This window comes from Haliotis asinina, chromosome 10, assembly GCF_037392515.1.
Source record: "Haliotis asinina isolate JCU_RB_2024 chromosome 10, JCU_Hal_asi_v2, whole genome shotgun sequence".
NCBI classification, from domain to species: Eukaryota; Metazoa; Mollusca; class Gastropoda; order Lepetellida; family Haliotidae; genus Haliotis; species Haliotis asinina.
This window is the reverse complement of record NC_090289.1, coordinates 26,701,366-26,845,544: the sequence shown is the minus strand read 5'-3', so window position 1 is coordinate 26,845,544 and position 144,179 is coordinate 26,701,366. Positions and strand designations below refer to the sequence as shown.

The following is a 144,179-nucleotide window of genomic DNA, read 5'->3' as shown; positions in this document are numbered from 1 at the left end:
CCGGCATATATGAGAAACCACCATCACATCCAAGAATGCATCGTGTACAACCACCAGCATACATGACCACGCCACAACATCCACCAATGCATGGTTCAACACCACCGGTATACATCAGCCACCAGCATCACACCCATCAATGCATGACGCACCGCCACCGGCACACATGAGTACACCACAACATCCACCAATGCATCGTGTACAACCACCGGAATACATGAGCACACCACAACATCCACCAATGCATGGTTCAACACTACCGGTGTACATGAGCCACCACCATCACATCCACCAATGCATGGCGCAATGCATACGTTATACATGACATTTTGACACCGCCACCGGCATTCATGAGGACACCGCATCATCCACCAATGCATAGGGAACCAACAACTTCATACATAAGCCACCACTATCACATCCACCAATGCATGGCGCAATGCATACGTTATACATGAGTAAACCAGAACATCCACCAATGCATCCACCACAGTCATCCATAAGCCACCACCATCACATACGCAAACGCATGACGTACCGTTGGCATACATGAGTACTTCACAACATCCACCAATGCATTGCGCACAACCAACTGTATACATGAGTAGAACACAACATCCACCAATGCACGGCACACTACCACCGATATACATGAGTACACTATCACATCAACCAATGGATCGTTCACAGCCACCTGCATACATGAATACACCAAAACATCCACCAATGCATGGGGCACCACCACAGGTATACAGAAGCCACAACCATCACATCCACCACTGCATGGTGCATCTCCGGCATACATGAGTACACCACAACATTCACCAATCCACGCAACCAATGTATAGTTCACAACCACCGGCACACATGAGAGACCACCATCTCATCCACCAATGGATAGCACAACGACACTGACAAGATGCACCAACACCGATATATACATTTATACATCACAACATCCACCAATGCATGGCGCACCACTACCACCATACATGACTAGACCACAACATCCACCAATGTATGGCGCACTACCGCTGGCACACATCAATATATAACAACATCAACCAATGGATCGTCCACCGCCACCGACATACATCAGTACAACGCAACATCCATCAATGCATGGTTCACCACCACCCTCATACATGAGTACACCACAACTTCCAGCAATGCATGGTTCACCACCACAGGCATCCATAAGCCACAACCATCACATCAACCAATGCATGGCGCACCTCCAACGGTATATATGAATGCACCACAACATAGACCAATGCATGGGGCACCACCACCAACATACATGAGACACAACCATTACATCCACCAATGAATCGAGCACAGCCACTGGCTTACGTGACCACACCATCACATCCACCAATGCATGGCACACCGCTACCGACATACTGGAGTAAACCACAACATCCACCAATGCATGGCACACTACCACCGTCATACATGAGTACACGAAAACATCAACCAATGGATCGTCCACCGTCAACTGCATACATCAGTACACCACAACATCCACCAATGCATCGTGTACAACCACCCTCATACATGAGTGCACCACCATCACATCCATCAATGCATGGCACACTGTCAAAGAGATTTTGCCACTGACACCGGCAAACATAAGTACACCGCAACATTCACAAAAGCATTGGCCACCAACACCGACATATATGAGTACACCGCAACATCCACAAATCCATAGGGCACCACCACCGGCATAATTAGGCCACCACCATCACATCCACCAATGCATGACGCACCGCCACTGGCATACTTGAGTACACCACAACATCCATCGATGCATGGGACACGACTTCCCTCATACATGAGACACCACCATCACATACACCAATGCATGGTACACCGCCACTGGCATACATGAGCACACCACAACATCCACCAATGCATGGTTCAAAACCACTGGATACATGAGCCACCATCATCACATCCGCCAATGCATGGCACACTGCCACAGGCATGGGACACTGCCACTGGTATACAAAAGTACACCGGAACATCTACCAATGCATTATATACAACCACCGGTATACATGAGAAACAACCATCACATCCACCAATCATTCATGGCACAACGCCACTGACATGATTGATAAGACCACAACATCCACAAATGTATGTCTCACCAGGACCACCGGCATATATGAGTACACCAAAACATCCACCAATGCATAAGGTACCACCACAGGCATACATAAGTACACAACTACATTCACTACTGCATGGGGCAGCACCACCCTCATACATAAGACAACAACCATCACATCCACCAAAGCATGACGCACCGACACTGGCATACTTCAGTACACCACAACATCCATCAATGCATGGGACACCACTTCCCTCATACATGAGACACCACCATCACATCCACCAATGCATGGTACAAGGCCACTGGCATACATGAGTACAACACAACATTCACCAATCGATCGTGCACCAACACCGGCATACATGAGCACACCACAACATCCACCAATGCATGGTTCACCACCACTGGATACATGAGACACCATCATCACATCCACCAATGCATGGCACACCGTCACCGGCATGGGACACTGCCACTGGTATACATAAGTACACCACAACATCCACCAATGCATGGTTCAAAACCACTGGAACCATGAGCCACCATCATCACATCCACCAATGCATGGCACACTGTCACCGGCATGGGACACTGCCACTGGTATACAAAAGTACACCGGAACATCTACCAATGCATTATATACAACCACCGGTATACATGAGAAACAACCATCACATCCACCAATCATTCATGGCACAACGCCACTGACATGATTGATAAGATCACAACATCCACAAATGTATGTTTCACCAGGACCACCGGCATATATGAGTACACCAAAACATCCACCAATGCATAAGGTACCACCACAGGCATACATAAAAACACAACTACATTCACTACTGCATGGGGCAGCACCACCCTCATACATAAGACAACAACCATCACATCCACCAATGCATGTCCTACCGCCACTGGCGTATTTGAGTACACCACAACATCTGCCATTGCATCGTGGACCGCCACCGGCATACATGAGCACACCATAAAAACCACCAATGGATGGGACACCACCAAAGGCATCATTAAACCACCACCATCACATCCATCAATGCATGGAGCATCGCCAACGGTATACATGAGTGCATCACAACATTCACCAATGCATGGGGCACCACCACCCTCAAACATGAGACACCACCATCACCTCCACTAATGCATGGTGCACCGCCACTGGCATATACGTGACCACACCATCACATCCACCAATGCATTGCACACCGCTAATGACATACATTAGTACACCAGAACATCCACCAATGCATTTCACACCACCACCGGCATACATGACTACACCACAACATCCACCAATGCATGGGGCACCACCATCCTCATACATGAGACACCACCATCACATCTACCAATGCATGGTGCACCGCCATGTGTATACATGAGCACACCACAACATTCACCAATGTGAGGTTTAACACCACCGGTATACATAATACACCACCATCACCTCCACCAATGCATGGTGCAGCGCCACCGGCATACATGAATAAACCACAACATCCACCAATCCATGGTTTACCACCACCGGTATACATGAGCCACAACCATAACATCCACCAATGCATGGCGCACCACCACTGGCATACATGTGTACACCATCACATTCCCCAATGCAGTGGACACCACACTCCCCATACATATACAAGAGACACCACAACATCGAGCAATGCATGGCGCACCGCCACCGACATACATCAGTACACCAGAACATCCACCATTGGATGGGACACAACCACAGGCATCCATAAGTGACCACCATCACATCCACCAATGCATCGTGCACAGTCACTGGCATACTTGAGGCACACCATCACATTCACCAAAGCATGGGGCACCACTACCGACATAAAGGAGTACACCACAACATTCACCAATGGATGGGGAACCACCACCCTCATACATGAGACACCACCGTCACATACACCAACGCATGACACACCACCACAGGCACACATTAGCACACCACAACATCCATCAATGCATCTTGCACCGCCAGAAGCATACATGAGCACACCACAACATATACCAATGCATTGTGTACCACCACCGGCATACATTAACACACCACAACTTCTACCAATGCATGGGGCACCACCACCCTCACACAAGAGACAGCACCATCACAAACGCCAATGCATTGCACAACGCCACAAGCATGCCTGAGTACACCACAATATTCCCCAATACGTGGGGCACCACCATCACCTCCACCAATGCATGGCGCACAGCCACTGGCATATAAGTGACCACACCATCACATCCACCAATGCATTACACACCACTAATGACATACATGAGTACACCACAACATCCACCAATGGATCGTCCACCGAAACCGGCATACATCAATAAACCACATCATAGACCAATGCATGGACCACCACCACCCTGATACAAGAGACACCACCATTACATCCACCAATGCACAGCCACTGGCTTACGTGAGCACACCATCACATCCAGCAATGCATGGCACACCACCGCCAACATACAGGAGTACACTACAACATCCACCAATGCATGACACACCACCACCGGTGTACATAAGTACACCACACCATCCATCAATGGATCGTCCACCGCCACCGGCATACATGAATACACCAAAACTTCCACCAATGCCTGGGGAACCACCACAGGTATACATAAGCCACAACCCTCACATTCACCAAAGCATGGTGCACCGCCACCAGCATGCATGAGTACACCACAACATCCACCAATGCGTGGGGCAGAACCACCCTCATACATGAAACACCACCATCACCTCCACCAATGCATGGAGCACAGCCACTGGCATATACGTGACCACACCATCACATCCACCAATGCATTACACACCACAAATGACATACATGAGTACACCACAACATCAACCAATGCATGGCACACCACCACCAGCATGCATGAGGTCAGCAGAACATCCACCATTGCATGGGGCACTGCCACCCTCATAGAATAGACACTACCATCACATTAACCAATGCATGGCGCACCGCCACCGGCATACATGATTATACCGCAACATCCACCAATGCATCGTGTACCGCCACCGGCATACATGAGCACATCACAAGATCCACCAATGCATGGTTCACTACCACCGGCATAAATGAGCCACCACCATCAGATCCAGCAATCCATGGCACACCACCAGCGGCATACATGAGTACAAAGCAACATCTACCAATGCATCGCACACCAAAAACAGCATATATGAGTACACCACAACATCCACCAATGCATCGTCCACTGCCACCGGTATGCGTGAATACACCACAACATCCACCAATGCATGGTGCACCGCCAACGGCATACAAAATACACCACAACATCCACGAATACATAAGATAAACCCCCACCGGCATACATGAGTATATACTAACATCCACCAATGTATGGTGCACCACCTCCAGCTTACAAAAGCACACGACAACATCCACCAATGCATTATGAACCTCCGGAGACATACATGACGACATCGAAATATCCACCAATGCATTTGGCACCACCACAGGTATATATAAGCCACCACCATCACATCCACCAATGCATGATGCACCACCACAGGCATACATGAGACATAACCATCACATCCGTCAATGGATGGCACAACGACACCGGTATGGGGCACCAACCCCTGCATACATGAGTACAAAACAACATCCACCAATGCATGTTCCACCACCATCTTCATACATATAAATGGTCTGTATGCTGGTGACGGTGCGCCATGCATTGGTGGATGTTAAGGTGTACTCATGTATGCCGGTGTCATTGTGCCATGCATTGGTGGATGTTGTGGTGTGCTCATGTATGACAGTGGTGGTACGCTACGCATTGATGTATGTGATGGTGGTGTCTCATGTATGAGGGTGGTGGTGCCCCATGCATTGGTGGATGTTCTGGTGTACTCATGTATACGAGTGTCGGTGCGTCACGCAATGGTGGACGTTGTGGTGTACTGTATGTCGGAGGCTGTGTCCCATGTATTGGTGAATATGATGGTGATGTCTCATGTATATATATGGCGGTGGTGGCCGATGCAATTGTGAATGTTGTGGTGTACTCATGTATGCCGGTGGTGGTGCGCCATGCATTGGTAGATGTTGTGTTCTACTCATGTATACAGTTGTCGGTGCGCCGTGCATTGGTGGATGTGAAGGTGGTGGCTTATGGTTGACTCTGGTGGTGCCCCAGGAATTGGTGGATTTTGTGGTGTGCTCATGTATTCCGGTGTCAGTGCCCCATCCATTGGTGAATGTTGTGGTGTACTCAGGTATGACGATGGTGATGTCCCATACACTGGTTGACGTTGTAGTGGTTGCTCAAGTATGCCGGTGTTGGTGCCCCATCCATTGGTGAATGTATGCCGGTGGTGGTGGGCCTTGCATTGGTGTATGTGATGGTGGTGTCTCATGTATGAGTGTGGTGGTGCCCCATGCGTTGGTGGATGTTGTGGTGTACTCATGTATGCTGGTGGTGTTACATCTGGCATTCGTGGATGTTTTGTTGCACTCATGTATGCGGGTGGCGGAACGCCATGCAATGGTGGATCTTGTGGTGTACTCATGTATGTCGGAAGCGGTGTGCCATGCATTGATGAATATGATGGTGGTGTCTTATGTATATGTATGACGGTGGTGGTGGCCCATGCATTTGTGAGTGTTGTGGTGTACTCATGTATGCCGTGGTGCGCCATGCATTGGTGGATGTGATAGTGGTGGCTTATGGATGACTCTGGTATTGCCCCATCCATTGGTTGATTTTATGGTCCGCTCATGTATGCCGGTGTCTGTGTCAAATCCATTGGTGAATGATGTGGTGTACTCATATATGCCAGTGGCGGTGTGCCATGCATTGGTGTATGTGATGGTGGTGTCTCATCTATGAGGGTGGTGGTGCCCCATGGATTGGGGGATATTGTGGTGTCCTCATGGATGCTGGTGGCTGTGTGCCATGCATTGGTGTATGTGATAGTGGTGTCTTTTGTATGAGGGTGGTGGTGCCCCATGCATTGGTGGATGTTGTGGTGTATTCATGTATGTTGGTGACGGTGAACGATCCATTGGTTGGTATTGTGGTGTACTCATGTATGTCGGTGGTGGTGTGCCATCCATTGGTGGATGTTGTGGTGTACTCATGTATGTCATTAGCGGTGCGCCATAGATTGGTTGATGTAGTGGTGTCTTCGTGTATGCCGGTGGCTGTGCGACATGCAATGGTGAATGTGATGGTGGTGTCTCATGTATATGTATGAGGGTGGTGGTGACCATTGCATTGGTGGATGTTTTGATGTACTCATATATGCCGGTGGTCGTTTTGTGCTATACGTTTGTGGATGTTGTGGTTTTCTCATGTATGTCAGTGATGGTGTGCCATTCATAAATGTATGTGATGGTTGTGTCAGGCTGGCTTTGCCCCTTGAATTAGTGGATGTGATGGTGGTGGCTCATGAATGCCGGTGGCTGTACATAATGCATTGGTGGATGTTGTGGTGTACTCATGTGTGACGGTAGTGGTGCCCCATGCATTGGTAGCTGTTTCAGTGTACTCATGTATGCCGGTGGCGGTGCCCCATGCCGGTGGCGGTGCGTCATGCATTGGTGGATGTGATGGTGGTGGCTTGTGGATTCCTGTGGTGGTGCGTCATGCATTGGTTAATGTTTAGCTGTACTCATGTATGCCGTTGGCGGTGCACCATGCATTGGTGGATGTTGTTGTGTCCTCATGTATGCAGGTTTCGGTACACGATGCAATGGTGCATGTTGTGGTCTACTCATCTATGCCAGTCTCAGTGCGCCATGCATTTGTGGATGTTGTGGTGTCCTCATGTATGCCGGTTGTGGTGCGCCATGCATTGGTGCATGTGATGGTGGTGGCTCATTTCTCCCGGTGGTGGTGCAACATGCATTGGTGGATGTTGTGATGCACTCATGGATACCTGTGGTGGTTCCCATGCAGGTGGCGGTGTGCCATGCATTGGTGGTTGTGATGGTGGTGGCTCATATATGGTGGTGGTGTTGAACCATGCATTGGTCAATGTTGTGGTGTACGCATGTATGTCGGTGGCGGTCTGCCATGCATTGGCGGATGTGATGGTGATGTACTCATGTATGTCAGTGATGGTGTGCCATTCATTGGTCGATGTGATGGTTATGTCTCTTGTATGATTCTGGCGGTGCCCCATGAATTAGTGGATGTGATGTTGGTGGCTCATGTATTTCGGTGGTTGTACATAATGCATTGGTTGATGTTTTGGTGTACTCATGTGTGACGGTGGTGGTACCCCATGTATTGGTAGATGTTTCGGTGTACTCATGTATGTCGGTGGCGGTGCCCCATACTGGTGGCAGTGCGTCATGCATTGGTGGATGTGATGGTGGTGACTTATGGATGCCTGTGGTGGTGCCCTATGCATTGATGGATGTTGTGGTGTACTCATGTATGCCGGTGGCGGTGCACCATCCATTGGTGGATGTGATGGTGGTATCTTATATACGCCGATGGAGGTGCCTCATGCATTCTTGGAAGTTTTGGTGTACTCATGTATTTCGGTGGCTGTGGACGATACATTGGTGGATGTTGTGGTGTACTCATGTATGTCGGTGGTGATGTGCCATGCATTGGTGGATGTTGTGGTGTACTCCCGTATGTTGGTGGTGATGCCCCATGCATTGGTGGATGTGAAGGTGGTGTCTTATGTATAAATGTAGTGGTTCCTCATGCATTGGTGGATGTTGTTTTGTACTCATTTATGACGGTGCAGGTGCCCATGCATTGGTGGATGTTGCGGTGTACTCACGTATCCCGGTTTCGGTACACGATGCAATGGTGCATATTGTGGTCTTCTTATGTATGCCAGTGGCAGTGCGCCATGCATTTGTTGATGTTGCGGTGTACTCATGTATGCCGGTGGTGATGAGCCATGCATTGGTGGATGTGATGGTGGTGGCTCATATATGGTGGTGGTGTTGAACCATGCATTGGTGAATGTTGTGGTGTTCTCATGTATGCCGGCGGTGGTGCCACATGCATTGGTGGATGTTGTAGTGTACTCATGTATGCCTTTGGTGGTGCACCAGGCATTGGTGGATGTTGTTATGTACTCATGTATGCAAGCGGCATTGCATCATGCGTTGGTGAATGTTGTGGTGTAGTCATGTATGTCGGAGGCAGTGTGCCATGCATTGGTCAATATGATGGGGGTGTCTCATGTATATGCATGAGGGTGGTGGTGGACTATGCATTTGTGAATGTTGTGGTGTACTCATATATGCCGGTGGTCGTTGTGCGCCATACATTTGTGGATGTTGTGGTGTGCTGTGTATGCCAGTGGCGGTACACCATGCATTGGTGGATGTGATGGTGGTGTCTCATGTATATGTATGAGGGTGGTGGTGACCATTGCATTGGTGGATGTTGTGGTGTGCTCATGTATGCCAGTGGCGGAGCGACATGCATTGGTGAATGTGATGGTGGTGTACTCATATATGTCAGTGGTGGTGTGCCATGCATTCGTGCATGTGATGGTTATATCTCTTGTATTATCCTGGAGGTACCCCATGAATTACTGGATGTGATGGTGGTGTCTCATGTATGCCGGTGGCGGTGGACGATGCATTGGTGGATGTTGTGGTCTACTCATTTATACCGGTGGCAGTGCACGATGCATTGGTGGATGTTGTGTTCTACTCATGTATACAGTTGGCGGTACGCAATGCGTTTGTGGATCTGATGGTGGTGTCCTTTGTATATGTATGAGGGTGGTGGTGACCATTCCATTGGTGGATGTTGAGGTGTACTCACGTATGCCGGCGGTGGTGCACCATGCATTGGTGGATGTGATGGTGGTGGCTCATGTATGCCTGTGGTGGTGCCCCATGCATTTTTTGATGTTGTGGTGTACTCATGTATCCCGGTGGCGGTCGACGATGTATTGGTGGATGTCGTGGTGTACTCATGTATGCCGGTGGCGATGTGCCATGCATTGGTGGATGTTTTGGTGTACTCATGTATGCCGGTGGATCTGGACGATCCATTGGTTGATCTTTTGGTGTACTCATGTATGGTGATGGTGGTGTGCCATGCATTGGTGGATGTTGTGGTGTTCTCCTGTATATCGGTGGCGGGGTGCCATGCATTGGTGGATGTGATGGTACTGTCTCATGTATGAGGGTGGTGCTGCGCTATGCATTGGTAGATGTTGTGGTGTACTCATGTATACCGTTTGTGGTGCTCCATGCATTGGTGGATGTGATGGTGGATGTCGTGGTGTATGCCGGTGGCGATGTGCCATGGATTGGTGGATGTTTTGGTGTACTCATGTATGCCGGTGGTGGTGCGCCATATATTGGTGGATGTTGTGCTGTCCTCATGTATGCCGGTGGAGGTGTGCCATGCATTGGTGGATGTGATAGTGGTGGCTTATGTATGCCGGTGTTGGTGCCCTATGCATTGGTGGATGTTGTGGTGTACTAATCTATGCCGGTGGAAGTGTGCCATGCATTGGTGGATGTGATGGTACTGTCTCATGTATCAGGGTGGTGCTGCGCTATGCATTGGTAGATGTTGTGGTGTACTCATGTATACCGTTTGTGGTGATCCATGCATTGGTGGATGTGATGGTGGTGGTTTAGGGATGCCGGTAGTGGTGCCCCACACATTGGTGGGTGTTATGGTGTACTCATGTATGGAGGTATCGGTACATGATGGATTGGTGGATGTTGTAATGTACTCATGAATGCCGGTGGCGGTACACGATGCAATGGTGAATCTTGTTTGTGAACTCATGTATACCGGTGGTGGTGTGTCATGCATTGGTTAATGTTTAGGTGTACTCATGTATACCGTTGGCGGTGCGCCATGCGTTGGTGGATGTGATGGTGGTTGCTCATGTATGTCGGTGGCGGTGCATGATGCATTGGTGGATGTTGTGTTCTACTCATGTATACAGTTGGTGGTACGCCATGCGTTTGTGGATCTGATGGTGGTGTCCTTTGTATATGTATGAGGGTGGTGGTGACCATTCCATTGGTGGATGTCGTGGTGTACTTATGTATGCCGGTGGCGGTACACCATGTATTGGTGGATGTTGTGGTGTGCTCATGTATTCCAGTGGCGGTGCGAAATGCATTGGTGGATGTGATGGTGGTGTCTTATGTATATGTATGAGGGTGGTGGTGACCATTGCACTGGTGGATGTTGTGGTGTGCTCTTGTATGCCAGTGGCGGTGCGAAATGCATTGGTGGATGTGATGGTGGTGTCTCATGTATGAAGGTGGTGGTGCCCCATGAATTGGTGGATGTTGTGGTGTGCTCTTGTATACCGGTGGTGGTACCCCATGGCGGTGACGGTGTGTCATGCATTGGTGGATGTGATGGTGGTGACTTTTGTATCCCTGTGGTGAACCATGCATTAGTAGATGTTGTTGTGTGCTCATGTATACCGGAGGCGGTACACAATGCATTGGTTGACGTTGTGGTGTACTCCTGCATGTCGGTGGCATTGTGCCATGCATTGGTTTATGTGATGGTGTGTTCACGTATATGCCAGTGTTTGTGCGCCATGGATTGATGGAGGTGATGGTGGTGTCTCATGTATGAGGTTGGTGGTGCCCCATGCATTGATGGATGTTGTAATCTACTCATGTATACCGTTCACGGTGCGCCATGCATTGGTGGATATGATGGTGATGGCTTATGGATGCCTGTGGTGGTGCACCATGAATTGGGTAGTGTTGTGGTATACTCATGTATGGCAGTGTCGGTGCCCCATCGATTTTTTTAATGTTGTGGCTTACTCATGTATACAGGTGGCAGTGTGCCATGCATTGGTGTATGTGATGGTGGTGTCTCATGTATGAGGGTTGCGGTGCGCCATGCATTGCTGGATGTGATGGTGGTGGCTCCTCTATGCCGGTGGTGGTGCCCCTTGCATTGGTGGATGTTGTGATGTACTGATGGATACACTTGGTGGTGTTCCGTGCATGGTGGATGTTGTGGTGTACTCCTGCATGCTGGTGGCGGTGCGCCATGCATTGATGAATGTGATGGTTGTGACTTATGTATACCTTTGGTGGTGCCCCATGCATTGGTGGATATTTGGATGTATTCGTGTATGCCGGTAGAGGTGGACGATCTATTGGTGGATGTTGTGGTGTACTCATGTATGCCGGTGGTGACGTGCCATGCATTGGTGGATGTGATGGTAGTGTCTCTTGTATGAGGGTGGTGGTGCCAAATGCATTGGTGGATGTTGTTTTGTATTCATGTATGCCGGTGGCGGTGGACGATCCATTCGTTCATGTTGTGGTGTACTCATGTATGCTGTTGTTGGTGCCCCATGCATTGGTCGATGTGGCGGTATAATCATGTATTCCGGTGGCGGTGTGCCATGCATTGGTGGATGTATGTCGGTGGCGGTGCATGTATGTGATGGTGGTGGAATATGGATGACTGTGCTGTTGAACCATGCATTGGTGGATGTTGCGGTGTACTCATGTATGCCGGTGGCGGTGCGTCATGCATTGGTGGATGTGATGGTTGTGCCTCATGTATGCCCGTGGTGGTGAACCATACATTGGTTAATGTTGTGGTGTGTTCATGTGTGCCGGTGGCTGTACACTATGCATTGGTGGATGTTGTGGTGTTCTCATGTATTGCAGTGGCGGTGCGCCATGCATTGGTGGATGTGATGGTGGTGTCTCATGTATATGTATGAGGGTGGTGGTGACAGTTGGATTGGTGGATGTTGTGGTGTGCTCTTGTATGCCAGTGGCGGAGCGACATGCATTGGTGGATGTGATGGTGGTGCACTCATGTATGTCAGCTGGCCCTGTCCCATGAATTAGTGGATGTGATGGTGGTGTCTCATGTATGAGGGGGCGGTGGACAATGCATTGGTGGACGTTGTGGTCTACTCATGTGTGGTGGTGGTGGTGTGCCATGCATTGGTGGATGTTGTGGTGTATTAATGTATACCGGTGTTGGTGCCCCATGCCAGTGTCGTTGTGCCATCCATTGGTGGATGAGATGGTGGTAACTCATGTGTGCCGGTGGTTGTGAACCATGCATTGGTGGATCTTGTGGTGTGCTAATGTATGCAGGTATAGGTACACGATGCATTGGTCTATGTTGTGATGTACTCATGTATGCCGTTTTTTGTACGCTATGCATTTGTGGATGCTGTGGTGTACTCATGTATGCCGGTGACGGTGCCTCATCCATTGGTGAATGTTGTTGTGTAGTCATGTATGACGTGGTGATGCCCCATGCATTGGCAGAGGTTGTGTTGTACTCATGTATGCCGGAGATGCTGTGCCATGCATTGGTGGATGTTGTGGTGTACTCATGTATGCCTGTGGAGGTGCCCCATGCATTGGTGGATGTGATGGTGGTGGCTTATGTATGGAGGTGTTGGTGCCCTATGCATTGGTGGATATTGTGGTGTACTCATGTATGCCGGTGACGGTGCCTCATCCATTGGTGAATGTTGTTGTGTACTAATGTATGACGTGGTAATGCCCCATGCATTGGTAGATGTTGTGTTGTGCTCATGTATGCTGGAGATGGTGCGCCATGCATTGGTGGATGTTGTGGTGTACTCATGTATGCCGGTGGTGGTGCGCCATGCATTGTGGGATGTTTTGGTGTACTCATGCATGCTGGTGGTCGTGGTGCGCATACATTTGTGGATGTTGTGGTCATGTATGCCAGTGGCGGTGCGCCATGTATTGGTGGATGTGATGGTTGTGGCTTATGTATCCCTGTGAATGTGCCCCTTGCATTGATGGATGTTTTGGTGTATTCATGCATGCCGGTGTCTGTGAACGATCCATTGGCTGATGTTGTGGTGTACTCATGTATACCGGTTGTAGTGTGCCATGCATTGGTGCATGTTGTCTTTTGCTCCTGTATGTCGGTGACGTGGTGCCATGCATTCGTGGATGTTGTGGTGTACTCAAATATGCCGGTGATGGTGCACCACGCATTGGTGGATGTGATGGTGGTGTACTCATGTATTGCAGTGGCGGTGCGCCATGCATTGGTGGATGTGATGGTGGTGTCTCATGTATATGTATGAGGGTGGTGGTGACAGTTGGATTGGTGGATGTTGTGGTGTGCTCTTGTATGCCAGTGGCGGAGCGACATGCATTGGTGGATGTGATGGTGGTGCACTCATGTATGTCAGCTGGCCCTGTCCCATGAATTAGTGGATGTGATGGTGGTGTCTCATGTATGAGGGGGCGGTGGACAATGCATTGGTGGACGTTGTGGTCTACTCATGTGTGGTGGTGGTGGTGTGCCATGCATTGGTGGATGTTGTGGTGTATTAATGTATACCGGTGTTGGTGCCCCATGCCAGTGTCGTTGTGCCATCCATTGGTGGATGAGATGGTGGTAACTCATGTGTGCCGGTGGTTGTGAACCATGCATTGGTGGATCTTGTGGTGTGCTAATGTATGCAGGTATAGGTACACGATGCATTGGTCTATGTTGTGATGTACTCATGTATGCCGTTTTTTGTACGCTATACATTTGTGGATGCTGTGGTGTACTCATGTATGCCGGTGACGGTGCCTCATCCATTGGTGAATGTTGTTGTGTAGTCATGTATGACGTGGTGATGCCCCATGCATTGGCAGATGTTGTGTTGTACTCATGTATGCCGGAGATGCTGTGCCATGCATTGGTGGATGTTGTCGTGTACTCATGTCTGCCGGTTTTTGTGCCCTATGCATTTGTGGATGTTGTGGTGTACTCATGTATGCCTGTGGAGGTGCCCCATGCATTGGTGGATGTGATGGTGGTGGCTTATGTATGCAGGTGTTGGTGCCCTATGCATTGGTGGATATTGTGGTGTACTCATGTATGCCGGTGACGGTGCCTCATCCATTGGTGAATGTTGTTGTGTACTAATGTATGACGTGGTGATGCCCCATGCATTGGTGGATGTTGTGTTGTGCTCATGTATGCTGGAGATGGTGCGCCATGCATTGGTGGATGTTGTGGTGTACTCATGTATGCCTGTGGTGGTGCGCCATGCATTGTGGGATGTTTTGGTGTACTCATGCATGCTGGTGGTCGTGGTGCGCATACATTTGTGGATGTTGTGGTCATGTATGCCAGTGGCGGTGCGCCATGTATTGGTGGATGTGATGGTTGTGGCTTATGTATCCCTGTGAATGTGCCCCTTGCATTGATGGATGTTTTGGTGTATTCATGCATGCCGGTGTCTGTGAACGATCCATTGGCTGATGTTGTGGTGTACTCATGTATACCGGTTGTAGTGTGCCATGCATTGGTGCATGTTGTCTTTTGCTCCTGTATGTCGGTGGCGTGGTGCCATGCATTCGTGGATGTTGTTGTGTACTCAAATATGCCGGTGATGGTGCACCACGCATTGGTGGATGTGATGGTGGTGTACTCATGTATGTCAGTGGTGGTGTGCCATTCTTTGGTGGATGTGATGGTTATGTCTCTTGTATGATCCTGGCGGTGACCCATCAGTTAGTGGATGTGATACTGATGTCTCATGTATGCAGGTGGCGTTGGACGATACATTGGTGGATGTTGTTTTGTACTCATGTACGAAAGTGCTCGTGGTGCGCCATACATTTCATGATGTTGTGGTGTACTCATGTATCTCGGTGGTGGTATCCCATGCACTGGTAGATGTTACTTTGTACTCATGTATACCACTGGTGGTGTTCCATGGTGGTGGATGTGATGGTGGCTTCTCATTTATGCCGGTGGTAGTGAACCATGCATTGGTGGATCTTGTGATGTGCTCAGGTATGAGGGTGGCGGTACACGATGCATTGATGGATGTTGTTGTGTACTCATGTATACCGGTGGTGGTGCGCCATGCATTGGTGCATGTGATGGTGGTTGCTCATGTATGTCGGTTTCGGTGCACGATACATTGGTGGATGTTGTGTTCTACTCATGTATACAGTTGGCGGTACGCAATGCGTTTGTGGATCTGATGGTGGTGTCCTTTGTATATGTATGAGGGTGGTGGTGACCATTCCATTGGTGGATGTTGAGGTGTACTCACTCATGCCGGCGGTGGTGCACCATGCATTGGTGGATGTGATGGTGGTGGCTCATGTATGCCTGTGGTGGTGCCCCATGCATTTTTTGATGTTGTGGTGTACTCATGTATCCCGGTGGCGGTCGACGATGTATTGGTGGATGTCGTGGTGTACTCATGTATGCCGGTGGCGATGTGCCATGCATTGGTGGATGTTTTGGTGTACTCATGTATGCCGGTGGATCTGGACGATCCATTGGTTGATCTTTTGGTGTACTCATGTATGGTGATGGTGGTGTGCCATGCATTGGTGGATGTGATGGTGCTGTCTCATGTATGAGGGTGGTGCTGCGCTATGCATTGGTAGATGTTGTGGTGTACTCATGTATACCGTTTGTGGTGCTCCATGCATTGGTGGATGTGATGGTGGTGGCTCATGTATGCCTGTGGTGGTGCCCCATGCATTTTTTGATGTTGTGGTGTACTCATGTATGCCGGTGGCGGTCGACGATGTATTGGTGGATGTCGTGGTGTACTCTTGTATGCCGGTGGTGGTGCGCCATATATTGGTGGATGTTGTGCTGTCCTCATGTATGCCGGTGGAGGTGTGCCATGCATTGGTGGATGTGATAGTGGTGGCTTATGTATGCCGGTGTTGGTGCCCTATGCATTGGTGGATGTTGTGGTGTACTAATCTATGCCGGTGGAAGTGTGCCATGCATTGGTGGATGTGATGGTACTGTCTCATGTATCAGGGTGGTGCTGCGCTATGCATTGGTAGATGTTGTGGTGTACTCATGTATACCGTTTGTGGTGCTCCATGCATTGGTGGATGTGATGGTGGTGGGTTAGGGATGCCGGTAGTGGTGCCCCATACATTGGTGGGTGTTATGGTGTACTCATGTATGGAGGTATCGGTACATGATGGATTGGTGGATGTTGTAATGTACTCATGAATGCCGGTGGTGGTACACGATGCAATGGTGAATCTTGTTTGTGAACTCATGTATACCGGTGGTGGTGTGTCATGCATTGGTTAATGTTTAGGTGTACTCATGTATACCGTTGGCGGTGCGCCATGCGTTGGTGGATGTGATGGTGGTTGCTCATGTATGTCGGTGGCGGTGCATGATGCATTGGTGGATGTTGTGTTCTACTCATGTATACAGTTGGTGGTACGCCATGCGTTTGTGGATCTGATGGTGGTGTCCTTTGTATATGTATGAGGGTGGTGGTGACCATTCCATTGGTGGATGTCGTGGTGTACTTATGTATGCCGGTGGCGGTACACCATGCATTGGTGGATGTTGTGGTGTGCTCATGTATTCCAGTGGCGGTTCGCCATGCATTGGTGGATGTGATGGTGGTGTCTTATGTATATGTATGAGGGTGGTGGTGACCATTGCACTGGTGGATGTTGTGGTGTGCTCTTGTATGCCAGTGGCGGTGCGAAATGCATTGGTGGATGTGATGGTGGTGTACTCATGTATGTCAGTGGTGGTGTACCATTCATTGGTGGATGTGATGGTTAAAGCTCTTGTATGAGGCTGGTTGTGCCCCATGAATTAGTGGATGTGATGGTGGTGTGTCATGTATGCCGGTGGTGGTGCGTCATGCATTGGTTAATGTTTAGGTGTACTCATGTATACCGTTGGCGGTACGCCATGCGTTGGTGGATGTGATGGTGGTTGCTCATGTATGCCGGTGGCGGTGCACGATGCATTGGTGGATGTTATGTTCTAGTCATGTATACAGTTGGTGGTACGCCATGCGTTTGTGGATCTGATGGTGGTGTCCTTTGTATATGTATGAGGGTGGTGGTGACCATTGCATTGGTGAATGTCGTGGTGTACTCATGTATGCCGGTGGCGGTACACCATGCATTGGTGGATGTTGTGGTGTGCTCATGTATTCCAGTGGCGGTTCGCCATGCATTGGTGGATGTGATGGTGGTGTCTTATGTATATGTATGAGGGTGGTGGTGACCATTGCACTGGTGGATGTTGTGGTGTGCTCTTGTATGCCAGTGGCGGTGCGAAATGCATTGGTGGATGTGATGGTGGTGTACTCATGTATGTCAGTGGTGGTGTACCATTCATTGGTGGATGTGATGGTTAAAGCTCTTGTATGAGGCTGGCTGTGCCCCATGAATTAGTGGATGTGATGGTAGTGTCTCAAGTATGCCGGTGGTATTGAACCATGCATTGGTGAATGTTGTGGTGTGCTCATGTATACAGTTGGCGGTGCCCCATGCATTGGTGGATGTGATGGTGGTGTCTCATGTATGAAGGTGGTGGTGCCACATGCATTGGTGGATGTTGTTGTGTATTCATGTATGCCGGTGGCGGTGGAAGATCCATTGGTTGATGTTGTGGTGTTCTCATGTATGCCGGTGGTGGTGTGAAATGCATTGGTGGATGTTGTGGTGTATTTCTGTATGTCATTAGTGGTGTGACATGCATTGGTGGATGTGATGGTGTGGTCACGTATATGAAAGTGGCGGTGCTCCATGCATTATTGTATGTGATGGTGGTGTCTCATGTATGAGGGTGGTGGTGCCCCATGCATTGTTGAATCTTGTCATGCACTCATGTATAGCGTTGGCGGTGCTCCATGTATTTGTGGATGTGATGGTGGTGGGTTAGGGATGCCTTTGGTGGTGTCCCATGCATTGGTGGATATTATGGTGTACTCATGTATGCCGGTGGTGGTGAACCATGCATTGTTGCATGTGATTCTGGTCGCTTGTGTATGCCGGTGGTGGTGCCACATGGATTGGAGGATGTTGTGGTGTACTCATGTATGCCGGTGGCGGTGCGCCATGCATTGTTGGAAGTGATGGTTGTGTCTCATGTATGAGGGTGGTGGTGCCCCATGCAGTAGTGAATGTTGTGGTGTACTCATGCATACCGGTGGTGGTGCCCCATGCATTGGTGGATTTCATGGTGTGCTCACGTATATGCCAGTTGCTGTGCGTCATGCATTTGTGGAGATGAGGTGATGGTGGTGTCTGATGTACGGTGGTGTTGTACCATGCATTGGTGGATGTTGTAGTGTACTCATGTATGCCGGTGGTGGTGCACCAGACATTGGTGGATGTTGTTATATACTCATGTATGCCAGCGACGGTGCGCCATGCATTGGTGGATGTTGTGTTGTGCTCATGTATGTCGGAGGCCATGTGCCATGCATTGTTGGATATGATTTTGGTGTCTCATGTATAGGTATGAGGGTGGTGGTGGCCCATGCATTTGTGAATGTTGTTGTGTATTCAGGTATGCCGGTGGCGGTACACCATGCATTGGTGGATGTTGTGGTGTTCTCATGTATGCCGGTGACAGTACACGATGCATTGGTGGATGTTGTGGTGTACTCAGGTGTGCCGGTGGTGGTGTGCCATCCATTGCTGGATGTTATGGTGGTGGCTTATGTATCCCGGCGTTGGTGCCCTATGGATTGGTGGATGTTGCGGTGTACTCATGTATGCCGGTGACGGTGCAACATGCGTTGGTGGATCTTGTGGTGTGCTCATCTGTGCCGGTGGCGGTACACCATGCATTGGTGGATGTTGTGGTGTAGTCATGTGTGAAGGTGGTGGTGCCCCTTGCATTGGTGGATGATGTGGTATACTCATGTATGCCGTTTGGGGTGCCCTATGACTTTGGCGGTGTGCCATCCATTGGTGGATGTGGTTGTGGTGTCTCATGTATGACTGTGGTGGTGCCCCATGGATTGGTGACGTGGCGTCTTTGCATTGCTCACGACATCACCTCACCATGACAAAGTAATATTTTTCCTTAGGTCATCGCATGAAAAATATGAAAACCGATATTTTCGCCCTCGTATTTAATATGGCTCATAGGTCAATCTGGTAGAAATATTAATATTAATTCTTCTGCTGGAGTAGATCATCCGGGTACCTTGGTGCTGTAAGACCCACTTGCTTTTAGCATTGTCCTTGTGATACTCCGTGGTGAGTGGGTGGCTCGGATGATGAACCATATTACACTAACCATGGCTTACACCTATGAAATTCCGCCCAAAAGCCCAAAATGTCCACTATTGAAATTGACCCTATTGATACTGATCACAGACCTTCTGCATCGATCGAGTATTGGCCGCTTTTCCTTGTGATCGAGACTCCTGACAAGACACCGTAAAAGGTGAACCCCTTTGCTGAATCCAAGGGTATTGAAGTAGCACAGGGGGAGGCAGCTGAAAAATCTGATGTCGTAGCCTCCCCAGTACTGAGTTTGTTTGACACTATCTTCAGTTAGTATGATGTCTTTGGCTCATGAAAAGGCCTTTAATACTCAGGTTTTCACAGGCCATTTTATGTGGTGGAGGTCTGTGAGCATTTTCATGATATTTGATTTCCTGGCCGACAACATCTCAAAGTTGATCATGGATAGTTTTACTAATATCAATCTGATCACTGTCATTGTGACTTTTGTGTATTGCTAAAGGGTGTGTATGTTTTTGACAGGTATTTGCTTTTGAAAATAATAAAACTGACCGCCATGTTGAATTGTCAAGAGGAGGCAGCTGGAAAATCTGATGTCGTAGCCTCCCCAGTACTGAGTTTGTTTGACACTATCTTCAGTTAGTATGATGTCTTTGGCTCATGAAAAGGCCTTTAATACTCAGGTTTTCACAGGCCATTTTATGTGGTGGAGGTCTGTGAGCATTTTCATGACATTTGGTTTGCTGGCCAACAACATCTCAAAGTTGATCATGGATAGTTTTACTAATATCAATCTGATCACTGTCATTGTGACTTTTGTGTATTGCTAAAGGGTGTATATTTCTTTACATGTATTTGCTTTTGAAAATAATGAAAATGACCGCCATTTTGAATTGTCTTCTCGGCAGTTACATTTACATAAAAATTAACACCGAATGTGTCCATTTACGGCCAATGTTGATACTTTTTATGGTTTTTGACACTTGTATCTTCTAGAGTGGTGACTCGGGCACAAAACAGGTGATTTTGTATGGTCATGTCGTGATAATATAGTGCTTTACAGCTTACTCTTTGAGACGTGATTTTGTTTCCTGTTTACTTCTAGAGTGACAACATGTTACATGGAATACCTTGATATTACCCAGAATTCAAAAATGGCTGCCAAGATGGCCACCATTGTAGTTTTAGTGCCTATACAGAGCAGAGAACTAACAAACAATTCATTTGGTGTCGCATGTTTAACACAGTTTAGAAAAAAACAAACTTCAATGTTATGGTTAATACAAGCTATACATTCCTAAACTATTTGATGAAATAGCAGTATCCAAATTATTAGAAAACTATGCTTCACGATCGATAACTGCCTCTAAGCTCTCGTAGTAGCTATTCAAATGGTCTGTCAGATAACTGTTAATCACTTTTGATACATTCAGAAGCTTACAATTTGTTCAGTTTATCTGCTTTGATATAGATCTCTCTCTCTCTCTCTCTCTCTCTCTCTCTCTCTGATGGCATATTGACTTTACTCTGTGTCAGTTCAACCAATCCATGGGGAGCAGCATCTCTCGACATCAGAACACCAGAATAGGGATACGCTGACCATCACAAATGCTCCAAGCATGGTCAACTGGTTAAGGAACATGATTGGCAAACATGCACTTGGTTGTTTACTTGCGCAATGTAATATTCTGGACTGTTGGATGTTGGTGGGAGCTTTTCATTTAATGTCTTGTCTCATCTACAGACACCACTGGATTGTTTAGTACATACATTGAACTAAAGGTCTGTGCGATGTGATCTAGTAATGTTGGTAGGCTTTTGTATTGTACGTTCTGGTTTGTAGACATTAGAATACCCCCGTGTATTGATCTATTGTTTTAATGTTGGACTTTCGTGATGTCTTTCTGTGTTGGCGGTGTTTAGCAGTGCATGGCAGTGTATGGCTAAAAACAAGCACTCTTACAAGGCGATAAAGTCGTGCACATCCGATTTCCATGGACAAAAACAATTCTTCTCGAGTTCACAAGTTTCACAAACAAAACAGAAAAAAACAAGTACAATTGGACCAGCTGTGTGGATTATGTTTTATTAATGTCATTATTCCCAACATGGAACAGTTCCAAATCCTCGAACAGAAACACCAACATTGTTGTCGCAGAATGTGTGTCTAAATTGATCTTGATCAAATTTGAGATTTGAACAAGGTCAAAGGTAACTGAAGCCCGACACGTAAAACCAGAGATAAAAAACATTTTTGAGAAAAAAACTCTGGAACCGTGTTCCCTCAACGTATGCAACGCTACCTATTCTACTGGAGGGTTTACAGTACTAGACACGCAGAGTACATTGTCACAAAATGTCCGAACAGTAAAACATCCACATGCTGCTCCAGAAGAATCCTTGATCCACTTCTGTCCATCTGTCCATGAAATGTCTTCTTGGCAGTCGTCCTGCCTCTGGGGGACTTCACAGTCCATTTCCGCCCCCAGGTAGATGGCATCCACGCTCCTGATAATAAAGGTAAACATATTTTACATCATTTGTACTGAGTGCATAAATGCAAAATATATGATTCCACGAGAACATATCTCAAACACGAAAATCAAGTTGTGACTTGGCAGTAGACGTCATCGTACACAAGGAGGCACTTTATGTTTTCTTTAAAAGATCGTTCAGAAAAACACAGGGGCTTCTGCTAGTAAAGGTAAACAGCATTCTGTATCATAATTTATCCTTCCAGTATATATTAAGACTGCATGAGTGTCGTTTTCACACTGCTTTTACCAGCATACCAGCTATGTCACGGGGAGAAACAACAAATATCGGCTCCACACATCATTCAGATTTGGAAAATCGAAATAGGTTTGTTTGGAGCGTCATGAGCGAACGCTTTAACCATTCAGTTATTCGACGATCCCCTTACATTTAAATACAGCAAAGCAAATATGTCAGGACGTGAAAAACAAATTTTAATTTAAGTTTTAAACTGAAATAGTGAATGCTTTACCAGCAGGTGGCCAGTACACTGACTTTCAAAGTGACCATCCGGGACTTGCTTTGTCTCGAACTACCTATTGAAGGACGGAATGGTGGGTTAACACTAAATTATACTATCTATAGATAGCATCGTACAGGGCATGCACGAAGGGGGCCCTATCTACACTAACTCCTAATCTACCAGTCAAGTGCAGTCAGCATTGGGACTACTGGGGGTGCTGAAAAGACTGGGGCCACAGAGTGTGCCAACCCTAAACTAGCTGGGCTGCTGTAACAACCATCCTGACTGTACAGTCAGGCCCTAGCACCGAACCTACTCCATGTACGCTCGGCAGGGGGCTACGCGGAGAGCAGACGCACAATGGAGCCACCATGAGACAAAAGCTCATCCCATCGGACCCTCGGAAAGTCAGTGTACTAAAGTCCAGGTGGAAGGGTTTAGAGTGACACAACACCAAATCCAGAGTGTGCCAGGGTTCCTGCGTCTGAAAGAAATGAGTCATGCATAAGCATCAGTAATCACATTTCTGTCGGATGTAGATTGGATTAACAACAGCGAGTAAGTGTGGTTTTCTGCCGCTTTGGGCATTTTTCCAACGACGGGCCTCATAAGTAGGCGTGGGGCATAGCATCTAAGTGAGGACTCGAACAATGGTACTGAACATGACGTGCCAACACTTGAACAGCTAGGCTACACTACCACTCCGTTTACATGCAGAAACCAGTATCAGCCTTTCCCATCTATACCTAAATGGCTGTGACTATGCTTGTCGTAAGAGGCGACTAACGGGATCGGGTGGTCACACTCGCTGACTTCTTGGTTGAAACATGTCATCGGTTCCCATTTGCGCAGATCGATGCTCGTGTTGTTGATCACTGGATTGTCTTGTCCAGACTCGATTATTTACAGACTGTCACCTTATAGCTGAATATTGCTGAGTGCGGCGTAAAACTAATCTCACTCACTCCTAAATGGCTGTATACTATGAGAGAATTAGTGTGCACTATATATAAAACAAACATTTTCTTCCAAATAGAGTTGAAAACACCTGCCTGTCTGGTCCTCTGTTACCCTTCCGAAGAATCCATGGTCCACGTCTATCCATGGAATATCTTCTTGGCAGTCGTCCTGCCTCTGGGGGACTTCAGGGTCCATTTCACCCCCAGGACGATGGCATCCACGTTCCTAATAGTAACGATAACGAATAGGTTAATGTTTCATATCACTGATACTTACTACATAGATAATAAATATTAAAGGCATATGCTTTTTGGTCAGGAAAACGCTGTAACCTGAAACACAAGTTGTAACTTGCTCATGACGTCATTGTCAACAAGAATATATTGTATGTTGTCTTCAAAAGATAGTTTGGAGAACTTGCCTTCCTGGTAGTCTGGCGGCTTTGTGGTCGTTGTCCTGCCGCCAGAAGAGACCTTGATCCACTTCTGTCCACGAAATATCTTCTTGGCAGTCGTCCTGCCTCTGGGGGACTTCAGGGTCCATTTCCGCCCCCAGGTAGATGGCATCCCTGCTCATAACAGTACAGAGGATATAGTTTACATCGCTGGCACTTACTGTGTGCATACATGCAACTTATATGCCTACACGTAAAATCTCAAACATGAAACTCAAGTTGTAATTTTGCAGTAGACGTCATGATAAACAAGGATGCATCGCATGTTATGGTTTATTCAAAAGATTGTTTGAAAGGAACAGTTGCATGCGTAAGCAACGGTTCTACTTAAAAAGGCAAAGAACACTTTACATAATTTATGCTTCTCACAGATTATGACTGCATAAGTGTCCTTTTACACCGCTTTTAGCAATATGCTAGCTATATCACGGTGAGAAACAACAAATCGATGCTTCACACATCATTCAGATATGGGAAATCGAAATAGGTTGTTTGGAGCGTCATGAGCGAACGCTTTAACCATTCGGTTATTCGACGATCCCCTTACATTTAAATACAGCAAAGCAAATATGTCAGGACGTGAAAAACAAATTTTAATTTAAGTTTTAAACTGAAATAGTGAATGCTTTACCAGCAGGTGGCCAGTACACTGACTTTCAAAGTGACCATCCGGGACTTGCTTTGTCTCGAACTACCTATTGAAGGACGGAATGGTGGGTTAACACTAAATTATACTATCTATAGATAGCATCGTACAGGGCATGCACGAAGGGGGCCCTATCTACACTAACTCCTAATCTACCAGTCAAGTGCAGTCAGCATTGGGACTACTGGGGGTGCTGAAAAGACTGGGGCCACAGAGTGTGCCAACCCTAAACTAGCTGGGCTGCTGTAACAACCATCCTGACTGTACAGTCAGGCCCTAGCACCGAACCTACTCCATGTACGCTCGGCAGGGGGCTACGCGGAGAGCAGACGCACAATGGAGCCACCATGAGACAAAAGCTCATCCCATCGGACCCTCGGAAAGTCAGTGTACTAAAGTCCAGGTGGAAGGGTTTAGAGTGACACAACACCAAATCCAGAGTGTGCCAGGGTTCCTGCGTCTGAAAGAAATGAGTCATGCATAAGCATCAGTAATCACATTTCTCTCGGATGTAGATTGGATTAACAACAGCGAGTAAGTGTGGTTTTCTGCCGCTTTGGGCATTTTTCCAACGACGGGCCTCATAAGTAGGCGTGGGGCATAGCATCTAAGTGAGGACTCGAACAATGGTACTGAACATGACGTGCCAACACTTGAACAGCTAGGCTACACTACCACTCCGTTTACATGCAGAAACCAGTATCAGCCTTTCCCATCTATACCTAAATGGCTGTGACTATGCTTGTCGTAAGAGGCGACTAACGGGATCGGGTGGTCACACTCGCTGACTTCTTGGTTGAAACATGTCATCGGTTCCCATTTGCGCAGATCGATGCTCGTGTTGTTGATCACTGGATTGTCTTGTCCAGACTCGATTATTTACAGACTGTCACCTTATAGCTGAATATTGCTGAGTGCGGCGTAAAACTAATCTCACTCACTCCTAAATGGCTGTATACTATGAGAGAATTAGTGTGCACTATATATAAAACAAACATTTTCTTCCAAATAGAGTTGAAAACACCTGCCTGTCTGGTCCTCTGTTACCCTTCCGAAGAATCCATGGTCCACGTCTATCCATGGAATATCTTCTTGGCAGTCGTCCTGCCTCTGGGGGACTTCAGGGTCCATTTCACCCCCAGGACGATGGCATCCACGTTCCTAATAGTAACGATAACGAATAGGTTAATGTTTCATATCACTGATACTTACTACATAGATAATAAATATTAAAGGCATATGCTTTTTGGTCAGGAAAACGCTGTAACCTGAAACACAAGTTGTAACTTGCTCATGACGTCATTGTCAACAAGAATATATTGTATGTTGTCTTCAAAAGATAGTTTGGAGAACTTGCCTTCCTGGTAGTCTGGCGGCTTTGTGGTCGTTGTCCTGCCGCCAGAAGAGACCTTGATCCACTTCTGTCCACGAAATATCTTCTTGGCAGTCGTCCTGCCTCTGGGGGACTTCAGGGTCCATTTCCGCCCCCAGGTAGATGGCATCCCTGCTCATAACAGTACAGAGGATATAGTTTACATCGCTGGCACTTACTGTGTGCATACATGCAACTTATATGCCTACACGTAAAATCTCAAACATGAAACTCAAGTTGTAATTTTGCAGTAGACGTCATGATAAACAAGGATGCATCGCATGTTATGGTTTATTCAAAAGATTGTTTGAAAGGAACAGTTGCATGCGTAAGCAACGGTTCTACTTAAAAAGGCAAAGAACACTTTACATAATTTATGCTTCTCACAGATTATGACTGCATAAGTGTCCTTTTACACCGCTTTTAGCAATATGCTAGCTATATCACGGTGAGAAACAACAAATCGATGCTTCACACATCATTCAGATATGGGAAATCGAAATAGGTTGTTTGGAGCGTCATGAGCGAACGCTTTAACCATTCGGTTATTCGACGATCCCCTTACATTTAAATACAGCAAAGCAAATATGTCAGGACGTGAAAAACAAATTTTAATTTAAGTTTTAAACTGAAATAGTGAATGCTTTACCAGCAGGTGGCCAGTACACTGACTTTCAAAGTGACCATCCGGGACTTGCTTTGTCTCGAACTACCTATTGAAGGACGGAATGGTGGGTTAACACTAAATTATACTATCTATAGATAGCATCGTACAGGGCATGCACGAAGGGGGCCCTATCTACACTAACTCCTAATCTACCAGTCAAGTGCAGTCAGCATTGGGACTACTGGGGGTGCTGAAAAGACTGGGGCCACAGAGTGTGCCAACCCTAAACTAGCTGGGCTGCTGTAACAACCATCCTGACTGTACAGTCAGGCCCTAGCACCGAACCTACTCCATGTACGCTCGGCAGGGGGCTACGCGGAGAGCAGACGCACAATGGAGCCACCATGAGACAAAAGCTCATCCCATCGGACCCTCGGAAAGTCAGTGTACTAAAGTCCAGGTGGAAGGGTTTAGAGTGACACAACACCAAATCCAGAGTGTGCCAGGGTTCCTGCGTCTGAAAGAAATGAGTCATGCATAAGCATCAGTAATCACATTTCTCTCGGATGTAGATTGGATTAACAACAGCGAGTAAGTGTGGTTTTCTGCCGCTTTGGGCATTTTTCCAACGACGGGCCTCATAAGTAGGCGTGGGGCATAGCATCTAAGTGAGGACTCGAACAATGGTACTGAACATGACGTGCCAACACTTGAACAGCTAGGCTACACTACCACTCCGTTTACATGCAGAAACCAGTATCAGCCTTTCCCATCTATACCTAAATGGCTGTGACTATGCTTGTCGTAAGAGGCGACTAACGGGATCGGGTGGTCACACTCGCTGACTTCTTGGTTGAAACATGTCATCGGTTCCCATTTGCGCAGATCGATGCTCGTGTTGTTGATCACTGGATTGTCTTGTCCAGACTCGATTATTTACAGACTGTCACCTTATAGCTGAATATTGCTGAGTGCGGCGTAAAACTAATCTCACTCACTCCTAAATGGCTGTATACTATGAGAGAATTAGTGTGCACTATATATAAAACAAACATTTTCTTCCAAATAGAGTTGAAAACACCTGCCTGTCTGGTCCTCTGTTACCCTTCCGAAGAATCCATGGTCCACGTCTATCCATGGAATATCTTCTTGGCAGTCGTCCTGCCTCTGGGGGACTTCAGGGTCCATTTCACCCCCAGGACGATGGCATCCACGTTCCTAATAGTAACGATAACGAATAGGTTAATGTTTCATATCACTGATACTTACTACATAGATAATAAATATTAAAGGCATATGCTTTTTGGTCAGGAAAACGCTGTAACCTGAAACACAAGTTGTAACTTGCTCATGACGTCATTGTCAACAAGAATATATTGTATGTTGTCTTCAAAAGATAGTTTGGAGAACTTGCCTTCCTGGTAGTCTGGCGGCTTTGTGGTCGTTGTCCTGCCGCCAGAAGAGACCTTGATCCACTTCTGTCCACGAAATATCTTCTTGGCAGTCGTCCTGCCTCTGGGGGACTTCAGGGTCCATTTCCGCCCCCAGGTAGATGGCATCCCTGCTCATAACAGTACAGAGGATATAGTTTACATCGCTGGCACTTACTGTGTGCATACATGCAACTTATATGCCTACACGTAAAATCTCAAACATGAAACTCAAGTTGTAATTTTGCAGTAGACGTCATGATAAACAAGGATGCATCGCATGTTATGGTTTATTCAAAAGATTGTTTGAAAGGAACAGTTGCATGCGTAAGCAACGGTTCTACTTAAAAAGGCAAAGAACACTTTACATAATTTATGCTTCTCACACAGATTATGACTGCATAAGTGTCCTTTTACACCGCTTTCAGCAATGTACTAGCTATATCACGGTGAGAAACAACAAATCGATGCTTCACACATCATTCAGATATGGGAAATCGAAATAGGTTGTTTGGAGCGTCATGAGCGAACGCTTTAACCATTCGGTTATTCGATGATCCCCTTACATTTAAATACAGCAAAGCAAATATGTCAGGACGTGAAAAACAAATTTTAATTTAAGTTTTAAACTGAAATAGTGAATGCTTTACCAGCAGGTGGCCAGTACACTGACTTTCAAAGTGACCATCCGGGATTTGCTTTGTCTCGAACTACCTATTGAAGGACGGAATGGTGGGTTAACACTAAGTTATACTATCTATAGATAGCATCGTACAGGGCATGCACGAAGGGGGCCCTATCTACACTAACCCCTAATCTACCAGTCAAGTGCAGTCAGCATTGGGACTACTGGGGGTGCTGAAAAGACTGGGGCCACAGAGTGTGCCAACCCTAAACTAGCTGGGCTGCTGTAACAACCATCCTGACTGTACAGTCAGGCCCTAGCACCGAACCTACTCCATGTACGCTCGGCAGGGGGCTACGCGGAGAGCAGACGCACAATGGAGCCACCATGAGACAAAAGCTCATCCCATCGGACCCTCGGAAAGTCAGTGTACTAAAGTCCAGGTGGAAGGGTTTAGAGTGACACAACACCAAATCCAGAGTGTGCCAGGGTTCCTGCGTCTGAAAGAAATCAGTCATGCATAAGCATCAGTAATCACATTTCTCGCGTTTGTAGATTGGATTAACAACAGCGAGTAAGTGTGGTTTTTTGCCGCTTTGGGCAATTTTCCAACGACGGGCCTCATAAGTAGGCGTGGGACATAATATTTAAGTGAGGACTCGAACACTGACACTGAACATGACGTGCCAACACTTGAACAACCAGGCTACACTACCACTCCGTTTACATGCAGAAACCAGTATCAGCCTTTCCCATCTATACCTAAATGGCTGTGTACTATGTGAGAATGAGTGTGCACTGTATATTAAACAAATATCCATCAAGATGCATATTTTCTTCCAAACAGATATGGAAACATCTACCTGTCTGGTCCTCTGTCGCCCTTCCGAAGAATCCTTGAAGTCGTCCTACCTCTACAGGATTTCAAGACTTTCTGTCCCCACGACGAATGTTTCACATCACTATAGGTGGGTGCTCAAACTCCAAGCCGGCTTCAGTCGCTCGCTTCGGGTCGCTCGCTTACGCAACCTAATCCCAGTCGCCGAACCCGAAACAAAAGATTAGAGCTATTGAAAGCACCTCAATCAATCACAAGTGTTTGCACAGAGGCATGTTTTCTTATATAGCGTGAGCCAAGTAAGACCTGGTAATATTCATTATTGAAACAAAACGAAACAAAATTTTCTTTCATTAATTACAGATTTATTGATGTAAGACAATATAGCTAAAACATAATCAACGGCTAATACAATACAGGTATAACCCATTGTAAATTTAAAATTACAAGTTAAACCCAAAGTGACATAGGTGTATGGAACATTCAATGTAAATGAATTAAAACAAACTGTCGTCCGTGGGTGGGAATGTTGTAAATTGTGATGTGCTTATCACTGCTGATCGCTTTCGTGACTCACTCGTGTTATTCTGCGATTACAGTCCGTTTGCCGTGAAAGCGTACCGATGAATGTCTCCTTAAACAAAAACGTAAATCGAATAAAATGAAATTACGATGGCAAATTTCTTATAATTTTATACCTTGCCAATTGAAGATTTAATTCTCAGAATTTTATTCAACTTAAGATGAAGTTGTTAAACAAACGATCATAATTTCAAATCACTTTTTTGTTTGTATTACAGGGGGTTTGGGGTGCACATTAAATCAAACGTTGAGAAGTTGGGTTGGTCTAAGTTAACGCTCATCACGTACCGCGTGTGCCGTTGTTTCACTGTTCTAACTGCTGCGCTCACCTGCTTGCAATACAAACCAATAATAACGATTTGAATCTATAATCGTTTGTTAAACAACTTTTATCCCAAGTTGAATAAAATTCTAGGACTTAAATTTTCAGTTGCAAGATAAAATTACGTGGATTCGAAATATTAATTTCACAATGTCTGGTTTACGTTTTGTTTGAAGTAAAAAACTCATCTCAACATCGTACACCACAATACATGTAAATGAGACACCACCATCACATTCACCAATGTATGGAGCACCACCACCGGCATTACATGGGACACCAAAACATCCACCAATGCATGGCGCACCACCACCGGCATACATGAGTACACCACAAGATACACCAATGCGTGGGGCACCGCCACCAGCATACATGAGTACACCGCAGCATCGACCAATGCATGGCGCACTGCCACTTTCAAACATGAGTACACCACAACATCCACCAATGCATGGGGCACCAATACCGGCATACATGAGTACACAACAACATCCACCAATGCATGGCGCACCACCACCGGCATTACATGGGACACCACAACATCCACCAATGCATGGCGCACCACCACCGGCATACATGAGTACACCACAACATCCACCTATGCTTGGCGCACTGCCACCTTCATACATGAGTACACCACAACATCCACCAATGCGTTGGGCACCACCAACGGCATACATGAGTACACCACAACATCCACCACTGCCTTGACACCATCTTGTCGTATAATGGTGAATTTTGAGTCAAGTTAATATCATAAACATTCTACGATTAAAACTCTGACAATGTCGCCTTATAGACCCCGAAGATAATCATTTAACTGATTTAAATTGAAAAGGAAGCCCCCGTGTAATAGGAAATTTAGATGCTGGTATCTATTCTTGCTTTATTTAGGCCTTTAGTCAATAAGGAAAATAATGAGGCTCAGTGACTGCTATACCTGTGATATTGAGTACAGTCTCAGCTCAACAGCTGGCCCTGTGGCATGATTGACAGTGACATGAAATAACTTTTAATGTCCACAAACTTAAATACACAACACTGCTCGAGCGATGAAACTATGCACCGGGGCTGTGGGTCTCTGAGGCTTACATGTGGGATATAGTTAACAGGGGGCTTACAGGGTGAGTTCTTAGAAAACCCGTTTTATTTAATCCAAACAGGGTGGGGGAGTAGCCCAGCAGTTAAAGCCTTTGCTCGCCACGTCGAAAGCTCGAGTTTGAGTGCATATTTGTATTGTCTCCAGTAGTGTTGGCTTTTTTTGTTTGTTTGTGTTTTTTATCTATCTATCAGTCTGTCTGTCTGGACCAGGAAGTTCAGACTGACGAAATGAGTGTCGAGCCTTGCAAATATTGGCATGATAAAACACAGTCTCAACCCCCAAGCATTCGCCGATGCACGTCAAACAGCATACGCAGAGGATCGTCCAAAGTGATGCGATTTGCTAAACGCTTTTAGTAATATTTCAGTAATATCACAACGAGGACGCCAGAAAAGGGGTTCACACATTGTACCCATTTGAGGAATCGAACCTTAGTCTCCGTGGTGAACAGCTTACGCTTTGACAACTAGGCTTCCTAGCCGACCCTTCGAAGTGAGGCAGGTCTCACACGTTAATCCCGTGGGTTCGTGCTCGTAAACCAAGAAACGGGGAGTCGAACCCACGATAAACCTTTCATGCAAGACGAAAGGAACACAACTCAGCATTGCCATTTGTGGCTCTTGCGATGACTGGACCATCCCCACCCAAACTATAATAGGGACAGTGATTTTTCTCTTGTTGTGGTGGTGTGTGGTCTCAGATTATTTGAAGAACTTAAGTCACAAATCAGTTGAAGTTAAGCGACGCTGGGCGTGGAGAGCCCTTGGATGGGTGACCGTGCTTGGCGGCTTGACTCCTGGGAGTTTCTAGGACTTCAATTCTGTCCAACAACGAAGCACACATGGTCTCACCTTAATCATGGGAGTTTGTTCAAAATTGCCTCTGTTCACAGAACAGGAAATGGGTACCTGGTGGGATAAGTCATGTACTACTAACATTCTAGCGCCTCAAAGCAGCTTGGGGTATCGGGGGTAATAATAATCAGCACTAGTGAGCAACTGGACAGATGGATACCAGGCGCTGTAAAAATATAATTATTATTTTCATTATTAAGTCATGGTCATAGGTATCAGTTACCGTAAAAGCACATTTGTGTATGTTTTTGTTTCTGCGGTATTTACTGCACTACATCACCAATAAGTGATGCTTATTACAGGTAAATGATATCAACATGGAATATTACTCATAAATCTTCGCTCAGCCTCAGTCCAAATAAACACACTTATAAGACCGACTTAATTTTTTAAAAAGTAACTTCAAAACCAAGCCTACTGAAGCTTACGTGATTAATACAACACCAGTACAAGACTAAAAAACTCATACATGGATTACATATCAATAGATTGCTGTGACTGCAGGTAGACAATATTGGTATTTACTGATCTGCCTGTCTCACTATGTTGTAGTGTTTTCCTTCAGATTAATAAAATCAATATCCACCCAATCAGCTCAACGATGTAATTCTAAAACGGCGATAAAATGTAATCGTTACATCACGTGTATATGTGAGATCCTAACTCTTGGACGGCTACACCAGTTCAGAGCTCTAGTGTAACAGCGTCGACACAAACAATTAACCAAGTGTCTGGACAATATAGCGTTTTAGCTATCGATTCCCAGAACCTGTCAAAGTATATTGTGAATCTCTCGGGTATAAAAGTGCAGCCATCCATGGGACCAACGCGATTGTTTGCGATTGGGGTGATCCTAATCAATTATCGATTACAGTTCGGTTGTTTGGAGAACAGTTTCGACCGCTAGCTGTATATTGATTGGAATTTAGTTCGTAGGGAAACATCTTTTGTACAGGAGACGAGTGAGGTAGCTCTAAGCCTGTCTTCGTGTCGTGAGATTTGACAACGTCTTGGAATCCCTTTCAAAGAAACTAGGATTTGCTTTATTTGGATCGTACACACAATGTCGGTCGTTTCGTTCAACGGGTCTGTACGGCCGGTGAGAAGATCGGCAGATTTGGAACGATCAAGATCTGGGTGAGTTTTTGTCTTTATATATGTGGTTTTAATGTTCTAGTCGAGATATCTCATTTTCTTAAGGACACAACTTGTCACTGCGGGATTTTGTCAGCTAGATCTATTGTGTAGATATACTGAACGAGCTGCTATCTTGATGTAAGCAGTGTAGGACGTGATCTACAAGAACAGATTCCGAGAGATCTTGATATGGTCAGAGCTATTAAATTCGTACAGCTTTTAAAATGCTATGGGATAAGTTTGCATTCATGTATATGAAATTCAATTCAATTATGGAGAAAAAGTGTGCTACGAAAAGCATATGAAGAATGAAACTATATAACCGCTTTCACGTTCACATAAAATAGTAAATATACTAAATTTATCTAATTCAAATTTTGTGAAGATCACACCTTTGGGGGTAATTCGTCAAACTGCTGAATTGCTGGTATCTGCTGAAATGCCTAAAGACAATACTGCGCGACTACATGAGTATTACGCAATGCCAACATCCTATCAAAATAAGAGTTTCTGACCAAAATGATGAATATGTCCAAGAGCGTCCGTCGTAGTCGCTCTCGCGTGGTAGTTCAGGGTGGTGGACAAGAGTATGGGAAGACAAGAGTCGGTGGTAGAGATGAAGACAGCAGCAGCCATGTTTTATTATTGTTTGGTAGATTGACGGCCGAAATAGTATACACAGTGGTAAACATGTGACAGAACGCACATCGGGACTGAGTGGCCAATGATCCCGATGTGGAGACCCGCTCTGTCACTTACACACATTCAGAAGTCCGACGGCGATTCTTCATCGTCGACGTAGTCGTAGGTGGGGCGACGGCCTTGGCCGACACCCCGACTAGATGCACAATCCGTCCACTTCTGTCGATGATCTAGTCTCCATGGTTGGTCTTGCTGGTTGGTCTCGCTGGATGATCTCGCTGGATGGTCTCTCCACTGACCATATCAGTCAGGTTTTTATACACAGGGCCATTACGCCACATTGTGCAAGGTCACTGGCCCATGCACATGTACACACGTAAGATTCGCCGACGTAGGGAGGTGTTAATTGACATGTATTCATAGCGTTTGAGAATTAAGGGTCCTGCCCGGAGGGGGGTTTATGATAGGAGGGGATACACCGAATGTTTGCCGAATACATTACATAGACATAGGGGATAGAATTTCGGTGCACTTTGGAGTTATATTGAAACAAATATATCGTTTGAATAAATGAAGTTTTAAGGAAACTTATTGAAACGATTTAGTCTATGACAAATACAACACACACGAAAAAAGACTTCCAGTATCTCGGATGTGGCACCGTCATCTCATGTCGTGCTCTCGGTACAGGTCTCGGTGGTGACCAAGACAGGTCATTTCACTCTTCAGTTAGAGCATTGCCGCGTTCCTTAGAGCTGCGGGAAGGACAGGCAATCCACTCCACGTGTGCTCAAAAAGACTGAAATCTGAAATGATAGGTGTGTACACATTCAGTATACCGCCTCTTTAGCTCACACCTGCCGAGTCAGCGAGATGCAAATATATGCCTTCCGTGACATGGGACCAGTCTCACGGATACGATTATACACTGGGTGGAAACGTTATCGTCAATGGAGTTCCACAGGTCATTTCTCAGTGTGACAGTAGTCACGAAGTAACGTCGTGTTGCAAGTAAGAGAAACCTGGTTGCCCGCTGTTCACTAGAACGCTGTCGATCACCTGCAGGTCTCTGTGTAGCTGTGCTGCCGCAGATGGTAGTGATGATGCAAAGTTCTTTGACGGTAAGGGGGTATAAGTGCTCTCTGAAAACAATATTTCAACGTTTCTGTCACGACATATCCAAACACTGATTTTTAAGCACCTCTGCCACATTGTTCATCACGTGGTCCTATGGGGATTATCTTGTTATCGTGTACGGATATTTCAGTAAATTTTCGCACAATAATATTTTTGATATAATTCAAACCTGAGCGTCTACGTGTTAGTTGAGGTTTGTGGGAAAATAGCATAATTTCATGTTCCATACATTTGTCTAAAAGAATATATCTGCTATTAAATATATAATTGTTTTCGAAAGTATCGTCTCAAGCTTTATAAGACCTGTGATGTCCAGGGTAGAATAGTCCTTCAGCAACCCATGCTTGCCATAAAAGGCGACTATGCTTGTCGTGAGAGGCAACTAACGGGATCGGGTGGTCAGGCTCGCTGTCTTCATTGACACATATCATCTGTTCCACATGGCGCAGATCGGTGTTCATGCTGTTGATCACTGGGTTGTCTGGTCCAGATTTGATTATTTACTGCCCGCCACCGTTTAGCTGAAATATTGCTGAGTGCAACGTAAAATTAAACTCACTCACTCAAGCTTTATGATCTTCAATTAAGTTTCGTTGTAGAACAATCGCCGCCACCTGTGACAGATAACCAGTAATTGAAAAGGTTGAGGTTTATAGCAATAAAGCAACACTACAGCAAGGTCAAGTTATATAAGTTCCTAAAAGACATTACTTACCCAGGTGTTTAATGGCGCATATTGTTTATTAGCAAACTGAATAAAATGTGCACAACCTTAGGCCGCCTGGAGAAAAGACATTAATTTCTTTGGATGGTGTATTATTTGTTGACACAATGGAAGAATTCACGTTCACCTTGGCACAGAGACTGCTATTTCTATGGAGGATGGAATGTGAGTGAGTGGGTGTAGTTTTACGCCGCCTTTTAGCAATATTCCAGCAATATCACGGCGGGGGACACCAGAAAATGGGCTTCACACAATGTACCCATGTGGGGAATCGAACCCGGGTCGTCGGTGTGACGGGCGAACGCTTTAACCACTAGGCTACCCCACACTGGACTGTCTTACATAATTCATTATAATGAAAACATATGATTGGACTGGCCAAACGCGATTGATGTAGCAGAACATAATTTTAAATTTAACAACCCGTGAAGGTCTCTTCAGCAATCCATGCTTGCCATGAAAGGTGACTACGCTTGTCGTAAGAGGCGACTAACGGGATCGGGTGGTCAGACTTGCTGACTCGGTTGACACATGCCATTGGTTCCCATTTGCGCAGATCGATGCTCGTGTTGTTGATCAGTGGATTGTCTGGTTCAGACTCGATTATTAACAGACCGCCGCCATACAGCTGGGATATTGCTGAGTGCGGCGTAAAACTAAACTCACTCACTCACTTAAAGTTGACATTAACATTTAACATTCTTAATGATTTTAAACATGTCTCTGAAGTCAATTACTCTGTCGGAGAACAATGGCTATTGAGTGAATCGAATGATGTCAGGGACCACCGTGCTTAGGACATAGTATTCTAAGTAGCACCATAGCTCTACGGGGTGGCCTAGTGGTTAAAGCGTTCGTTCGTCACGCCGAAGACCCAGGTTCTATTCCCCACAGGGGTACAAGTGTGAAGACCATTTCTGGTTCTGTTACTGATGGAACACTGCGGAACTCTATTCACTCGCTCACCTAGAAGCACAGTTTTTGCATATTATGGTATTGACAGTCAGCTGCAGGAAGTAAGATGTTCTATGCACAGCTCGTTTCGGTTGCTGACGGCAGGTACATTGCAAGGATGCTACTCATAAACTATTTTCACATGTACACTGTATTGAAACGTAACCCGTAACAGTCGTAACTGCTTGTTGATGACACAACGCATCATAAAAAAAACCACGTATAACTACCTCCGAAAATACCAGGAAGTCATTAGTAACACGTGTTTATTTCATTATGTCAGTCTTCAACAATAATTATTGTTTGATTGACAGGATGCAAATGATTCCTCTAACGCCCACGTGGTAGCATGTGAAGAACGTGCAAAATTGCGCCAGTTTGCTGTAACAGTGCAATTAGTTACGCTATTTCAAGCGTGTCATATTACAAACGTTTTAAGAAAACATCATCGAAATATCTTTAGCCGCTTTCTTCAAAGCATCACCATTACGTGTTGATGACTGGGCGGATATAACCTTACGGATGTAACCATGGAGGCTGTTTACTAAACTGTAATTTGTTCATGGTTTTGACGGGAACCAGGTATGATTTATGAGACGAGATGTTTATGTAACGTTTGAGGGTTGTCGATTTCATATTAGATAACGGTTTACCGTTAAGAAATAAAAGCATAAAGTAATGCATAGTTTTATAGCAACAAATCAAATCATGGAAAACATAAAGTAATGCATAGACTATATCAACGAATTAAATCATGGAAAGGTATTCAACCGGGGTATTAAACATACAGCTGGCGTTAACATGAACTGTGTTTAAGGTCTAATCGTGAAAGGCCTAGTAGAGGAAGTGTAAAAAGAGGTTTACCATGGATGGTGCCAGACACAGGGTTTCTACTGAGCCAAACTGTGGACAGCCATGTGTATCCTTCAAAATGAGTGACTTTGGTTTACGCCGCTTTTTCGCAATTTTCTTAACCGCACTTAATGCTATTCCAGGCTAGCTACGCTCGTAGCCCAACGAACGTCTTATGCCCATTCTTAACACACTGGTTATGATCAAAGAATTCTCAGAGCTACAAGCGTTTGGAGAATAGGGGTTCAGCTGTATAAGGGCGATTTGTACATAATAAAGCCTGGACCAGCTAGTCGAGTGATTGACATCATGAGCATTGATCTACACATTAGGCATACGATGATATACATAAACTAAACTGGCGGGCAAAAGAAAGTATAGGTACACTTTCACAACACATAAAACAAAGACAAACGAAAATAGTTCAGTTTATATTATTTTATCGGATTCAGTGATGTTTAATGATATTCTCAACATAAAACAGAAAACTTTTATGTTTGCATTTATGCCATAATGGCCCAGTAAACACACAAGGGTTGAATTAGCACATTTTGTTAAAATGTCTCGTTACACCAAATGTCAGCAGTACACTACAATGAAGCATGGTCACTGTCAGTGATGTGTATGACCTCCTGCCACGTCAATACAGGCTCGGATACGTCTCCTCATTGACGTAGTCAATCGTCTGATGACGTCATTAGGTATCCGTTGCCATTCTTCTGTAAGTGCGCGTTGCAACTCTTGACGATCATGTGGAACAGGTCTCCGAAGTCTAATTTGTCTGTCCAAGTGGTCCCATAAGTCTTCACACTGTCAGGGGTGAGCAATGGAAAGTCCTCGCAATTTGCACATGTGTTGCTCCCATCTGTGCCATTCCAACAGCTCGCTCTCTTTCTTTCTGGGTCAAATGTGGCATCCTTTGTGTGTGTTTTCAGTTGCTGTGATATTGCAGCATCGGAGAAGTCAATTTATACTGAACTCCTGCACGAGCATTTCATGAAATTGGACTTCTGTACATTTTCTTGAATTTTTCCAGAATAACGACCAGAAGTTGCGTTTTGGCAATAGAAACCATAAATGGGAACTTAGGCAGTCATTATTATACAAACTGTCATCACATTATGTCACAAATGTACAAAATGTAATATTATTAAAAACCTATACTTTCTTTTGCCCGCCAGTTTAAGTCATCAAGTCTGACTCTCAGATCCCCTTTTTGCTGGAGCCCAATTCTTACTTAGATTTTCTAACTTTTAGAGAATTAGCGGTAACCTGTTGTTCATACATTTAACAGGCGTGTTGTTCAGATATTTATTGTTCTTGACATTCCTTTTGGCATCCACTTTTTCACAAATTACATACAATTCCTAAATATTTTAAGACATTACTTTGTTGTGTCCTGTGGTCTAATAGGACATTGAATTAAGTGATTTTGAAACGATCATTAAACGTTTTGCCTTCAAACCTATCATATAATTGTCAGTCGGTTAACGCAAGTGAAATGAGTGGTAGCGTGAAATGCACATCCACGGGTTTTTACATTAGCGCGCGTAACGTGATGTCAGCGATCAGCAGCATACAGGTAGAAGAGTTAAGGTGAAAACGATGTTATCTAAAGATGAACGGCAAAACATCGAAAACGTCTAGAACCTTTTCAAGTGCAAGGCAGAGCGAAAAAGACCCCTTGTTTCAGTTTCACCAGTAGAACAATTAATGCCAACAAGATCGGCAAAAGAACTCTGCAAAAAGTTATCTCCCATTACACTGTTTCAGAGTCTATTGATGACCTTGCAGTTAAATCGGGGGCCGTCTCAAAACAAGCAAAGAAAAGAAAGCTTTATGAATTCGCAAGCAGGGGCGGGGGACGTCATACGTCGGTTAATTGATCCAGTGAGTCCTGATCGTCAAGAAGACTGAAGGAACTATTAAAAGAAGACCATGATATCAATCTATGAAAGTGTACCATAAACAAGCTGTTTCTCAAATCTGAATAAAGGTACAAGAGATTGAGCAATCAGAAACTGACTCTATGCGAAAGGGCAGATATGACTTCTATGAGAGCCCATTTTCCGAGAAGAACACGCGATAGGGAAAGGAAAGACGAGAGATTGTGAAGTTAGATGACGTGTGAATGGAAACCATTACCTCCCCTGATCAGTGGCAACATCCGGAAGCAGCCAACAACAGGAAGATGAATTCAGCTGTGTTTACCGATTATGTGACAGAACAACTTACCTCAACACTACCCACTAAATCTGTCATGGTCATGGATAATGTTCCTTACCATATCTGCAGAGACAAAAACAACAGCTACCCAACATCTACATCAAGTGAGTGAGTTTAGTTTTACGCCGCACTCAGAAATATTACAGCTATATGGCGGCGGTCTGTAAATAATCGAGTCTGGACCAGACAATCCAGTGATCAACAACATGAGCATCGATCTGCGCAATTGGGAACCGATGACATGTGTCAACCGAGTCAGCAAGTCTGACCACCCGATCCCGTTAGTCGCCTCTTAAGACAAGCTGAGTCGTCTTTTATGGCAAGCGTGGATAGCTGAAGGCCTGTTCTACCCCGGGACCTTCACGGGTCAACAGAACTGGAAGCAGGATGGTTCGCAAAAAAGGGGTGTGCTAACCCAGTGGTTGTGGATTGGAAGTCAGACAGTCACACAGACGTAGAACTAGGTGCATCTGGCACTTCAGGGTCACATGGGGAATACTGACATTCTTTAATCAAGTACTCTCATGCATTATCCCGGGCCCGTAGAGACGTTAATATAACTACTTTTCTTCAAACATATTTGTGATGATTATACAGTCCCTTTAGGTTTGGTTGAACGCATAACAATGTAAACAAGATGCACGTCTGTCATGCAGTGTTTGTTGGCTGTTCCATCATATCAATGTACTCCCTTGTATAACTTCATGTACTTCTATTTTTAATAATTTTAGATGGTGGCTTCTTAGGAAGAAACTCTAATAACTGACATGAAATAACGAAACCTTAGGTAGGTTATAAAATATGACAAAGCATATATATTGAGATCAAACACATTTTTGAGGCATTTTTTGTTAAAAGGTAATTTGTGAAAAACAGGGTGCCAAAAATTAAACTGACGAAATTTAAATGTGGTCCACAGCATAAGACCAAATTCCTCTACTCCAGAAACCAAGATGAATAATCCCGGAGTACCAAAACATTGCTTGACGACATCAACAGCAAAACTGCCAAGCGTTTTTAAACAACATGTGTTAATAGCTTTGATTTCCTAAATCATTAACACGGGTTAATAGGTTGATAAATCAAAGATGCTGATATCGGAAAGGGTCAATTCATGTACATGTCAGCCTTTCAGCACGGAACTTTAAGGCTCACCTTTTCACAAGAACGAAAAGAAGGCGTGTAACGTTCTTGGAGACCCGCTAGTGTGTGTACTCTTTTCTTTGTGAGTTTTTACATTTCCTGACTGTAGAGTAAAAACGGTGATGCCAATGAGTTTACACCACACTTTTGCTAATGGTACCCAGTGGTGCCGATTTCCACAGATAATCCCAGCTGATTATTTCACTGGTGTTGAAGCTTTATATTTGCTCAAATAGACGTCATATTCATACTTGTTGAGTGAGTGAGTGAGTTTGGTTTTACGCCGCACTCAGAAATATTACAGCTATATGGCGGCGGTCTGTAAATAATCGAGTCTGGACCAGACAATCCAGTGATCAACAACATGAGCATCGATCTGCGCAACTGGGAACCAATGACATGTGTCAACCAAGTCAGCGAGCCTGACCACCCGATCCCGTTAGTCGCCTCTTACGACAAGCTGAGTCGTCTTTTATGGTAAGCATGGGTTGCTGAAGGCCTATTCTACCCCGGGACCTTCACGGGTCCACACTTGTTGATACACTGGAAAATGAGCCCTGAACTGCCGAGGATGTGAAGCACACAGAAGACTCAAGATGAAAGATAGTGTTTAGAAACTGCAAGAAAATGCTTTCCCATAGTAATGAGAAACTAGGGTTGTTTTATTTGGCTCTAAATAACCGAATCTTATTATTTGAACGGCTGGCATAAATTTCAAAGATAACACATGTATATCTTCCCATCGTAATGTTTAAATATTTTAGGAAGCTCTTTCTTTTCTGTGTAAACAAAAAAAAACCCAGACAGTGTACCTTTTGCAGGCATGTGCTTTGAAAATATTTAAAGAAAATAATGTGAGTGGAGACTGACTGTATGCTAGCGTAACACGTGTACTTACAATGTTTGGTCTCTGACGGGTCTATTTGTGCCATATGTGGATTCGGTGTTCAAAGCGTGAGGTTACAAGTATTATGTATGTCTGTACCTGAAACTGTTACAAGATCGATCAACAAAATATTGTCGGGGATAATAACTTTAGCTCGCGACACCCGGAGTTCGTTATATCAACATTAAAGCAAAGTAGAAAATATTCCGGAAGAAAGACGTTAGTTATATCCGATTATAGAATGTGGGTCCCGATCCACGAAACGTTAGTAGAGCTACGACATTCGCGAGCCTGTGATAAACTATAGAGTTACAACCGGTCGTAATCTTACGAATACTTTGTGGTCGAAGGCCCTGATATGGCTGATACCGATGGCCGTTTAAAGAATCACGGGTGTTTAACAGCCGCCAATTCCTGCCGAAAACCAAATGTGGTACTGGTATCAACACTTAATGTATAATTACCGTGTCCACGGTTTATGATACAAACACACATTCCTTGACATCAGCAGGCCTGAACAGTTCGTGTATTGTATTTCTTTGAAGTAAGTCACGGTAGCAGAAAACGATACATCGGTTGTGTTAGAGATGGTATCAAATTTGTCGATTGCACTTCGCGGAGATCTCCGAATGTGTCATTCAGGTGCGGGGCGTGACATGTCGCCTTGTCATCAAGCTTGGACTCGATGACTGTACATTTCAGGTGTAGTTAACGGACCGCGAATTACAGTGGAACACCCTTGAAATCCACAATGATAGGACACACCAGTGTGAACTGACGTATTACAAAAGCTTGAATACGATACCTGTTTTTAACGAGATTAAAGATTAAAGTTTGAAGGGTCAGTGAATAAATACAGACCTGTGACAACTACTTAATTGCATTGTTACGATTACTATATGAAATGAGCGTGGCGGCTTGTGTAGTTGTATGGACGTATACGGCGGTTGCACGCGTGCAGGAATCTCATCTTACAATGTGATACATTCAAGTCTGTGGCAAAGTTGTGAGATGTTAGATACAGGAGAGTGCACACATGAAGACATCAGTATCACAATTGTGTTGGTCACATGATGTGGTCGAGGCTGACCTACTGACCACTTCTCTTTTTTGGACATTAACTCGATATTCACTCATTAATTTTGTATGGTCTGAAAATATGGAATTGGGGCAAGTGTCTTAAGATGATGACGTGACATTTTTGCAACGACTGATAAATATGTAATGCAAGATATGCATCGGTATCTGTTATGAAAACTACACATGTAAGTCAATAGCTCTGAAAGGAAACACTACTGACAGCCACTAACCCTTTGAGGAAAACACTACTGACAGTCAAAAGTTATAAGAGGAAAACACTGTTCACAGTCAATATATCTGTGAGGAAAATGCTATTAACAATCAATAACCCTTAGGGGAACACACTGTTGACAGTCACTAGCTCTGAGAGGAAACCATAATTATGAAGGGAAAACACTATTCCCACCCTGTAGTTCTGTAAGGAAAACGCTATTAAGTCTATAGTCTATAGTTAAGAAGAGAAAACACTATTGACAGTCAAAACTTCTGAGAAGAAAACACTATTGACAGTCACTAGCCCTCTGAGGAAAACACTTTTGACAGTCGGTAGTTCTATAAGGAAAACACGACTGACAGTCAAACGTTTTGTCCAGCAACGAGTCGGAAGCAAAATTGTTCATCAGGAACATCACAAAGGAACAGTTTGCACAGTAATCTTCAACTCAACATCAGTATCAATTTAACCATGATGGAAGTCAACAGTCGCGCGTTCCAAGTTTGACTCACTTCACTTCTGTCCGCCAGTCACTTTTATTTTAGTTCGAAATCCGGCCCTTGTTGATACATAACACCGTGCTATGCAGGCTACTTTCACAAAGTGCATTCTTGATTCACTAATACCATATTTGTAGCATTGATCCTATAAGCCTACATATTGTTGATGTACAAATCAGGTAGGCCTAAATGCTCTCGTTGCCTGGATGTTATTGTCTTTTGATCTCTGTCCAGCCTTTATTGTAATGCTGCAGCCCTAGATTTCCACAGGTTCATGGACTCCCTTCATGAATCAATCTTTACTGACGTTAGCCCTAAATCCCATTCTTTAACAATGCACTAAGGTTACCTTAGTGTCTTACGATCACCTTGGTGCTTTGTGAAAGGAGACCCGAGGCTGAATCTCCAGTGTCTCTATTGCTCTATTTTAGTCAAAATTTATAATTTTCAGCGACATGTTTGGAACACAGGCAAACTGTAGCGCAAGTACGGTTGTATGCTCCCATCTCATACAAGACTAGTCATTTTTTCTTAGCCATATCTGTGCTACAATTTTCACGTGTTTGGAACTACCGCCAACATCGCTATCACTGCACTGTTTTCGTCGGCCACACATTCTATCACCAAAATATGAGTCCTCCGTTACTCACCTACCATACATTTCAAGAGCGGCTCCAAATCCCTTTCAGCTGTAGGTTTATGTGCGATGTTTGTGAAAAACGATTCCAGTGAGTTATTTAAACTTTCTTTTGCTGCAACACTTACTCCTTGGTGAACGTTGGTTAACGCTAATTGCAATTTAGTTAAAAAGGATAATAAGAGTCTCAGAATATATTGCCAAAACATAGTCTTTACGTTTCGAACCTTTCTGTCTGACATGAATTATAGCTATGCACTGTTTGACGTCCCAAAGTGTGAGTGAAACTCAAGTCAAAGGGAGGCTACTCGCTCTTTCAGTCGGATTATTCATATGTGTGTGGTGGTAGAGCTACTGTAGACACCTCACCCAGACATCATCCTAACGATATTTTGAATAAAAACGGTTTTGTTGCAACAAAGAGGTGAAATGGTTTCTCATTGTTAAAAATGAAAATTAATGTTTTCTGTTTTATATACATAAACTGCTGGATTCATGCAGTTAATAGTAATAGCCACCACGTATCATTTGAACGACGAGTGATGTCACTAGAGAAGGACGTGCTTTCCTTTACCGAGAACACCTGGTGTCATCTCTGAATTTCAGTTATCCACTCAAAACATTTTCTTCACAGATTTTCTCACTATGAATTAGTTTCAGCAGGTCATCGCACTTTGTTTACTCTCTGGCGTTTACTGCGGCGGTGGGGTTAGCACAGCGGTTAAAGCGTTCGCTTGTTACGGCAAAGATCCGGGTTCGACTCCCTACATGGGTGCAATGACTGAAGCCCATTTTCTGACGTCGTCCCCCTCCACCCCCACTTCCCCCCTCCCCCGTGATAATGCTGCAATATTGCTAAGAGCGGCATAAAACTAAACTCATTCACTGTGGCAGTGACGTGCAATACTCGATTGCAACCTCTGGGCCTACATTTTCGAAGCTCTCTTATATGTAAGATAGTCGTATGGACTAAATATTAACATTAACTTACGAGTATCCACGTGAGTGTTAAAGGAGAAAACTACCCTGAATGATCGCTGTGCATTTGGGGCCGTGAAATTGCTAGAATATTGCTAAAAGCGGAATAAAACTAGACTCACTCACTACAGCCTTACGGTTTCCTCCGAGGCGGGGAGAACGCCTGGTGGTTAGTCCCATTGGTACATTGGGCACAATATTTGAAGCCATATTATTAAACGCCCCATAAAACTAAACTCACCTACGCACTCGCATTTTTCCGCATTTTTTTACGAAGCTGGGCCCCGTTTCATAAAACTCTCGTAAGCCTAAGGTCTCGTAACTTTTCCCGTAGCCTTTGCACCTCCTATGTTACAGTATGCCAGGTAAAAATGCTACGAGAAAAGTTACGAGACCTTAGGCTTACGAGAGTTTTGTGAAACGGGGCCCAGATATGAAAGTATGTGTATTTCCATAAAGGGACCGCCGGCCTATTATACAGTAGACGAAACACTATCTTCACAGGGTGGCCCACACAATCACATAAACTTCATACGTTGACACAGTAGTTGACACGTTCTTGCAGAGCCCGACACACATGTTTGCCGAAACCACTGATAACATGTTTTTTGTTCGACACCATCGAGTGTTTAAACTTCGTGCTGATACTACTGAGAAGGCATGTCATTACGTAGATGGTCAACTGACATTATATTCAGACGTGATATTCCGATCTAATAACAGAAGCAATACAAAAGAGACGACCGTCGTAGTCGGACAAAACAATCTTTCTCGCGTCTTCAGTTTAATGTTTAATGTTTAGAACAGTGGACTCAACACAATGTGACAGGATATTCTGGTACTGTTAGCACCATCAAATATTCCTTGTACTTATTTTCAAACTGTATGTTTCTATACATTTCAGGTATACGAAGCTAGTACTATGTTCAGTTCAGACTTGATTATCTGTAGATACACACAAGTTTTTTTTCAAGCTTGAACCTGTAAAAATTCGGGTGAGAACTGATCTTCGGTAATCTATGCTTGCAAGAGGCGACTAACAGGATCCGGTGGTCAGACTTGGTTGACATATTTCATCGTTTCCCAACTTCGTAGAGCGATGCTCCTGACGTTGATGACCGGGTTGTCTGGTCCCGACTCTATTATCTACAGACCATTGCCATATAGCTGGAATATTACTGCGCGGCGTAAAGCTAAACTCACTGAAATTGAAGCAATACAAGAATATGCTTACAAAGTCCACTTCCTGGTTCATCACACATAAGCATTTAGCAGTAAAATAACGTCTTTACCTGGAGTGACCTACATAAACCTTCAGTCATATTACACAGTGACTGATATCAATGACCTCTTTTAAAATTTCATTATCGTGAAACGACATCCTTACACAACGCTTAGATATAAGACATACTGACTGACCCCAGGGGAGAAGCGGACCAACTCACTCGCAGTTACTATACTTGGTGTAATTCTATACAAGTGCACAATGTATTTACAGATATTTCCATGTACGTGTGATGCTGTGATTACGGTAGTTATGTAACGGGATATTTTTCAAGCAGCCTTGTCCACAAACAACAGGGCTGGTGATAAGGCGCTTCTGTACATCAGAGGATAAGTTCTTATTCTACAGACAAACATGTAGGCGAAAAGATAGACACACGCGCGCACTCGCACGCACCCACACATACATACATGAGTTTAATCACTCGATCCATTACATCATCATAGGGGCGGTGCGGTCGCCTAGTGGTTAAGCGTTCGACTGCCCACATGAGCACATTGTGTGAAGCCAATTTCTGGTGTCACCCGCCGTGAAATTCCTGGAATATTGCTAAACGCGGCATAAAACTAAACTCACACACTCACTTGTGTCAGATTTCGAGGACAGTCTAAATCCTAATGTGTTCAAACAGACACACAGACAAAAGGACAGACACATACATTTATGCGTTTAATCAGACACTCGATCTATTAATTATATCCGATTTCAAGGACAGGAATTATCCCAATAGCTGCTCATGTTCGAACAAAGGCAGCTTCTCCAATAGAGTCAGGCATTATTGTGATTCAAACCAGGTGCTGTGGGTGTTTTGTTGGCAGAGCACGGAACCCCCTGTTGATAATCCGAGTCATTACATATGATACCGCGTATACTGATGATATCGGCAAGATATGCGAGTAATTTGGTTTTGTCTACATGTATATAAATAGATTCACGTTACAGAATAACGTGAGATTCGGACCTCTTAGGTAGTCTTGTTAGGAATGTGTCTTGTTGAAGTTAACTCTTAACCACCTAAGAGCCGTCGTACATACATCGAGTGAGTGAGGGAGCTTAGTTTTACGTCGCTTTTAGCAATGTCATGGCGGGGGACACCAGAAATGGGCTTAAAACATTGTGGCCATGTGAATCGAAACCAGGTCTTCGGCGTGACGAGCCAACGCTTTAACCACTCAGGTACCCCCACCGCATCGAAAATTCAGTATATAACTTTACTATAAAAGCAATGGTCCGGCCTGGAGTTTCACTTGCCTATTTATAGGCATTTATAGTTTCCAGCTATCAGACACGGGACATGAAAAGGTCTTCTTAAATTCAGGATAATCCTCGATTATACAGAGTGTTAATTTTAATCTGATTTGTTTATGATATGTACGCTGGACCTTCCACAAGGTACAAAGATGCGTAGATAAGTCAGATTCGAACAACACTCTGATATCAATATCTAATCAATCAAGTTACATGGGCAGTGAAGTTGCCCATAAGACAGACGGGGCGGCGTGGTGGCCAAATGGTCAAAGCGTTCGCTCATCATGCCAAAAGGCCGTGTTTGGTTCCCCACATATTGCTAGAATATTGCTGAAAGTGGCGTAAAACACAACTCACTCACTCGTAAGACAGACAGAGAGTTCACTTCATCTCACAAACGAATGTTACTGACATTATTATAACTGTTGATAATAGAGCGTGTGACTACACACGTTGTTTATTCTTAACCGCAATACAGATAAACCAATGGTCAAGCATTGTTGTATTTGGTAGAACGAAGTCATTTTGTGCCGCATTGTGTGGATATGCTCTTTAATTATGATATTTAATATGGAAACTCACTGATTCCTAAACATTACAGGATTTGAAAAGGTTTCATCTCTAAATTACCAGTACCATTCTCGTACGACAAACACGGTGAGTGAACATGTGGGGTTATATCTAGGGTTTTTAACACTGCATCACAGTAAATGGCGTGATAATTCTTTAAGCCACGTGCACCTATAATTTATGATGTGAATTCAATATCCACAGGTCACAAAGCATGTATGATTATAATCATAGTTATTATTGTTGTTGTCATTGACGCCTCACGTTTTGTACCCGTAACGAGCACCGAGCTCATAAGTGACCCAGTGCCCTAAAACATTAAATACATTTGGACAAAAATCAAAACTGATTTTAAGCAAACGTGCTTGAAATCACTTTTAACAGACATCTGAAAACATAGTTACTCCACAACATATGTCATGCTCATGTCACAAATGTCATGTTCGTTATTTGCCATGCGCTACTCAGCAAATGTAGACATATAATATATTGGTGGCGTGCTTACTCTCAGCACAGTGAAGTAGGTGTTTTCATTATGAACACACATCTCAATTGCTTTTAGAAAGCCACACCCGATCTCTGCTAGCCATAAACCCATATACCGCAGGGGTCGTGTTTATTCTAGACTGTGAGTGTTATCATAGTTGATTCAAAGCTGATCTGTAATAGGTTAACAGGTAAGCTTAAAACGTTATATTTATGGGGTAGTCTCAATTATATGAATATGCTTTATACTTTTAACCATATGGTTTTAGGTAGCACTACATTTTAATTTGTATATGAATTACCTGAAATTAATTGTCGATGAATGTACATATGTACATGTTTTAGGTTTGTCTTGTGACATTTTGGTTAAATTCTCTATTCAAACTAATTAGCTTTGTCCCATGAAATGTACATTGTGTGACCCCAAGAACCGTATTACAAAGATCTTTCGGCGCTAATTTTGTTAATGTGAGTGAGTGTGGTTTTACGCCTCTTTTAGCAATATTTCAGCAGTATCACCAGAAACGGGCCTTGCACATTACGCCAATGTGGGGAATAGAACCCGAGCCTTTGTCCTGACGATCAAACGCTTTAACCACTGGGCTACTCCACTGTCCTTGTACCTTTATGCTAAGGTAGCTTGGTCAAGACCTCTTTAATTTAACTCTAAACGGGAATTTATCGATAAATGTAATGCATTCTCGTGTGATGTTATTGCTTCCGATTCGTTTCGTAGCCTAATTTCTTGTGCTAATCACAATAGCAGCTCCAAAAGGAGCCTAGATTAACGAATATAAGCGTAAAACCGCTGCAGTTAGGCACAGTGAATAACTGTTCTTGCAGACCCCAAAACAGAGTGGCTTGTTTACTCTGTGGTTGATTAACAGGGTGGTTGGTTTACATAGCAGTTGGTTTAAAGAGGGGTTGATTTTTCAGAGTGGTTAATTTACAGAATGGTTGGTTTAAAGAATGGCTGGTTTGCGGAGTGGTTGGTCTACAGAATGGCTGGTTTGCAGAGTGGTTGTTTTCAGGAAGAGCGAGCAGTCTCAAGAAGACCACTGAAAATGAATTAAGATTGATTGACTTTTGATATGAAAATCATTTTCCATAATTTATTATGTGGAAATAATGTATAGAAGATATTCATGGTGTCTAAAAAACATTGTGTTTTGGTGACAGCAGCATTTCTTCCTGTGTGTTCCCTGACTCGCTGTCCCTCGACTCCTACAAACTACCTACATACTTGCATATCTACGCCGGGGATCATAAACAAGACAGCGAAGGATATGCTACACCGCGGTAGGGTTAATCCGCTTAGGCAGGGATACAGGGTTCGACAACACTAGCTGGGTGATCAGGCAATATTTACAATCGATTGATTTTGATATTGATTGGTACCCTTGTCGGTAACCCGGGTCATTGTTGGAGTTTGTTCGTAGCAACTTCGAGCAAAGAGCACCTGTCAAGCGGGACACTGAAATGTGACAAGCGGTGAAATCGGCATTTGTTCAGTTATTGACGCTACTGAAGAACGGGTGCGACGTTTTGGAGGTGTCTCTATTTTCGTGCAACTTGATACCGGATTTCGAAATTGACTTCAGAAATGGATTATATGTAGGAGTGTTGACATTATTTGTGAGTTCAGTTTCATGAAGTGATGGATATTGAGAACTGAAAAAGAGAGAAAAAGGAATAGAATTTGTTACGAACTTGGACGGATCTCACACAACAGTAAACCAGAGATTTCTTGAAATTTTAAAAGGAATTGGGAAAAGTACAATCGACGATGTGTTCGGGCAATATGTCATTAAATGAAGAGGAACATCTTGAAACATTGTGACATATGCAATTGACAATCTGCATTGTTTCAGAATTTATAGAAGAGCAATAATACTCACATGTAGGTGCCAGTTTATCAACATATATATCAACGCATCCTAATCATTAACTAATGTTAACTGACCAATACATACTTAGCGACATTGGTTACACATTGAAAGTGTAAAACGTGACATTGAAATCTATATGTTGAAAGTCAACAGATACTGTTAAAAAGTCAAAAGTGCTTCACATTCCGTTAGAAAAGTAGAGATCTGGAGATAGAAGGATAAACCATTAACGGCTTTAGGGTGGTCCTGTCTTCTTGAAATGGATGAACACACACTGTGAATTCGACAACAGTAATAAATCATTTGGAATTAAATAGACGTTAACAAATCGATCTGACTGAAATTTACAAGTTGTCGAGTTGAAAGTTAGAAGACATTTAAGTCAACTGAGATAGCTTTAGACAATACGTTACAGGCTGTATTTACATACCCCGTGGCGCAGAAAATATGTGCTATTTGTAAATATCGGAAAGTGCGCGACATTTCTGAGGTAAGTCGAAAATTTTCAAATGGTAGTCATATGAGCTTTTAGTCATGAGTTAGACATTTACACCGTGAATTCAATTTACTTTAACGTCATTGCGACGCTCATAGTGAGGAAAAAATTGTTTGTGAAACGCCAGCGCATAATGCACTTGAAGTGCCATGTCTGTTCCATTATCGACTCTGCACCAGCAATGTGGTAATTTACCATCGATCGTCATCTTTATTAGATGCCATGTGTTGAGTAATTCACAAAAGAAACACAAGCCGAGCGTCAAAAGTCAAAGTCTATTCAAAGCAAGACAATAAAGCTCTCAATCTGCAGGTGATTTAGAACATTACTTCACAAAAATGTCAAACCTCGACAGGTAGGGTTGATTTATCACGAGATTAGTCGGTGTTACGATTAAACACTGCAAGGGGAATGTGTATAACCACTGGAGTTGCTACACTAGCATTTCATTTGACTTTTCACGTCCACTGACAGCATTGTTCACTGAAGGGCTGAATCAACAACGCGGCATATTTTTGTCAGGACACAAAGAGGAAAATTTAAACAAATACCCATCGATTATCGGAATGTTTTTAATGAACTGGGTGGGCTGTCTGCGAAGACGTGTGAGCTTTGAGAGGTACGGGGAAAATGAATGCTATTGAACTGATTAAACCCATTAAGTACTACCCCAAACTTGAAAAGAAACATGTCAACATTGCAATAGTGACGCATGCTGTTCGACTGTAGTTTTCCTTCCAGTGTTTGTTTGACATTTTAATGATAGATACTTTTACACAATGCAGCAGATGTCGACAGTAAAATAACTCAGTCAAACAATATGTATGTGTTCTGTAGCAATAGCGAAACAGAAATGTCTTATTGGATAGACTAAGTTACTGAAGGAATATTCTTCTGCTGATCGTGCATAGAAAGTTGAGTTGAGACGACATTGCGAAGGATACATCAACTTCTGAGACAGCGACAGCTGCTGTTTTGAAGACATTGTCGTGTGTAACTTTTACGCCTTTTCGTAATTTAACTGCTTGTCAATGATCTGTTTCCACCAGAAATGCTCTTACTGTGAACCGGACATTTTTCCAAGGGGTGTCACTCTGAATGGATTTGTGACAACCGGAAGTTATTACCTCCCCTTAATGTCGTCTGCCTAAGTCACAGATTCAATAGTGTTGGTGTAAAGCGATTTTCATGCATTAGAGCATACGCAGGGATGTGCTCAAATGTGACGCCCTAGAGGCACATTGACACGTCACTCATACAACCAACTGCAGGATGTAATCGTGTATTTAAAATGTAGTTGTGAAAACATACCCACAAAATATGAAGCTTATGGGATTTCCGGGCGATGCTTTCGCCAAACTGGATCGAAAGCCCAGAACAATGAAGAAGGACTCGTCTTGTTCTTTCAAAGAAGTACATCTTCCTCCCATAACGGACAAGCGCAGGGTTGGGCGGAAGGGAAGGTAGGTTCAACATGCGTCGTTTTTTTACTTGAGTTCCATACAGTGGGATGTATTTTTTACATACATATAGAATAGGCGTTGAATGGATTAACACCAAGAGTGACCAACTGTATATTGAGATTAGCAAAGCTAATAAACGTAAGGAATCTCACATGGCTAAGGCACATTGGCTATTGAACCGTGACCTGTCCACCTTTCACAAACCAGTGTTTGGATGGGTGGGGTTGGCCATTAGGGTGTTATTTTTTCATCAAATAAATGCTCGTTCATTTCATCAAACAAAAAACGTCCAATACTTGCTATAAGCTCACCACCAACTATAGCGTCGTTATATATCTGAGCTAGTTTTATAGTAGGTCTATTAACTGAACCCAACTCGTCTTTAACGCTCTGGGTAAAAACTGATAGTTCAACATCGATACTATGTGATGTAACACTAATGTAGCTTCCAGTTGTTCACAGTGCGATATTTCATCACGATGATCTCAGATCATCCCACAAGTGTTCAAGAGCTGTATCTGTTGACCAAGCTTGCCATAAACCGCTACGTGGTACTCATGGTGTAAGAAGTGTGCAAAGTCCTGCGGGTGGGGGGTTCGGCGGCGGCGGCGGCGGCAGTGTGTGTGTGTGTGTGTGTGTGTGTGTGTGTGTGTGTGAGAGAGAGAGAGGGAGTGTGTGTGTGTGTGTGTGTGTGTGTGTGTGTGTGTGTGTGTGTGTTGTAACAGCATGGGACCACCTAGACACTCAGATGACACAACACGGCATTCTTTATCGAATCTTCTGGCATCAGTAAAATCACTCTCTGACAGCCAGGGACCTACCGTTGTTGTCTTGTGGATGCCACGTACCGTCTTCGACGAAACTATCGTTGTTCGTGGCACTCAGCAATATTTCAGCTACCAGCTACCTGACCACCAGATCCCGTTAGTCGTCTCTTACGACAAGCATGGGTTGCTAAAAACCCGAATCTTCACGGGTCTCGCTTAATGATGGTATGGCATGATGGTGATGAGAAAATGTGTGCCGGAAATCATTCTTTGTCACTGTACCAAGGCTGATATAACCAAGGTAATCTGATTCGTCACAAATAACTGTAATCAGCGAGTAATGACACAGTTTGTTCGTGCTAGGCGACCGTACAGTGCAACTTAATGGCGATGAAGATAAAACAGGGATTAACATCATATAACTACTGGCAGATAAGTAATTACAGACATGCCAAGGCTACATAGTGTCATCACCATGAATTATTTGTTCATTTTGACAATGCTGACCCTGAATATGTCACATGACAACTCGGCGTTAAAGTAATATTTTAAAAAATAAGAAATATATATCAAATACAATGCACCAAGACTCCAGGCCCATTGCTCCGATACACAACAGCAATCTGTTTTCAGTATTGAGAATCCTCTTGTGTCCCCATCTAAGAAACGTGCGTAACATTACGACCTCTCGTAACTCTATGTAGTTACGAGGGTATAGCCTTAGGAATGAATGACGTAACGCTACGTGGCTGGAACCCTGGGTTGTTCCATAAATGTTTACTAAAACACGATCCAATTTATCTTTAATAAACGTATGAAGCGATTTCGAACTTAATTCAAGTTTGTAGATTTAGGAAAGCTAGGTTTGTTGCAAGGCAACCCTGGGGGTGACAAAGGGATAGACTTTTATCTAGTTTCCCCAGACTCTTTCATGACTGGTACTACTTGCCTGACAACTGTACACAAAGGCAGCATGCTAGACAAGTAGATAATCTTGACAGCTGGGTAATGATGTTTAGGAGGATTGTTATAATCAATTTATTACCCTTTGGCGTTGGACGAGCACATGTGGGGTACTGTCATGGTGGTCGCGTTTAGATGATTAAATGTTCGCTACAACGTCTGGAGGTTACTGTAAGGTTGAGTGAAACATGTGGGTATTGTGTGACTTCGGAGGTTTTTTTAATAGTATTGTCCAAGAGCGTCCGCCGTGGTCGCTCTCGGGTGGTAGTTTAGGATGGTGGACAAGAGACAGGGAGGACATGAGTCGGTGTTAGAGTTGAAGACAGCAGCAGCCATGTTTTATTACTGTTTGGTCGAAGGATGGTCAAAATGGTAAATACAGTGGTAAACATGTGACATAACGCACACCGGGACTGAGTGGCCAATGATCCCGATGTGGAGACCCGCTCTGTCACTTACACACGTTCAGAAGTCCGACGGCGATTCTTCATCGTCGACGTAGTCGCAGATGGGGCGACGGCCTTGGCCGACACCCCGACTAGACGCACAATCCGTCCACTTCTGTCGGTGATCTAGTCTCCATGGTTGGTCTTGCTGGTTGGTCTCGCTGGATGGTCTCTCCACTGACCATATCAGTCAGGTTTTTATACACAGGGCCATTACGCCACATTGTGCAAGGTCACTGGCCCATGCACATGTACACACGTAAGATTAGGTGACTTAGGGAGTCTTAGGGAGACTTAGGTCCCGACCCACAAAGCGTTCGTAACGTTAAAACCTGTCGTAACTCTATAATTGATCACAGGCTTACGAATGGCGTAGAGCTACGAATGCTTTGCTGACGCTGGTTAGTTAGCTCCATACTGGTGTTTGTGGGTTGTCTTTCTGATATTCCTGTCCTCCGAAATTGTATCGCGCTACTGTTCTGACAGGCGTCCAGCCATATACACTTACCCTCTATTGTCTCAGCATTCTCTGACCTTGTACACTCAACTGTAAATGGATACGAGAATACTGCGTGGTTAGTGCTTGCAATCAGATGAAACCGAAGCCTCCAGATAATAGTTGTAATCGCTCTGTGAAAAGCCTCTGGGTTTATTTTCAGTAAGTGTGTAAGTTTTGTTTTAAACCGCTTTTACCAGTATTCAGAAATGGGCTTCACACAGTGTACCCATGTGGGGAATCGAACCCGAATGCTTCAACCACCAATGCTACCACTAGAGATCTGCCCCCAACCTTCCCCCATCCAACATGGGAATCTGGCCCAAGTGCAAAATGTGTATCGTACTTTTAACCCACATCGGAATGGAACCAAGGCTTCGGCGTGACGGGCGAAAGCCTGAACCAGTAGGTTACTCCACCACCCCTAACTCAGTTAAGGATGTGTATGCTTGATCGTCACGTGTAAAGGATATTTTTAGACATGATGTCAACACAACGTTTCCGATGATGATCCGGTTTAAAAATCGCATACACCAACCAATACCAACTAAAGACTCCAAACCCTATTGGGTGTTCAACCTCGTCGACTTATTTGATGCATGTCATCAACAACTGATCAATTATCATAATGTCGATCACCGGATTGTCTGGTCGGGATTCGATCGTCATGGAACACTGTTACGTGCGGCGTTAAGCAACAAACAAAACTCACGGTTAAATCGCGGTCATGAGAGACTACATGACATTCATAAATCCAATAATGTTATTGAATTACTTAATGCTATCGCATTGTCTATAAATCATATATACACAGGCTTGTCCTTACTTTATTGCCTCTGTTAATCAGATAAGGAGATTTATAGTACGGATCGATTAAATCCACTGTAGTGTGTGTTGCTTGAGTGCCTCGACACGTTCGTGACTTATAGGTTTAAGTAGAGTATGCAAGACACTCAAAGACGATTCTGATTACCTACAGGTTTACTGGAAGATATCCTTTTGAAAGATTTATGGAAACGAGGCAATTTTCAACAGTGGAAATACACTTCTGATTACTAGGCACACTTAAGTTTCTTTTCTGGCTGCAAGATTATAACTATTGATAGAATTATTTTTTCTGAATTTCATAAAACAATCAATCGTGAGAGAACTATCCCAAACTCTAGATATACATATATATTAAACCCCAATGGTGCATGCTGGTTATGATTTAAGTATGTGAGGTTCAGTCTCTGCGTTGACATGATTAGAGCATCTTTATCATGAATAGTTTTTATATGGTACAAATATTAAGACATTATTATCATGTGTAGCATATATGTGGTAAAATATTGAGACATTATTATCATGAATAGTATATATGATTGTGGTAAAACATTGAGACATTATTATCATGAATAGTATATATGATTGTGGTAAAACATTGAGACATTATTATCATGAATAGTATATATGATTGTGGTAAAATATTGAGACATTATTATCATGAATAGTATATATGATTGTGGTAAAACATTGAGACATTATTATCATGAATAGTATATATGATTGTGGTAAAACATTGAGACATTATTATCATGAATAGTATATATGATTGTGGTAAAATATTGAGACATTATTATCATGAATAGTATATATGATTGTGGTAAAATATTGAGACATTATTATCATGAATAGTATATATGATTGTGGTAAAATATTGAGACATTATTATCATGAATAGTATATATGATTGTGGTAAAATATTGAGACATTATTATCATGAATAGTATATATGATTGTGGTAAAATATTGAGACATTATTATCATGAATAGTATATATGATTGTGGTAAAATATTGAGACATTATTATCATGAATAGTATATATGATTGTGGTAAAATATTGAGACATTATTATCATGAATAGTATATATGATTGTGGTAAAACATTGAGACATTATTATCATGAATAGTATATATGATTGTGGTAAAATATTGAGACATTATTATCATGAATAGTATATATGATTGTGGTAAAATATTGAGACATTATTATCATGAATAGTATATATGATTGTGGTAAAACATTGAGACATTATTATCATGAATAGTATATATGATTGTGGTAAAATATTGAGACATTATTATCATGAATAGTATATATGATTGTGGTAAAACATTGAGACATTATTATCATGAATAGTATATATGATTGTGGTAAAATATTGAGACATTATTATCATGAATAGTATATATGATTGTGGTAAAATATTGAGACATTATTATCATGAATAGTATATATGATTGTGGTAAAATATTGAGACATTATTATCATGAATAGTATATATGATTGTGGTAAAACATTGAGACATTATTATCATGAATAGTATATATGATTGTGGTAAAATATTGAGACATTATTATCATGAATAGTATATATGATTGTGGTAAAACATTGAGACATTATTATCATGAATAGTATATATGTGGTAAAACATTGAGACATTATTATCATGAATAGTATATATGATTGTGGTAATAAGGTGAAAACACCCATCACAGATTGTGTTTTCTACATAACGATTACTTACTTCAAGAGTATTACAACAGCCATTTGCTACACGAAAACAATAAGGAATGAGAGAAGCTGTTGTGAATGAAGCAAGTTCATATATTACATACTTTCAGTTTCTTGAATATGTTTTCACATTGTGCATTGGTTGTAGACAAAAGCCCAAGACAGTCATTCGGAAAAGGTAAGAGTGTGGTAGTAAGACTGGAATTGTTTTACCATTCGATTTCTTGCACGTGCGTCACTGTGTGGGTTGTTTCGCTAACAGGTACTCGCTATAATGTTGATAATACCAGCTTAACGTGCGAACTCATATATTTATAGATGGAAATACTGCTGACATCCATCCAACCATCCAGAACACAACATGCATGCTTGCCTGCAGACATAACTACACACGCACACACACACACACACACACACACACACACACACACACACACGCAACACACACACAGTCATACATACATACATACATACATACATACATACATACATACATACATACATACATACATACATACATACATACATACATACATACATGCATACATACATACTGAGTGAAGTGGTACGTGTGGTGTAGTGTGCTAGCCATTTTTCTTGTTTGCAAGCTAGGCATATTAGTAAGGCGTTGAGTCTTTACTGATGATATAATTGCTTGTATAGTTTGGTCTGTGTGTGTAAGCATGTTCACAATTCTTTGACCCAATTGATTACCCAATTGATTAATGTACTGGTAAATGTCCTCAACATGGGACAGCACCCGCTTTACAAACACATGTAAACTGACAGGCAAAATGAAGTTTAGTGGCAACTAAAATGAAGCAAAGAAATTTCAGATGTATTTGAAATTATATAGATATATGTGTTACGACTATCACAGGTGTTTTTCACCTTATGCGTTTGTTTTTTCAGAAACCTTTGATTCGACTTTGTACCGTCTATTTGTATTTTTTGCATACACTTTCTATCTGTGTACTTTCTTTCCCCCGTCAGTCCCACAACTATTATTTTCAAATAGGGCGATTAATACCTTCCCACTTAGTTCTTCCGAAAAGCTTAATGGAAATCCTTCGAACACCACTTTGTATGTCACCTTTTGTACACGTAATCATTCCACAGCTTATGATACACAATTACATGGGTACCATGCCTAACGTTATGTTGGATAATCTCATCGTTTCGGGTATGGCTGGGTCCAGGCAACATACGATGGAGCCAATCTAGTTTTATATATATTGTCAGCACGTTCATATATCGTTGGTGCGACGACTGGGGATCGGCTCATGATTAAGGTGATCATTACGTTGACGAAAACGAATTGAATACGTTGTTGAAGACGATGGCATAGTTTAGTTCGAACTTTAGTCTTTAGTTGGTTTCACAAGACATAACAAACAAGTATATATGAATGATGGGTGTGGACTTCCAGCTCAACCCAGGGCCTTTCCTGCGAGCGGCATAATCCTGCTCGCGGTTGTCCGTACAAAGACAGTCGGAATACCGGACTCCATACTCACATTCAGTGTAGATGTGAGCATACATATTTATACAGTTTTTAACAACAATGGACAGGCAAAGATTCAACAATGGATAGACAGAGAAACAAAAGCACTTCTTTCTACAGTCGATGTGATGACAGACACAACCAAGGGGAGGAGCAATAAAGACCATTAATGTCGTACACAGTAATTAATGGAAGTGAGAAAGAGGAACAAGGTAGCTGACAAGATACTGTACATGTACACTGTGGTAGTGATAAAAATTAAGAATGCAGATTAAATAATAAGAAATAAGTTTCATATGGCTTGGTTACATAGTCCGGGGATTTTAGAAATATATATTTGGACGATGGCTGTCTTGAATTAGACAAGTGTTGTGTATCCAGTTGAAAGTATTCAACGAATGTTGTGTAACCAAACTAGGTTATTAAGAAATAGTGACGTCCTAGTGCCGAACTTTCTTTTGTCATATATTAAATAAACATTGCAGTTTTTGACTAAAATTGTCAAACAAATAAAAACATTAGGTTTATGGATAATCAGAAATCAATTTCAATGTCCATGAGACCTGGGGATTAGTAGGAGCTTATTCAATTGATAAAGTTATCTCTCTTTCGTTTTGTTTACATCTGCTTCGCCTGCTTGATTTGTCATGGTTCGCACTGTTTCCCCGCCCTGAGTTTATTAAATAGATCACTAAACCGTATGTATAAATATGATGCGGCATCTAGAATGTACCTTCCCAAGAAAACACAATTGTGACATTGTTTCTATCATATTGAAAGGCTGGATGTAGTTACTGTTTCCATTGATTTACAATCGATCAAAATGAAAAATTAACATGGCTGCCTGTTACTTCCGGTTTGGCATGACAGTGTTTAAAGTACGTGGAAGGAAATAGCAATTACCTATTGCCCACTAAATCCAACCTGATGTTATCTAATGTCCTTAATCGACGAGAAAATAATTGATTCTGTAAATAAAACATTTTAAGAAGAGAACGTATTGATCCTTCGTTGGGAACACACAGTGACGTGTCTGTTCTGATATAAGGTAGACAACTGTACTCAGTACGTTATGTCACTTATTGATAATTCTACCCCTATAGTTATCTATAAATGTTACAGAGAATGTTCAAATGTTTGCGTGCATGGGTCGACTTATTATTCTCGGGCCTTGCTGTTGTTTGAAAGGCGACTGAATTAGGTCTTAACTTAGTTTCACGTCAACATTTCGAGGGGACATTGCCAGCATGGTTACAGTCACTGGCTTGACTGTTTTTATACCGCCATGAAATAAAAAACTGCCCTGGACCGAGAATAGATCGTTTTTAATAATTCGCAACATACGAATCATACGCAAGTCAACTTAGTTTGAGTAAAGTAAGCAAGGTATTACAGACCTACTGGTTTTAAGTGATTCTGACGCGTTCTTTGAAGCCCAACATTTGTAATTAATTGAGTAAATCTGATTTTTATTGAGTAAAATGCGCAAACACGCACCTTATCTTAGATCTGATGAATATTAAATTGTCCTTACAATTCCGGTTCTACGTATTATTGTAACAGTTTACCTATAAAAACCGTTATTACAGATGAGTCAAATATGAATTTAGTTATATTACGGAAGCGGTGAGGGTAGCTTAGTGGTTAAGGCGTTCGCTCGTCACTTGGGTTCAAAGTGTGAAGCGCATTTCTGGTGTCCTCTGTGGTGATATTGCTGGAATATTGCCAGGAGCCGCACAATAGATCGGGTACATTGTAACGCACAATAGATCAGGTACATGTCTTTCCTGCTAATGGCAAACTGTTAATTACGATGTTTAACACTCGAGAACATAGGTGTTGACGGTCTTTTATGTTGAAGTGTAACGAAGTCATAGACGTCACTAGGCTGTATGAACTCTCGATGAACTGTTTGACCACTGTCAATGCTGTTGCTTGCGGACTTCTGCACTGATTGTGAGCCATGGTGCTAGCAAACGTTATGTAACGCCAACCGGCGACAATGAGCTGCGTTCGTGGAGTTGACAGTATCCACTTCATGAGATGGAAATTAACTGGATGCAGGCAGAAATCTATATATCGTGTGGTTTCCCTTCCATTTAATTTGTCTTAACAAAATCGTGAAATCGGAGGATTATAAATGCATGTGCTTTCGAAAATATTTAAAGAGCATACGCTTTAAAAACTCGTTCTGTTGTGCATATACTTTCATTGATCTCTCAACTTGTTTGTTCTGAACCTAAAAAGTAAGTCATACTACTGAAAAAACTTGAACACGTCAAGGGCGAACAGAGATTGTCGTGATTCTGTGTTATTGCATGTGTTTGAACTGATTTATTAACATAAGTTTAGTGAAAAGGGGATTGAAAAAGAGCGAACTCTCACCGACTCCACCCTAAAGCTCAATGCTACAACCTTTTGGTGCTCTACCAATATCACAGCTGACAATTTGACAAGTTTCCTAGCTCTGTGTGTACAGGACTGCTTCAGTATGACATATATCCTGTTCTGTGTGTATAAGACTGTTTCAGTATGACATATGTCCTGTTCTGTGAGATTATAGGACTGCTTCAGTATGACATATATCCTGTTCTGTTTGTATAAGACTGCTTCAGTATGACACATGTTCTATTCTGTGTGTATAAGGCTGCTTCAGTGTGACACATGTCCTGGTCTGCGTACATAAGACCCCTTCAGTATGGCACGTGTCCCGGTCTGTGTGCATAAGATTGCTTCAGTATGACACATGTCCTGGTCTGTGTGCATAAAACTGCTTCAGTATGACACATGTCCTGGTCTGTGTACATAAGACTGCTTTAGTATGACACATGTCCTGGTCTGTGCACATAAAACTGCTTCAGTATGACACATGTCCTGGTCTATGTACATAAAACTGCTTCAGTATGACACATGTCCTGGTCCGTGTATATAAGACTGCTTCAATGTGTCACGTGTCCTTGTCTGTGTGCATAAGACTGCTTCAGTATGACACGTGTCCTGGTCTGTGTATATAAGACCGCTTCAATGTGACACGTATCCTGGTCTGTATGTATAAGACCGCTTGAGTATGACATGTCCTGGTTCTGACTGTATATGGCAGTTACCGTTTGTCTTATTACTAACTGACTTACTAACTCTAACGAAAGCTAGTTTTGATTTTCTTTTGATATCAACATCAAAACTAACATATCAAGCAGATCCTTCCACTATGAAAACATGATTAATTCACCCCCCTTAATACAAACTTCATATATGCAGGACGTGTCATAACACAATGCACATAACACAATGCAACATAACACAATGCACATATCATATACCGTGGTACACACACACCGTGTCATGAAATTGACATCAATTTTCCATTTGCACGGACACACAGATATATCGAGTACCCAATTAGCATAATTCCTTCTCAATAACATATGGATATATATTCATAACATCACACAAATAAATCTTGTCGAGGCCAAATATTATCACCGAGTCTACACTGCTATCATTATTGTCGTGAATACGGAGGTTATTTGGCCGGGGCTGCTTTGGACGCAGGACAATGACTTGGGTATTCCATTGACCTTTTACTGCTCTTCAATTATCACAGATTGTTGGTTTCATGCTTATGGCAGTTACCTCCCTTACTGTAAAGCATATTTCAATGCGTATATTTTTTCAGGAGACAACATTGAAAACTGTATTCTCTGCGTATGGCTTTGTACCTGTGCAAGCGGAAGTATCCAAATTGTCTACAGAACCTATGCCTTTGCCGAAAGCAAAGACAGATTACCAAACGTTAAACAGTAATTTTCCAAATGTATAAAACCGACTCAATGACTATAAATATCATGATGTTTCGCATCTGGAAGAAAGTTTGTTTGTTTTTAATAAGATCGTCCATATCATACCTTCTGTAGTAAAGCGGCTGTGAGATAGTGTAGTAGTTAAAAGCGTTTAGACGCGATCTATTACATTGAGGCCGAGACTATGCATAGTCTCCAAATCTATTTAATTTTCATAGAACAAACAATTACTCTTGAAAGGAAGCCCTGTGAGATGGGAGGATCTGACCTGAAGAAATCTAGACCTATTTCATTTAGAATTCTGGAATTGCAGACAGGAAAATAGTGTAGTTCGTGGACTGTCAGACAGACTACATGAAACCCATATCTGTCACATTCCTTGATAATTGTGGAGTAACAGATGATGGTGGATCTTTAAAATAAATATCTTGGTAGTCATAACAATTGTGATGATGATGATGATGGTGTTGGTGATGATGATGATGATGATGATGATGATGATGATGATGATAGTTGTCATGTCATTGGAGCTGTGTAATTTTCTGTCATATGTGATAGAAATTTGGACATTGAAAACACACCCACACGTATTTTGCGTCCATCAGTTATATTCTTCTTTTATGAGACCAAAGTTGTATTTTCAGCTAATACCTTTAGTATATCTCAGTTAACGAAATTTTAGAAATTACCTCTCTGCGATTCGGTTACCCTGTCTTATTCAGGCCCGTCAGTTGCCTCGCCGTACGTTACACGAGCTTTTTTCACCGACATGTAGGTATACGAATGTTTGCCTTGACAGTATTGATTGCTTTGTGTCACGGGGCATTGGTCGTGTATATAAGCAAGTGGATGGGGTGTGGTCAGTGGTCATTTGCACGTGTCCTCAGAGAAGATGAACCATCCTTCCTTGAAGATAACCAACACAAGGTAGGGGGATTTCTTAAGTATTTCTCGGACTGTTTGGTATACTTGTTGAAGACGTTACCTAGCTGGCAAAAGTCGCATTTTCTTTGATGATTACTGATACGAATCCTGATGTTTCAAGCGCATCAGTACTAAACAACAATTGCTTCCTTGCTTCACTTTTTGAGGCCACTTTTGTCGCCTAAACTTTCTTTTTCCAATATGAAAAATAACAATTTTTCAAAAAAGACCAATAATCATAAACTGTATTCTAATTGTTTTTAAGATAAATATTCTTACACCTGATGTTATGTTCTTTTTGAATGTAGCTCATTCATCAAACAGGAATGAAGTCTTGATAAGTGTATCGTTGAAACTTGATGTTCATGGGTATGTTATCCGAAACTTTAGCTCAGACTTTGCTGACCATATATACCTTCTTTGAGATGCGTTTTAGAATTTATGAAAATCAAGGAAAACGTAGTTCTATGGATAGCCATCTTCTTTATTACAATAACGTTTCGGTGTAGGTACTTCCACCGTTAGGCTACATAAAAAATTAAATGTTTCTCGGGCACAATTTTTCAAAAGTGACGAGGGTGAAAGGGCATTTTTTAAAAGTTTTTGATAGAAAATAAAGTGACGCGGGAGGAACACATTTTTATTTTTTCTCTCCGGAGGGAACTTTAGCACATGTTAATGAGTTGTAGATTCAGTGACACTCGTTCTTACAGACACTCATTCTTGTGGTAGCCTAGTGGTTAAAGCGTTCGCTCGTCACACCAAACACCCGGGTTCGACTCCCCGCATAGGTACAGTGTGTGAAGCCCATTTCTGGGGTCCTCCGCCGTGATATTGCTGGAATGTGGCTAAAACTAAGCTCACCCACTTACACCGGAACATCAACTACTTGAAACGATCATTAGGAAGTGTTTTCAAGTTAGCACCGAAAGGAGAACACGTTAGTACTGAAATGATAAAGTTATCAACCACGATTGATGACTGTATAGACAGGGCCAAGAAGTTTGCTTATTTTTAACGTGTGTGTGTGTTTTTTTAAAGAAGGAAAATCTTCTTTTTCTAATCAAGACTGCGAACTGTGATGAAACAGTGTGTTTCATTCACGCTTTGGACTAAAACTTCTACTTTTAGGAATATTGTGACTGCAAGTAGTCTCAGTGACTGAGAGAGTTCATTGCCGCTTTCAGCAGTTCTATCCTTGAGTGTCAGCTTGATCATGGAGGAAAACACAAATACTGCCATGACTTCAGTAAATACTGCATTGTGATTGGTTAATTAAAGTTATTCAGAGGTATATAGTCACGTTACATGTATCGCGTCCCCTGGGCATGCCAGTACACTGTGATAGTGGTTTAATCCTCACGTCGTCCTTATTGTAGGCATCTAGGATATCGTGGGTTTGGTAAATAAAGATCCAGATCGATTGGGACTTGGCAGACACATTATGCTGGCTTGTTCTGATATAGGGACGGTGGAGTAGCGGTGGTGATTAAAGTGTTCGGTAGTCACGCCAAAGACTTGGGTTCGATTCCTCACATGGGTACAATGTGTGAAATCCATTTCTGTTATCCTTTGTTGTGATATTGTTGGAATATTTCCAAAAGCTGCGTAAAACCAAATCATTCACTTTTAGATATAAACTAACATAGTGTTCAAAGCGACGGTAAATCTCACTGACTGACTGACTGACTGACTGACTCACTGACTGACTGACTCACTCACTCACTCACTCACTCACTTATGCACTCACGCACTCGTGGGATAGCTTCCAAACGAGTTCAGTGCTGTGTTATGGGCAGAACACAGGGCTAGTTCAAAATACCGGTGTGTATACACACAGGGCATATCATAGTAAATCTGTACAGAACAGAATGAAGGCACTAAGATGTTATCAAGCATGGAAAGAAGACCCCGGTGGTCTGTAAACGAACGCGTAACTAATACTCAATAACATAAGGTAATTGATTGGCTATTTCAGGTAATGGGATTTGGTGTCTGCAAATTACACTTAAACGTCTGTGTAAAATTGGTGTAGGTCCTAATACGATATAATCCACTAACCCCCTGAATATAGTCTATTGATGTCTGTACAACGAGTGAGATGGACACTAAATGGGGAAAACAAAATATACATGTATATCAAAAGAGAGACAGGTTGGTGATAAGGTACAACAGGTGCAAAAGTGTCTGTTTGATACACAAACCGATAATTGAGAAAAACAGATCAGTATCTTATTTTTATGCATGTAAATGGTATAAATGACAGTATAAATGACGGAGTGTCTACAATATAGAAGCAAAAAAGAAATGAATAAGAGGACTGACGATACAGGATATAGCCAAACAGTCAAATACATTACTCAATCAGGCGTAGCTGTTGATTTGAAGATTGAACTCGACACAAAATCTCCTATATTGATTAACAGATAGGGGCCCATGCGTTGGCCCCAGCACCTTGCGGTACACCAGGTTCACCGTGACTGTATGAAAGACAGATTTCTGAAACTAACTCATTGTTGCCTATGCCAATGAGGGCTAAAGTTTACTGTGTTTATTGTTCGGTAATTGTTTTCGTGCACAATAGCTAATCATGGACACGCCGCTTTTAAAGATTAGCAAGTCAACGTAAGTACATTGCATTTGTATGCGCAGTTCGTTTGGAATGCGTATCTTGAACGCAGTTATAATGGTGACTGTATGTTTTTATTGTCAGTTATATGCTACCTACCGTTGAGCATGAACCAGATAAATGAAGCTTATTCTTTTTTGCATGTTTATGGCACGAATTACTGTCGTAAATGTTGAATTACGCTAGTGTTACAGTGGTTTAATTGGGCTGGACAACAATGCACATTTGTATATATTTAAACATGCTATCGTGTATGTATTAGGCGCTGTTTATGTCATAAACAAATCAATATGTGCTATTATATACTCGTATACCCGTGATAACGTGCGGATTAGTCCCTGCATACATATAAAGTGAATAGACGTTACGAGAATCGATAACCTGTTCCTACGATTCTGAAAACTAATAATTGATTTAGTCTTATAGGGTGGTCATCAAACGGAATTGACAGATGTGTTCTGTATTCGTTGCTAATGGTCTTATTGCCGGCATTGGATCGTTTACAAAGCACGGTTATGGGTCAGAAAAAAACACCTTTGCCGACTCTTTGTAGAAAGAGGCGTCTACATACGTACCCGTTTCTTAATAATGCATGACCCGGCATAATGTTTGTCATTACACACTGTGTGACCTTCATAATGTTTGTCATTACACACTGTTTGACCCGGTATATTGTTTGTCATTACACACTGTGTGACCCGTCATAATGTATGTCATTACACACTGTGTGACCTTCATAATGTTTGTCATTACACACTGTTTGACCCGGTATAATGTTTGTCATTACACACTGTGTGACCCGCCATAATGTTTATCATTATACTGTTTGTGAGCCGTCATAATGTTTATCATTATACTGTTTGTGACCCGGCACAATGTTTGTCATTACACTCTGTGTCGCCCGGCATAATGTTTGTCATTACACACTGTGTGACCGCAAGTACCCTCACTTCACACTGCAATCCTTACCTCACACTGCAATCCTTACCTCACACTGCAATCCTCACCTCACACTGCAATCCTTGGTTCACACTTGTCGCTCACTACTATCCTTACCTTACACAATCCTTTTCTGACGCTACAATCCTTTTTGACACTACAGTCCTTACCTGACACTACAGTCCTTTTCTGACACTAAAATCCTTTTCTGACACTACAATCCTTATCTGACGCTACAATCCTTCTTCCACAGTTATCTCACAAGCCCCTCCAAACAATAAGTTCATGCCACCCCCTACCCCCAATCCCCAAATATAGCAACAACTTCTATATGCTTTACATATTTCAGATATGTTCGCAGACGAATCTCACATATTCCACAGATAATCTCTTTAACTTTCTGACGTGTTTGTACGTTTAAACTAAACTGCATCTAAGCCCTTCATCTTTGTGCCATAAATCGGTTTTTCATCCAGGGGATCACATTCCTAATGTTGCCTCGATCAATTCAAAGAGCGAGCGTATAATACGATTTTGCTAACCTTTTACGAATTTTTCAAACCCCGGATCAAGCAAACTTGTATTTATATTAGATTCGTAAAGCATCTATCGAACCCGTAGGTACAAAATGCACTTAATTTGAAGCACCATCATACATGCCTTACAAGAGTTTATATGAACTCCGCTCGATGAATGTCAGGTAAACATAAAACCGTGCGTATATGAACAATGATAGTTCACGAAGTTTGACGTTATGATTAATAAGTGCCATTATGCCATGTGTATAACCTATGGGTCAAGCGTATACCTCCCAGGGGTTAGTAGGCAAAACACGTTATAGGTTAACAGAATATCAAACATGGATCTGCCTTGCTTACACTCGTATGCATGATACTTAATTTGAGTATGGGTGTCGAAAGCCTTTTAACACCCTGTCCGCTAATTGTGTTGACTTGGTGTGGCTTCCTGTTGTCAGCTGGAGGCATGTCACGTGATTTCATTGTCGTCTGATACCCTTCAAAAGCAGACTGTAAAAGTCGTGTTAACTTGAATGACCTGCAAAGGGCCTTGGAGTCGTGTCTACACGGGTCTCATTCTCGAAACGGACTGTCGTCCATTCGTAAAGTGAGCCCATATTATACTTTGCTGGCTGGTTGTTTAACGCCACAAAGCAGTATTCAAGTTGTATGGCGGCGGTCTGTACACAATGGGCCAGAGAGTGATCAACGTCATGAGCATCGATCTACGGAATCGTAAAGTGAGCCAGCGACTATGAAAACCAGATAACGTATGTCGCTAGGGCGTGGCATGGGTTGCTGAAGATCAGTTAAAACCCGGATCTTCACGGGTATGCTATATTTGTAGCTTCAGCAGGTGGGTTAATCCCCGGGAATCTGAGCATGCAGTTTAAGAAAAAAAATATGCGATGAACTAGGTAGCATCACATTTGGTGAATTATTACTATTGTTTCTGGTAGTTTTAGAACAAGCATTTGTTGTATAATTAACCTCATAATTAGTACAAGTGTTGTTGTCATATTCTTATCATCACTATATCAGTATTAGTATTAGTAGTAGTATTTGTTGTATTATCAAGAAACTATCCTCCACCAGTGTCTTTACATTCCTGATCATCCGCAATAGACAAATGTTGTGACTGGAGGGATAGTACTGCAGTAATGATTCGTTAATGACCGTCGGATTGAAGAGAATGAGCGACCACCCATATGGGTACCAGGCAGATTTATATTGCGTGCGTACAGAATCTCCCTCCCTCCCTTCATACCTAGTGCTTAACTGTAGTCGGTTGCTTCATTTCTAGACTATGTTCTAAATATTCCTTTGTCCATCCAGTTTCAAATGGGTACCAGCTGCAGATGTGATTGTTAAACTTTCAGCGCATCATCATCATCATCATCATCATCATCATCATCATCATTTTGATTTTGGTACAAGATACATGTACAAAATGTAATCACACCTATCACTTCGAAGTATACTGAGAGGATATATAAAGGATCACAGGAAAATTCAAGCGTTCCTATATTATTGTGTTCCAGTTTTCATCACCACAGCGCTGGTAAAAGCTGGTGGTGAAAACTGAAAAATATTAAAGTAATACTTGAATTTTGATGTGTTCCTTTATTTAATTCTGTCAGTATATATGGATTTCTGATTTGGATTTCGACATAAACGGAAGCTATGCGAAGTACAGCCTGTGGTCAAAATACTGGACATGTGCTAAGGGTGTTTTGGTACCTCAGTCAACAAAGACGTGTAACATTTAGTAATAAAACATATTCTTCCAGTGGGTTTAGATTGCAAGTGATTGATAACGTTATTAGTATCTACACCAAAGAAACGCATCCGTTGTATAATGAACAACCACCCTTGCAAGTAATAAAATACGTGAGTAGGGCCTGAGACTGACAACAAAGTCCGCACAACCCTTTTTTACCGCATGAAGTAATGTTTCAATGTTTGAGGTGTACCTTTCACGTCAGTTGGCATTGTGAATTCAGACCCTCTGTTAGCTTAGATCCCACCTGTTTAGACTGTAGTTGTATGTATACTACAATGCAGTACCGCGGATTGCTGAGCATTAAGCAACATGAGCGATATCTGGGTCGTGAAGAGGTAAGCAATTGATAGTTTGCTGGGTTTTTTTAAAAGTTGTTCTTGAAGACTTTCAGTTTGTTGATTCACATCTGAAGCAATACCTTTGCAAGTTTCAGTGAACACCAACTTCTTGCAGATTTGGTAATTGGTAACGATTCGAAGTTGATGAAGAGCATGCAGTGTTTAAACAAACTCAAATATTTCATAACTGTCCATTCGGTTGGAACTTTTGTTGCCTTTTGCAATGAAATAAAGCTGAAAAAATGGATCACGTGCAAACCAAATTATTGTATCGACTTACTTGTACAGGGACATCACGTTTGCTACTTTTATTTTAGAAACACGTTTTGTTGCTATTAGCAAATATTGCTGACATTCTTTGTAAAACCAATACTGAATGAAATGGTTCAAAAGTATTGAAATAACATCGAATCATCAAATATTCTTTCAGAGGAGACTTGCACATATACCTTGTTATATCGATTATTGTGCTTCTAATTAATGATAAGTCTTACTTAAGTTCAGCGTGTTTTTGTCGGTCTACGAAACGTAATGGTCTCTCACGATATACTGTTTGTGTGTCCGTTTATGTAACGTTTTAATCCGTTCATGTAACGTTATCTACTAGTCAATCAAGTGATGGACATTAGCATATCATGACAATATAATACAGACGTGTAGTCATCGACTCTAACTACCTGATCTACCTAACGGCCTTGTGGTTATCTGGCTGTTGTTTTACGCCGCTATCAGCAGTATTCCAGCCATATGACGGCATTCTGTAAATATTTATTTACTATTTATATATAACTGAGTCTTGACCATACAGTCCATAATGAAGATACAATCACTGCCGAAGACCATAACGGGTCTATCTGATTCGTGGATTGCAGTGGGGACATCCTGTATTAGGGTAGTGAAATGGGGAGTAAATGAAGTTCAAATAATCGACATTCCTCAACAATGTAATTCAAAACAAATTTGAATCCGAGTATTGATATTTCAGCAGTTGTGGAACACAAGTGACAAAATCAGGAGAATTCTCTTTCGAATGTCCATTCCATGATTCCTGCTACTTTTGATAATAGTTTTATTATCTGTCAGTGATGAAGGTAATATGAAACTACCATTCCCCGTCTACCTTGTAACATGAACAACGCTTATAACAGCCTTACAGGGTCCTAATCGAGCACTTGTGAAATATTCGTCGAAAGTGCATGCTCATTTGTACCTGAAACTTTGTGTGCCTCGTCACATATACTTGTGGAGAGTTCATTGTCACACTGTATGTTTTTGGATACATGTAAATATGAAACAAACGATTCAGTGTTTTATTTCCCACGAGCCCAGTTGGGGAAAATCAGTGGAGAGTTGGTTCCTTAGCTGTTTGTAAATTGTAGTCAATTTACCCGAAGTTGTAGGTAAGTTTTTTGGCAAAATGTCCTCGTCAGGATGCGAGAAAACGTTTATACTCGTATGCCTAAGTAAACACATCAGCAAGGATGGAATGAATGGGGTTTTTTTACACCGATTGTAGAAATATTCCAGCAATATCACAGCCGAGGACGCCATAAGTGGGCTTCACAGATTGTATCCGTGTGTGAAATAGATCGAACACTTGCCGTAATGAGAGACCTCTTTAACCACTACCAACCGCTAACCCATCGCTCTTGTCATGGAAAGGTCGCATGGGATGCCTATTGCCTATAATTACGTAGGTTTCTTTTCACAAATTTCTCTCATGTATTATCAAAGGGAATGTCCAATATTGTGTCCTTGGTGGCATTATCATCCATTTTGGATTTGTTCTGAGCCTTTGAAGATTTCAGTGTAACGATATGAAGGTCGGCACGCCTCATAATTGAACTTTATCCTTTTCAGCTTTTAGAGAATTAACAACGTGTATGAACCGATGTTTTGACATCATTTGGATTTTGGAGAAGTACCGTACTAATGGTCGTATAAATGTCAATCTATCTGCTCTCGAATACGAGCCGTGAAAAGTCCGTAGTCATTATTATTCATTTATGCATTACGACCACTGACAAACTTCTAGTCACCCCGAGTCGCCCAAGTTGAACACACTAGTTTATTACGCACTACCCACATAGTGTGACAGTCTTAACTTGGTCAGATTAAAGGAACGATTGTTATCTGATATGCACATAAAAGAGATCAAATAACTTTTAAATCTTTTTGAGTGTCCTCGAATAAAACAGCACCGTGGATGTATGCATACGGCTGGAACAGACACACACACAACAAATGGCTTTCCGTGCCTTGGGTTTTGTGTATGGTATGCATATGATTGTATAGTGAAATATAAGCTGACCAAACTTCCATTGCAATCTACGTCATCAGATCCATACTTGTCCCTCTCGATCGACGTTTCACTGTTTGGAGATTTAGGTATAATGTTTACCGATTGTATCAGCTATACTTGGTTATGAGCAGAATGCCCACAATACTGTATATTCTTATACTCAAGCAAATTTTCAAAGAACTTCTTGAACATTTAAAAAATGCAAGAGGTGTTGAAAGTAGGTTATATTTCGTTGCTAACAGAGAATGATAGTGACAGTAAATTTGTATACTGGTCAGAAAAAATAGAGCAACAGACGTAGAAGCAGTTGTTTGACCTGGTAAACTTGACAGTGTCATGACATGACAGAACTTTTCATCAGGAGTCGGAGACATTCCTCTCACCTCAAGCAGTCACAGCATCATTTTACAAGGATACTGTTCAAAGCTGTGTAAAATCCAACTGAGGGCATACATACTTTAATCTCCAGCCTCAACCAACAAGAGAGCTTGCAGGCGAAAATAGGAATTTAAAAATAAGAATCTGATTTTTATTATGTGACGTATTTTATGAATTTCGAAACACCAAACCACTAAGTGAATCGTTATAAATTGTTGTGTTCCTTTAAGAAGTATGTGCTATCGAGCTTTGATACACGTTTTATCCACAATCAAACAAGACTGAATTCTCTTTATACGTTACTGCGATGCAACGCTATTGTTTTTCTCGTTGTTTCCATATAATTCTGTTAAAAGAGAAATTGTTTATAAAATCCTACTAGCAATGAATTCGCATCTTGATGTAGAGGGATTACTCTTTTTTGTGTGTTATAGGTTGATGGAGCGCCCGAATTTGGACTCCAGGAAGGGCAAGCGACCACCCTGGGCTGCAGATGGGAAGTCTCATCACGCAGAATATCTCAAACGTCTCACGAGACTTCGTGATCAGCTGGTCGATCAGGAGCAGACGAACCTCGCACAAGCCCTTGACCGACTTCGTATGCGGCAAATTAACAAAGAAGACGCCAATTTCCGTCTGAGATTGAGAGATTCCGGAACAAATCTGTATTCTCCTCGCAGACGTGCCATGGTTACAACTCTAGAAAAATTTAGGAAAATGAGACCCCAGAAAAACCCTCCAATGTTGGTTCCCCTAGAAGGAAAACAACTAATTGAGCCGAAAAACTCCGACACCCCAAGAACATTCATTCCAGAAGGTTCCGATGACATGTCAGTGCCCGTCAGTTCAAGAGTTGAGCAGACTGTTCAGTTGAACCTTCAGAGACTAGCACAGCCTATATCGAGCATTCCGAACATTGGAAGGAAAGCTTTAAAACGCGAAGATCTCGTTTTGCAGAGTCACGGCATGGACAAAAGGCCGCCAAAGAACCCGATGTTGAAGCATACACATGCTCTTTCACAAGGAACAGCATTAACGCCCTTGAATAGAGCCAGACAAATTAATGTGGATCTGGTTCCTGATTCTTTCAAGCTTGAACCTCTCACTGAAGGCGATCAGATAGACATGGACAAACTCAGGAAGTACTACTACGTGTATTATCTCCCTTCAACTTCCGCTTCCCAGGATGGCGACCGATCGGATCTCAGGACTCCGAAAAGCACTGTGCGACAACGACGCGTTCAGAGCTACAGAGATAGTGATAGATCGGTCGTGTCATCAAATGTGTCTCTGCTTGACGATGAAGGGTATTCAACGAATGGGAAGACCTCTCTACCATATATAGAATCAACCGGAAGTGGAACTCTTCACTGGCATGATCATCCAAGTTTTCCGGAAGACATTGACATTCACAGTATGAGCACTGCGCATGACCCAGATTATTTAACCGGAAGGAGTTCACGCATGCATATTGTTGTCGACATGCCGGATATAATCTATAGCGCCCCCACGCCTGACGTTATTGAAGGAATGGAGGCTAAGAAGGGGGGATCACTCTCAAAGACTTACAAACAAAATGAAATTCGACAAAGAGAGTTACAGAACTTAATTGAAGATGTCAAGGAGCTTAATATGAGAACGGAGACACTCACAAGTGAACTATATCATTAATCAGTATTAATCATAACAGGTCCTTACATATCAGTTTTTGATGTGATTATACATTTTGCTTAATTATTTAAAATACAGAACATGTCTAATCTTAACTGTCAGAGTAATGGCTTATGGCAATATCCGTTTGAGTAAAGAATGTATATAGTTTTGATTTCGCTCAATGTCACCTAAACCTCAGCGGAATGACATACACCGTGAAACCTAGATTACGGAATGTCTAGGTATGATTCTGATTCTAGAATGATTCTGAGTACATCGTAATGCCAGACTGTCGTTAAGGCGACTGGTGGGATCGGGTAGTGAAGCTTGCCGACTTGGCTAATAGCTGGCATAGTGCACAAACTGTGTAGATGAATAATAGAGGCCATCATTGAATCGTCTAAGCACTTGGTGAACTCGGCATTGAGCCATACACAAACCAAACCAAACCAAACTTTGCCAAATCGCATATTTGAAGCTGTTCTTGACAGTTCTCGGAAATTAGCTTTGGTGGATTAACGGTGTCACATCCTACTACAAAAATCACAGTATTTTTATAGTTGACATTGTCAGTGGTATGTTGCATGATTTTATAAAGTGAATAAAACTGTAAACAATTGTTCAATTGAACAAACGTTTGTTCAAATCTGTTGTGTCTTCTTACGCCACACCCGTTCTAGTGGGCTTCACCCAATGATACACACCATACACTCTCATCCCTTCGGATTTTCTACCTACATTGAGTCGTACTATGTACTATGCATGAAACAATCTGCTCACAGTGGTCCGGTTTAAGTTTGTAGTCATTGTAATTTTAACTGTATGCCATATTGAACGTAGATTACCTACTAGTGAATGTTTCGTGAAGACCAGAACCGTGAAGATCCTGGGTTAGAATCGGCATTCAGCAACCTATGCTTCCAAAGGTTCACTCACAACTCCCAGTTTAACTACCCGTCCAACACACAACCTGTTCCAGTCAAATGTTTTTTAATTACTAGCTCTCTCCCCGCCATCAGGCAGACTGTCATACTGTAATGTTACAGTTACCAGATTCATACAATGTTTGGTTTGATTGCACATGGGTATAATGTGTGAAGCCCATTTCTGGTGTTCCCCGCTGTGTTATTGCTGGAATATTGTTAAATGAGACGTAAAACTATACTCGGTCACTCACTCATTCGTACAATATTTATTCAGCTAATTATATAACAGTGTGTACTTCACGGCCCTTTGTCTCGAAACGTTCTTACCTTTGGTCGTAACCAATGTGTTAAGAATGGGCCTAAGAACTTCGTAGGGCTACGAACGTTTGGAGAATAGCTAGCAAGACTTGGTTCACATATGTCATTGTAGACTATTTAAGTCCATTTCAACAGATTGATGCTCATGCTGTTCATCACATGATCGTCAGACCCAGACAGATTATTTATATGCCATAGCATAGCTGAAATATCGCGGAGTTGAAAAATCAATCAACAGCAAATGCTGGTATTACAGAAAGAGAAAGAATTTGAAAGAATTCTAAAGAAATCCCTATCTCAATCACATATCTATCGATGCTGAAAATTCAAAATGACTTTAATACTTTAGAACGTTTTCGTTATTTTTAAATGATACACGGCAACGTAAGAAAGTAGTAAGTCACAAATGTTGCCAAAGCGTATTTTATTTTGCGTAAAGACAAAATAGCTGTAATATATGAATGGGTATCAGAAAAGCAGTGCGGAAGATTAAAAATATACCAGTGTTTATGTCCGTGAACATGTATATGGGTTCCACAGGTCTGTCATTTAATACTGTAAGGAAAAACGTATACCTGCATATGACATATGAAATCTTGACGTTTACTAATTGTGTGCTTAACCTTTATCAAATGAGTAAAATAGTAAATAACACGCATGTTAAATTATATTTCTGACTTTCACTTTCTCAGTTCGTAATACTTCTAAAATTAATGTGATATGTTGATCCAGTCGCTTTGCGGGGGAAGCAATACGCGTATAATGAGTAAACATAGAACAGGATACATCGAGATTATTTCATGAGTTAATTCATGAGCAAGGGGAAGAAAGGGTTGGAGGCGATTCTTAGTTTCTGAAATACAATTTATGTAATTTTAATAGAACTATGCAACAACATAAAAACCGAAAAGGAGCTCCAACAAAGTGAAGGACCTGTGGAAAATTTAGAGTTGTTACATTTGGGGCCATTGCATTACAAGTCCGGGATGGCATAGAATATAAAATGGTTCAGGGAGTATGTGACAATTTTTCCTGCAGGTTTCATAAAAAAAACAAAAAACAACGACGACGACGAGTGAGTGAGTTTAGCGTTATGCCGCTTTTAGCAATATGCCAGCAATATCACGGCAGGGGACACCAGAAATGGACTTCACGCATTCTATCCATGTGGGGAATCGTCTTCGGCGTGAAGAGTGTACGCTTTAAGCACTAGGTTACCACACAGCGGTTTCAACAACGCCACAAAGTCCACCTAATGATGTTTAGGGTTTGACTTCTGGTGGTGATGATTTCAGTGAGTGTACACCAAAGTATTAGGCCACTGAGCTTTACTAAATTTAGCAACATATGATAAAAAGCACCAAACAGACGAATTCCCATTTTGCCCTAGTCATGAAAAGAAAAATATCGAAAAACTGCTCAAAGTAAGACAATAGTAATGCTCTCTCTCTGGTTATCAACAACGCTATATTTAATAAACTCTTACGTAAAACCTTGACTATCTCCGGAAGCAGTCACAAATCAAACCTCCAAAATCAAACGTACATCAAGTAGTCAAATATACCGAACTGTTCAGGGTTCGAATCCTAAATATACCCTAATGAATATTTTAAATGTGCTAAATAAACCATGCTCCAAATAATTATATTAAAGGTTGGGATTTGTCTGCCATTGTGCTGAAACGTCTTGGTGCCACTGAACTAACGTCAGATGAAGCGTTAAACACTGTAACTGATATCGTAGTGGTGGGGAACCGGGTTGGGGTTGGTCTTTAGCAAACTATTCTTGTCGTAAAAGCCGACTAATGGGGTTGGACGGTCAGGCTCGTTGATTTGGTTGAACATGCACTCGTATCCCTATTGCGTGGATCGATGCTCATGCTGTCTATCACAGGATTGCCTGGTCCAGAATCATTTAGAGATCACCACCATACAGCTGGAATGTTGCGACATTAAGCGATAAACCAACCGACAGACCATGTCAGGATCAGTTAACAGTTTTTAGGAAAGGCCTTTCATATTATTTCATATTAATCGACAATTTCTGTGCTTTATCCACTGGGATACCTTCCCTTGTGCACATCGAACTAGAATCCTAACTTCGAGCGAATGATAACCGCTGCGCCATCCGTCTCTGATAACCTATGGAGATCAGTTTTAGAGATGGAAATATCAGAGATACAAAGGGAGCTGTCTAAACCGGCACTCATTTTACTAAGTAAATAATCCAGTTTAGACAATGTGCCGGATTGCAGAGCTGATGGTGCAAATCACGGATGGGCCTGGGATTTATGCCGGTGTTGGCCACATGCCGCACTGGGCAGATGCCAGTTATGACAGCGTCCACTGTAATGCTTTGCAATGAGCAAACAAAGAAAAAGAAACCCAGGTAAGTATGTGTTAATATCTTTATATCTCAATTCGAAGACAGATATATACATATGATGTAAATTATTAAAAAAATAAAAGAAGGATTTTGATACGAGTTTTCTGTATGAGCTCAATGTGTAAACAACCATGTGTCAAAACATTATCGAAATTCCGGGGTTTTACAAGTACCATTAAGAATGCTACGAATATTAAGGGTAGCACCACATCGGACCTGCTTCACAGACCATCAAGGGGCCTCAGCGAAACCAACGCAAACCGTCCTTAATATAAACAAAAAAAGTGAAAAATGACTACAAACATTTAGCATAGATTCAGAGAAGGCACGTATGCTATTATGAGTACAGATTGCCGTCATATTATAATTGCACTAACAAGATTCGAAATGGAAGAATCTCGGGTATTGGCAGAGCGTTGTGACGAGGGCAGGCGTTGTGGAAGGGAGCTAACTCCGATTAACACGACGGGCGCTTGCACATGTTCGTTGCGGTAAAATCATAAACCTCAGCGGTCTCTTTTCTCATGTGATTACATTGCTTGAAGTTCCTTTTCACGTGAGAAAAGAATTTTATCCGTCTAACGACTAATTGATGTTCAGTCTGGTTGAGATTTTCTTGCCAAGTTGTTTCTATGAAGCTTACAAATCTGGGCACCTTCCTGTGAAAATAGAAACGAAAATGTTCCTCAAAAGAGCAGAAAATGACAAAACGGGCCTTCGTTAGGTTATAAATTCAAGACCATTAACACAAATATTTGTATTAAATGTGTAAATATATTCGGATCGTTAAGAAAAAATAGGATTTGTCGTTAGATGTTTCCAGATGTTTTCATGTGAGTAAAGTTAAGCAAAATGTATCAAATATACATTAATAATACAAAATCGAGAGAGTCTGGTTTTACGCCGCTTTTAGCAATATTCAAGCAATATTACGGCGGCGGACACCAGAAATGGGCTTGACCCATTAAATCTCTGTGCGGGGAATCGAAACCAGGTCTCCAGCTGGACGAGCGAACGTTTCAACCACTAGGCTACCCCTCCGTCCCTAGATAGCACAAAAAGATAATCTACCCGCTAAAAGATGATCTTGTTGGTGTATGTTTAAAATCTGAAGATGGCGGCAATGAGGCATGCTGCGACAAGAGACAGGCTTGCAATGACGCCAGCTGCACCTCCTGAAAAAAAACCAAAATCCAATCATTAAACAGAAAACACAATTTTTGGGCATATAGACATCACCGAAATATCACTCTGAAACCAAAACTAATATCTCGAACTTTGCTATGTCGAAATGACTGTGGTCTCGAAGTCATCTGTCTTTGTGTAGCTCTTGTGTTATCTTCGTGTTACAGTTGTGTTCGATAATTAACTTCGGTCCTGATGTTTGACTGTTCTTAAAATTAAGATGCGTTCAAGTGTTAATTATTCGAGTTATCCGAGGTTGAAGGACCTTTCATTCAGACCCTCTCGAACGCGGCTTTGGAAGAGTTTCATGTTTGATGTTGATCTTACAAAGTATTTGTAAAGAAATGACAAAATGAATTGATAATTACATTTTTTTCCACATAGAATCGTTTCATTTAAATCACGTTTTTGTTTTAATTTATTTTACTTAGGACACATTTTAATCTGAAATATTGCAAAAATGCTGCCAAATTAAATTAACGTTCACTTTTAACATTTCACAATTATTTTGACTATAAAAAACCAAACAAACAGAAGATTGCCTACCAATCGTAGTTGCGTCAGGACACAACGCCGCTAGTTCCTTGTATGTGCACTCAAACTGTTGGTTCTCTGAAAACGAGGAATGTCATTTGTGAAATACAAGTTTTAATTGTATAACATGGCGCTGGATTTACCACGAAAATATAAACTGAAAAATACACTTCAGAAAATGAAATTAGAGTCAAAACTTAAACATATTATGAAATCTTTACAGGCTCAAAATAGAAAGGCTTTCATTCATAATTGATGTTTTCCTTAGCAATTTCATTCATGATTTACATGTTGTAAATGCTATAGAATAGAATCCTTATTATCCTTACTATCTAACATTGTTTTGAAATTCCTGTTTTCAGAACCGTAACATATATTTCTGGGGCTTAATTAAGTGAAAAACAGGATCTGCTTGAACGATCTGCGTCACTCACTATCAAACTCTATGGCTCCCAATATTTCCCAACAGAAATATAAGTACATGAATTGCAGTACAAGTTTATTGCTATACAATCTATTTGCCAAAACACAGCGAATGCTAATAATTTGCAAGTGATCGATTTAAAGGGCTAACTACACCTCATCCAAAAGACATGGTATCTTACTCAGTTCAGTGTCCATCTCCATCTCGCATCCCTCGGGAAAACCAAAAGCGTTGACACATTTGATCATGACGTTGAAAGATCTGTAGGGCAAAGTCAAATATTAGCATCAAACACTCGTACCACTTTCCACTGTAAAGCCATAGTTTAGTCTCAAACATAAAAAAAATAATTGCTCTAAAATAGCTATTCACAAATACAAAAAAGGAACTGTGCTTAATGCAGTTTCCCGAGGCAGAGGAGATAAGTATTCAACGTTTTACGCGGAAACCTAATTATCCAACAGTTAACTCCCTTGCTTCGAAAAATAGGACTAAGGTGCATCCGTACTTTAATGTATTCTGCTATTCTGTGTGAATCCAAAAAACTTTATTTAAATCGCACCCCCTTTAAACAGACTGCTAGTTTGTTTTTGTTTTTTGTTGTTGTTGTTGTTTTGTTTTTTTTATTTGTTTTAAATGACAACATATTGTTTGTGTTCTGGATTTGAGAAACACTTCCCCAAAGCCTAGGAGAATCGTGTGAGGCTTCACCGGCCTGGGGACAAAGACCCTGAGATGGTGATGAGTCTAACTAGTCTGGGGACAAAGACCCTGAGATGGTGATGAGCCTAACTAGTCTGGGGACAAAGACCCTGAGATGGTGATGAGCCTAACTAGTCTGGGACAAAGACCCTGAGATGGTGATGAGCCTAACTAGTCTGGGGACAAAGACCCTGAGATGGTGATGAGTCTAACTAGTCTGGGGACAAAGACCCTGAGATGGTGATGAGTCTAACTAGTCTGGGGACAAAGACCCTGAGATGGTGATGAGCCTAACTAGTCTGGGGACAAAGACCCTGAGATGGTGATGAGTCTAACTAGTCTGGGGACAAAGACCCTGAGCTGGTGATGAGCCTAACTAGTCTGGGGACAAAGACCCTGAGATGGTGATGAGTCTATCTAGTCTGGGGACAAAGACCCTGAGCTGATGATGAGTCTATCTAGTCTGGGGACAAAGACCCTGAGGTGGTGATGAGTCTAACTAGTCTGGGGACAAAGACCCTGTGTTGGTGATGAGACCAACCAGCTTGACTGAGGAAGTATCGCCCGGAGCCTGTTTGCTGCATTCATTTAAATTAATCTGTGGTAAAATCATGATTTTTGGTCAGATGTACGTACTGGCAACTAGTTGCCAAGATATCTGTAGGACAGGTGGTGTTTTCCGCGGCGATGCGATTTTTACGTTCGTCCAAGTTGCCGACGTTGGCAGTGGAGAAGGTGGCAACACAAACGTCGAATTTAGCCCTTGAGAAAGTTCCGCAGTCGTCACTTGCAGCATTAGCAACGCCGACTGTAACGACAAAATGCATAATGACAACATTTGAATTGAGTGAGTGAGTTTAGTTTCCAATTAAACTGATGATTATGATGATAACAGTCATGATGATAATGATCGCAAAGAAGAAAACAGCCATGGTAATAAGGGTGATATAAGCTTATTTTTCATGAATTTTCCAGCAATGTTTGATGAGGAGTTGATCAATAAAACGATGAAGACTGTAATGACTGTGGCCCTGATGAAGACTAATGACTGCGGTGAAAAAGACTTATTGTCGGTGATGTAATGACTTATCTCAAGCCAAGTTGACTGAATGTACTATCTGGTACTAACTCTTAGTCCTTGAAAATACATTGATAGAAACAACAACAAAAAACACTACCTACAAACTGCAAACGAAAAGCAGCGAGAATCCGACACGTTATTGAAACATACACTTGTTACTTTTGTGGATGTTTAGAGTTGGGCGGAAGGGACACAAGACCCTGGGATAAACAAACAAGGGCATGCTGGTAGAACAGGACTCCATCGAAAGCTATGCCGTCACTGTCTCGCCCAAGCTATTGGACGAGAGCAACACTTCCGGTGCAGAGGCAAAACTGTTCCCCATGGAATACATATCCATGAAAAGACAATTGCATGTAAATATTCCTACCTCCAAATAAATACAGACATGTTTCACATCCATGCTGCATGCTCGAACAGTGTCAGAACATTTTTTTATAAAAATAAGTCACGCACATATATCCTGTGAGCGAAAGGATGACTAATATATATGATAAGATTGGCACCTGCACGGTTTGTGTTGCCAATGATGGATATCATGTCATGTTTGACACCTGTATGGTGACACGCGGTAAACACAAAGTTAGCCTCATAATCTTTAGGGCTTGTAACGCAAACCTACCCCAAAAAGCAAAACACATGGTATGGTAGTTCATTTGACATGTTATATTCAGAACACCTACAAAGGACACTTGCCCTTGTAAGCAGCGCAAATCTTAAGGAGTGGGTGAGTGTGTATGGTTTTACGCTGATTTTAGCAATGTTCCTGCAATATCACGGTAGGGGACACCAGAAAAGTGTTTCACACATTGCACCCATGTGGGGAATCGAACCCGGGTCTTCGGCGTGACAAGCGAACCCCAACTGCTCCTGCAAATCGTAAGAACCATTCTATTGAAAAAATGTTTTAGCTACACGGATCGGATGACCGACCGAGGTACTTAGAACATGATGACTTAAGCAGATGTTTCCTGAAAATAATCCCAGATAAAAATACATCGTTCTCCCGAGGCATGATGCGGCCTTTGTCCAACTGAGGGCGTGTCCGTTTTAGCTAGTCTAGACGTGTTTGTTCACAAAAAATTGGTCTGACGCAGGCACACCTCTCACGTTGTACTTCAAAGTCACCTAACCTGTTTGAGATGACAGACGAGACACTTTCCCGTCTTCTTCTTCCTCCCCATTGCTGTGTAGGTTGTGAACGAATATGCATTGTGTTAAGTGGTTCACATACCAAGGACTGAAGAACGTCGTTTTTGACCCGTGACGTCATCTGTTTGTGTCACTGCTCATCTGCTCCTCGTCACTGATACCACCGATAAGACCCCGTTGAATCTCTGACTATATACAGTTGATAGAAACAAACAATCCCTTTAAGATATAGGAGCACTGTGAATCAGGCATGGAGCGAGAATAGGCGTGGGGAAATCTAGACTTGCCTTATTTTAGGGCTTTAGCATTGTATTAAGGGGAATACGGTTCAGTGACTGTACAACAGACTATCGACGCAGAAAAATGGGAAACGCAAACGGATGATGCACTTAACATAGGTGACCCCCGTAGTCTCATGTTAACAGCCTAAAGCAGTGATCCATGCCGGGAAGGTAGCAGTAGCATCTATGTAGACTCTGAAGTTGTCAAACGGATTCATTGACGAGGAAACCGTTTTCCGAAAAAAAATGGTTCATGGTTAAAGGTTCAGTTGTCACGCTTAATTAGTCTGCCTCGCAGTGCCCGAACAGCATTATGTTCCTCTCTGCCTATTCCTCAATACTAAAGCCTAGAAGCAAGTCTAGATTTCATCAGGTTCTGAACCTACCATATTATATTAGGCTCCTTTTACAATTTATAAAAAATTATTTATTTCTAGGAAAATGTTTATGAAGATTATATACATGTATTCAGAGCCTAACGCTTATTAAACAACGCTTGCTTCTAACGCCAAAACGTACTTACGTACCCAGGGTGGAATGGTAGAAATTGTTCATGTACCTTAACTAGTTGAGTGACGTAAGTGCCATATATAGCATCCCTTTATTTCACGATGTCAAGCAAGAACAATTACATAATTTTAGTGTGCTTCATTCGTGAGTGAGTTTGGTTTTACACCGTTTTAGGTCGCCTGTTTAATGATCACAGTGAATAGCTGCTAGACTGCAGGTCGGCGTTCTGGAGCCACTGTGAAGAGCTGCTAGACTGTCGATACGGTGTTTAGTTTCCACTCACTCAGAAAGTGCGCTTTGCTACGCGACCATGTCCACATTAACTTTCTCAGTTGCTGACAAGAACAACTGATCAGAATGATGAGCATTATGATGACAAGGACAGTTCAAGGAGTAAACCAAGATTGATTCTTAGCTCGGGGCAATACGACATGGGTCCCACCTACAACGTGTAAGTACAATCAAGGAATGCTATAAAATCCGTTATATGACAAGATAATATTGTTGACATGTGGTTCATTGACACAAAACAGGTGTATTTTCAGACTACTGACCATGCCTAATTCACGACATGAATTAGTGCTTTCTAAAATTCACTCATTGACCCAAACGTACGTTATAATCACTGTTATGACACAACAAGTTTTTACTATAAGGTTTCTTTAAGCTTACCACTTTGTAAATTGTACCGCATGAAACAAATTTGCCAACTGCAACCACTAGTTTAGGTTTTTTCAGACACAGCCCTGCCCGCGTTAATTAACAAAAAGAACGAGTGTTATTTGACTTGGACAATACAAATACCATCACGGGCAATGAAATGACCACCATCGCGTACCCAACACTCGCCACGCAAGCAGTGTTTACACGTAGAGTATGTAAATAGCTGGATAGTTGCCAAGCGCCACTGACAGAACAGGTTTCAGGAACATAACCAGCACACTCAACACAGGCCGGCTGAGATGAACAGACATCACCACTACCTGGGAAGGCTGCATGGAGATGAGGCTAGCTGACCTTGCAGGCCAAGTGATGGGAGTGGCATGATGCTGATATACTTCAAGAAGAATGTTAATTTTGTGGGGATCGCGCACTTTCTGAATATGAAGTTACAGGAAAGGTGGGAGTCCATACATTCCAAGCATTACTGTTGGAACCTCTAGACCTCTGATAATTAGTGGACATTATAGGTCCCACATTACTGAAGGAACATTATGATAATCGGTAGACAATCACGCAGTTCTGAAGGAAGATCTTCATAATCAGAAGACAATATAAGGTCACGCAGTACTGACGGAACATCTTGATAATCAGTGGACACTGTAGGGTCACACATTACTGACCGAACATCTTGATAATCAGTGCACGCTGTAGGGTCACGTATTACTAAAGAGAAAAAACATGAGGCTGTGTTCAAATTTAAAAGGCTGGGTTTAAAACTGGATCCAGCGGCATATCTAAGGGACACAGTCTATAAGTAAGAAATGTTTGTAGGAAAAGTCGGATTGAAAGGATGTAACACCATCCGCTCTAAGCTTTTTTTTAAATGTGTAAATGTGTATTTTCTTTTATATCTGAAAACTGAGAACAGTAAGCGAGTTACGGCTCTGAAAACACCATTCCTTCATCACACCTATGGTGGAAATATACTAAGATAGTTACACACATTGTAACTGTGTATGTAAGTGGTAGAACAGACTCGCCTCCAGCATGCCAACAGCCGCGCTCAACACTATGACAGAAACACGCGTCAATGTGCTAGTATGTTCTTGGCGTCATCCATCCAATATACATCTAAAGAAATGATGATCTGTATGCATTGTCATGTTCCTTCTTTGAATGAGTTCTTTTTAGAAATGACTTTTTTAGTGAGTACGTGTGGGTTTTACGCCGCTTTTAACAATATTCTAGAGGACACCAGAAATGGCCTTCACACGCTGTGTTTGGAAATGTGGTAAATCGAACCTGGATCTTCGGCGTGACGAGCGAACGCTTTAAACACAAGTCTACCCGACCGTCAACGGAAACATAATAAGAGGTGCACTGATCGTTTTATCATTTGAGGAGCCGTAATTTGCTGTTCAGAGTGGCTACCCCATCGTCCCGCTAAAAGAGAACAAACTTAAAAAAAACAGTCTTTCAAATCAAACAAAAACTGGTTTAGCCGGACCGAGACTGTAGTGAATTTAACGCGACAATATGCATATGGCAAATTATTATATCGATACATAAAATAAGATATTGTAAAAACAAATTACGAAATATTCTACCAGAGATATGTAAAAGCGATATTCAGAAATATTGTATGTCTCTCTATCCATCTTTCATTTGTCGATCAATGTATCTATCCATCCTCGAACCCGTTTGTCTATTTTTGTTCAGAGCAGTCTCTGCCTCGTAACAGTCAACAGTTGTTTGTTTAAACCTTGATTACTCTTGGTGGGATTTACTTGCGGTTACGTCTGGCCTGCAGAACCAGTGCGGAGAGTGTAAACAGCCTGTTTGCTTAACCTGTGCGTGACAGCAACGACCGGGAAGACTGCACCGCTGAACGCAAGCGTCGACGGAAAGTAAAGTGTCTCGTGTATGTTACTTGTATGAGGTCCAGTTAGTGAACAATACTGTAGACAGTGAGTATAGTTTTATGCAGCAAGATTTCATTAATGAGCGATCGCTTTAACCACTAGGCTACCACACACCCGTTATTAACAATGCCTCAGATCATCACTGAAGTTTTGTTATTGCTAAAACCATTAACTCATCGTCAACGCCTTTAACATTATGATTAGCAGTGCTGCACCTGATGATGATGATGATGATGATGATGATGATGATGATGATGATGATGATGATGATGATGATGATGATGATACAAAACATAAAGGGCTTTGGGGCTTAACAAACATATATGACGCGCTTTGGATATCAATCTTTTGAGACCAATTACAGACACACAACGCACACTTAACCTTAAACGGATCTTTTGAAAGCATGACAGTTATAAATGACAAGGAAAAAACATTTGACGTCCTCCTTGAAATCGACAAGCGGTGGTGACACGGCGACATGCCCTAAGACCACGCACGTGATGCGCAGGAATACAAAGTCTAAAAGTAATTTTAGCATTTTTGGACACCAATCTATTGTGTTTTGTAAATATTTATATTAGATGGTATCATAGTTATTATGAGGATAAGTGTATTCGTGGGACTAAATCTAAGTCTGGCTTCCCATCGAAGCATAAATGTCAACATGTAATTGATATGACAGTCGGAAAATATATTTGGAACTTCTAAAAATATACCTTTGTGGAGTAAAACAAGATTTTTTTCTCCCTTCACAAAAAGCCACTTTCACCTGAGTTTGAGTCATAAAAGCTTTTTTCTTGAAGAGACAGATTAATACATCATGACATGTGACCGAAAACGCGTAGTTTGGAACTTCTGAAAATATACTTTTTGGAGTAAAATATCTCCCATCACAAAAGTCACTTACGCCAGGCAATGTGTCATAAAAGCTTTTCATTTCAAGAGACAGATTAATACTTCAAGACATGACAGATAACACGTCGGTGATTATCTGACACTTATGTATTGGTACGGGAAAAGCATGCGGTATGTTACATACACGACAGCAATGGGTCACGGTGTAACTTATGCAGCGTGTGTAGTTCAAGGCCGTATGTAGACTACACCTGTCACGAAGACCATCATTCGTTCAGAGTAATCAATTTCAGCAAGGTAATTATCGTCAATCATCTTGTCTTTCGATCAAATATCTAAAGAGCAGGATAGTTTTGCTGGGATGCTGAGTACAACGGGATTATCATCAAATACCATAAAGGATGATGGGGGGAAGACATCGTGATCATATGATCATCATCGTCGTCGTTATCATCATCGCCATTGTCACGCATCAGTTTTATAACCGATGCCATTAGGCCGGAATAGTTCATAACGGTTCTGAGATCAGTTAAAATCAGGAAAATCCATTAACTTATGGGGGTAAGGGAGATTTCTTTCCAAACTAAAGAGTCAGACCCACTTTCCGTCGAAGCAGAAAAGGAACGAACCTACTCCGGTTTACCTAGGTTAAAAAAAAACAACATTCTTGTATGCTATAGGTTCTGCTTCCGAGACTGCATGCGAGAAATTGATACCTTGACCTATTTCTAAAGGCCTCTAATTCCAAACATACTTGTAAGCTCCCGCTGTACTAACGGTACAAGGGTTGTATATCACAAGTAACCATCGACCATGCGCATGGCTGTTTCCAAAGCCAGGTATAAATAGATGCTAATATACTGCTACCTTCCTTCGTAAACACGGATAAAATAGTGATAATTATCAAGATTTATAATCCCATCGATGCGGTCACGGTGCATTCGGTGGAGGCTCTAGTGCTTTTACAACATCACCTTGGTTACCAAAGCAGCCAATCGGTCGCGAGCGCTACTTCTCATCAACAGTTCTTCGATAAAGTGGCAAGAGCCCTGTGTACACCGACAAAGGATGTTCAATGTGGGACGTTACAGTTGGCCGAGTCACTTCCCTGTATGCACAGGTGTTAAGCAAATTTACAAAATTTTATCTCTTTCTACGTCAAGCCGCAAACCTGTCATACTTGAGGAATGGTGATTAAAGAGTTGGTGTTTTTCGTTTAAATCGTGATCGCCGGAATTTAACGTAATACTATCTATTTATTACTGTATCATTACCGTTTTGGAGACGTTAACTGGGTTGGTGACGCGGGCGTTAGTGTTTTTGAAGCATTTTATTAACTGTTATTCCACGCGAACGGATGCAAGGTTATTTTTGTGGATTTAGACCCATATGGGGACCTAAGTAGAGGGGCTTGTGGGGTAGCCAAGTGGATCAGCGTTCGCTCATCACACCGACACACCGAGAACCTGGGTTCAATTCCTCACATAGGTACAGTGTGTGAAGCCCATTTCTGGAGTGGCGTCGTAATATTGCTGGGCGATTGCTAAAAGCTGCGTAAAACTGAATTCACTCACTGTAAGTGGAGTAGATCCGGTGGTCATGTTGTCTTCATTTATTGCTGTTTATTCGATGCTCGTGATGTCAGCCACTAGATTGTCTAGTGAAGACTCAGTGTTCTATAAACCGCCCTTTACAGCTGGAATGTTTCTGAATACAGCTTTGAAAAAGAAAGAAAGCCAAGGTCACACGACTTTATGAAGTATTCACCTTCTTTTAGACCTTGAGCGAGAATTTACATGTTCATACGTCAGTCAGTCAACTGTCAACTGTTAGTCACCGAATATACATAATTTTGATAGTAACAATTAACTAAACCCATTTCAATTGGAAAAGAACCCCAGCAGAATGGGAGATGAAGGAAATCTAGACTTGCTTAAGTTACAGCTAAATTTAGCATGGCAGAAAAGGCTAGCCAGTAGGGGAAATATTGTGGGATCGACAGACAAAGATCTCCCCATCCCTGGTATGAACCGATTGACCTTGGGAGACCGTTTGGTAGACTAATGCTTAGTCTCTGAACATATATATATATAATTTTGATAGTAACAAACAAACCCATTTTAATTGAAAAGGAGACTCGGGGAGACCAGAGATTCAGAACCTAACGAAATCTAGACTTCCTTCGTTTGATGCTTTAGCACTGCAGAGAAGGCTTGTCAGTAGACAAAATAATGTGGTTCGGGGACTGTGAGACCGTTGGGGTAAAGGTCATACGGGTCGTTCCACAAAGCTGCCTTAGCCATAAGCCAGTGTTTCAAAGTGTACAAGTAATTAATGGTGCTGTTGTTGTTCCATCAAGCTCCGGGGATACAGGGGTGACTCACTGGTGCATTTCCTGTTTACTGTCGAGATAGGGTAATCTTTTCCGCGTGAGTGCGCGCACATATCCAGCAAAACACATCCCAAGGCTAAATGAGGAACATCCTTGGAATTCAAGCTGGAATCTGAGTCTTGTGGCGAACGGTGTTATCTTTCTCTTGATTCGATATTTCTCTTTTAAGACCTTTTTCCAGTTTCTTAAAAGTGTGAAAAAAACGCGTACGTTTATTTATTTTTGACGATGGACCTACTGAAACAAAATAATGGCTTATGGTATCTTTTGGCTTTGGTTCTTTGTGTTGAAGGTTTACACGTATATTATATTTTCTGATTTTCAATGCATTATATCCATAAATGACAAAGATAGTACAGTTATATTCGATCTCGTATATCTTGTTAAATGCTCGGTCACATGACCTTTAAGCTAAATCCACAAAACGAAAAGCGCTATGTGGCCTAAGTCCAAACACTGTGTTCGTATGATAGTCAAGTGGATCGGGAACATTACCCCAAGCAAGGCCGGTTTGAGTGAACAATGTGACACTTTCCGTTGTGTCGCGAGTCGGATACATTAAAACCGGAAAGAAATACAAATAGCGCCTTTTACAAAATATTCCTTCTCTCGGCTCAAAATAATGTTTGTGTTAGTAGATAAATAAATGCACAATAAATGCCAAATAATACAAATGAACTATAGAGACGAAACATATTACTTATTGTGAAATAATTCAAACAGAGAGTAGAAAATATACTATTAAGACAATGAACACCACTGGGGGTTATAGGTTGGGGGGAGAGGTTGGTGTGTGTGTTTGTGTGTGTGTGAGATATCGCTTGTTTGCGTTTGCATTTTAGGATAAAACCTGGTCTGCCATCCACACCCTGAAACAAATACATCCGATGCAAGTGTAGAATATGTGGATGTGTGGAATATCTAGATTTCCACAGCTTTATGTCTGAAAATGGTGAAAGTCTCAGTGCACATTTTTTATATATATGCATGTGTATTATTAAGTAGGGACTGCTTTTTTCTGTGAAATATGTGCATTTCATAGACTCTTTGTTAGTCCAGATAAAGCTCGCAAGAATCCCAGCGATGCTAAGCGTGACGCACTACATTAATTGAGGTCAGTTATGTGTAAACAGTTGATGATGAAGTCGCAATTCTTAAGTGGTGACGTCAACGTATGTAATGACTCAGTCCAAAGCAGCATAGGTTCAGTCTATGTACACTGTCAACAGAGGCGACAAAAGGCAGCGCCTTGACGCAGACCAGTACAAAGCAAACGTTTTAAAATCGCCCCTATCGTACTTGTAATTAGTGCTTCCATACAGGATTGATGTTACTGTTCACAAATCATGACGAGAATGGTCGAAATGAGAATGCTCATTATCGAGAATGGTTTGTGATTTCTTATTACATTAACTTATTACTCATTTACTTCATTTTCATAAGACGAAATACACAAAATCTAGTGCACGAAAAGGTAGTAAATTAAATTTCAAACTTTTATGATTCATTGTTTGATCGGCATTCTTGAGGTTAGTGAGTCAGTAATAAAGAATAGAACTTTAGGGAACTCCCTGTTTATTGCACAGAGCGACGTTTCGGCGTAGATTCTCACACTGTTTTCCCAAGTTGCTTGATCATCCACTTAAAAATATTCGATTTTGCTTTCTACACAAATTGTGTTGTACTAGTATGTACTATGTACAAATTCTGATCGGTCGTTTAAACCCACCGGAGTCTCGGATTCAGGACACATGCGCTTTGCGGGGCAACTGGCGATCCGGAATCGTTCTTCACATCTGAGTTATGTTTCGGGAATTTATATGTTTTCAAAATAAAGTTGCAGGTAAAAGCAAAAAATACTCACAGTAAAGCACAACACAGAGAACTGAAAGACCGAGAGCCATGATGGACTGCATCTTGTAGCTGGAGTTGAACACCTTGCCTTCCCAGTGAACCTGTTGATAGATACTGATTCAGGCGAGGTTGCGCATCTCTTTAAGGGCCTTGAATTCCGGTGTCGATGGAGAAAGATCCCCGTGAGAAATGATTCTCAAATGGGTTATTCGTGTTGTTTGCAAAACGAACACATGACCTTCTCGGTAAACTGCGTTAACATAGAACTTAAAAATGAACCAACAACACCACGATTATTATTTTATCTAAGCGTTTGCTGACATTAGCGGTTATCGTAATGGCGAAGTCATTTACATACGGTCAGTGTTCTGGGTTTTTTTTTAACGTTTATGAATTATTGCATACGATCGTGTGTTCGCTGGGTCCTCTTAATTTTTAAGGGAAACTGGAAATTGGGGGATTTTGAATAGTTGGGAGAAACCTACATAAGAAACCCATCAAGATCCGGAGCAGAATTGATCTTCATTAATCCATGATTGTCGTAATATGAGACTGACAGTGTCGTGAGGTCCGGCTCTCTGGCTTGGTTGACACATCTCATCGTATCACATTTGTCAGATCGATGCTCATACTATTGATCACTGGATGGTCTGGTCCAGACTCGATTATGTACAGACCGCCGCCATATAGCTGGAATATTGTTGAGTGTGGAGTTAAAAAACAAACAAGGGTTATAAGGAAACTGTTCTTGTTTACAATCGTGAGCGACAAACTAACATCAAAATTTCCGATGCTGACAACGATATGAAACTCGACAGTGCAGCCGTCATTACATCAATGATAAACACAAAAGAATGGCACTGTGGATCGTCCAGAGCACATTAGAGAGTTCAGACTACAAAAACCTGTCTGTCCATGTTAAAAATTTTGCAACTCCTGACACTAATGGGTGTTTGCATTTTTAACATTTGCAATATGTGTTATTACCACTTCGTATTGTGGTTATAATACTATGATTTGTAGTGAATACACATATAAGATAGCTGTCTTTAACCGACTCGAGTTCTGACAGTGTCCGTATCAAACACAGGCCAAACGCACCCACGCTCACAACCACGCACACACTTAAATGAAGCTTTATTATTGTTGTTTTTTGTTTTTAGAATTATTTACAGGTCATTATAAAAGATGAATCATGGCCATCATTATCATCATCGTCGTCATCATCATCATCATCATCATCATCAACGCCATTGTATTGTAGTGTTTGTAAGATGTCTCGAAAGGGCGTTTCGTACAATGCATAATTTCGTCTTTTTTTCGTCTTTTGCATCGGGCTCAGTTGAACCTATGTATGCTTTCTTTTGAAAGGAAGGGATAGAAGGTCGCGGGAAATATGTATCATACATTTTCAACACGTATTGTTTAAATCCTAATCTTTAACGCGAGGCGGATGACAACATGTATGTGTCACCGGGGTTCTCGCGGGAAGAAACGTGACAAAGGCGAGAGGACAAAGGCGGTCATGTTTTCAAATCAAGGTTACGTAATTCAGCGAAACCCGACACCACCCCTGGCTATTGCACTCGATATCGCTACACAAAGGCCAGAGCACCCTCTCTCTGTTTGTTGTGGACCCCCTCAGAATTGATGCTGCTGAAAAGGGTCATCGAGCATTATCTATTACGCAACATTAACTGCCCACTTCCGACGGTGCTTATGTACTTTCTCCCCCGTGTAATTAGATCCACTGCGAGATGCCATCTTGATTCCTTCTTCCCAGATGTGGATAGACAAATACTTAGTCTCCGAATGTATATAATTTGATAGTAACAAAATAACCTATATAAACTGGAAAAAACGCCCCATGGAGACCAGAAATGCAGAACGTACGAACGTCTAGATTTGCTTCATTTAAGGCTTTAGCATTGCAGAGGGAGAGCTTGGCAGTAGGAAAATAATGTGATTTAGGGACTGTGAGATTAAGATGAGAAAAAACACTTGGAAAGAAAATTGGTGGGGGGGGGGGTGCGGTGGTGGAGGTGGCGGAAGGGTGGGTGGGGGTCATGATAAGACAGCGCTTATTCTGGGAATATATTCATTAACCTCTTTAAATTGCCAAGGAATCACAGTGATATAACAACTTCAGCCTGAACTTGAAGAAATGTAGACTTGCTTCATTTATGGCTTTAAGCGTTACAAGGAGTTTAAGCGTTAGATAATAGGAAAAATAATGTGTTTCAAGGACTGTGAGACATACTAGTACGGGATATGAAGTGAAAATTTGTCGGAAACCAATAATTGTCTTGAAATTATTGTTAGATTGTTAAAAGAGACTTTGGGACAAAAATTGCATGTTTACAACATGCATTTGTTGATGTGTTTACATATACAGAACGTACAACGATATATGATCGTCCACGTGGACGATTTGCTCGATTTATCGCTCAAGCGGTTTGCTTGTGTCCCCGGATATATATCTGAATAGACCGCCTTCTCTCTATATACAGATAGCGCGACTCCAGGTATAAACATACAACGCTGTCATACGTGCCGGAAGAAGTGTGTAGTTGAAGTTTGGACCCATGCAGATCTTCAACCGATCTTCAGCAACCCGCAAGCTTGTCGCAAGATGCGACTGGCGGAATAGGGAGTCAGACTAGATCAAAATATGTCATCAAGTACCAGTTGTAAAGATTGATGCCTCGATCACCGGTCACTTGTTGAATTGTTTGAAATAGACTCGGTTACCTACAAACTGCCAGCATATTCAGTGGAATAGTGCTGCATATGATGGTGAACAACAAACAAAGAAGGTTGATATTCCACCATGTATTCGTAAACTCCAAACCATAGGAAATAGTTTAAGCCCAGCTTATAATTAAGTGTACAGTGACTGGAAAAGTCAAGACTGCCACCGAACTATCTGAAATTAATTGTTCTTAATTATTTTTCTTAAATATATTTTGTAGATATGTGTTTTAAGGTAAGATCGCGTTATATATGGGCCTCTCACCCTTGTTTGCTCTCGCCACGCCTCGGTACACTTTCTCTACCACACAACAGAGGTCAACATCATAGTTCCGTTCCACAAAACGATCATAGCCCTAAGGTGATCGTAACTGCCATACTTTAACATAGACTTACAACTGTCGTAACGCTAGGATCGCTTTGAGAAATGGCCCCGGGTTGTTGTTTTCTCTTTCTTTCTGATGGGCAATCTTCCTACCAGCAGATGTTAATGTGAATGTTACCTTGTAGTTTGCTCTTTTGTATTTTATTATGTAATTAACGACTGTACCATTAACATTTCTTTTACATATTGCCGTGAGCGTTTCCTTGGCGACATACATCCTGCCATCCCTCTGGCGGAACATTACGCCCACAGCTATAAAACCGCTGATGCAGCGAATAACGGCTATGGGCGTTGAACAAAACCAGATGGAGGCAGTATAAGGGAAGCTATTGCATTCTACAAACGTTAATTTAATTAATATTTTTGGGATGGTGTGTGGTTATTTCTATTCTGAAACTGAAATAATAAATACACAGTGTGACTGTTTTTGTTTGTTGTTTAACGCCGCATTCAAATGGTCAGATAGGTTTACGTAGTCTTAACTCACTGTCGTGGTCTGGAGAATCAACAGAGCTAATCTTTTGCGTTTATCATCGATGTTATGACGACTGCACTGATGATATTCATATTATTGTCAGCATAAATAAATGGTGACATTTGTTTACGGATGTGGCGGCTTATGCCTCTAGGTAACGATGATATGCAGGAACACTCTCCTTATATCCTTTGTTTGTTATAAGACACCGTCACCGCTATATATGGCAGCGGTTTGTAAATAACCACCTGCTCGATAATCCAGTGATTAACATCATGTCCCTGGGAATGAGTTGGAACGAAATACTCTGCAACTTGTCAAAACTGGTCATGACAAATAGACACTGATACAGTGAATGTAATATTTTTGGCCATTTATTATCACATCCAAAGGTGTGTGTGTGTATGCATGCATGCGTGCGTGCGCGCGTGCGTGCGTGTGTGTGTGTGTGTGTAGGGAGGGGTAGTTAGACTTGGACAATTCATCTGAAAAAAGGATCGTTGATAGAAGATCTCCACTGATACTTCGGCTCTTATTAACATGAATTTTGGTCACAAGAATCTTTCCCCAGAGGAGCTTTGTCCACCAGGAACTCTGTCCACTACAATTTTTACAAGAGAAGAACTTTTCTCACAATATTTCCTTTTGCCTACCTTAAGATTTTTCACCTTACTACGCACACGCCTTAATACTCACAATGAAAGCTCCTCTGAATTTCTTTTTAGAGTTAGAATTAATGTTTACCTCACTACTCACCAACCTTAATATCCTGCTCAGGATATGTTGAATTATTTACTCTAACAATTTGCTATATAATATGCTGGCAGTTCAATAAACATCTTTTCATGTTTTAATCTATCACAAATTATAACACTGGATCGACTAGATCTATCGTCTCAGTTTTGATCATGTGCAACGAAATATCCACGTAGACAAAGGCGTCTGAACAGACCTACCTCCTATCAATGGCCTATTTCACGGTTTGATTGCTATAAAATATACAATGTCCAGTAGCATGTGCCTATTACAGAGAGGCCTGGGACCGACTCATTTGTCCGGATTGGAAAGCAACCCGGATTAGATATATTCTTTCCATTGCCGTAGACACTGCCATGAGTTACCTCCCTTTGTTCAGGACAATCAACAACCTCACTCTTGAAACTGTCTGGTCACACTAATTGCTTCTGCTAATACAATCTTTTCAACAATTGTGAACAGAAGTAAAAGAGATTTTTATTCTACGGACTGTTAATTTAGTCAGCTGCGACCAGAGCATTGTTCTCATAGCAAGTTGATAATAGGGGCTGGTATTTTAGTCTGTAATCCGTATTTAAGAGACTCCCGATTATAAAACACGCTTTTTTATAACGATTTTTCGGGGACTCAGAGAGTAGTCCGGATTATGGAGAAAGCCCGATGACACAGGTTTCGAATTTTCCAGATCCCACTGTACATACAACTAGTATTATGCTCTGTAGTACATCCATCCCAATCAATGTTTTGTTTTCACGAAGAAATAAACAGACTGTGGAAATATCATCGGGAGCATGTTTATTTGGTTATTAAAAGCTGGGGAAAGATGCACGCGTGTGCAGCAAAATAAAAAATCAGTTCAGAATTCATGGCCTGTAGCAGACGGGGTCCACATACCGATACAGGCTCGTCAAGTCCCTATACGGCAAACCATAAAGGCTGCTGCAATTTGACAATTAACGCCGATACATGATGAACGGTATTGATTTTCTCTCTCTCTCTCTCTCTCTCTCTCTCTCTCTCTCTCTCTCTACGATTACACACACACATATATATATATATGTATATATATAATCAAATTTTTATTGTGTTCATTAAAATTCTGTCAATCTGATTGGTTAACTGGGAACATTTCTTTTGAGTTCATTTCCCAATGAATCTGAAAAAAATAAGCCACGCCCACCGAACCGGACTATTTTCGGGCCTGAGGAATGTCGGGGAATACCTTAACACAGCGAGGGAATTCCCTTGCACTCGGGTACCTTAATGAACTTTCGGTAAACATTGAAGTGATACATTGTGGTTAACATAAACAAACAACTCAAAATTATCCGTGAACGTTAATAACGTTGCAACGTCTCGACAAGAGCATGCGCACGTTGGAACATCAGTTCATGGCATCGCGATCCCAGTCACATCACAGCCTCTTTCTACTTGATTATGTTTAAAGAAACTATTGTTGAAAGGGTATAGTATTTGTTGCCGAATTTAATTATGAGGATTGACTGTGTATTTCTTTCGTTGCATTGAAGTATGAAACTAAAAACCAATGTGCAAACTTTTGTAAGAATCCGCTACGCATAACATTTCTGGTACAGTTCAAATAATATGAAGCAAAAGTTTACACGGGTTTATAATACTGTGATTATCCTGTAAAAAATATGTTTAGTATTAATGTACTACTTGGCAGTACGACACCTACCTGATACCAAACTGACCAGTGTCAGAATAAGTACTATGGCACCCGTCTTCATGTCAAGGGCTTTATCTTCACTTTCCCAGCACAAGCGATGAAATAAAACTACTCTGTGTGTGCAACCTTGTTACAGGAAGAGAGATGTAGCTCGCGCGGTGCATTTGAGTCACATTGCGGCAATCCCTCTGCACCTAATGACAAAATAGCCATTAACGCCATTTGCGAAATATGGATGAATTAATTGACTGATTCACAGCGTCCTTGACCTTTTCAAACCTGCGATGTTTCTGTCTGTCGCCACCATGACATGGCATGTCATATATATGGAAAGAAAGGGGGATAGGGTACAACAAATGCGAGGACAAAAGGTGCGTACGCGCGTTTCTTAACCTGTCCCACAGTGCCTGAACTGCATTAGTTTCCACACTGCCTAATCCTCTCTGCAATGCTAAAACCTAAATGAAGAAAGTCCAGATTCCCCAGGTTCTGAATTTCCCACCTCACAAGGGATTCTTTTCGATTTAAAAGGAATTACCTGTTTCCATCAAAATTATATGTGCAAATAAGGGAACACCACTTCATGTCAGAGTTCCTTTATTTATTCTCAGATTTCACCCAAGCTGATGACGAATACTGAAAGCTATTAAAGGAAAATTGAATTTTGTCACTCACTCACACACACGCGCGCACACAGACAGACAGACAGACACACACACACACACACACACACACACATATGTACATGCATACATGCATGCGTGCATACACACACACACAGAAAACAAACCAACTGAAGAGCAAAAGAAAGTACACAGGTGCAAGTGTTGTTGAAGAACACTGATAGTATAGAACGCAACCGTCTTGTTTCATTTGCCAAAATGCGACCAAAACATTTGTACGTGTTTTGCAAAATTGTGATTATTGTCCTGTGCACAGGCAATTTTCGTACAGAAAGTATTAAACCTATTTGTCGTGAAGAGTGAACTATTACTTGACCATAACTCTCACGTGAAAATGATTGACGTCAGAGCAAAGAAAATGGGCCGCAGGAATATCGCAACTGGGTGCTTCCAACAGCCATATTGCAAGGACATTACGTTGCACAAGAAAGCCATAATTCGGCTGTCAAATATGACAGGCCAGACATGTGATCGAACCAGAATTGGACGTCCCAAAGTCAAAACACCCCCAAGAGGATCGCTATCTGCGGGTTGTTGACGGTGGCGTCATCAGTAGTCATATCGTTGGGTCATCGCTCGAGCCGATTCCAGTGACAAGACGACATCGTGCTGTTGGCCATGAGACTTTAACCTTCTATTTTTCAACCTTCTCCAGTGGTCATAGCTACATCGGTGTTTATTGTTATAATGTTATTTTGCTGATAAAACACACGTATTGCTGTGTGCTTCAGTATACATTTTCCATTTCATCCAAAGGTTTTGTTATTCCTATTTTTTGGAAGAAACACAATCTGCGTACTTTCTTTTGCTCCTCAGTTTATGTACTCACAAACACTAACGCACGTGCATACACACATTCATACATGAGAACATGCTTACTTTACATTGATCGACCTATCATTCTGTATAGCCTTTGAACAAGTGGTGTGACGATTCATCGATAGTATGGATGTTTGCATCGTCGTCTACGCGACACGATCGTACATTGTAAAGTACGAGATACGAGAAGTATCGGAATACGTATGTTATCGTCACCATTGCATTGTGATGATCGTTCCTTGCCAGTATTTTCATGACATATCGTCTCGCCTCAGCCACGATACACAGCACTTTAGTTGGACTGCTTAAAACTACTGACGTTCCGCTGACAAACAGAGGCCACGGTCCCAGGTTACACTGGTTTCACCGTTGGTACGTGCAACTATATTTGCTCTTTTCTTTATCACAAACAGGCTCCCATCCACGAGAACAATGGATCGGAAGATAACACGGTATAACCCGACATGAGACGTCATAAAAGTGATCATAAATCCATTCTTATCTTTTATATATAGACGTAATGACGTCATCTACATCACTATCTCTGTGTCATCAAGGAAATCATTTAGATAAACAATAATGATAGAGCTGTTGGGGTCCTCCCACTTACTCAACTCCTATTGTTTCAGTAGAAGAATCACTCGGGCCTAATGATCCCCTTTACTTTTGTTCCCCGTGAAATAGTATCCGCGACCAAATGTGATGAAATATCAACTACTCTTGAGTCAATGTTTGGCTTTATATCTAGAGTCAGTGTATGACTCTGGGTTGTCATGTCATGTCACGCAATGCGAAAGCCCTACTTGGAAATCACTGAATTGTCTGACCGGACTTGATTTTTTACAGATCGCCGTTATATAGCAGTAATACTGTTGAATGCGGTGAAAACACCAATCAACCCTAAATGGAGCAAGTCCAGACTTTCCCCATGGCTGAGAATCCCCCGTCTCACTGAAATCATTTAAACTTAAATAGAATTGTTTATTTCCATCAAAATTATACATAAACAGAGACCACATCTAAACACAAAATTCATGTGCATGTTTCAAATATGCCCAGCTGTACACTGCGTGAATAGTATATGAGATGGTCTCTGGTTATTGGTGTTTAGGTTTTAATACGGCTTGTATAGAGTCGTCGATATGTTTACGGAAGTGAAGTCACAAACTACCGGAAGTACTCGGTCGCGTCACGTGATCACAACACTGGCGTCACTGTGGTCTCTCCTATATAGCGACAGTAGTCGACGTTGCAAACAGACAGATGTCCTAGTGGAGCAACACATTGAGTGAGTGAGTGGATGAGTGACCCATTTGGGTTTTACGCCACTTTTAGCAACATGCCAGCAATATTACGACGGATGACACTACAAACATTCTTCACACACTGTGTCCATTTGGGGTATCGAACTCGGGTCTTCGATGTGAGCATCTAACGCTTTAACCACTAGGCTACCCCACTGCCCCATACCAGGTTAGACTGACTGGACAGTGTTGACGAAGACCAGCAGAAGTGTGAATGGCGGGGTATAATGAAACTGGCTTTGTCGTTGGCATGCGCGTTAAACTAATGTCACTAGCTTGGAGGAAGTTAATTACATACGATGCGGTTCTCAGCAATATCACCATAAATGTTACGACTGGGGACACCAGAACTGGGCATCACACATGGTATCTATACTTACTGGTTAACCCCGCCCCTTGTTGGTTTGGAACTTGGTCACGTAGTCATGTGGCGCAATCAATCGTGGTCAGCTCCACGTTAGGGAAGGTTACGGAAAGGGGCGAGTGTTGACGAATGGAAGGAGGGCGAGACTTCTTGGAGGGCACGGAAAAGAGCGAGGGGTGATTGGTGACGCAATCTCTACAGGAGGGTCCAGAAACTTGTAGATGTTGCTGTTGACTGTGGTCCATCTCGGGTAAAAATTATACAATAACAACAAACAACAACACAAGACATATTTACAAACGAAAACACCATCCACACTCAAGCACTAATTTTATGTATGGTGTCACGCGTCGGGACAAAGACAGCAACAAAAATTACTCAGACTGTAACGAGAGACCTGGGAGAACTGTTATCACTTTTATTTACCTTTCACATACACAAAATGTTGAAAGCAGAGGTGTGGACAGAACCGCAAGAACCTCAGCAATATTCCAGCTGTGAGGCTAAGGGATGTGGATGTACTCTCAAAACGTTCATCATTATCATATTGACATTGACTGACTCCATTACATTTCTAATTTTTAAATCGTACTTTAAAAATGAAGTTCTCCCTTTTTTAAAGAGTATACATTTGTGAACACACAAAACTGATAGACTATGACGTCACGACACATTTGTGCGCATACCAACAAATGAACAGTTTGATAGTTATAACAACGCGGACTAAAGATACTTAGTGAATATGAAAAAGGATTTTTCAAAGCCAGGAATATATACATATATTTATGCAACAGAATACAAATGCACAAATGTGTAGACTCCAGCGGTCCTTGTTCATCGTCCCACCTATATGTCCTTTGTCCTCTGCAAAGGCTGTGCGTGTTCTGTATCGCGCACAGTAGAAACTTGTGTCGGCCATGTACTCTGTATCTTGTCAGCGTCTGAAAGTCTTATGAATTCTTCCCCTACATCATCTGTATACCCTGTACCCAGACTGAGTTTTTGTATGTGTGGTGTCGTCGACTCGGTCCGCTTCTGTATGTGCCATGTATTACGCCATGTTCCTTACTGTCTTACTTACTGTCTGTATGCACTGTGTCCAACACCATATTCGCTCTCTATGTCCTCTGTCATGTACCTGTCCTCTAGATTTCTTCAGCTCTGTGCCGTGTACTCATCTGAACGTCATCTGTGGATGTTTCTGTATATACTCTGCTCTTCATCTGTCATCTGTATGCCATCCTGTACCTGTCTTTCATCCTTCTCTGTGTGTTCTAATCTGCATGTCTTGTATAGCTGTTCGCGTATGCCATGTACATGTTCTATGTATGTTCTCTACCCTGTACCATGTCCTCCTGGGTCATGCCCACTGCCCTTCGCCTGTCCTCTTTCGCCTGTCCTTTCCCTTCACAATGCTCTCAGTGCTTCACCGGTCCTCTGTATACCCTCTGCCCTTCAACCGTCCCCTGTATGTCCTGTGATCTTCACTTGTCCTCTGTATGTCCTCCGTACTGTGCCCGCCCACTTTATGTCCTTTGTCCTGTACCATGTCCTCTGTCCTGCCTTGTCCCATCTGTCCTGAGCCATGTCCTGTTTCGGTATGTACTATGTCCTGTAACCTGTCAGCTTACGCATGATCTGTGTCCAAGTGTCCTGTATTTTGAGGCATTCATGTTTTTATGGCCTATGTCCAGACAACAGACGACCGTCAAGTCCAAGGAGTCATTCGACTGAGTAGTGATGATAAGCGTGCATCTCCGCAACAAAACCATATCTGCAAGAACCAAGCCAAGACACAGAGTAATTTTTTTGGAGGGACTCTAGAGCGTTTTAACCACTAGGCAACATCACCGTCTATTCATTTATAGACGTATTCAAGCTAACCTGTGATTGATAGCACGAACAAACATAAACGCCATCTGCCGTAAGAACGATACAGTTTCGCCTGTGAAGATCCGGGTTAGAATTGATCTTCAGGAACCTATGCTTGAAAGAGACGACTTACGGGATTGTCAGGCTCACTCACACACACCTTCGTATCAGTTGTGTAGATCGATGCTCTTGACACTGATGACTGGATTGTCTGATTGACTCAATTATTTACACACCTCCGCCATATTGCTGAAATATTGCTGAGTGCGGCAAGGAAGCGGCGGATTGTAAGACGCTTCCAACATATTTCCTGTGACGTATCACACTTTCGAGGTATATTTCCACCTGCAGTGGGTGAGTTTAGTTTTACGGGACATCTAGCTAACTCGCCGAATATAAACGAAACACTGTTCAAACTTACATCTAACTCACAAGGCATTCACAATATGTACGGCAATACGTACCGGCTATCTCAGCGATATACGAGCAATGTTGACCGGTGATGGTGACAACGTTGCACATACGTACACGTTCACACTACCTCGGAGAGAGTGCGAGTGCACCGCTTTTAACAAAACTCCATCAATATTACGGCCGGGGACATCAGAAATGGGTTGCACATATTGTACCCATTGACTCGAATCCGGGTCTTCGGCGTGACGAGCGAACGTTTTAAACATTTGTTCATACCTACAAACCCATATCCCTCAGAGCATCATGTAAGATGGTATTTCAAGTCACGATACATCCATATTTTGTGCCTATGAGATCTTTTGTAAGATAATTATCATTTACTTATTCAAACAATGCAGATTACCTATAAAATTATAGTGCTAGTGAGAAAAACAAAAACAATACCTGAATAATACCTGTAATTAACAACTTTAAATTTAATCACCAAAAAACAGCTCCGTACCTTTTCTTCTATAATTACACGTTAAAGATGGTGACAAAGAAGGTGACGAAGAGGGTGACAGTGGTCATCAGAGCGGGGGCACCTTTGAAAGGAAAGAGAAATGTCAGGTATAGACAGAAGCGTCAGTAAAATATACGCGACTTGATTAAGAATACTTTTATATTATTACTATGAGTGAGTATGGTTTTGTGACATTTTAAGCAACATCGTGTCAAGGGACAGTAGGCAACGTAAGGCAGAAGAAACTTCGACACAGCGGTATTTGATTGAATACGTAGACAAGAGCGAAGGAACGGTAATCGTTAGTAAACAATATATTGCTGTGAGAGCTATTGATCTAAAGTTAGACATACCACAGAGAGCCGTGAGCTCCGCGTAGGTGCACTCAATACTCTTGTCCTCTGCAGTTAGAAAAACGCACATTAAGAATGCTTGCTTACGGTAAAATTTTACATGGGTATATGGTATATCAATAAGGATGTACTTAACCGTTATATATTAGGAGTCCGCTCTTCATTTACCGTGGTGAGTGAGTTAGGAGGTGAATGAGTATGATTTTACGAAGCTTTTAGATATGTTCCAGTCAGGGACACAAGTAACGGTTTTCACACATGTGGGCTGAATTGAATCCTTGTCTTCTTTGACGTGGCGAGCGAAACACTAAACTGCCTCAACGTCCCGTCCACCGCGGGAGTTTGTTTTCTACTGCAAATGACAATGTTTCACATATCTGGACAGTGGAACGGTCATATTTTAATTTGGTATGAGCTGAACATACTGGAACATACAAGAACCATCTACACATGCCATGGTGTCATTTTGATGAATATCAAAGGTGATGGAGGGTGCTTGTTTGTATATATTTTTTAATGCCGTGATGCAGCGCTAGCGAGCTTGATGTGCCAGGGTCGAACCCACCAGTGTTGATGTTGAAAAAAGTTGGAGACAACTTTGTGTGCAGACTCAGTGCTGTCACAACCCCTACTGTACAATACACACCTAGTTGCGGGTACAGCAACGTACAGAAGACTCAGACGAAGTATTTTGGTTATGTGTGCCAATCCATCCAGCTGTCAGTGGGCACCCATAAGGATGGGAACGCCACAATAAATCGCGGGGAAAAAAAGCACCTTTGAGCAGTTGTACCGGATATCGGCACTATACAAATGTTAGTATAATAATAATATACTATTATTACTCTTATTATTATTATGAAACTTTAGGGGAACTTCCTTGTATTTACGATTAAAACTATTTAGGAGATTTGTCGGAGTCAGTCGATGTTGATATGATAATATTGAATGTTTTGAGAGTGCATCACCATTTGCACTTCCTTACAACCATAGCCATTTGGAATGTAGTCGCTTTTGAAAGATGATTGGTATATGGCATGCAATTTGCATGTGTACGATTTTCATTTTAAAACGAACGACTAGAAACAAACACTACCAAATGTGTGATGGAAGATAAGTGTCAAAAGTAATATTGTAAATGATTCCTCGACCGTTTTGAAAACTGTCAAACTCAAGAATGGGACCCCATGCACGTGTATGGGGCTACTGCGTTGTGCACCTGCATATCATGAGTTGTGTTTAGGGGTGATAATAGAGGGAATTGGTGGTGCGTTCATAAGATGTCTGTACTTGAAACGTTTGTCAACATTTACACTTCCTATCCAAATTGATAGTTCAGGCTCCCCTACTTTTTTTAAGAGTATATGTACAAATATCGCTGCGCTTCATTAGGATAGCACTTGAAAGGCGATAGCATTTAAACCGTCTCGGAAAGGCAGATTGAGAGATGCCATCACGGCTAGTTTCAAATTTGTTCGTTGCTGTATGTTTGAAACCCTCCCTTTTGGTTAAAATGTGAACGATTTCATGACCCAACGGATTCCCATATAAAAAGATGGCACTTACTGAGTTCATCGGTAAACTTGGCATCACAGTCTTCAGGAAAGCCACCAATACTGACACAGCTCTTCATTGTTTTGTAGGATCTACACACAACACAGACAGAGCGCGATTAGAACATCGATGGACCACAGTCAGAACGGGGTCAGAACATCGACAGAACAGACAGAACGTGGTTAGATCATCAGCAGACTACACACAGGACGTGGGTATAATATCGATAGAACATAAGCACAACGTGGTTAGAACATCGACAGAACACAGACAGAACGTGGGTAGAACATCGACAGAACACAGGCAGAACGTGGGTAGAACATCGATAGATCATGGACAAAGTATTGGCAGAGTATATGTGCATATTTCTCATACAGTTTGGAGCGTTTGTATTTTAACCATTACCCAAGCCGTATTGATTCATACCAAGTGCACACGACTATACAAATCTAACGTAACACATCCTGCAGAGCTAGGCCAGTCAATCAATAGTGGGACACATTTCTCACGCAGTTTGTACATGCAACGTCAGATTATTAACCGATTTCATTGAATGCAATTGATCGTACCCACAAAGTTCTTTTACTTGACTGCAAGAGCATCGTTCAGATAGTGATAGTGATACTGTGAGTACGTCACAATGTCTGTGATAATGTAAGTACGTCACAATGTCTGTGGCAACGTCAGTACGTCGAACTGCCCTTCACCATGTTAGTACGTTTAATTGTCCTTGATAATGTTAGTACGCTTTACTGTTGATGATATAGTGAGTGTGTCTCACTGTTCGTTAGGCCGCCTCAGTGGATCGCGGGTTCGATCCCCGACCGCGTCATACCAAAATACGGTACAATATGCTAATTGTTGGTCCCTGCCAAGCGCTCGGCATTAATGGGTACCACAAACCCCATTCCAGCTCACCTACTGTCCATGAAACCGTACGGAGCACAGGCAGATAACATATTCAAAACCTCATTCTAATAATGTCAATATGTCAAACTGTCCTTTATAGTGTGAGTACGTCTTAGTATCAGCCAACCCGATGATTACAGGGACTAGCTATTTTCGTCAGCTGCAAGTTTTGAAGATACTATTAATCATCCGTGCTCCATGACATATTCGACGCTGCAGAGGTGAGGGGATACGTCTAATTAACTATTCTACAGACTCACGTGCAGCTATCCTTGAAAATGTCTGTAGGGCAGGTTGTGTTGCCTCCAGCAATACGCGCCTTGCGTGTGTCCAAATTGCCAGAGTTGGCCGTTGAAAACGTTAGAACGCATGCGGAGATCTTAGCACCTGACACGCTTCCGCATTCCCCGCTTACAGCGGCAACTGATGAACACATTCAGTGGAACATGTCATTACACCTTGTCAAAACACCTTACGATGAGGTTTAGGCACACACACACACACACACACACACACACACACACACACACACACACACACACACACACACACACACACACACACACACACACACACACACACACACACACACACACACACAAACACACACACACACACACAAACACACACACACACACACACGCAAACACACACACACGCAAACACACACACACGCAAACACACCCAAACACATATTCTCTCACAAGTATACTATGCCTCCTTTGGGAGAAGTTGTTACAATTACTTTTCCAAAATACCTGTAAACATGATTTGTGTGACACAACAAAACTTTACAGTGATATTTCATGTTAAATAATGCTAGCACTGAATCGACGAAATGATAGAAATAATTATTTTTGTAGCTGTTTTGAGAATAAATGATGAAACAACACAACCGGTATTTATACCTGGATATTATAACCAAAACAGTAGTATAGGGAATGATAGTCCGAAAACACTTTTCAAAAACCCCTCTAAAAAGCCTCATTTACTAAATGAGGCTTTGGTGGGACCATTAGCTCTTGCTATTATTGCCCCTACTACAAAGCCACGCCATCACGTTTACCGTGACTTGGCAGGCGGTAACACTGTGCCGTACGGTACGATCAATAATTCTTCTCTTACAAACCCCCTACCCGGCCCATCCCTCAAGTAGTACAAGTTAGGTTCGTCGGCTTTCATATCCACTTTATCTATGTTGTAAGTTTTGACTGACCATATAGGATCGGTGGCTCGCTTACGGCTATCGCCCTCGTGTTCCCCCGGCTGGTATAGATACCTAACTAAGACCCTATCTGGTATCTGTTTCTCCTTTCCACGCAATGGAGCAGACGACTCTGCTAACACTGATTTTAGTTTGATAGCGTCTGCCGGTTTCTTACCGGTGAGACGGGTGACTTCATGGTTGATTGCCGACACCACCTTGGGTAACCTCGTGACCCATTCAGTCGATCGTGTTCCAGGGGTGGCCATCTCCCTAGCATACTGATAGCCGAACAAGCGCTCAGCCAAAGTCCTATTAAATCTCTCAACTATGGCTTGGCTGCGATGGGCTCCGGCCGTGCCACGTCTGACCTTTGTATCGTGTTTGGCTAGCAGTTGTGAAACGGCACCCATGAACTCCCGTCCGGGATCAACTTGCAGCTCTGTTGGCCAAGTCAGCGGGCTGCGTTTGTATATGCGTTCTAATCCTTTGGCTACTTTGGCCGAATCTTTCGTGGTCAAGGGTTCGGCTTCCTTGTAACGACTGGCTACGTCCACTACGGTTAAGGCATACTTGTACCTCTTATCATGAGGTAGGAACAGTAGGTCTGCCTGGTGAATGCTATTAGGTATGTTAATTCCGAAACTCCTTCTAGGTACGTAGCGTGGCGCCGGCAAATAGATCTGCCACAGGGCTTGTTTTTCAAGCCACGCTTTGGCTTTCTCTGGTGATACTCGTGCCATTTTAGATAGCTTATCTACTGCGCTAGCTCCTTTCCAATATCCACGCGGGCTGTAATAAATAGCCTCAAATTTTTTCATGTCCATACGCGTATGTGTTTATACCATCAATAGCTATCCAACGTTTCGTGTCCATAGGCGATAGGGACGTCTTGTTTATAGTCAGTCCGTATATCTTATGTCCATCACTTCTAAGCGTGTTCATCTTATGCCTAAAGGTACGGGTCTTGAACAGAGCCTCCTTGAATCTGGCGTGTTTGATGTGTTGTTTCACCACATACTTCTTAACCCCCTTAGCCTTCCGGATCTCACTATTGTCGGCTTTCAATATGGAGTACATCTTAGGTCTCAAACCTATGTACTCAGCTATTGGCGTGCCAGCACACTCGTCCTTCATCTTACCTAGGACCTTTTTATTTACCGTGCTGTGTATAGTATGGGTCTTAGGATAGTCGCTGGTGTCGTATAAATCGAGGTGTTTCCCCATGTCCTCGTACACGTCCTCGGTTCGAATCTCCATCAGCAGGGAATCCGTGTCAGTGTACAACACTTCACACCTGTCGCCGTACTGTTTCTTGAGCTCGTTGTAGTAAAAGTCGTACATCAGGTGTTTGGATAAATCGAGGATACTCATCCCAACGTAAACAGGTCGGTTGAATTTTATGTGGCTTTTCTTCATGTGTATGGCAACTAGGTCGTCTGTGAATATTTTATTACGGTTGAATGCCGGACTGGCTATCAATTTCCTGAGCTTGTCTTCCTCACTAGATCTAACCAGTTTCACGGTTACGCGTTTCCTCAGGTTTTCCATAGTCTTACCAAACACCGAGTTGTTCATGAGCTTGTAGAGATTTTTCTCAAAATCACTGGTGGCTTTTTTTCGTAGGTCTGTGTTCATTCTGATGTAGGGCTCCATCCATGGGCTCTGGTCGAACATGAGCACCCTGTGTATTTTGGTCAGCCTCATACCCAATGACAGGTACAGCTGTAGGTTGCGATAGTGAACTATGTACTTGGTCTTATTCATTAAGTTAGGCACGAGTTTCTCAACGTCCGCCACACGACCACCTGACAAGTTATGTTGGTACTCAGACATCCAGTCTGTGTTAACCTTCATACGTTCGGGTGCAAGGGGATAGCTGTTGTGCGATGCGTGTAATGCCTTGGGATACTCTAAGTCAACTTCGAGGATATACCCTTTGTTCGAATCTGGTGCAATGCTCATAACATCAACGTTTGGTACCCATTCGAATCCTCCTGTAGGTAGATACTGGCTCATGGCCCAGCCGTACAGGTTATTTGCGTCGAGGTAGAGAATGTGATTGGTTGGTTTGTTAGGATCGTAACCTTTCACGTATTGATTATTTGCTTTAGCGTATCGTTTGGATGCCATGGAAATCCCACCTCGCAAGCCTTTCTCAATGAATAGGTGCATGTCGTAATCTGTGAGCAATTCTAAATTAACTCCGGTCTTTTTAAGCAAGGCGTCCCACGACAGACCTGGGCTGGTGTAATACCATGCGGGGTCGAGTTTATACTGCTTGAAACATGTCCGCCGAAACGTCTCGAACACGTCGGCTAACAGCAGTACATCTGTCCTCAAGTACAGGTCGTGATAATCGCCCAGGTTCTTACAACCCAGTTTATTCCATACGTTAATCGCGTGCGAGTAATCGTCTCGTGAGACGGACGCCTCATTCAGCTTGCTATAAAAGCAGTCGATAGGAGGTAGTCTGGTCTCGGTGAACTTGACCCAACTATCCATGTACTCATATGGGTACACACCCTTCCTCATGAGCAGGTGTCTAGTCTCGGCGTCTGTGTATCGATCGGTGATAGGGAAGGTATTGTTGGCCTTGACCAGACTGTCGAGTGACGACAGGAGGAATTGAAACGAGTCAATGAACCTAAGTCCGTTTAAGCTGAAGGAGATGTATCTCTCCATGTTGTTGGGGATGCACGTTATATTACCATCGATTTTCGCGATGGCCTGCATGATCAAGTGAGAGTCGTATCCTCTCAAGTTGTGAAAGACAACGGGAATGTTTATTGTCTTAGGATTGATTTTAAGCTTGAGGTTGCACGCGTTGTGAGCGGCGCCTCTATACTTACCAGTTATGTGGCAGTGATCTCTCACCGAATCACCGTTAAGTGGCGAGTCGCACACATGACAGTTAGTGCTACTAGCGTGAGCTAGCCTGTCGGCTCGGGTCATACGCATGGGAGCGATTCTATATAATGTATTCCTAATAATTTTTTCTTCCTCCTGCAAACACTTTAGAAACCTTTCAGCCGCGTCAGGGCCCCTATACACTACCGGAGCTTTCGTTTCCCCGTCACAACGGACGACAATGTATCCAAACGAACAGGCTTTATGCTCTTGTGTCTTGTGTGTGAAACTCCCACTAGTGGATGATTCCCCAACCACTAAGGCTTCGAAGTCGGCGTATATAATATAAGGCACAGACATTTGATTCTTGTGATTGTCGAATTTTAGGATATTTTCACCTTCCTTAGGCATGTCGACTCGTATGGCCGTCTGCCCAACACCTTGGCAATCCTCCAGGTGGGATTCTAATAAATCGGCCCGACTGAAACAGTGTAGGCATCGTACACAAAAGTGTTTTTCCCCAACGTGTTTCGACTGGTCGTGCAACAACCGGCTGAGATGTTTTATCCACGTGTAGTGATACTTTTCACCTTTTTGAATCATGAATAAATTAATAACTTGACAATCCTTCACCGGGCTGACCCTGTGTACTATTGTTGTGTTACCTTCGTGTCCAAAGACATTTATAGCCAGATTATTCTGTTTTTCTACTTTAGTGATCTGGGATATTGGGGTGGGTTCATCTATACCATCCCAGTTGAGCCCATCGTCCTGTGGATAATTAGAAGGCCTGTTCGGATTAGTGGCAGCTGGAAATAAGGCTGACCTGATAGATAACCTCAGGCAATCGTTTCCTCTATTCTTAACGTTTACTATGGCTTGTTTGTTCTTATAGTAGGGAGGCAAGGCTAGGTATGACCCACCTCTGAACGGCACGTAGTTAGCTATATCTAGATAGACGTTATCGATTTTATCTACAGCCCACCCGGACCCCATGTGCGTGTAGCGTTCTAGGTATTCTCGTATCTGCTGAAAACTATTATCGATTGATGCGTCAATGGTCTCTGCATGTGTGACGACCTCTTGTTTGCCTCGGAAGTAAGGTTGAACATACTCAGTGGTACTCCCAACCTGCTTATCGAGCGACATTTTCTCTGTGATCTGAAACTTGATACTTCCTAGATTATTTAGTTCCTGGTTGACCTTATCAGCTATCAGAGGCTTAATATCTGTAATGTCTATGTTTCTATCAATGTGCATGCGCCAACTTCTCAAATAATTGCCTACGGCGTGCTCAGTGCGCACGAACTGCAGGTCAATAGCTCTATTCTGTCGTAATAATTCTACAAGCTGTGGTTTTCTCATACGAGAATACCCGCCTAAACCCAAATCGTGTGCCTCGGCTTTCAGTTGTTTTACAGTTGAACGTGCTACTGGGGCATGTGATAACAATGTGGTTAACCCGGCTTTCCCCAGTTTTGAATAACCCGTGTATCCAAGCTGTTTCGCTTGAGCTTTTAACTGTTTTACCGTAGGAGGGACTTCTAAACCTAGTAATCTCAACAATGCTGGCTTCCGCATTCTAGAATACCCGATAACACCTCTCTGCTTTGCGGCCCGCTTGAGCTCGCGCACAGTAGCCATAGTGTTTACACCTAAGAGAATCAATGTCTAATTGGTCGGCAGTAACTCTTAAAAAATATTTTCTGGTGGCCGGGTACAATTCTAGACATTCTGTCAAATCGTCCCACGTACCTGGTAAAATATATAGTGTGGCTGTTTCAATCCAGTACTCGCCTTGGGTATAGTATTCCTTGTATTCACTTATACTCGAAAAACGTTCTATATGGTATTGAGACGCGATATCCCGCTCCCATTCGAAGGGGCGAGTATACTTAACACCCTCTTTAATCCATACCACGTCCACTATTATCTTAAATCTGAAGCTGCCCCATAAGGCCAGTTCATATTTGAATATGTTTTCCACAGACATAGCTATACGTAGGTGTGTATAATCTCTAATTGGAGTCTATCTTGAGCAGTCGCCTACGTTCTTTTATGTAGCCTTTTTTATTCTCGTATATGAGTTGATGTCTGACTACGTTCGCTCCGTGAGCTTTACATAAACAGTAGTGTCCTTTAACCCCGATACCACACACAGAACACGTGTAGTTAGGACTTCCCATATGGAAACAACAGAACCCCTGATTCCTGCATTTCCTACCACAGGCCTCGGTCTTCCCCATAAGTATATATTCGCATCGGTATGGAGCGGGTCTCATGTTTACTTATATAGGTATTTTAGTTTAATTGCTTCGCAACCAACGCAGTAGCTGCTATACCCAACACTATGAAGCCCAGTTCACAATTCATTTGTCCCTTGGATGGTGTGTAGTACTGAGCGAGTGTGGGTTTATTGAGCGGTTCCAATTGTTTACCAGTTAGTAAATAGTATTCTTTCATTGCTTCATCAACATCGTTGAATGTTTGAACGGCATGGTTTTCACGCGTGAGTTGTTCGTTAATAAAATCGATCCTCTGGAGGCGTTTTTTAGCGTACTCGGCCTGTGCTCTTTGTAATTTCTCAGTAGCGAGATCGTGTCGCTTCCTTTCTTCCTGTATTTCAGCCGCGTGATCATCTCGTAGTTTCGAGAAGAGGAAATTACTCCCGGAAAATGCCAGGGCATTCACTAACGCCCCACCGACCATCATAGCTATCGTGGCCATCCTTATATTTATTTCATTATATTATCAGGTATTATTCCTTGTTTTACTAGGATGTCTTTTGTGGCCATCGCCATACCAAGGTTCATTATGAGCATACCCATATCCTGCAGGTTGAAATCTAGCTTGATAGTTGGTTGTTTAAGCACCATTTTAGTCAACCGAGCGTACCCTACTGCTAGACTGGCTACCACTGTGGCGTGGTATGCGTCGTTGACGAACGTTTTCCCCTCAGACATTATGTATATGATATAAAATATTTTAAATTATAACATGATATGCGGGTCTACCATGGGGGATACCCCCATACCCCCACTGTTGGGGGTTACCTCACTGTTGGGTGGTGGCTCACTGTGGGAGGTGTATAACCATGTTATAACCACGGCAGCAGTTACGCCTACAGCCAACAACAGTCGGGTTGGGTTAGTCACTTTATGTTGGTTACACCACCTTTTTTTACCGGCAGCTACTCTCTTAGGATTCTTCTGTCTGGTTACTGTTGGGGGTATCACCTCAGGACTCACTGGTTCCGTCACCTCGGGACTCACTGGGGTCTCCTCCTGTGCAGCATCCATCTATACTATTATTATTATTCTTTCTCTCAAATTGGCAATGTTTTGCTGTGATAATCGCCGCCGTCACTGGAGCCAACAACATACCATATTTGTGGTACAGCCCGCAGCTGATAGAGCTCACGGCGTGTTCGATAAAAGGGTCTTTCTCGAGGTCTTCCCACAGGTAAAGTCGGCGCTCTGGTGGAATGGGAAGGAATTGTGATACAATACCGGTGTATATCTGGGTCATAGCCGATCCTATTGTTTTTGTCATTTCTGCTCCGAGCCGGGACTCGTATCTAGCGTACAGCTTATCGATTTCTTCGGCTGACATTTTGTTAATTTTATCCGGAGTGTAGTCTCCAAAGTAATGTTTGGCTTTGCCGCCAACAGCCAACGCCACCAGTTTCTCTCGCTTGTCATCAGTGGGGCCTGCGGGCGACAATTGTTCGAGCAATTCCTCACACTCCATCTTATAATATAACAAGTAAGATTTAGTTTTAACTATATAATACCCGATACAAACAAAACACAGAGAAATGAAGGTTAAGTTGCACACGACAAATACTTCAAATATCATAGCTATGCTTAGCATTTGCTTAGCTTTGCTTAGCTTTTACTTAGCTTTGCTTAGCAAACTATATATGCTACTGGTTGGTCGGTCTTTAGAACGAGCTTAGCGTGTTTAGTTTCAGCGAGCTGTTTCTTCACCCGTTCCCGTTCTAATTTACTCATCACATCGTTCTCTCTCAAACACTCCTCGAACGAATCCCTGTCCTTACAGTGAAATAAGGCCACCCATCGCGTCTGCTCCCTGAGGTCTTTCAACACCGAGTTGAACTTCTGCGTTAGCACCCAGACGCTGTGATTTGCATGACGGCCGGAGAAGGCCAGGTACGATAGCATGTCTCTCTTTTTTGTTATCTCGCGATTAGCGCTGCAGTCGTCCAGTATAAACAGCGTCGGTTCCCCTTTAAATTTCTCGTGAAGAGCTTTCAACCAGTCCTGCAGGCGTGTTCCAGGGTCGATTTTGTGTACGTCCGGGTCCGTCATCACCCAAGGTCGCGCGTACGTTTTATTCATGCTCAGAGTAGGGCACATGATAACGATGTTATCGAACACATCCTTGTAGTAACCCTCCAACATATCCAACACGAAAACGGTCTTCCCACAGCCAGTCTGCCCGCATATGATAGCGCAGTGTGGGTCAGTGGGTAGTGGGGGGTACCCTCGGGGGGTGTGGGGGTCTCCCCCACTAGTAGATGGCTTGCACGAATCTCCCATTGTCTATATTAAGTTGCGCGTCCATAATAACGTACAGATATAATTTCAACTTACCAGCGGTTTGAGCCTTCTTATTAATCTGGATGGTTATCCCTTCGCTGCCGTTATCTATACGACGTCCGCTACCGTGCAGTTTATCATCATCCGTGGATCGCATGTCCAACCATAAGGCGTACTTGGTGGTCAGGTATTCACCGATCTGCACGGAGCCGAGGTCCAGGTCCTTTGTTATGTAATCCCCCACTGGTAGCTTTTTTATCTCATCCCACTGCTGGTGTGGCCTCATACCATGACTGAACAGCTGGTTGGGCACGCCCTCGATGGTAACTTCCACCTTTTCAATCTCGGGGTTGAAAAACTTCTCGCTGTCCCTCCGGAATGGATCGTAATCCTCCACGGGGACGACCAGGATACCTTTCATCGATCGCGCCGGCACGTTCAGGTTGATATTCCATACAGTGTCGCTCTTATCTCGCACGACTGATCTATGCCTCAGTACACGATCGTACAGGATGGCCATCTTCCCAGAGTACTGACTTCGAACCTGCCTTGCCAGCTCCGGGCTAGTGACCATGTCGAACTCCAGAGAGATGTTGTCTATGGCATAACTGGCCTCATCACCGTTCGGTGTACGCACTACTTTGCTATAGTCGTTAAACGTGAGCTCGTATTCGAGCCTATCACCCAGCGCGGCCTGGTAAAACGGCGCGTGTCCCGTGAGCAACTCGAAGTCGAGCGGCACGCAGAATCGATTCCCGTATGCTAGAGCGATAGCCTTTTCACCGTCCGATAGCTTGTCTTGTTGGTCTTGCGTGAAGACGTATCCTATGCGCGCCCGGGTTGATTTGCTGATACCCTGGTACACATCGTTGACTCGTTCTCTCTCGCTTTTCCAGAGATCCTTGTAGCAGTGAAACACGTCGCTGTCGTCGATGCTCAGTACCTCGTTACCGCTGATCTTGACGGTCGTTTTCTTGATGATAGCTCGACCCACGTTCCGCACTAGCTCGCGTTTGTCGTTGTCGGAGGTCAACGTGATATTGAACGCCAGTCGAACAGTGCCTGGTACAATGAGGTCATTCTCACCAAGGTTTGGAAATCTAACCAACAGAGTTTGATTCTGGTCTATCTTGCTGGGATTATTGGTGATGGTCACCGACTGTCGCACGGCTCTGGCACCTAATGGCTCTCTCAATTTTCTGAAAGGATCTAATTTTCTACCGTACATTGTTATATATAAATAAAATATATTTAAATACTAATGGATGAAGACATACCTATGGATGATATGCGGGGCGCTAGTGCCCAGGCATCTGATGAGCAGGAGACCTCATTTACTAGTTTGCCATTGAGCCAACAACTTTTAGAAACAACGGTAAATGATTATTACGAAAGTTTAAAAAGTGATAAAAACTACGTTGAACCAAATGGTATATATCATAAGAATTTTTTTGTTGATACAAAGGGTGTTCTACGTCTTAAGTCTGCCCCAGGGGTTGACCTCTTTAACAAGATCACTAAAAAACCACTGGCCTTGTCAACTCTAGCCAGCCGCAATGGTGGTGCTAAATTTATCATTGAACATCTAAACATGCCTGATTACGGTGGTGCAATACCTAAGACCGTTAAAGAAGATCTGCAAGCTACCAGATCCCACCTCACCACTATAGATGAAATGACGCCAGAGCGTGCTACAGAAGCCTCGGACAGCATAGAAAAACTGTTGAGCACCTACTGGGACAAACCGTTACCGGGGTTTGACTTTCCGGTAAGGGAACTGTACGGCTTAGACGAAGCCGTGAAACGCGTGCGTGGAGAACTCGTGAACAACATGGGGAAACTGAACGAAATCGACGAGCACATCGCTAGGGAAAAAACCAAACTCACCGAAACTGACGACGATGATATGAAGAATCGTATCAATGAACGACTACGCGATTTAGAAGACGAGAGACGTACACGATTGGAAGCCGCTTCCTCGAATCGTGAACATCTTCGATCCCAGATCAGTCGCATTCGGGAAACAATCGATAGAATACTGAATGAAGATACAACTTTAGCCAACAGGATTCGGATATTGTTCCGGGAGCAAGGGATCACCATCGCCAGCATTCTGACTGCATTGGGTTTAATCATATCAACCCTGGTGGTGTCACTGGTGGGGGGTGCCCCCACACCCCCAAGTGCCGGCGGCGGAACTCCAAGTGGCGGTGGTGGTGTTAAAGACTGGATTAAAAAACTCGGGGAAGGCCTAGCTAAACTGGCTGGTAAAGCCGCCGAAGCCCTTCCCGGCATCCTGGGTAGTATCGTCTCGTGGTTGTTGAGCGCTCTGTCTAAAACTGCTATGTGGCTCAGTCAAAACCTGTGGGCAGCCATCGTCGCCGTGGCGGGTCTGGTGTACGTAGCGGCTAAGAAATCTTTAACCAAATAAGTCCCAAAGTTACCCCACCAACCACTAAGGCTGTTTTATTATCAATATGCTGCTCATAGGAGACCTGCATATGAGGGGCCACCTCCTGTGGTGTTGGTTGAACTTTAGGCTCCGGAGGTGGCGCCACTATACCCTTTTCACGTGGTTGGGTGTGTGGGATATGTGGGGTGTTAATATCGGGGTTGATACCCAACTTTTGGTCCGCCGTGGCTATGACTATTTTGTTGTTATAACCCACCACTTTTTTTATTCTCAGTTGCATATCACTCGGAGCCATGTACAACCCCACGCCGAACACGTAATTGACTTTCGATCTGGCGTATTCTAACACGTTTTGGTAGCGTTCGATGGCCCGCGGGAGATCAACTGGAGAATTTATAGCATCCTCAACGTTGGAAACGAACTGTTTCTGAGCGTCGTAAGCAGTTCCCTTACCGAGGATGTTGGAACGCGTCATCGACTGCGCACCCAACAGCGCCCACACGTACGTTCGAATCGAGTCGTTCAAGCGTATTGTACCAGCACGAGTGAATCCTTTCGACGTGTCCAGCATGAACATTTTCCACCCGTCTGCGGTTGACTGCTCCACTTTCTGGACTGTGAAAGCAACACCACCTTTAAAGTTCATACGATCATCCCTCCATTCATTACTCGACAAAGCAAAGTCCGGGCGTAGTTTACCTTGTTTCAGTATAAGATCACTGAGTTCTTTCACTGATCGCACGCCATCAGAAGGAATACCCAACCCGTGGTTCGGCCCCGGCAAACGCCAATCCGTCTTCGGGTTTATTTCGAATTCATTACAAATACGTTCATAGGCCCGTCTATCGTATGGGTTGTTTGTTGCGTCCCACGCTTTGTCCTGTGGGAGGGGGGCACTGATCTCTTTAAGGATACGTCTGACCTGGTAGTACACGTGGAATTTGAACACAGACTGACTCAGCGGTCCACGCCGAGTGTCGGTCAATGCCACACCACACCCCGTTGTAGCGCACCACACAGCAAAGTTGAATTGATTCTGCCAGAACTGCATAGGGTTGTTGAACCACGCGTGGACTGCCTCAATGTTAGTCACCATAAGCTTATACTTATCGAACACATCTAAAAGCTGGGCATTGAAATACAACTCAGGAGCAACCACGATCTTCATGGGGGAGAAATCTACATCCAGTTTAGGGTAAAACACACCAGGGGAATACATTTTAAAACTATTATATAATAAATATATATGTAATATGTACATAACACTTCCTGGAATAACGAGCGGTGAGGCCGTTCAGCTGACGCACGCGATCGATAACACGTCAGGTCAACTCGAAGTCGCACTCTGCGATATCACCTACCTACCGCAATGGACTAACATTAATATCAGCAACAATAAGCTGTTCGTCAGTGGAACTCGCAGTCAGATAACTGACGGTTACTACAGCGTGTGCTCGCTAAACGACGAGGTCTTCAAACCCCTGGGAGCCGAACTCAAGATGAACGACTCAAACGGCACAGTGGTGTTAATCAACAACGGAAGAACCTCCTTGAGGCTAGGCCGACCATTAGCGAGGATACTCGGTATGTCTCCTGACGAGATAAAACCAACAACAACCGTCACAGGCACGAAGTTACCCGACCTAGTACCGTACCGAGAGCTGTACATTCATCTCGATCAGGTGAGCACAACGTACAACATTCAAGGAGGCCACCCTTCCACTATATTAAGAGCAGTGCCGGTGAAAACTGAGAAATTCAACGACGGTAGAACCGAGTCATTTTCACCACGGCAGTATAAGAGATTAACCCAGGGCAACATACCTGAGCTGACAATATCGGTGTTAGATATAAATCATAATCCTGTAAATATAGGATACCTCAGCTTAACGCTTCACGTAACATGACCAGCGCACAAGGGCCCGGAGTGAAAAAATGCGTCAATATCGGGATCTCCGACCTCGGAGACACACGCGGTTTCGACGCTCCCGGAGTAGATGGTAAATCGTATGCCTTGCAACTAAAAAACAACATTTACAAACGCGTTGAAATCCCCTCCGGTGGAGCCCTAAGTGATATGATAGATACCACAGGAGCAACAGCCAACACTAAGTACGCCCTCGTCAACACCGGTGATGACAACTGGAGAATATACCCATCATTCGGAGGTAAACTGTTCGATTTAGACGATGTTGAGAGCACTACCGTCGTCAAAAACAAACCATATATGCTCGTCTTCACTGAAGATGACAAGTGGGTGTTGTTACCTGATAACAAATGGTTTCTCAATATTAGACTCGTCTCCCCTTACGTGTTCACGGATAACAAAGACAACCACCTAAACAAAGTCGTAAACAATGGAACCCTGCTCGTGGCTTACGTCCCAACTCAGAGGCGTAGCATAGTCGTCAGCCCAGTCAACACTATAGCAGCCCACATGCTATCGAGTAAACCGGCCATGCAAAACGTGAAATTGCAGTTGGTGTCTGAATTCGAAGGTGTGGTTAAGATACTAGAGAGTCTACCGGCAAACTCAACACTGTTCATCAAAGTCTACCTAGGGGAACCATCGGTGAATGATGTTGAGATCGTGAAGGGGATCAAACTCGGGTGGGTGAAACGACACCAGTATCAAGTTTGCAACGTTTACGTGCGGGTGGGTGTCGACTCCAAGACCAGTCTGCAGGGGGTCAACGTGATCGTGGAAAATAAGATATCACTAATCAATATCTTCCTACCTGACAACATACACTTCATGGGTATAAAGTTAACCCCTGAATTATTATCAGAAAACCAGTTGGAAATTATATCATAATAGTATAATAATGACTAGTCATCATCCCAACACTACACTTAACGACCTGGGAGATACAGAGGGATTCGATCAGCCTGGTGAGGAAGATGAATTATACATCCTACACTTCAAAGACAACGTGTACAAACGGGTGCTGTTATCAGATTTTAAAGAACCCAAATGGCTGGTCAACTTAACACCAGCCTCACCTTATATCACAATAGGTGAAAATGGGGTGATCTCTAAGATTAAGAACAACGGTAGTTGGGTCGGGGATTTCATTCCGGAGAGGTCATTAATCATGATGGCTGCTGGTCCCGGGAAAAATAGGTTAAGGACTATAGTAACAAATAAATTACCATTTCGCAATAATATATATAACATACATCTTGATATATCCCCCCCTTTCACACTCATCATAGAAGTCTTCTTTTTCTATTTAGGTAATGAAAACACCTCAAAAGAACAACAAATTTTACCCGGGGTGTCAATACACTGGTTTGATGAACACACAGACAAATATTGTCGTATTGTTATACAACAGGATACCCACGGGGCCCCTATAAACCGCTTAATAAGCCTCAGTGGGGTTTTTATTACAACAGGAAAGTCTATTAACCTCTCACCTATTACCCTGATTGATGGTCTAGATCTTGTAGGCTTCAAATACATTGAAAGATTTTTAACTGAACCCCAATTAAAATATCTTTCAAAATATATATTATAGGATGGGTCTGTACCCAGTCGTAGAGGAAGTAGCGAAGACGCTGGAAACCGTAGATGGGTTCCGCTTGAGGCAGTTATGTGATATGAAACGCCAACTAGAACAAGACCGTGACACGCGGAAAGCACTATGTAAAAAATATAATAGAGCTTTCAATATCGTGGACGGGGCTGACACTACCCTTATGGCAACCAGCATGGGACTAGGGGCGGCAGGCGTTGGGTTGTTAACCACCATCGTGGCTGCACCTATAGTGCTAGGTATTGAAATAACGGCTGGGGTGACAGGGTTGGTAGGGTTGGCGCTTAAGTTAGTATCACGCAGACTTAATCGTAAGGCATTGAAACACGACGAGATAAAGGTTCTGGCTGAAGCAAAGCTAAACACAGTGAGTGAGCGTATTTCCACGGCACTCTCTGATAGTAAGATCTCAGAAGAGGAGTTTCGTTCAATCCTCTCTGAACTCAAAAAATATAACGGAATGAAACAAGATATTCGATCCAAGTCTCGTAAGTCTGCTATCAGCGAGGACGAGAAAAAAAAGTACATAGAACAGGGGATACAAAAAGCCCAGCAAGCCTTTATTATGAACACCAAAGAGATCGTAGGCGGTTCACGTTAAACTGTTTCATCGATATAAACATAACATAGCCGTAAGCGAGCCACCGATCCTATATGGTCAGTCAAAACTTACAACATAGATAAAGTGGATATGAAAGCCGACGAACCTAACTTGTACTACTTGAGGGATGGGCCGGGTAGGGGGTTTGTAAGAGAAGAATTATTGATCGTACCGTACGGCACAGTGTTACCGCCTGCCAAGTCACGGTAAACGTGATGGCGTGGCTTTGTAGTAGGGGCAATAATAGCAAGAGCTAATGGTCCCACCAAAGCCTCATTTAGTAAATGAGGCTTTTTAGAGGGGTTTTTGAAAAGTGTTTTCGGACTATCATTCCCTATACTACTAAAACGGATATGTAACCAGTGTGAAAGTGCGGACGATGAAGGTCGTAGCTACATGAAATAAATTATTGATTTTAATTTTGCTAAGTGCTAACAAGCTCAGGCACCTGAATATACTGGATAAATGAGTATTACTCACCACATAATGCTACACAGACCAGCGTGGAACTCCAAACTTTGGCCGACAGCATGTTTATCAAGGAGTAGTCTCTGCACGGGCGTTTATCCTGTTTGAACTGATACCTGCCACAAGAGCATCGCCTTACGTAACCAAACCGGTGTCATCATTCAACTGAACCTTGTTACACATGGCCATGAGATGCTTTTGTTTAACGTCACACTGAGCAATTTTCGTTCAGTATATACTGGACAAAATTCGTTAGGGAATTTATGATTTTATGATTGATATTTCATCAGTGTGTCTATGAATAAATATATCATTATTGATAATTTCAAAATTTAAATACTAGTATATCTCTAACTGTTTTTTTCCAGTGTGTACGTGTGCGTGCGTGCTCGCGTGTGTGGGACAGTTTAAATCAGGTCTAGACCAGGAACCCTATCCAACGAAGCGTCCGTAGCTCTGTATCATCCGTACGCCTACGACAGAGTTACAATCGGTCGAAGATTGCAAACGTTTTGTGGTTCGTTTCCAGAGAATCAAGAGAACCTAACTCCTGGGACCGTCAATCCTGGTCCACGAAACTGCACGTGTAACACAATCATGTGGTACTGACTTAGGCAGGTGATTTTGTTCACCATTGTGTCTGTTCACTCTGCAGTGAATTGGTACCCGGTGGGATGTAATGGCAATAGACAGCTTGAGTTGTAGTGCACATGCATCTTGTGTATGGAAATCAGCGCAATATAAGTACACACCTCATTAATTATTATTTTTTGTAATCTTGGCAACTGGGATATGATGACAATATGATCATGTGACATTCTACAACATATCGGTATTGTCATATCTAGAATGAATTCGAACACATGATCATTCAAATCCTCACCTAAGGGACGCAACTCCGTACTGAGATTTATGACGACCTAGACGACTTAACATTTCAGACGTTGAACTAGACATTGAATTCAAGACGCTGAATCAGGTTTATCATTTCGTAGTGTTGCGTCACACAGTATCAGAATTTTCTACCTATGAATGTCGCATGTAAATCAAATTCAAATGATCTGGGGCTGATTTTGACGAAACACCGTTTATCCATGACGGTGTTAAACAGAGATGTTCTTCGGACCCGTTTGGCAACATCATATGTATCTAAGGTACATATTGATTCGGTGTGTTCATAACTCCAGTGTGCTTGTGGTTCCAAACCGTTGCCGTTGGTTACAAGATTCAGTTATATTGGCGCACTATGTTTTAGTGCTTTTAACAAACACGTTTGAATTCTAAATAGGAACCGTTTCCATTTTCCTGCATCTGTTATGGCTACGATAACGGCAAACTTTATTCGCAGTGGACATTTGTCAATTTAAGTGTTTGATGCTCGGAAACACTGTTAAAGAATCCTTAGCGACGGTCGCCCCATTACGTCACAATATGTGCACAATCGATAATTATTTTTAAAAGTAACTGTTGTTAGCGACGTGTGAAACGCTAACGTTGCATCCACACTCGACTCGAGGGAGGTGAGGAGGGGGTCGAATCCGGGGATTCGAATCCCTATTGACATTTGGTTTGCTTGTACCATGTCGAACCTGGAGGGTTTCACCGAACTCACTAATGTCGTATACGTGTGTTAGCTGTGCTTTTCTTCTCCTGCTAATCTTACATGCACTGGTAGTTAGAATTAACATTAAGAGGCTGTGGAGTAGCCCAGCGGTTAAAGTGTTCGCTCGTCACGCCGAAGGTCGGGTTCGACTCTCTACATGAGTAAATTGTGTGACGTCCACCTCTTGTGTCCCTCGCCGTGATGCTGATGGAATATTGCCAGAACGACATGAAACTAATACAACGCACTCACTCGTTTGAGAATCATCCATACCGCGTATTTCAATGTAGTCAAGTTAGTACGTGAGTAAGATTTTACGCTGCGTTTAGCAATAATACAACAATGTCACGGTTGGGAACACCAGGAATGGAAATCAATCACTGTACCCATCTGAGGAATCGAACCTGGGTCTTCATTGGGACGAGCGAACACTATAACCACTAGGCTACCACAGCGAACAAAATTTTATGTCTTTTTCGCAGCGCTGTCAAAGTTTATTTTCAAATATTTTGTATGTAACATCTAAACATAGAAAAAAAAGCCGGAAAAAATATGTACTTGTGGCAACGGGACTAAATTATCACCTCGTGTTCAAATGTACAATTAAGTAGAAGTGCACGTAAAATCAGAACACGTTTCCGATAGACCTTTCAGATTTCACCGTGTGTTTGTGTTTCAAATCAGTTTGAAATGCTTTTGAACGGGCGAGATGATACCTTTCTCCTGGACAGTCAAAGACTCACACCAACACCGAGTCAATACAATCATATCAAAATTTGTCAACACACAACCTAAGAATTACAGTTACAATAAGCTCCAGACAAACAGTTCGCTACACACGCTATGCAGCTCCATATCTGTGTATACCGTCTTTCGTTTCTCTGCAATTCCAAACGTGAAGTAGCCCTGATATCACTCATTAACTGTCTAAAGCCACCATCACGTTGTGTTTTCTCCCATATCAAGTCCAAATTCCCATATGCAAAGGGGATATTTCAAATCAAAGAATTCAATTCGTTTTGAAAGTGCTACAGATAAACCTGATATTTGGTTAAACTGGTCCATTGTGTCAGTTATACGTAAAGAGTAAAACCAAACATGACTGTTTTCAAGCTAAATAAATTCTTTTATTTCTTAACAAGCAACAGAATGTATAAATATATTACAAAAGTTAACAATCAGTGGTGAAACCCTACAAAGAGAATACACGATGAGTGCTTAATGGTTTTGATTCCCATGAAGCGGTTAATTTGCACAGAAATTGATAGTCATCAGCGATTTAAGATCAGGAGTGGTGAATTGCTTCAAAGACATCTCCGCAACTACAAACACACTCCGTCAAATCGTGCTGATAACGAAGAACGATACTCGTAAGGCGGCCCACCAGTTAAACATTGTACACACACTTGACGAAAACGGCTGGGAATGAGCGCTAGATTGTGGTATAAAGTCCCCTATAAGTTCACCTAGGCTGCTAAATGGAATTTGCGTGGTGGAGTTTTTGTTTTCAGACTGATGAGGTCATGGGCCCAATGGTCATCTGAGTGGTCACTGGCGTCAATCTGATGATGTTAGCGGATCGGATTTCTTGATTGTTGACCTTTTGGTGATAACGACCTGCAACAAGACCGGCATTCTTTTAAAATATTAAAGTGAGCGAGTTTATCTATATTCTGCAGATTAGCCAGACACGATGATAAAGCCAATGCCATTATGGATCCAGCGCCAAAACGATCACGCTGCACCGACGTTAACGTCATTGAACGTTCATTAGCATGTCTCAAAATCTGATTCTTTCCGTCATGGATGTCGAGAGTGATCCCGATTTGTCATGGTCATGACCTGCAGTGCTGACGTCCCCAACAACATTGACGTCTATATGGTTCACATAACATTCAGTAAGTCATGGAATGGCACGTGGAGGTAGTGCCCGCAAATGCTGTCTGAGCAGACGATGTCGCATCGACGGGGGCATGTATTCTGATACGATTTGCCTGTGACAGCTTGTTCCTTACCTAAGTGGCAGTTTTCAGCTGATTTCTTTATGCCATTGTTCAGAATACTTTGTTCCGGGTTGGTATTGTTTCCCCTGGTTATGCAGGATATGTATATCTTGGTATCGACCCCACAATCGTGACGGGCGAACCACACGGTAAGGCCCAAACGTAGCAAGAGCAATATTGCCGCTTCTTAAACGAATAAATGTGTTTAAAGGAGTCTCAACAATATGACTCTGCTCACAATCACGTCAAAGTGACAACTGTCAAGCCGGTCGTGCCATTCCTTGCACGTACTGACCTCCATGATCAGTGACCAGTCTCAGTGTTAAGTTTGGAAGCTTGATACCTTCGGAAATGTGCTAGTCACAAGAATTACGTACTTTCACTGCAGGGCACTGTTTCATGTGCAACAAAATACACCCGACTTTTGTTGCAGAGTATATACATTCATCCCCTATAACATCAAACATTAACTGTAAATGAAGAACAAACCTATAGCTAGTTCTAGAACTTGATGATAGCCAGAAGTGCTGTGCACACAAACAAGGCCATGTTGAAGGTGACAGTGGATCCACCTGAAACAAAGAAAGAAGAGACTAAGAACTGAAACATCAATCACCACAGATTCTATCTTTTCCATTCTACGACAAAACAGTCTTTCCTGAACCGTTCGTTACGATCTAAGACGCTGTATTGAAACTTGCATTGAAAATTTGAAACTTATGTATAAGTTGGTGTCTTTCGGTAAACTGGTATAGATACACTGGGACACACTTGACTGAAATCGGATGTTTAAACCACCAGGATAGGACGGTTTGATCGATACCGATGCTCATTTCAGTTACTGTGTTGCTTTTACCACCGACATATACCTGGGGATTTATGCTGATGAAAGCTGTTTCGTGTCATTATCAGTTCTAAATTTATAAACTCATTCACTGAGGTATATCTTACCACACTTGACTGCAGAAACCACCTCTTCAAAAGTGCAACCGATACCTTCATCCTCTGCAACAGATGAAGATGTAGACAATCAGGTCAGGATCTTTTGTCATACTCTACTGTTCAAAAACAATGTTCCCGCGAGACTGGAGATTTAAGAAATGTCTCTCCATAGGCGTGATGTATGGCGGTTCATTAATGTAAAACAATTTAATCAAAGAGATATAGTGAACTATAAAAATAATATTGGATTTGCCCAGTATCCTTCTGTCTCGTTGTTCACTCGCACTGATTATTGTTATTATCCCGGACGCCCCAAGCTACCCGTGAGACGCTCAAAGGTTAACTGGACATGACTTATCCCGCCGTCTACAACAGTCTAATGAAAATTGAAAGCGCGAAACTGCCTGTTGATACACTGAATCGTTACACACATACATGTAATTGAAGGAAACATAGGAAAGGCACTTACTCAGTGCTTTGGAAATCTTTGTCCTGCATTCCGGAGTTTTCGATGCATCTTTTCCAACGTCGACGCAAGTCTTATACAGTTTGTAAGATCTGAATGACAATGGTGAATTATGTAACGGCTAATGCATGCAGATGCACACACATGAAAGACATCTGAATGACAACGGTGAATCATTTAAAGGGCAATGCATGCAGATGAACACACCAGTAATTATGAATTCAGCAGATGGATTGCATTATTTATAAGATCACGGTCATTATGAAGTTGTGATCTGTAACCATAGTTGTTGATTTGTCAGTGTACCTTTTAAATACACCATTTCACAATATTGGAGCTTCATTAATCATACCTACATATGTAATAATGTGTTATCACTAGTCGAAGAGTTGAATGTAGAGGTGGATTTAAATCATGATATAAATACGGAAAAGCATGAACAATAAGCACTTACATACAGCTCCCCTCTATGTTATCCTTCAGACAAGCTGTGGCATTTTTCGCCTTTGGATTGGCTGTGGCAAAAATCTTAGTACAAGCGGTTATCTTGTCCTCGTTAGCCTCGCAGTGGTTATCGGCCTCTGCCCTGGTAACTGAAAGTACATCACACTTGATTAGAGACAATCGGTTACACCACAGTGAGTGAGTAAGTGAGTGAGTTTTACGCCGCTTTCAGAAGGAACAGTATTCTGACGTGTGACTACCTGTAACATGCCTAGGCAAGTGAGTGAGATAACTTTAATTTTACGCAGCTTTTAGAATGAACAGCATTCTGAGTGAGTTTAGTTTTACTTCGCACTCAGCAATATTTCAGCTATAGAACGGCGCTCTGTAGATAATCGAGTCTGGACAAGACAATACAGTGATCAACAACATGAGCATCGATCTGCGCACTTGGGAACCAATGACATGAGTCAACCAAGTCAGCGAGCCTGACCACCCGATCCCGTTAGTCGTCTTCTATGACAAGCACAGTCGCCTTATATGGCAAATATGGGTTGCTGAAGGCCTATTCTACCCCGGGGCCTTCACGGGTCAACAACATTCTGACGTGTGACAACCTGTAACATGCCTAGGCGAGTGAGTGAGTTTAGTGTTACGCCGCTTTTAGCAATATTCTTGCAATATCACAGCAGGGGACACCAGAATCAGGCTTCACAAACTGAACCCAAGTAGGGATTCGAACCTCAGTTCTTCCCCAGGACGGGCGACCCTTTAACCACTAGGTTACACCACCTCCCGCTTGCTTCAAGAACAGACACCACTTTAACCAGTACAATTGAAATTCAGGAGATCAGAGTAATGGCCTCATGTATGAATCACCTCATTCTCAGATCACACTATACCAGACTATATAAAGGTAGAACCAAAGCTTTTATCATCGGAATGCAATGAGCGTAGTCAAGTGGGTATGTTTGGACAACAATATTTATACCCCCGTTAAACTCGAAAATAACGCGTGTGAATCCAGGCGTGTTGTTGACAACCCCAAAAAGTATAGAATGACGAATCTAATGCTTGACGAAGTGGATCCAAAAGGCTGCGGGATATTACTCTGCTCAGATAATTGCGGTGGCTTTGTACTACTGGGTTAATGGGTTTCAGTATGGGATGTACAAAAACGTCTGATACAGATGCTAAAGAATCGTGATTGGTAAGCCAAGTAAAACACTTGTTCAAAATATATCCGTGAAAGTCCAGGTTAGAATTTTTCTTCAGCAACCCATGATTATTGCAAATCTTTGCGCAAATTAGATCCTTTGCATTGACCGTCGCCATATAGCTTGAAGGGGGAATGGAGGCCAAGAACGGCCTGATATGCCACGAGTTGCGCTTAAAATGTTGAATAATGCATATTTCACGTGAGTAATTATTATACACGGGGAAGGAATCTGAGAGCACAACTAAGTGAGGAAATGGGAGCCTACCTTTTATGGTGGCGATATTTTATTTTGACATGAAAAATATTTTTCGATCCGAAGCGAGGGAAGTAAGTTGCCAACCTTTGCTCGCTTCGCTCGCACATAACAAGACCTGTCATGTTCTCTATGCTGCGCAACCCCATTTGCGCTACAGTTTGCCTGTGCTTGAATGTGGCTGTATGCGGCGTTTAACACCCGTGATTAAAATTGGTCTTTAACAATTGTCGTCAGACGGAAGGTCAGACTCACTGAAATGGTTGGCAGATGTCATCGTACATAAATTGGTAAGATGTATTCTTATGATGTAGAGCACTGGATTGTCTGGTCGATTATTTACAGATCGTCACCATCAAGGTGCGTGATTGCTGAGCAGCTTGTTAAACAACAAACAAACAAGCTTGTTCGAGAGGCGAAGGGAGAGCCACAGAAAGCCAGTCGCTTGTAAGGGATGAAAATAGTTTCGTGTTGCTATGCCCCAAACCCATATCCTTCTCTACCATTGTCTGCAACAATATATGGATTTGCGCTTAACAGATACAGGAACATATATACTGAAAGGTATGGTTAACGCTCTGGCGTTAATAAAATTGAGAGTGACCGTGGGCTTTATCAGGACCGGTTTTAAAATATTTTATTTCCAATATACAAATAGGGTGCATTAAGACTGTTCTTAAGTTTACCTCGGCGCAGGACGAACGTTTTGTCGGCTTTTCACATCTATTAGAATAGTTGTGCTAATCAGACTAATGCCATTTTAGCCAACACTTAGCAGTTTTATACAAGCAAAATCGATAGGGCTGGTTCCATGAAGGGATTTTAAAATAGTCAATAGTTTCCATAATCTCCCACCCGCCAATAAAGCTCATTTCAAACGAGAAATGAAAGAAAAATTTCCCATCATACTTTTTGGAAATTTATGCGGTGGCATGATGGAAAAAAAACGTTGTCTCTCGAAAAATCAAGATCAGGCTGATGTTTCTTCATCTTGATTATCAAATAACTTTTTTTCCGAATCAAAGCGACTAGAACACCATCATATAACGATTTAAAGTTACAGAATGTTTCCAAGTAATCTTAATTTTGCAACGTGTTACCCGATAAGAGACAAGAAAACCTTTTGCTCCCCCACTTTTCCGCTAGTTGAGGCGGGACACGGGAAATACGTAAAAGAAGTACGGGTGACTTCAAATGCTCCAGCGCAGGCTTTGCAATCATATCGCAGCGCTAACATCGCTTTGTGGACCGAGGCCCTGTTACCATTACATGATGCGGTGACATTCGTCACACTCGACCCACCCGCTCCCGGTTTTAGGGTGTAGCGTACCAGCAGCTAACAGTGAGGTCATCCAACATTCTAAGTATGTGGGCCACAGCCGTGGGAAAGCGATAAAACAAAAAATTACAAGACATCATACAAGCATCATATGGTATTGTGTAGGTATTTGTTGTTTAGCAAGAAGAATATTAGTTCGCAGCTTGACTATTAATGAGAGATATTTGACATTGCGATAAACCTGAAACGTTTAGTTCGCAGCTTGACTATTAATGAGAGATATTTGACATTGCGATAAACCTGAAACGTTTGAAACTGTTTCGAGAGCTTTAAGGACTTAAAAATCGAGGTGTTCAAAAGAACGAAATATTAACAAGCAGAAAAGATTCATTTCTGCCTCATTTTAGATACATTTGATAAAGTTTGTTTGGAAAGGATAATTGCAGCTCGTACTCTGGGATGATGCATGTATTGCAGACGGAGAACTGTGGATTTTGTGACTGAAAATTGTAACTTGCGATGAGGAAATCCAAAAGTCTTTAAAATTGAGTAAAACATCGTCAAAGTATAACATTCGCAGTCATTTGTTTCTATCCAAAACTAATTACTGTTTCGGTTTGTTTCCCCAAAATAAAGGCTTAGTACTGGTTGCTAGACTGACTCATAACTCGCAATTCCCTTAATCAGACTTTATTATTTAATGGAACATCAATACATTACTTACCGAACAGAAAAAGGCCCAGCACTGAGATTCCAATGATTTGAAACAGCTGCATCTTGAACAGGCTGACTTAAAACCTTCTTCTTAGTCTGTAAGTCACTTCTGTTGCAAAGATGCGAGGGAGCTGTCTAAAATACCATGCATTTTACCGGTGTAAGGAGAAAAAAAGTACCCGATGTATTCATCCACACATACCTTTAAACTGTAATAGAAACGAAAAAGTTTTCAAAGGAAATGTGACAAAATTGGCACATTTATGTTACATGCAGTACGTTTTGGGGTGTAATTTGTTTATTGTGTAAGCATGCTTTTATTCTGTGTTTCGTGATATTTGCAATACGGGTATAATCATGTGATTTGGTCTCATATGTACCCTTTATACACGACACCGGTTGCTGAGGGCCAAGGAGATGAGACGGTGGGCGTTTCTCAGCTTGTACAGGAGAGGAGACGTTGTTTAAAGCTCCAGGTCAGTGCAGCTCACTCAAGTGTGAGCTTGTCTTCAGAATCTGTAGTGCCTAAACAACACAGTGTAATGTATGTATCAGTAATCGTCAGCGAGAAAGCACATCACACATCAGTAGCGTTGACGGATGTTATACTATTGGACTTCAAACTTATTTTTCAATTTGAGTTTCCTGGCGTATGGAGTGGAAAGTTTGAATGAAATTTGAAATGACAAAAAGGTTCCTTCACATTCCTTGGGGTTGGAAATAGAGAGTAGTTATTTCTATCTGCCATTGCGCTTAACCACACATTAAATCTGTAAATATTTCGGGTTTGGGTCTTAACAGCACATAAACTGCTTATCATTTGTTTATTTGAGGTTTAATGTCACACTCAGGACGTTTCCGGTTTTATGACGGCTGTCTGTAATCATACGAGTCTGAACCAGACAAAACATATCAACGACATCATGAACATCAGCGAAGCCATCGAGTCTGAACCAGACAAAACATATCGACGACATCATGAACATCAGTGAAGCCATCGAGTCTGAACCAGACAAAACATATCAACGACATCATGAACATCAGCGAAGCCATCGAGTCTGAACCAGACAAAACATATCAACGACATCATGAACATCAGCGAAGCCATCGAGCCTGGGCACGAGATAGCGTTTGTTTTACGACGAGAGGCCTCGTCAAAAGAAGTGCCATCCAGATTATCCACCGAACGAAACCTATATATCGGACCATAATTTTTAATATCGTAATCGATGTACAAGATAACAGATATGAATCCGATCGAGCATTTGTGGGAACATTTGGGAAGAGAAATTCGTGGTCCCCATCACCCTCCACAGACAAGACAAGAGTTGGAAGTGGCGCTGAAGAACGAATTGCAGCGACTGCCACATAACGTCATCGATGCAACGACATGCACGAGTGTGCATCGAGGCTGCTGCGGACACAGACGCTACTGACGTTGTAATCGTTCTGAAGCAAACTTTTCTGTCTTTTGTATGCACATTTCGTTAAAGGAATATTAATGTAACTTGTATATTTCCCCATGGAAGTGGCACAAAGACAGATAATCCTCCCGTGAGGATGTAAAGATCAGAAAATATATACATTAAGTCGAAAATGTATATTAAAAGTGTATTTTCATGAAGAGAGAGAGGGGTGGTTGTGGGGCAGACGGAGAGTGATAGAGAGGAAGAGAGAGGGGGAGGGAGGGGGTGTAAACAGAAAGACAAAGGTGTGTGCTCGCGGTGGTGATGAGATGGGAGATTCAGCGGTATCCCTGTCGAAAACGCACCACTGTATCTATTCCGTGTATTTGTACCCAGATCATTGTTCAAGGCAATCCTTCCACGGTATCGTCAAACTGTAACTATAGCATGTAGATCGTGTTGGACGGGTTTATTTATAGGTCACACAGGGCGTGGACGCTACCTTGACCAGTTAATGTTTTGCTCCTCGTCCATTAAATTTACCTCGGGATTGTTTATCATGCATCACCACCATCACCTTCGACAACTTCATCGTAAAATAACATTCGCTTGTTGAGATAATATTCAGTTTGGCCAGCGGATGTAATTCAAATGCACTTCAGTCAAATTACAACAAAAACAGTATTAAGTAATAGGATATCCCCTCCCAAGTGGAGATCACAACTGGAGACTCTTCCGATGGGAAGTTGAATCCCAGGGAAACAAAACTGGTTCTACAAATCAAATTTCCACAGACACTTTCTGAAACACATTTTCTTATGAATGCTTTCGTTCGGAAACTGTTTGTCCTGGAAACTTGAATTTGTTAACAAAGAAACTAAACACTCATCCTATCTTAACTAAATCATTCTTAACGCTACGGGATTCTAAGGATCCAGACTATAAAGTACATGTAAGTCTTTTTCAAGTCGACCGGATTAGATCTTCATTAACCCATGCTTGTCATATGAGGCGACTAATAGGACTGGGTGGTCAGTCCCGCTGATTTAGTTGACACATATCATCGTATCCCAAATGAGTAGACGGATGCTCATGCTGTTGATCACACGATTGTCTGGTCATAATTCGAATATTTACAGACCGCCATCATTAAGCTAGGAAAATGCTGAGTGAGGGGTAAAACTAAATTCACTGATCATGTCGTGTCATTTTGGTTCACATCACATATTCACAAGCCGTTTTAGATACTTCTCGGTACCCCCTTTCGGCAGTCAGCAGCACATCCATGCCGCCCAAAAAGTATTCAATACCGCTTCGATATACACCTCTGTAACTTTCTGTTGAAACAATTTGATTAGAAAGGTTTTCTGGTATGTGTATAGTACATACATATATTACAAGTGTCAAAGTGTTTGCCGTGTTTCTAATGTATAAGTGGATGTTTCTCAAACTGAAATCTTCGCGTTTGGACTTTGACACCTTGACACTGTCAGTAGTATTTTATGAATACAAGGTGGAGTTTGTCTACATGGGAACATTTCTAAAGGCACAGAACGCTTTGTGACGAATGTATGTAAACTAACTTCGCTTGAGAGAAGATTCAGTCATCCAGAATGAAGGCCTAGTACTGATGGGGTCCAACGAAAGCATTAACTATTCGGACTTCACCGATGTTGATGGGATAAATGCTCGCTTATTTGTTATCGCTGTTCCGGATATATGCTTGGCTGGTTGTGATGATGAAGGCCATGAAACTCTCGCATCTGAATCAATAGATGTTTGCTCAAAGTCCTACGTTGTTCAGATCCTTACATGCCTGCAACGTTCACAGTCACCGTTGTTGAAATCTGTTTTCCTCTCTTATCAGTAGCGTCTTTGTGGTGTATGTTTTGGGATAATATTTTGAAGAACCTTTTCAGACTGAAACAAGATGGTACACTCAGTGGTATGTTATTCGTCGTCGATTGAAATTATTCTTGGGCAAGTAGTATGAACATAAATTATTCTCAAAAACACGCAGTACTGAATTGGGTGGTGTCGGTATAGGCCAAGGTTGTTAGCTATTACGGCGTCTTTTGCATTTATCATTTAATCGTTTGAATTGATAAGCCATGTTTCAAGCATTAAATCCACGGGGTCCAGACTTGAATATCTACAGACGGCCGCACTATATCTGGAATGTGGCGTTGAACAACAAGCCAACCAGCCATCTGGAGTGATGACTGAACGCTCTGAGCATTAGGCTGTGCCATCTCCTTACAAGATGGGGACGGTGGGGTAGCCTCGTGGTTAAAGCGTTCACTCGTCACGCAAGCATACCTCGTAAGATGTCATGTTGTGGTCGTTTCAAATCAGTGTCTTAAGGGGGCGTTGAGGTAACCTAGGGTTAAAGCGTTCGCTCGTCACGCCACAGACCCGGGTTTAAATCCCCATAAGTACATTATGTGAACCCATAGTGTCCTCCGCAGTGATATTGCTGGAACATTGCTAAAAGCGGTTTAAAACTAACCTCACTCACTCAGTCAATAAAACTTCACTCGTGAGTGATTTGAGCTCAGTCTCCTATAACTCTAAAATGTTGGTACGCCAAGGTCAGTTATCTCGCACGCTGCACACACACAATAATAAAGAACAGCTATAATTTACAGTATTCTCTTTATTCCGTTCCGTCTTAGCATACAGTAAGACAAAGTTTTAGATGTTTATGTGACCTTTTGCACCTGAAAACGTTGTGGCTGGTTGTTTGGTTGTCGAAATGATTTACTAGCATTTTGCATCTTGCTGTATAGCATGATTTCGCAGAGATATTCAATGCACGTGCAACGGCTCGCAACGCGCATGAAATGTCATAACGACTCTAGATCTGACTGCCATCATTCCGCGCGGGACACATCACAAGAACGGTTTTGGAAACTGGAGAATGTCCGATACAACGATCAGGAACGACCCCCGAGAGGCAGGTGTGCGTACCAGACGTTCAAAAATTTGCCTCCTCTCTGACATGATTGCCAACCATGGGACCTTGAAAAATGGAGGCACATATGGTTCAGTGATGAATCGCGGTGTCCCTTCAAGCTACGTACGGACGAGAAGCTGTCTACGGACCAAGCAATGAACTTTCAGCGTCCAGCTGCATCCGGCAAATGGACTGATTTGGTGCAGATGGTGTCATGATGTGGGGACCCATCTCATATACTTGCAGATCGGTATTGGTGATCGTCAAAGGCAATCTAACTGCCACTCGGTATATCGACCAGATTCTCCGTCGTCCCGTGGATCGCATTGTCGACTGCCAGAGGGAGCTGTACCAAAAGGACAGATCCAGACCTCACACAGCAGGTGCTGCTGTGGACTATCTGGCCAATAAGAACATCAATGTCCTCTCCTGGCTATCCAGGACCTGTGTCAAGAAGGTGTTGTGCTATGCCAGCATTGAGAGGTGGTCACACAGGGTAGAAACATCAATGCCACCTCGTGGAGAGCAATGTCATTCTTGTACAATGTTGTACCATATATTTTATTTACAACCCCATGAAACCAAACTTTTCAACGATATTTTGCGTTTCCGTTTCTTTTTTGTGAAGAATATGCTTATACCTTATTGAATTGCCGTAGGGACATATCCAAGCGCTCCAGTAAGTTTCACTGAAATGCTTCAGGTGGTTTTTGAGTAAAGTTGTTGAATCTTAAATGCACACACACGCGCGCGCGCACACACACACACAGGGGATTGAATACATACCCTCTGCAACAAATTTCACAAATTTGCGAATATTATTGAGATTCGCAATATGTAATGGTAACGCGATGTATTTCGTTACCTCCTCAGGCGACGTGATGGTAGAGACCGTGTCTACAGACGACGTCATGAACGTTATATGTATACATATATTATTGGGATTCGCAATATGTAATGGTAGTTGTGAAACTCCCATCGCAAGGAGAACAATCGTGGTAGGTGATGGATTTCCATGGGTTTCAAGATAGACCTCATTGTTATTCGTGGTAACCCTAAGACTTTGTTATTAACAGGACATCCTTGAGAGGGGACTGGAGATCCTTGAGAGGAAACGAGAGAACCTGGAGACGGAACAGGAGATCCTTGAGAGGAAACAGGAGATCCTAGAAAGGGAACAGGAGATCCTTGAGAGGGGACAGGAGATCCTGGAGAGGGGACAGGAGATCCTGGAGAGGGAAAGGGAGAGTGAGTGAGTGAGCTAAGTTTTACGCCGCAATATTCCAGCTATATAGCGGCGGTCACTAAATAATCGAGTCTGGACCAGACAATCCAGTGACCAACAACATGAGCATCGATCTGCTCAATTCGGAATCGATGACATGTGTCAACCACGTCAGCGAGCCTGAAAAAATAAACATGTTCATGTCGGATTTACTTCCCACCTTTTCTTTCCAATGTCGGCGGATCTCCGTTTCGAATCAGGTTTACAGTTACATACAGCTCTGTGAAATATATTCAGGTACCTGTTCAGAAGGCCACCATAGCTCCACGTTCTATTCAAGTACAGGGGTATCGACTAAGGTATACTTAGTGCCATGGTAATGTATTCCATAAACCAAACGTCCTTTAAGGGTGAGTGAGTATGGTTTTACGCCGCTTTCAGCAATATTCCAACAATATCACGGCGGGGAACACCAGAAATGGGCTTCACACACTATACGTGGGGAATCGAAAGCTAGATCTTCGGCGTGACAAGCGAACGCTTTAACCTCTAGGCTGCTTGACTCACACTCAGTTACTCGTTATTTCAGTATAGCTTTCGATTCTGCTTCACAGTGCTGTACAGAATAACAACCTACCTGGGACTGTATCGTTTCAGAAACTGTTTTTTAACAATTACGACTGACATTTTATTGTAAACATCAGCTGTTTCTGTTATTCATTTTGTGAATCAAGCTTCGTGTTGTTTTTACAGGAGATAATTATGCATGTGTATTTTAAATCTCTCTTAAAAAAAGAAACGCAAAATGAAATTCAAAAATGATACTTACAATGTTGTACACATATGTAAACACAAACAGTTTTAGGGTTCCACATTGTGTCTGGAATGTTTCAGAAGATCATGCTTGACCAAACGCAACCAAAAATGATTTTGAGCTGTTTTATCAATCAGGATTGTCATGATGTGCTTGGATGTCATGCAGCACCTGGCAAACTGGAAGCGCATATGGTTTAGCGATGTATTTCGTTACCTCCTCAGGCGACGTGATGGTAGAGACCGTGTCTACAGACGACGTCATGAACGTTTTGCTCAGATGGACAGTTTCTGTAGCGGGGGTGTTATGGTGTGGACATACACCCGCAGATCGGAACTTGCGCCTTGCCCAAGGCAATCTGACTCCGTACGCACGTCATCCACCTTGATGACCGCCAACGGCAGCTCTTCCAACAGGACAAGGCCAGGTCCCACACAGCACGTGCCACCGCGGACTGCCTGGCCAAGAACAACATCAATACCCTCCCCTGACCCTCCAGATCCCCGGATCTAAACCCAATCGGACACCTTTGGGATCAGATCGATAGACGGCTGCGTCGACGTCGTAATCCACCACAGCATCTTCAACAGTTGTTCCACATGTTGCAGGAGGAATGGAGGATTCCACAACAGAACACCCAAGGACTGATTCGAGCTGTCCCCAGGAGGTGTCTGGCAGTGGTAGCAGCTGGTGGTGGTCATACGAGGAACTAACTTCAATACCACCTGGGGTACAGCAGTAATGACTGTGATGACTATTATTCTCATGAAATATGAACAAGATAGCAACGCATTGCTCCACAAAATTTCATTCATGTAACTTTGTTTTCCCCTGACCTATACGTCCTTGAAAAACACCAAATGTTCATTGATAAATGGGTGTTGCATTTCTTTTTTTTGCAGAGTGTACTTATTTTTATTTATTGTCTCCAAAACAGGACATAAACTTATGCATGGCTGGATCAGTATCAAATATCGGCGTGTCCATTAGATTTGGCAGGAAAGACATAAATCAGTGATGCCACGGCCACGGACATGGATATGACCCGGCCAGCCTGACCGTATTATCTCACCGAAGTAAAAACCGTTCACAGGTTACTGCCGCGATTAAGGGGCGCAACTCCGGTTAAACGCACAGAATTACACCTCGTCACCCTATACTCGTCCGTAAGCCCTAAGCCCCCACGCCAGTGATCATCTTACGTTACCATCACGAAACGCATTGAAGGAAGGCACGCTTACAATCTTTCAGTATTTATAGTATTTTTTCACAAACATCTTTCTTGGGACATTAGGAAATGAGCTTCCTCCAGCTTCGGAAACAGGTACTACAATTTGTTTACTAAAATAATTTTGAATTACCTGTCCTTAGTCATTGAGGCAGTGGCATTGTGGCATGTGGCTGTCAATAGTCTACGTACTTTATTTCCTGTAATAAGCAACGGGGCGTTTTCTTCCAAATGACTTCCAGACCAGGTTTAAATCCAAGAAGTTGCTATCCATAAATTTGTCCTGTAAAACTAGGAGTTATCAGCAATGCATGTACAGTACATTAGTAAGTATAGGGGTTGGTGCATTATATGTTTATGTTGACGAGTATTCAAACCGGGAGTAGCCATGTGTATTGTACTGATATACAATGACATTCTGTGTTTACATGGCATTCAGGATGTATGCACTCAATCGTGAAGTCAGTGCATGTCGACTGTTCTGCAAACGCAGCTCAAAACGTGACTGTTTTAATTGTTAATTTGCTTAGCCATACGCCATCAATAATGATGGGGTTATACTGTTAAAATAGAAACTTGGGCAACTTGTGGCAACTACAATTGTAAAGAAAGATACCCTCCCTGAAACGTAGTTAGTTAGTCTTCAAGGTTATGGTCCGGGAAAGCGAAATCTGAACAAAACTTCCTCAACCTAGCTGTCATCTTCGGGGAACGGTCAGGCTACACTAACCGAATTTAGTGTTCCCGGGACACTCAATGCATGCACACACACACACACACACACACACACACACACACACACACACACACACACACACCACCACCACCACCACCACACCACACCACACCACACCACACCACACCACACCACACCACACCACACCACACCACACCACACCACACCACACCACACCACACCACACCACACCACACCACACCACACCACACCACACCACACACACACAATGAAGGACCTGCAGCTGCCATTTCAATAAAGACAAATACAGAGAATTCTTTATATAGGGTATTTTAATCTTAATTGATTGTTAAATGATTCCAAATCATTTGCAACCTATTATGTTTTTACAGTCATGGAAGTGTTTCCTGAATAACAGTTCATGATACTGATTAAATTTATATGAAAGATGCTGAAATTAATGTATGATGAAGGCAGATGGCAAAATATTTATACAACGGAATGCTACTGACCATTATGCAGTTTAAGAGTAGAGGATGAGTACCACTTTTATTTGTTTGTTATGTCCATAATTCTCCTAGATCAAAATATTTACCATCTGTATATTGTCAAAAACCTAATTATCATAATCTGAAATTCCTATTAACTACTAATAACGAAACATTTTATACATATTTATGCAATGCATATGAACGAAGGTTATCAAAATACTTGTCAGTTCATTACGATATGTATACAATTGTATGTTTTCTCCATGTGCTGTATCGATATAATCACATGTTGTTAACTCACCCTTTACTGTTGTATACATCTGTAAATGTATGTAAAATTTGTATGTATGTTGCATACGGGACTATAGACAATAAAAGACATGACTTGAAGCTAAAATATTTAATCATTAATTGCCTTAATTGTTTGATCTTTTTAATTTATTTATTGTTTATAAGAAACAACTCTATTCAGTTAGGCCTCAACTCAACTTAGGCTTACCCAGGTAACAGGAACCTTCATCTTAGTTAAGAGGCTCACGGAATAGATAAATATATAATCTGTGCCACCTGTGTCCCGTGTGACAAGTTGTACGGCTGCCTGAACCCAAGTCCTTGACAATCGCTCAACCATGTAACTCTCCATATACACTCGAGGCTGACTGAACTAAATTTGACCCCCGTCATCCGAGGTCACAGTCAGGCTTTCTGCCTGAAGTGTAGTTGTATTTTGACTTTTATGTTAATACATGCGAAAATAGAAAAGGGCGTTTACCGTGAAGTTCCTGGGGCGTTTGGCGATGTGAGCATACGAAACAAAACGAGCATGCTTTTTTGAATGAGGGCAACCTTCGAGGAAAGTGATTGAGTGAGTAAATATAGTTGTAAGGCGCTTTTAGCTATACTCTAGCAGAGTCACAGCAAAATGGCTTCACACATGTGCTCTTGTCGTCAGTAAAACCCGGGTCTTCAGGGTGACGAGCGGACGCTTTAGCCATTAGGCTACCAAACTAGCCCAAATTTAAATTACAAAGTACATGTAATCAAATCACATATAACTGAACTGCAATTATTCATCTGACGCTGATCTTCAATCTTAACACTCACTGTATACCGAAATAGAACAGTACTCGCGCCATGCTTCACTTTCAGTTATCGATGTTGTGTTGTGTTGTGTTGTGTTATGATGGTGGCGAGTGGTCCTGTGCGTAGTGCTCATGTCAGAAAACCGAGGTCGGACAGTCCTTGGATAGGTGGCCGTGGTTGGCATTTTGACTCCTGAGAGTTTCTAGGACGTCGATCCTGTCCCACAACGAAGCACATATGAAACATGTGGTCTCACCTTAGGCAAATGAGTTTGTTTAAGAATTGCCTCTGTTCACCCAGCAGAAAAAGGGTACCCGGTGAGATAAAGTCATGTGACTATAACCTTCTAACGCCTAACAGGCAGCCTCGGTTATCCGGGGTAATAATGATGTTCAGTGTGTTAGACTCGACCTATATCTCTATTTACTGGCATTCATTGATTGTATAACCAACTGAAGAAGTCTGGACGCCAAATGCTCTTCGTCTTCATTCTGAGCTAGATCCTTGTTGACATACACGCGTTGATACTTCTAAGGGAGCGGAAGACGCAGGGCATGGATATGCATGTGAGAAATGCGTGAGTTGAGTTTTACGCCGCTTTTTGCAATATTCCAGCAAAATCACGACAAGGGACACCTGAAATGGACTTCATACATTGTGTCCACGTGGGGAATCGGACCGGGGTCTTCCGCGTGACGAGTAAACTCTTTAATCACTCGGCTACCCCGCCTCATCGGATATGCAAAATAGAACTATGCATCTTGCTGACACTGACCCAGTGGTTACAACTCATTTTCAGATTTTAACTGTGGAGAATTAAAGGTGGTTTGGTGGTATTTCGTGAACATTGATTGTGTATTAGAGTAAGGACTGTCGACCTCATATTCCATGACGGTCCGTTCCAAAATTAGACCCTTTTTGAGTTTAATGTCATCGTCCAACCCATTTGCAGGGAGCATGCACACATACTGGGTTCTGGACTGGCCCAGTCGTCTATAAGTTCACCGCCTGAAACCTATGGTCGTGAGTTAGAATCTATCTTCGTCTTGTAAGCACCGTGCCCATGTTTGTCACCGAACTGTACATAGATGTCTTCGACCTGTAACCCTTCACACTGAGACGTCGTGATGTCTGTTTGTCGTTTGTCTGTTTGTCTCTCTCTCTCTCTCTCTCTCACTCTCTCAAACACACACAGACCCATAGACACTGACATAGACGCAGACATTCCGTCTAAAACAATATTTCCAGGACGAAGATATTAACAAGCAGTATTCCTCGTGTTTCACGCGACCATGAACTAACCTGGATTTAAGAGACAGTCTATATATAGTAGTTTCCACTATGAGCATTGGACCCTTCAGGTTCGAAATGGACGAGTCTATCGATACAACATGCACAAATACATGAAAAGGCAAGCAAATGTGCTGAATAAAGATGGTGACATACACGACCAGTCAACATACCGATGCATCACATTTAAAAATGTGCTGTGCACGTGATTCATTCAGTCTATTAAAAGTTGTAAAATCCATATTCTACAGCCCAAATATTCTCCCTGTCAGGTATGTATGGGAAAGTAAACGGGAAAACTTTATTATAGGAGTAATACAAACCTACAGATACAGGAAACCTGAGACCCACATAGCTGAACTCAGTACTCTTTCAGTCAAGGCCATGCCTCCGCATCTATTATGGCGTCCACTGCCCTTTTGAAAGCAAGTCGCCGGGTAGCTTTAGCTAAAAACAGCAATGAAACCACTCACGTCTCGCTTCAATACATGCGTCCTCTCGACGCCATGAAAACTTTCATCGGTTAGTAAACATACTGAAACCATCAACGGATGCTAATATCGATTTCTTTGCCTGCACATGTTGTTGTAACTGAGAAGTATACAGAGTATATATATACTACAAACAAAAAGTATGGGAACACCCTAACATTTGACAGACACATATTCACCGAAACTTGGTGAGGTCATTCTTACGTAAATGCAACATTTTGTGTGTGTAATGAACACTTTAATTAAGAACTTGCAGTGATGTAACTGATTCAATATCCGTTGAGTTTGAGTGAAATGAAACACTGTCAAAAACAGAGAAAAACGAGGGTGCTGAAACAGACTAATGCATATGAAACATGGACTTATATTTCCCAAGATCAACACACTTCATGTATACTTGTGTGAACTAAGGCAACGACAAAGCGTTCGCTGAAGAACTAGGATCCATT

The 144,179-nt window shown here is 42.5% G+C and overlaps 4 protein-coding genes across 5 annotated transcripts; 1 reads left to right on the top strand and 3 right to left on the bottom strand.

Moving 5' to 3' along the window:
* Positions 1-33,571: 33,571 nt before the first annotated feature.
* LOC137298924 (uncharacterized) lies at positions 33,572-76,117 on the top strand. Of its 2 annotated transcripts, XM_067831304.1 has the most exons (3): positions 33,572-34,063; positions 58,852-58,881; positions 74,253-76,117. In XM_067831304.1, exons 1-3 carry the CDS (start codon positions 33,990-33,992, stop codon positions 75,487-75,489), a joined length of 1,341 nt encoding a protein of 446 aa, XP_067687405.1. In that variant the 5' UTR covers positions 33,572-33,989; the 3' UTR covers positions 75,490-76,117. The 2 variants fall into 2 exon arrangements, with proteins under 2 accessions (XP_067687405.1, XP_067687406.1); XM_067831305.1 differs by lacking the exons at positions 33,572-34,063; positions 58,852-58,881 and adding an exon at positions 71,083-71,135 and having other exon boundaries at positions 74,253-76,090.
* A 2,991-nt stretch (positions 76,118-79,108) lies between these two features.
* LOC137299016 (uncharacterized) lies at positions 79,109-92,878 on the bottom strand. The gene is made up of 6 exons (XM_067831486.1): positions 92,669-92,878; positions 82,582-82,753; positions 81,425-81,504; positions 80,832-80,897; positions 80,172-80,275; positions 79,109-79,759 (listed from the first exon to the last, which is right to left on the bottom strand). Exons 1-5 carry the CDS (start codon positions 92,718-92,720, stop codon positions 80,202-80,204), a joined length of 444 nt encoding a protein of 147 aa, XP_067687587.1. The 5' UTR covers positions 92,721-92,878; the 3' UTR covers positions 79,109-79,759; positions 80,172-80,201.
* A 9,405-nt stretch (positions 92,879-102,283) lies between these two features.
* Positions 102,284-123,295, bottom strand: LOC137298424 (uncharacterized). Its single transcript, XM_067830689.1, has 6 exons — positions 123,139-123,295; positions 107,750-107,912; positions 106,593-106,672; positions 105,027-105,074; positions 104,674-104,755; positions 102,284-103,659 (listed from the first exon to the last, which is right to left on the bottom strand). Exons 1-5 carry the CDS (start codon positions 123,188-123,190, stop codon positions 104,688-104,690), a joined length of 411 nt encoding a protein of 136 aa, XP_067686790.1. The 5' UTR covers positions 123,191-123,295; the 3' UTR covers positions 102,284-103,659; positions 104,674-104,687.
* Positions 123,296-125,834: 2,539 nt separating this feature from the next.
* Positions 125,835-132,180, bottom strand: LOC137298994 (uncharacterized). Its single transcript, XM_067831455.1, has 6 exons — positions 132,060-132,180; positions 128,595-128,733; positions 128,144-128,232; positions 127,684-127,737; positions 127,222-127,304; positions 125,835-126,346 (listed from the first exon to the last, which is right to left on the bottom strand). Exons 1-5 carry the CDS (start codon positions 132,109-132,111, stop codon positions 127,234-127,236), a joined length of 405 nt encoding a protein of 134 aa, XP_067687556.1. The 5' UTR covers positions 132,112-132,180; the 3' UTR covers positions 125,835-126,346; positions 127,222-127,233.
* Between the last annotated feature and the right edge of the window lie 11,999 nt (positions 132,181-144,179).

Coding starts and splice junctions, on each gene's coding strand:
- LOC137299016 (XM_067831486.1), bottom strand. CDS start 92,720: ATGCAGTCCATCATGGCTCTCGGTCTTTCAGTTCTCTGTGTTGTGCTT. Junction 80,898..81,424: donor GGAGATGGACACTGAACTGA/GTAAGATACCAT, acceptor CCTCGTTTTCAG/AGAACCAACAGTTTGAGTGC. Junction 80,276..80,831: donor TCCTGACGCAACTACGATTG/GTAGGCAATCTT, acceptor GTTTTTTTTCAG/GAGGTGCAGCTGGCGTCATT.
- LOC137298994 (XM_067831455.1), bottom strand. CDS start 132,111: ATGCAGCTGTTTCAAATCATTGGAATCTCAGTGCTGGGCCTTTTTCTG. Junction 128,734..132,059: donor GCTGGGCCTTTTTCTGTTCG/GTAAGTAATGTA, acceptor ATGTACTTTCAG/TTACCAGGGCAGAGGCCGAT. Junction 128,233..128,594: donor AACATAGAGGGGAGCTGTAT/GTAAGTGCTTAT, acceptor ATTGTCATTCAG/ATCTTACAAACTGTATAAGA.
- LOC137298424 (XM_067830689.1), bottom strand. CDS start 123,190: ATGCTGTCGGCCAAAGTTTGGAGTTCCACGCTGGTCTGTGTAGCATTA. Junction 107,913..123,138: donor GGTCTGTGTAGCATTATGTG/GTGAGTAATACT, acceptor TGTGTTCATCAG/TTGCCGCTGTAAGCGGGGAA. Junction 105,075..106,592: donor CAAGTTTACCGATGAACTCA/GTAAGTGCCATC, acceptor TTCTAACTGCAG/AGGACAAGAGTATTGAGTGC.
- LOC137298924 (XM_067831304.1), top strand. CDS start 33,990: ATGTCGGTCGTTTCGTTCAACGGGTCTGTACGGCCGGTGAGAAGATCG. Junction 34,064..58,851: donor TTGGAACGATCAAGATCTGG/GTGAGTTTTTGT, acceptor CATTGGTTGTAG/ACAAAAGCCCAAGACAGTCA. Junction 58,882..74,252: donor AAGACAGTCATTCGGAAAAG/GTAAGAGTGTGG, acceptor TGTGTGTTATAG/GTTGATGGAGCGCCCGAATT.